The 127229-nt window shown below is 34.3% G+C and overlaps 4 protein-coding genes across 5 annotated transcripts; 3 read left to right on the top strand and 1 right to left on the bottom strand.

The window, feature by feature from the left end:
* Nucleotides 1-19779: 19779 nt before the first annotated feature.
* On the bottom strand, nucleotides 19780-71265 carry LOC141487366 (uncharacterized). The gene is made up of 3 exons (XM_074186319.1): nucleotides 71110-71265; nucleotides 68326-68554; nucleotides 19780-20551 (listed from the first exon to the last, which is right to left on the bottom strand). Exons 1-3 carry the CDS (start codon nucleotides 71263-71265, stop codon nucleotides 20196-20198), a joined length of 741 nt encoding a protein of 246 aa, XP_074042420.1. The 3' UTR covers nucleotides 19780-20195.
* LOC111514284 (uncharacterized) lies at nucleotides 28640-68585 on the top strand. 2 transcript variants are annotated; one of them, XM_074185974.1, is made up of 8 exons: nucleotides 28642-28923; nucleotides 42593-42986; nucleotides 46657-47285; nucleotides 49484-50317; nucleotides 52225-52728; nucleotides 53486-54246; nucleotides 55116-55431; nucleotides 67897-68585. In XM_074185974.1, the coding sequence occupies exons 1-8, from the start codon at nucleotides 28755-28757 to the stop codon at nucleotides 68241-68243; spliced, it is 3954 nt and encodes a 1317-aa protein (XP_074042075.1). In that variant the 5' UTR covers nucleotides 28642-28754; the 3' UTR covers nucleotides 68244-68585. The 2 variants fall into 2 exon arrangements, with proteins under 2 accessions (XP_074042076.1, XP_074042075.1); XM_074185975.1 differs by lacking the exon at nucleotides 55116-55431 and having other exon boundaries at nucleotides 28640-28923; nucleotides 67897-68207.
* Nucleotides 71266-92900: 21635 nt separating the features above from the next.
* Nucleotides 92901-117749, top strand: Desi (DM4/DM12 domain-containing protein Desiccate). The gene is made up of 4 exons (XM_074185973.1): nucleotides 92901-93024; nucleotides 106929-107224; nucleotides 117190-117376; nucleotides 117430-117749. The coding sequence occupies exons 1-4, from the start codon at nucleotides 92945-92947 to the stop codon at nucleotides 117587-117589; spliced, it is 723 nt and encodes a 240-aa protein (XP_074042074.1). The 5' UTR covers nucleotides 92901-92944; the 3' UTR covers nucleotides 117590-117749.
* Nucleotides 99623-101011, top strand: LOC141487264 (uncharacterized). The gene has a single exon (XM_074186155.1). It carries the CDS (start codon nucleotides 99638-99640, stop codon nucleotides 100979-100981), a length of 1344 nt encoding a protein of 447 aa, XP_074042256.1. The 5' UTR covers nucleotides 99623-99637; the 3' UTR covers nucleotides 100982-101011.
* Nucleotides 117750-127229: the final 9480 nt, after the last annotated feature.

Below are 127229 nucleotides of genomic sequence, written 5' to 3'. Positions count from 1 at the left end.
TTTTTCAAGATTGCTCTTTGTATAAATGATATTGATAATAAATAAATACATGTTTCCAAATCTTGTTTCATTATTTCATATTTCTACACCTGTAATGTTCGTTTGACGAAATTATTCAATACAGTATGAGTACTTTCTATTCTAATAACAAATAAGTAATATATGTATGGATAATTACATCTTTCCCTTCAAGCTTCAATAATTTCTGAAAAATTGATTTCAGAAAAAACTTATTGCAAGCCAATTGAAATAATTTGATTAACAATAACATCGCTCCCTTTAATAATTTTGATAAAGTTGATTGTTTTTAAGATAAATGATAAATAATGATTCATGACACAGAGAGGCCGATGCAGTGCATGAGTCGAAGAGAAACGGCAATACTTGAAGGTAAGGGACGCTTTTTTGTGAGCGCACAAAATGAACGATTAAAAAAGAGGTATAATTAATGAATTTCTTTAAATCTCAATTAAGGATATTAACTATCACATAAAGGACAAGATATTTTGTATTTCATTCTTTTTTTATATGTTTCATGGGTCAAAAATACCCAAATTTGAGATTTTTCAAACCTTCAAAAATTCATATCTCCAAAAACATTAACTTACTTGTATATTCAGTTCAGTAATCAAATCCATTCCTATTTATATAAGATTTGTTTTCACTATTTATAGCAAAACAAAAGGGTAAATAAAGTAGGTAATGAAAGAAAATTCACATATGCATCTGCTTCATTACTAACCTTTTTACGTTGCTGAAATTCGAAACTAAAAATCTGAAAAGTTATCAGAGATCATAACCAAAAATGAAAAAAAAAAATGAATTTGCAACTTTGAGCTGGAGAGCAGTATTAAAAACCATACTTGTCTAGTCCTCCTAGTGCTCCTCAAAACATAGTTGGCTATGTTTGGAGGAGCATATTGTTTCTTGTCCTTCTCTACGAAATCAACATCGTTTGATTTTGTCAAATTTATTCAAATAACCTGAAAAATATGCATCACTTTCCAGTCTTCAATCAATTTATTAGATCTAATTCCCCCAATTCATGCATGTGCAGTGTTGCAAATTGTCTCATTTGGGCTTTCTGTTAGGACTGGTTCTGCATTAACTAATGCAAGAATGCAGATTATGAAAATGACACTACCAGACTCAGCGCAAAACAATTGTTCACTGTTTGCCTCACTCAAAGCTTCACGAGATAGAGTTAAATGGCTACATAATTTGAAGTATCACAAGTTTCTAGTGAGGCAAAAACTTAACCAACCCAGTTGATGTCAGATCGCAGATTAGGCATCATACTTCATGAATTGAATCACTTTGAAAATATGTTGCTTATTATTATTTTCTTTCCATGCACATTATGCATCCCTAGTCGTGACGGTCCTGGACGTCACATTTGAACTTCAAATTTTTTACTTTGTAGTAGCCATTTTATTAAAAAAATATTCACATGTTTTTCTGAAATGAGACATCTTTGAGAAACCTTACTTAGTTTAATTCATCTACCATGAGTTACCAATTGGCGATGTCTAGAACGCTCAGAACTATATTTGTTAGTTCTTTTGATCTTGACAACCTGATGAGTTTGCCAAATAGAATTTGAGTTGAAATATAAATAAGTGCAATTTGTCAATATGTAGCAATAGCAATATTGTCATGAAAAGAAGTTAGCAGTACTCCTGGATCATATCAAAACGCAACAAAAATTTGATCGGTCTTTCCACGCACAGAAATTCCACAAATGTTTCAGGTCCTGTCACTCATCACCTGTTAGAATTAGCATTGAGCAGCAAGCAATAATTTATTGTTGATTTGTAAAAATTGAAGAAACCACAAGAGTTGCCAGTTTGGTTTTATAATTTTAAACCACTTCATACTAGTTTATGTGACTTACTTTTTTATTTGTGTTGTACGGGTTTGACAGCTTTGTAAAATGATAACAGTAATTTTCTGAATTGTTTTGTCTATTATCGAAAAAGTATGTAAAGTGCAGATTTTAGGCCTCATTTTTGTTCTTAAAAATAAAAACACTTATTACAACTTGAAATGAACCAGATCGGCAGTTGTTGATAGATCATAACAGCACAAACCAATCCACAAGTCGTTTGAGTAGGACTATTTTCAAGTGTGACATTTGTCTATTTTTTGCTTTGAAACATGTACATGAATGTAAAAATTTAAATCAATTCAGACATCTCGGATACTATTGTATATTTAGAATAAAAAACTTGAGAATGTTTCATTTTTCAAATATTGTTTTTTAGTGACTGGTTAATTTATTAATGTATTATTCATCTCAAATACTTTTGCATTTACCTAGAATAACTTCTACTGTTTGAAATTGTATTAGGAACTTTTTAATATGTATTATTTATTGTCATTTTGTGAGAGGGACTTTTTATTCTCTATACGTTTAGTATTATGTATCTTGTTTGTTTAGTTAATTAATGTTACGTAAACCGAGCGGAAAAGTAAAACGGTTCATCACGATATTTCAAGTAGTGGTGATCTGTTATATTTTTCGCTTGGTATTGCTCTATTCTATAAGATGACAAACTCGAAATCTCGTAGCACATCCAATATTTTATTGGACATTTTTGTGACTGTAATCGAAAGTATTAATATTTTATCGTTTTTATCGAATAAAATTTAAACTAAAATCGTAGTTAGGGTATAAAGAATGTATCTTGTATCTATAGACTTAGCGCTGAAGGAGATTATTATTGCACATGTAATATAAAATGGGTTGATCAATAATAACTGATATACTATACATAAATTTATTGATATTGTTATGTAATAAAGCCATGTTATCAGTCTCGAATTAACAATACAAGACCAAGCTTTACTGATATATTTTGTTTTTGGAAATAAACATTTTGGGGATGTTGTTAAGAATCTTTTATATGACCCAACATGAATTTGGAGGCTCGAAAATATAATGTTGAGTAAGAAATGTCTGAGATTGTGAAACTAATAAACAGAAAGACATCATTGTTATGGGCTCAGTCACCTTAAAAAATTTAAGGTGCATGTTCACCATTATTTATTATGAATTTTTTTTGTTTGTGGTAGAAAAGCGTGAAAACTCTAAATCTGACAAAATGGTTGAATGAATAATGAATATTCACACTGGGAACCATAAATTTATCACAGAAAATGTGTTTTTCTTGTAAGGCATACACATTCGTTTTTTTTGAGCCCGCATTACTTTCATTTCTTCTGACTCCATATAAGCTGTCCTTATTATATTGATTTTAATAAATACTAGTACTATGTTGGTGTATCGCTGCTGTTCCAATGTTTTGACAGAATCAGAATCAACGAACTTAGGCGTGCGCAGCGTTATAGAACAGTGCTTTCAAAAAAATTGTTCTACAGCGCCATCTAGTGGCGAGTTACAGAAAAAATGATAGCCTAAACCTTCTCTATGAAAAATTACTTATACACGTCAAGTTTCATCACGATCGGTTGAGCGATGTAGAAGTTTATCACTTACCAACCAACCAACAAACATCCATTTTTATATATCAGATTTGATATTTTTTCCTTCAAATATATTGAAATAATGTCTTCAAATGAATAACTTAACTCAATATCAAACCTATATATTGTATCCAAGGTAGGAAAAGCCATCATGTGAAAAACTGAAACCATACATAGTCATTAGACAGACGAGTAGGTAATAGGTTAGAGTATAAAATGGTTGTAATCTAGAAGTAACTTTCAGTTTATGCTTGAGAAAGCTATTGTATAGCGAAACACGTGTCGCATTTTTGGAAAACCCTTTATAGTGAAAATCATACAATAAACTATTAATTAGTTTTTTTTACATAGTTTAGAAGTGAATCCTAAAATCTAAGCTTGTGTAATGAAAGTTTCAGGTCTATTCTGTCGAAAGTTTTTTGTATACCTATCCATATAACCAATATCTATTCGACTTCTCTGGTCCAAGATTTCGCAGACATATTGATTCATACAAAAGAGGTTTGTCACACAAGATTTTGTATTAACAAAACCGTGCTGTTCAATAGATAACATACCCTTTGTAGTGTTTCAAAATTACAAATCACAGAAATATGTCTATAATTTTTGATTAGTGTCGAATCGCCTTTTTTGAGTGTTTGTGAAATCCTTGCAAGTTTCCATGTGTTAGATATGTTTGTTCTTATCAGTAGGATAATACAATCCTCAACTAGGAAGCTCGGTATTTGATCTGAATCCACGATTAATTTATTCTCGAGTTATTTGAATGACTGAATAACATGATTTTTTTGTCATGCCATTGAAACTGAAGGCGGGCAAATTGACATATTCCGGTAAAGGATTGGCTAAGTCGGAATCAGGCAAAGTGGATATACTGGAGTGGAGAAATGTTTCCCAAAAGCGTTTACATCTTGTGTGTCTGTTAATATACAGTCACCATCCTTCATTATGCCAGGGATAAATTTACGATAATTTTTGTGTACACTTTTTTAGACCCGGATCTGAAATAATTAAATTGAGGCAAATAAAACCTTGTTTTATGTTTTCTGTAGTTTTTAAGACTTGTTTGATATTTTTCAAAAATATCAAACAAGTTCCTTTCTAAATCATTAACAACGCTATTGACATTGGTACACTCCAACACGTTATTCCATGACGTTTGTGAAAGAAATTTATTTATACATGAGTGGGTAATTAGCTTTCCAAAAATTGTATGTACGTTTACTGGAATTTCGACCAAGACTAGGGGTTTTGGAAACTGATATAGAAAATTGAGGCTGCAATGAAGGGTGGTGACGACCTTCATCAACAAAAGGTGTGAGATCGCGTTCAAGTTCACATTTAATATTTGATAAGACAAGATTTATAAATCTATTGTTACTGTTTTTTTTATACTGTTGATTTGCTTGAAGATTCAGTATTTCCATAAAGTTTTCTAAAATTTCACATATATTTTCACTTTCATTATTATCAAACAACGGAACATTGAAATCACCTATTACAATAACATGCGGATTATGTGAAAAATTTTATGAACAGCATTTTACCACCAACTATATCAATGCCAGGTGTTGATGAAACAATGTTGCTGAAATTGACTGGTTCAAATTGAAAAGTATTTTTGACGGCAAGTAGAACGCGTCCTCCTTCGGTTGTGTTAGTTGGGGTCTGAAGATACTGAAATATTTATTAAATCAGATTTCTTCAAGTTGGTAATTTTTTTAAGTATTTCTAGAATTTGATCACTATTTCCTAAGGTGACTTGAAGCGGTGTGGGTTGTGGTCTATCCTTATCAAATTTCCCAAACGCCTGATATTTGTGATCAACGTTGACTGAGGAGAAAGGAATGTTAATATTTTCAGGGCATCCATTTTTTCTGCACTTATACGATCCTCCTTAGTTGTCTGCTGTTGTTCCTCTAATCATCTAATCCAAATGTCATATTATTTTTACGATTTTGCTTTTAGTAAGTTTTTATATGACTTTTTCAAAGGTGGTTTGCACTGCAGATGTTAATGTTTTGACATCGTTTTGTAGTGCTGCTTTAAGAGAAATTATGTCGTCACCTAGTTGTTCGAAATGATCGCAAGTTTGAAGTAACTGATTTTTTGCTTTTGATCAGACGTGTTTCTGCGGATGTCATTCCTTTACAAGCATGATAACTTTTTCGGCAGACGCAGCAATCAAGCAATAAATTTTGGTCGTATAAATTATTACAGCATGAACATTTAATTTACACAATTCCTATAAGTTCTTGTACGCCACTATATTGACTGAATGCACAGTTTGTGAAGTTGGAATAATTGAAATCAAAAATTCCTAGTTTGAACTCACGATTCTGCAATAATGTCTTGAGGAAGTTTACACTTTTATAACGAGCTCATGTAGAATATTTTCAAATCACAGACTTGTTTGAACTATTGAAAACACTTATTCACTATCAAACATGAAACACATACTCACTCACTGACAGAGTGACTCCTTGCAAAGGTTGTGAGATTTCCCAAGTCTCCTAGATTTGATGAGCAGCTGTAGGCAAGTACATATATTCACAGAAATAATGTTGATTTATAAAGATATATAATTGTAATACAAGATGCTGACAGATGAGTGAATAGTATAAGATTTCTATGTCTAATGTTATTTTAATGGTCACGCACGTGCGTGCGTGTGCGTGTGCGCGTGCGCGTGGGCGTGTGCGTGTGCGTGGAATGTCTGAATTGTTGGTGAATAGATTTGCTGCATTGTCTTGCTGTAACTTGTAGAGCAAAGCATGTTCTAACTTTGTGCAAATGTTTTCAATGTGCTTATACCAGTTGATATTAGAATCTATAATTCCTAACATGATACTTTCGTTCAGTTATTTGATTTCGATGGTGGTGGTTGCTCATGTCCGTCAGTATATAATTATTAAAGAGCTTACAAACCATTTTATTTCACCACTCGCTTGGAATACACTGTTGGGCGTGAACCAAGTAAGCATCATCAAGAGAAGACTTCAGAAGATGACTTCAATATTTCAACCAAAAAACCAACGGAATTCACAAAATTTTCAAATAATCTTTCACTAGTAGCAGCCCCTGCTTGAAATTATGTCAAGAACCGTTGCATGTTTTTCAAATCCAAAGAGCTCTTTACACAAAACTCTTCAGAATTTTTTAAGCTGACAGTTCCGAAGACAATTGAGCAAGTTAAAATTGAAAAAAAAATGTTTTTAGTTATATTGAGACACTAAAGAAAACATGTGACTCAAAGTGTCTCTCTTTTCGCATTTGCAGTTAGGATAGTTCACGATTTTCAATCTGAGAATGTGGTCTTTTGACTCAAGTTGGTTACTATAATGTTGTTACTGTGGTGTTTTCCAAACACATTGTCATTCCTTTATAAATTAGAATAGGCTCCGCGTTGCACATTGTTACATTATCATTGAGTCTTGCCGAGAATTATTTGTGGAAAAAAATGTCTATTCCTACTTTATTTCATTCAGGTTTTTTGGGCATGATTGGAGTAATGCTGAACCAAGGACTACATGTAGGTATTTTAAAAACACCGTTAAATGTTAAATACCATTAGTAGACATTTGGGTTTGGCGCCCCATCATATATTTATTCAAACAAAAAAAAACATTCAGAACTTCTATATAGACAAAAATACAGAACTGCAATACAGGCAAAAATTTTAATACATTATTGAGGTAAGAAGAGTTGGGAACATCAAAAAAGCTCGAGAAAGCTTGTCTTTGAGGTGTTTCAGCTTAACATTTACAATGATTTCAAAAGGGAACCTCAAAAAGTTCAGGAAAGCTTGTCTTTCAGGAGTTTTAGCTTAAAATTTGGTATAATTTCATAAAAGTTCATATGGTTAACCTGAAAATTTTCAACACTCATTTTGTTGTAGTGTAGATATATCAATGAAATGAGGTTTCACCAACATTTTTGAATGCACAGCAAAAAATGTTCTGGAAGAACACATAAAATCATGTAATGATCATGTATATGACTTGATTTTTTCAAAGCCACACCTAAATAATTCTCAATGAAATAAATGTAATGTAACAAAATATAAAATATATAGTTTAATTGTTGAGTCTCTAATATTTCCATCATTTTTTATATCTGAATTTTTATCATTTCACACATTCTGTCACTCAAATCATTTGAAACGTAATGGAAAACTTGTGAAATATAATAAAAATGACCATTAAAAAAAAGTTTTTTCAAGCCCCACTTTGGGCGCCATTTCTTTTGTGTAGCGTATCCATTTTTTTTACACAACCGAACAAGGTCATAGGTTCAAATTACATAAAATGATTCTATTATCATTACTACGTTACCTTTCACTTTTTTGATAGTCAATTGCCACACAGCCACATTGAAATTTTTGGCCTTGTAGAACTCGGAAACCTACTGAGTATTGACAGAGAGCAATGAAATAAAAGTTTGAAATACCCAAATAAATTTTAATTTCGACCCAAATATATGACATACCATTTGATGAGTTTATATAATGAGTAACGAAGTACCTACCTATGAATTTTTAATACTGATCAGTTTTTAAATTGTTCGGTTTTCAACGGGTTTCATGATACTATCTTATACTATTAATGTAATATAAAGAAAATAGGAGAATATGATAATGTTTCAATCAGATGATACTCGTATATAAATATCTTCTTCAGAGCATACTTAAAACTAAGTGAAAATGACCTCAATAATCTTCACACGGTAGTGGTGACATTCAAGTATAATGTTATTCGTTCATCTGAATGGAAGCTCAGACGAAAACTAGAATCAGGAATGATTGAAATAAACTGGACTCGAGAACACATGGGCTCAAAACCAAATGAGCTCAGCAACTGAACATCTCAGCGACTGAAGGGTGTTCAGCAACACGATGATCCATCGAAATCTGCTACCTTCCGCATTGAAAAATGGAAACTTAGGAACCAGGAGGCTCCAAAAGTACGTCCCGAAACAGATACCTTGTGTATGAAAAGAAGGAATTTGAAAATGTCGATCTGATATAGAACCATTTTTTTTATTTAGTTTATTTACATACCTCTTAACTCCAGAGGGATTTTAAACAACAATAGGTCTTCAAACAAATAAACAGATGGAGTAGTGCCTGTACCTGATAGACATATCATCAAAAATGAATACACTACTCGATTCCCCGGAATATCCAACCCACCGATAGGGACCCAACGACCTTTCTTGAGAAAAAACCAAGACCCTTATCAACAACTCCAATTTCCCTACCGAAACTGAGAAAGCTCTCATCCCCCGAGAAAAATCCTCACGTACCCCCCGCATATACCGTCTTCCAAAAATACACAAAGCCAATATTCCTCTTCGCCCCATTTTCATTGCTGTCGGTTCTTCAGTAAAAAATCTTGCAAACACTTTTCAACCCCTTACAGGACCGTACTCGTCATACATACGAAATTCATTTCACTTCCTTGAAATCCTAAAAAACCTCAATATTGTCGCAACTCAGTTCTCGCTTGGCTATTTACGAGAGGATTTTTATTTGCTGTTTCACCCATTCATTCATTCATCCAAATAATAAAAGAACTCATTTAAAACTTAATTAAATGTTTATTGTAAAAGAAACGGAAAAAATACTTTAAATAAAGTCAAACTCAAATGTTAATAAGAAAATAATGCATTAAAACAATCAAAAACTTACATTATACTGCCACCCAGCAGGATCGAAGAGGAGGAGATGTGCTGCATTTCTAATGACCCAATCGATACGTAAATGAATACTGTCTGTTGACTGTTAACTGTTAATTATTAACTATGATCCATGATCTTGACCTCCCTCAATATTTATAAAGAATTATACGCTGACATTGCGACTTTGATCCGGTCACTGTACTGAGGTAAAATGCACAGCATGCAATCTGTGCCAAGTTTGCATATTTGGAGATTGTTTTATATTCCATATCCTGTGATCGGATCAATTTCGATGTCTATGAACTTGAAATATCAAAAGATGGAATTCTGAATACTGAGTGTTCTTGTGTTAAAATATTGAAGTGAGGTTGGAATATCTTTCAATTCATATATTTACTCAAATGAATCTGAATCTTTTCATAATTATTTTCTATATTTGACAATATCCAACAGACTGACATCCTTGTAAGTTTCGAAGTAGTGTCTTTATTCACAAATATCCCCGTATCAGATACGGGGATATTTGTCAATATCCAAACGAAACACCAAATTTCCAAAGACACCGTCAACCTTATCAGTCACTGTATGTGCAGTACACACTTCTTTTTCCAAAATACCTTTTGTGTTATTATTTACCACACTATGAGTTCTATTTACAAGCTTCATTTACATACTTATTTACGATGATGTACAGGAGTAACCTTATATTTTACAAATTTTCATTTTCATGCACAACGTGTCTAGTTTCACCAAACAAAGCCAACAACTCTGTTCTTCCGTCGGTATCAATTGTCATTTCATAGTACATGGTTTAGCGACACCACTAACAACCGGAAAGTACTATGCACATATACTACACCTCTCTCTTTTAAGCTAAACCTAGCCTAATTATTTACAATATACATTTGTACAATATTTAAATTTAGTAGTTAGTCCAATACAAAATCTGACAATTTTTGTGATTGTATTGTACTTTGCTTAAGTCTCTTATCTACTATCTTGGATTTGCTATCTAATACAAGAGGAGTCCTCTTACTTTTTGTGTCAATTATCAAGAACTTTCTGTTTCTTTCTATTACACTACCATTATTAAGTTTGACCAAATAAGTTCTTGGTTTCTCTAATTTATTTAGAATTCTACCTGGGAACCATTCTGATTTATCTTCAGGGAGTAAGCTTTTTATTTTTCTGTCAAATAATAATGTAGCGGGTGATGGAATGTCATTGTCGATAGGTGTATTTCGATATTTAAGAAGGCAAAGGTATGGATCCTTGTTATCATACTCTGCTTTTTTCATGATATTTTTGAATGTTTGGATAAAACGTTTAACCATGCCATTCGACTGGCCATGATTCCACAAAAGCTTTGAATGCTTCTGAACTGTAATTAGTTCCATTATCAGATTTAATCATTTTTGGAATGCCATGTCTTGCAAAAAACGACTTCAATAGGTCAATAGATGCTTATTGTCTAATTTTTCCAGATGTCCTGTTTCAATAAATTTAGAGTACCTACCTAATAATCAATTACAATTAGGTAGTTTTTTCCTTTTATTTGACAAACATCTGTGCCAACTGTTTCCCAAGGAGTTTCAGTAACTTCTGTTTGAATTATTGGTTCATTCGAGTTTGATTTTCTAAAATTCAAGCAAGTATCACAATTGTATACAAAGTTTTCAATGTCTTTGTTTATGTTGGGCCAATATAAACATTGTCTTGCTCTCAACTGGCACTTTGTGATACCAAGATGATTAAAATTTCATTTCTCATTTCTCAGTTTATTGGGTACCATAATTTTATTGTTTTTGAATAATACATCATTCAGACTTATTATTTCATGTCTATGGCCCCAAAATGGTTGTAACTCATCTGACAATTTATTTTCATCACTTGGCCAACCTTCTTTTACTAGTTTCATTAAATTATTTAGGTATTTGTCATTTTTGGTTTCTTTCTGAAATTCTTTAAATTTTTTATCAGACACAGGTAGGGTTTTTTCGATTAAATCAATCTGGGCTTCTGTTTCGTTTAAATAAGACTTGTCTTTAGCAGTTACTTCATTTAGGAAATTGCAACTCAAACAATCAGCAATGAATAACTCTGGGCCTGGTTTATAAGTAATTTCTAAGTCATACAACTGTAACTTAATCAACATTCGTTGTAATCTTAAGGGTGTATTAATTAATGGTTTTTTATGAATTGAAACAACATTCGTTGTAATCTTAAGGGTGTATTAATTAATGGTTTTTTATGAATTGAAACTAGTGGTTTGTGGTCACTTTCCACAGGCACTTTTTTGCCATAGATATACTGATGGAAACGAGTACAACCAAACAGAACTGCAAGAAGCTCTTTTTCTATCTGAGCATAATTCTTTTCTGTCACTGTCAGTACCCTGGAGGCATAAATCACCGGTAAATCGTCTTGCAGCAGAACTGCACCTACTAAACCATTTTTTGAGGAGTCAACTGACAATATGACTGGTTTATTTACGTCATAATACTGTAACACAGGAGTTGACGATAACACTTGTTTTAATTTATTTAGGGCTTCAGTATGATTTTCTTCCCATAGAAAAACTGCATTTCTATTCAACAACTGTCTCAAGTCACTCGTTAATTCAGATAAATTAGGTACAAATTTTGAGACATATGTGATCATGTCCAATATCTGCTCAAGTTCTTTTTTGTTCTTAGGCAATGGCATTTCATTTATACTTTTTATTTTATCATTGTCAACTTTTACCCCCAAACTGCTTATAACATGACCTACAACCTTTATTTCAGTTACATTAAATGTACATTTACTTGTCTGGCTCTGTTCAGAACAGCTACTTAATTTTTATCATGTTCTTCTTGATTACTTGCAAAAACTAACAAGTCATCTATGACCTTCGAGCCCTTCAAAAATTTGTTTAAATTGCTTTTGGAACACTTCCGGTGCAGATGAAATCCCAAACGGGAGCCTGGAGAATATGTATCTCCCAAAAGGTGTTGCAAAAGTGCATAACCTTTTGCTAGATTCATCCAATTGTATTTGGTAGAATCCTTGGTTTGCATCTAATAAGCTAAAAACCTTTGCTCCTGAAAGTTCAGCTAGGATTTCTTCAATTGTGGGTATTTGATAATATTCCCTTTTAATTGCTCGATTTAGATTTACCGGATCAAGACACAGTCTAATTTTTCAATTGGGCTTTCTTACTGTTACCGATGGATGTACCCAGTCAGTTGGCTCTGTGACTTTTTCAATTATTTTTAAATTTTCCAACCTATCTAACTCACATTTTACTTCCTCTTCAATAGATATAGGAATCTTGCGAGCATTAAAGACTACTGGCACTGAATTTTCTTTCAAAACTATTTTATGTTTTTGTTTTAAACACCCTATACCTGTAAACACATCTTCATATTGAGCTAAAACATTACTTGCTGAAATATTATTAATTCTTTTGATCAACCCTAACATTTTACAGTGTTCTAGTACTAAAATAGCTGGACTATGATTTACAGTGTCTACTACAATAAAATCTAGGTCAAATTCATTTTTGTTTGAAAGAATACAGTGTAATGTCACTCTCCCAGCTGGTTTATGCTGCTGCCATTGTAGTTATTAAGTTTAGTGTTGGGTTTTTGTAGTTTAACATAAGGGATTTGTTTAAAAACACGTTTTGGTATAATGCTTGCTTGAGCTCCTGTATCCAACTCAAATTCTATAAATACCTTTGACTTTTTACGAAGTTGTAATACCTCTACCCAGTCTTCTGTTTTATTACTATGTACTGAACCTATGAACAATGAGTCTTTCTCTTAATCTTCTAGTTCTTCTTTCTTGTTCTGCGCTGTACCTTCTTTCACTTGTTTCTGTCCACACATTTTAGCAAAGCGATTCAGTTTATTACACTTCTTGCAGGTCTGCTGGTACGTTGGACATTTATTCACTTTATGTGTATACATTTCGTACAGTCCTTTATGGTCTTCTTTGTGTTTGGATGTGTATCTTCTTGCTTCATTCCTCTGTGTTTTTTCTGTGCTTATTTATTTTATTTATAGCTATTGCTCTGCTTGATATGTCCTTAATGTGACTCTCTGTTGCTAAAGTAACTCGACAAATATCGAGGCTCTGTTAATAGCTTTTCTCTTAATTTAATGTGTTCTATGCCACATATCATACGATCTCTTATGAGTGTATCTTTCAATATTCCAAAATCACATGAACTTGCAAGAGATTTCAATTCTGTAACATAGTTGTCAAACCCTTCTCCAGTTTTTTGATTTCTCATAAATAATTTGTGTCTTTCATATGTTACATTATTGGCGTGAAGTTATCCACAGATTTCTGGCCACACATGCTGACGTAGAGGAAAATAAAAATCTGTGGTGGGGATATGAAATTATAAGCACCCTTACTAATATCTGTAGCTGGAAATACCTATTCACTATAGGTTGAACGTGAAATTATTAAGACTATTTGGTGTATAACTTTTTATAGAATCTTGAGTAGATTGACGCGTTGATAACCGTTTTTTCATCAACAATACATATTTAGGAAAGAATAGTATTGGAAATATCAGACTTCCTTTCCAATACTCAATGTAGAAATGACACCCGATGATGTGCGTTCGTGAGAATTACACAACTTCCATAGTTTCTTGAGTAAATTAACTTGGCGATAACAGTTTTCTTGTCATCTAAACCGATTTAAAAAAAATTATTGAAACAATCAGATTCACTTATTGAGATTCCTTGTAGAACTGGAACCAGATGATGTGCGTTCATGGAAATCACACAACTCTTATAGAATCTTGGGTAGATCAACATAGTGAAAACAGTTTTCTTGTCACCAATACAAATTTCGAAAAAAAAATTGTTGTAAAAATCATACTCACTTTTTAAACACCTTGTAGAATTGGAACCAGATGATGTGCGTTCATGGAAATCACACAACTCTTATAGAATCTTGGGTAGATCAACATAGTGAAAACTGTTTTCTTGTCACCCATACATATTTCGAGAATAAAATTGTTTAAACGATCAGACTTACTTTTTTAAACCCCTTGTAGAATTTGAACCAGATGATGTGCGTGCATAAAAATCGAACAAGTCTTATGGAATCTCGTGTAGATTAACGTAGTGATAACAGTTATCTTGTCACCCATACAGATGTCCAGGAAAAAAATGTTGTAAAAATCAGACTCACTTTTTGAAACACCTTGTAGAATTGGAACCAGATGAGGTGCGTTCATGAAAATCACACAACTCTAATAGAATCTTGGGTAGATCAACATTGTGAAAACCGTTTTCTTGTCACCCATACAGATTTCCATAAAAAATTGTTGCAACAATCAGACTAACTTTTTGAAACCCCTTGTAGAATTGGAACCAGATGATGTGCGTACATAAAAATCACAAAACTGTTATAGAACCTTAGAATCGCTCCAGTATTTTAATACTTTTTTGTCAATAATGTCCTTTACCCATCTCTATCTGTTTTCGAAATAAAAAATAAATTGTGCTAAATATGGTCCAAAACATAGCCTTAATTGAAATTAAGAACATCAGTACAATTCATGAAAAGTTGATATTTTGATGATAGTTTGGACAAACTCGAAATATTCAAATAACACCAAGAAATCGACTCCATATCATACAGGGCGTGCTAAAATTACTATTATTTCCATTGTGCATAAAAGTAGTCGAAAGTTAAGTTTTTCAAATGAAACATGAAAGATGGTGAAAAATGCTTCAAGATGATATACATGTCCCTATACCTAAATCATCAAGTTTTCTTAATAAAGCCGTTTTTGTGGAAAAATAGTTACTCACGTTTCACCTACAAGTGTTGAAAGTGGCATTTTATTTTGTGAGTGGGGATTATTGCAAAACGAGCGTCAGTAAGTGGAGCAAACTCACGAGCAAAATAAAATCACTTTTAACAAATGTACCATACAAATTTTTTTGTATAATGTTACTGCTGATAATAAAAAAAATTATAGGGTTCATGAGATTTGAACACACGATCTTTGGATTACAAGGCATATGTTACAAGTACATACGCCAACTCACCTTATTTCAAGGAGGATTATTGTTTAGTCATGAAGGACTTTCTACAGTTGGACTGAATACTACTTCGTCATCGTCAGTAACTTCACAGGGATTTAATATTACCAATAGCACGAAATGCATGTGTGAAGTTTCCTAAATGATTTTTTGGAAGGTGTTCTGATTGAAGTGTTTCTTTCTATCAAAGAGATTTTCAATAACAGCTGTACAAAAAATAATTTTTAAAGAATTTGATTTCTAGGTAGCCGTGGAAATATCAAGCTTATGACAGTTTGGTGACTTTTATAAGTAATTGATAAATGGTTATTGACGGTGTTACAAAAATCGCCAAAAATGAATGCAAATATTGATTATTCAAACGAAGTTCTTATGAAATCACTTATTATACACGGACAGTGTGATCAAATCATTGCCAGAACTTGTAGTAAATTCAACCAAATGTATCCTGAATTAACACCAATGAACGAGAGGAAGTTTGTAAGATTACAAAATAATTTCCTTAACTATGGCTCCATGTTAAAGGCGCCTTCAACATTACCAAAACCTGTTACTCCAAATGAGGACAATACTGTTAACGTTTTGGCATATTTTTATGCATATACAGAAGCTTCCATTCGTAGTGCAAAAAAAGATTTAGGTGTATCACATGCTTCAGTACAACGAATTTTGAAAAATCACGGAATACATCCGTATAAATTTACCAAAGTTCAAGCTCTAAAAGCAGAAGACTTCGAACGTAGAATGCATTTTTGTGAATCCCTTTTGATTCATACACATCAGGAAGATCGGGAATTTTTGTCAAAAATAATTTGGAGCGACGAATCAAAATTAACGAGGGATGGTATTTTCAATAGAAGGAATAAACAATTTTTGGCTGATCATAATCCCCATGTTACAAAAGAAATGGGTTTTCAAGAAAAAATTGACCTGAATGTTTTCTGTATTCTGAAGAACAATAAAATTAGCTTTTTTATTTATGAAGACACACTGAATACAGAGAGATATCTCCAAATATTAAAGATGACCGTAACTGATTTTCTTGAAAATTTGCCTTTAGAGGAATATAGGAATAAGAATCTTGAAAAATGAGTCTGATTGTTTCAATATTTTTTTTCGAAATCTGTTTGGTTGACAAGAAAATTGTTATTACTATGTTAATCTACCAGAGGTTCCATAAGACTTGTTCTATTTTTATGTACGCACATCATCGGGTTCCAATTCTCCAAGGGGTTTTAAAAGATAGTCTGATTGTTGCAATAATTTTTTTTTCGAAATCTGTATGGGTGACAAGAAAACGGTTTTCACAATGTTGATCTACCCAAGATTCTATAAGAGTTGTGTGATTTTCATAAACGCACATCTCCTGGTTCTAATTCTACAAGGTGTTTCAAAAAGTGAGTATGATTTTTACAACATTTTTGCCTGGAAATATGCATGGCTGACAAGAAAACGGTTTTCACTAAGTCAATCTACCAACATTCCATAAGACTTGTTCGATTTTCATGAACGCACATAATCTGGTTCCAATTCTACAAGGTGTTTTAAAAAGTGAGTCCGATTGTTTTAACATTTTTTCCTGGAAATCTGTAAGGGTGAAAAGATAACTATTATCACTACGTCAATCTACCCGAGATTACATAAGACTTTTTCGATTTTCATGCACGCACATCATCTGGTTGCAATTCTATAAGGGGTTTTAAAAAGTTGGTGTGATTTTTGCAACAATTTTTTTTCGAAATCTGTATGAGTGACAAGATTTTTTTCAAACAGATTATGTTGATCTACCCAAGAAACTATGGAAGTTGTATGATTTTGATGAACGCACATCATCGGGTATCATTTCTACATGGTGTATTGGAAAGTAAGTTTGATATTTCCAATATTATTCTGTATTCTGTATTAATCTGTATTGTTAATGAGAAAACGGTTATCAACGCGTCAATTTACTCAAGATTCTATAAAAAAGGTATACACCAAATAGTCTTAATAATTCCTCAACCTATAGTGATAGGTATTTCCAGCCACAGATATTAGTGCGGGTGCTAATAATTTCGTATTCCAACTACAGATTTTTATTTTCCTCTACGTCAGCATGTGTGGTCAGAAATCTGTGGATAACTTCACGCCAAGTGTTACATTGACTTTGGGCACAAAATAATCATTGAACTTGATAACCAGCACTTCAAATTTATCAATTTCATTTGGTTTCAACTCAAAAGTGTTGTACACATCTAGGCCTTCGTGTCCCATGCAGTGTAGTAATAAATTGCACTTTCTCTCGTCATAAGCTTCCGTTAATCCAGCAGCCACCAGGAATACCTCAAAAGATTGTTCAAACTTCCGCCATAAGTTGGTGGCTTTTGAATCTCCGATCTTAAAATATGGCGGTTTCAAATCCATTTTTAGAGCTTCAGATCCTCTTTTTCAGACTGCGCCATGTGTTATCATTGATCACACTATGAATTCTATTTATTTACAAGCTTTATTTACAGACTTATTTACAATGATGTACAGGATTAACCTTATATTTTACAGTTTTTCATTTTCATGCACAACGTATCTAGTTTCACCAAACAAAGCCAACAACTTTGTTCTTCCGTCGGTATCAATTGTCATTTCATAGTACATGGTTTAGCGACACCACTTACAATCGGAAAGCACTATGCACATATATTACACCGTTTACAAACAAGTAAAGGATTCTTCCCATTCACCAGTCCTTGCAAACTTTTTCATGGGAGACTTCGAAACCAAGGTTGAAGGCTACTGACACATTCGATCACAAACCCTCTTGGTGATTCAGATACGTAGATGACCTTTTCGTCATATGGCATCATGGCTCCGAAAGTCTCCATAATTTCCTTGATCACCTCAACGACCTCCACCCAAATATAAAATTAACAATGGACATTGAAACCAATAACTTCCTTCCACTCCACTTCACAAAATCCAATAACTCCTTCACCCACACGGTCTGGAAACCAACACACACAAACAGATACCTCAACGTAAACTCCCACCATCATCATCCAGCACAAAACAACTAGGTTTTGAATTCTCTCATCCACAGATCTATCAACCTCACAGACCGCCACAACAAACAACAAATTGACAGATCCATCCGTCGTCAACAACAGCGTTTCCCACAAAGCTTTCCTTCCCTACATTGTAGGTATAACTGACACGGGGCGAAACCCGAAGAAACAGATCATCATACTTTGTCCGTGGGAATATTCGATTTTAGATAATATCAGATCTGTATATTTCTTTGAAAAATCTAACACTTCTACTTTCATTATATTTGGGGAAGTAGAATCAAGAGTCAATTCAAATATCTTTAGACAGAACTCAAAATAAGTTTGAAGACTGAGGACTGAGGAGGGATAAAAACGCATAAGAAAATAAATATTTCCAAATGAAATATGGAAACACTCATCTCTTCCAAAATACCACACAGTAAGTTTCTGTTATTAGATCAGAATACTCAAGTAACCCATAGTTTCGATTCGACTTCCGATCGTGAAAGTTCCAAACTCTTAATCATGTTTTTTGTTAAAATTGAGATGTTTTTGGTACGTACGTATTTCAAATATACCTACATACGTAGGTATGATAAGAATGCAATATTGTTTTCAGATGTGTTATAAATGGTGAATTTGGCTTCCTAACCTTAAAATAGGAACGTATACCTATGTAGGTATGGTGAGAATGCAATATTTTTTTCAGATGTGAGTTATAAATGATGAATATGGCTTCCAAATCTTAAAATAAAAACTGATATGAAGGTTTGGATACATATTTCTATCGAAATCACTATGGGTTTTGAGGAAAGCTCAAATATACGCCCAAAAAAAGAATAACCTCCATTGAAAAAAAGTAGGTAATGTGTGTTCTTTGACGTTTATAGTTGCCTCCTTATTCGTTTCTTGTAATTCTTCAACGTAGAAAACTCCTTTGAATTTTTGAATAGGTTAGATTGAGAATGTAGGAAACCGGGTAGGTTGCTTGCAATGCAGTGATTTAGAATAGTCCGCTGTCTAGTTGGGAGTACATTCAAATAAATATACAGGGGGTTTCATTTGAAAAAATGAACTTTTGACCACTTTTATGCACAATGGAAATAATAGTAATTTTAGCACACCCTGATTGAGAGTACTGATGTACTTAATTTCAATTAAGGCTATGTTTTGGACCATATTTAGCACAATTTATTTTTTATCTCGAAAACAAATAGAGATAGGTATAGGACATTATTAACAAAAAAGTGTTAAAATACCAGAGCGAATTCAAAAATGTATTAATATACCATTGAAAAAAATAAAGTTGCTAGGACTTTTTTATGGAAGTGGCAACGCCGCAATGCTGAAATTTTTTTAGATCGATAGAACAGGTAAGAAATGTGAGAGGTGAAATTTTCAGAAAAATCATGCTTTGCGTTTTCCAGAAACGTCTAACCTACCATCGACCGTGAGTCACGCTGTATATATTGGTATTTCTACTTTAATTGTCTTATACACATTCCTTATATTTCAAATATGGAAATAATTCAAACAAATGTTTTATACAATGTATTAAAGGAAACTGAGTTTCATAGTATTGATGATAATAATATCGATATATTATTCCTATTTGATTATTCAGGATTTTATATAGTCATGACTTATATTTACGGAAGTATGGAGCTCTATCACACCTTTGTCAGAGAAACATAAAAAAAAAGAATAATAGAAACATTTTTCAAGGAATTAGTTTTCGTGGCCCGAACCTATGATTTGCACCATTGAAGCTATAAACTCAATCAGTTCTCCATTAATAGGTGTGCTCCTTGGAAACACTCAATATAGTGTCACACATGTTCAAAGGTCAATGCTGTATTCTGCTGATAGGTAATCATTCAACCTATTTGCAATGGTTTCTCATCGTAAACTGAATAAATTTTATAAACATATTATATGGATCAGTATGGAAACCTCAATTGAACCAAATATTCAACAACTTTCCGGACCTCTTCATAAATGTATATACATCTCTTCTGGATACTTTGCAGTTGTTATACTCTTCGATGCATGTTGCGTTACTTAGTCCATTCCTAACCGACGTGTATATTGACGTGTTGTTTACAAACGTCAGCAACCACTCATTGCTCGCCACTCCGTCGATAATCTTGTCCAGGCTGGTCCCTCTTCCGCTTTCGACGTTATTGGCTGCCTTTTTGACGGAAGAACAGATCAGTCTTTGGATACAAGAGGTCATGTCGATACCGTTTTCTAACAGGACGTTATCTAAGGTAGTTAAATGGCGCCACATGTCCGAATGCTGTTCCAAACCTAGAAAAATGAAGAATATGAAAAAAGATAGGTAACATAATTTGTTCCTAAAAGTTTGAAAGAATTGGGTTATTATTGTGGAAGAGCGAAGTTTATTTTATGAACAGAACCTCGAAAATTAGAGACCGTAAAATCAAAGTTAGTTTACAACCACAGTCGTATTTGAGAACGTCTTTTACTTCGGCAATCATCTTTGGTAACGGGTTTCTGGACAATTCCGCATACGGTCCGCTAGTAATGAGAGTACTGACCCTTTCATAGTAGTCCAATTTATCCAGAATTACTACTTTGCTAGCTTTGTCGGCTTTCAAATAAAAAACGTCATTTTCTTTCAATTGTTTGATAAGTTTCTTTTGTTTTTACCGTCGTTTATTAAATGCTTCCGTTTATCTGTTATCATGTTCCTGGAGATTTGATTCCTGACTTTCTCCCTAACTAGTCTCTTCGAGGAATCATGCATATATTGCGAAACGATATCTTCAAGAACTTTCTCGGAAGACGGGATGCCAAATTTTAAACCCATGCCAATTTTTAAAAGGTTGATCTCTTTCTTATCAAACGATTGTATGAATGTATTTCGATAATATTTATGACTTTCGGAGTAGTTCTCTTTGGGTTTTTCTTTCATATAAGGGTTTTTTAGTTTCTTATTCTGTTCATGAGCAGATTCGAAATGGTAACCAAAGAAATTTCAAAGTATTTTCCTAGGATATGGCTAGGGTATGTGGATGATATTTTCGCGATATTCGATAACAAAAAATCGAATGAATATTACTGGAGTTTTTTCCCAACACCAAATCGTTATTTTCAACACCTCGACACATGTTTCGATCACCAAGTGATCATCTTCAAAGAGGAAGATTAAAACTAGGAACTATACAGGTAAACCATCCAGGCTTACCAACCTAAATTAATTTTACAATTTTGCCTTATCTATTATTTTACAATATATGTTATATAAAACAATTTTCAGCCATATAAAAATTAATTTTACAATATAAACAGTGCATCAGAAGTAAAAATTCGAATATTGAGGAGTTTGTTTCCTTTTTAAATAATATATTTTCATCAATAAAATTCAAGTATGAGTTATAAAATAAAGGACAACTTCTATTTCTTGACGTTTTGATAATGAGGAGCCAATATGCAGAGTTAGAATACAATGTATTCAGGAAAGAAACAAGCACGTACAGGTATATTCCTGACAGTTCACATCATTGTGGACAGCACAGTGCTGTGCTGGATTGAATTTTCTGGTGCATAGTCTTTTGACTTTACCTCTGACACATGATAGGTTCACAAAAGAAAAACGTAAAATACAGGAAATAGCAGCCACTAACGGTTTCTCGAGGAGTATTGTAGATAACATAATAAGAAAGAAGAAGTTTAGGTTGAGAATAAGCGAAGTCTCGACTTTTAGAAAGGACAAAAAGGACAAATAAATATATCTCAGTTCCATACCACCAATACACGAAGAACTTTGGAAAGATTTTCAAGGAACTAGGTATGAAGGTGGTTTTCAAAACAAGTCATACACTACAGAGCCTTTTGGAAAGTCCAAAAGACAAAGTCGAGAATTCGGAAAAGTCTGGAATTTACGAAATTGAATGTAAGGACTGCGATGCAAAATATTATGGACAAACAAAAAGATCTATTAAAGTAAGATATAACGAACACATATCACACTTAAAATATGGAAGACCTGAAAAATCAGCAGTCGCCCATCATATTTTGTAACAAAACCATTCCATAGACTTCAGTTCATTAAGATTAGTTAGACAAGTTAACAACAACAGGCAACTAGATGCCTATGAGAGTGTAGAAATAAGTAAACACAATATTATGAATAACGATGACGGACCTATACCAAAGAGCATACTATATAGCTTGCTAAAATAATATTTTATTCATTAGCAAATTGTAAAATTAATTTAAGACATATATGTATGGTATACCTGTATGGTATAAATAAGGATAGCTTTGTAAGTATGATTAGTTTGATCTTTCTCTTGAAGATGATCACTTGGAGATCGAAACACGTGTCGAGGTGTTAAAATAACGGTTTGGTGTTGAGAAAAACTCAAGTAATATTAATTTCTACACCAAAGGTTCCAAACAGTGCACCACAAGTGCTATAATGTCAATTAGGAAACCATCATTTTATTTATATTAAATATTTTATTGTGTTCCAATTATTGTGCCATTTTCTTTTACTATTACAAAATATACCGTGGGGATATATTCTTAGAATATACCATATGGTATATTCGATCGACAATATTCTTAGAATATTCACGGGAGAATAATCCATTTATAGACATTCTATGCACATTCTTTCGGGAACAATCCTAACATATTCATTCAAGCATATTCTATGAATATTCTAAAGGCATGTATATATTCCATAGATATTCTATGAATATTTGGAATATATACATTCGTTTTATGACATAAAGGGAATATTCCATGAATATCTGGTGCTGTGTGGGCTCAGTTTCCGACTTCAGCCCACTCGACCTGAGAAAAGCGAACGTCAGGCGCTTTGATAAGCCAAGGTCTCCAATGTTATGGAAGAAGACCCCATGCATTGGGTTATCCTTGTGTCTCCGCAGAAGTAAGGTGATCTCTGCGGCTTTTATCTGAGCTTTTTGCTGAACGGGTTCCAACTCGGTGACAGAGTTTTAGTCGCCTCGTTCAGAGTCGAAAACTATACCGAAAACTAAATTATTATTATTAATTTTTTTTCACCGTAGTGTGCGCTGGTCAGGCCCTATCCCTCGAAGCCCCGATACATTCGGGAGGGCGCGCCAGCATAATCAACCAATGACCACTCCCCACACCGTGGGGTAAGTGATCATTGGGTCCGAGAATCATGTGCCCTGAGCAAACGCAGTGAGCCAAGAATGACAGCCTTCTGCATCTGTGCGGCTAAGATTTCTGCCTTAGTGCGGCAAGCCGGTATGATTTTGAGATTCGAGAGTAGAGAAGACATCATTCCATCAAGGACTCCAATAATCAGAACGACCATCTTATTATTATTATTATTATTATTATTATTATTAGTATACACCAATTCCATTTGGAAAAATTAACAAAGATCGTGTAACACAGAACAAAATGTACAAAGAGGAACAAAGAAGAAAGAGTAAAGTTGATAGAAAAGATGAAAAAGATAAGAAATAAAGGAAGATGTAGAAGCCGACTGAAGTCATAATGATCTTGAAGATCTAATGAAGTTTGAAACAGGTATGTACAATGCTTGATTCACGAGCAGATATCGTTTGTGAGTTTCACTCATAGTCACTTTCAATGCAATTGTTCTAGGAATGACACATTAAATAGGAACCTCGTTGATCCTTACCTCACGGAAGTTCCTATTTTGTTGGTATGGAAAAAACAGATGCTTAACGGTAACTTTTCAACCAATTATTTTTTTGTGTTAACGGCATCGACCACAATGATCATTACCCTCGTGTTTTGGATATGCTATATTACCTAGAGAGCACTACTATCAGTCTGGTCAAAACATGTGGAAAACTTCCAAACTAAGGAAGAAATTAAACAATTAATTTCAAAGTAAACTCACCAGAAAGATGTAGATCATGCACAGAATTTACCTTTAGATATAAACAGAAAGTAAAAGCCCTCTTGAAAGAACCAATTCCTTATGAACATATACTAAAAATACTCTCAAAACAACTATTTTGATATGAACATTGAATTATTGAATGTGTTGTGCTATTCAATTATACAATGTGTGATTCAATGTTTGAAGAAAAAGATGATAGTGCCCTTTCTGCAGCAAGTGATGTCACACCAGTAGCTTCTTTTTAACACTCTTCTATTAAAGAATATTACTGGAGTTTTTTCCTAACACCAAACCGTTATTTTAACACCTCGACACGTGTTCCAATCACCAAGTGATCATATTCAAGAGGCATATTAAACAGTCTCATCTTCCTTTTTTTTAAGGAGAAAACACAATCATTACAGGAAAATCCTTAAGGCGCTCTCAGAGCAGTGCCTGTGCGAAAGTAGCCGGTCACATTGGATTTGAATCGCTGGAGATTGAATTCGTTTGGAAAAACGTTCTTAGGAAGTTTATTTCACATAAACCCAGTTCTCCAGATGAAACAGTTCCTAAACAGTTTACTGAGTTGAACCTCAAAACGATTAGCAGCCACAATTTGTCGCGTATTTGTGATATGTACCATTCTTGGTGGAATCAAATATGCCAAGTCACTTGAACACTTCCCGTGAAAGTATCAATAGAAAAGATACAAATCTCCAACCTTTCTTAGATGTCTAAAGAAATGAACTTTAAACCAGTCTCGGATATACCTACAAAGTAGGTTGAATGGACTGACGCCCATCAGAATACAACTACTTCCCTGGCTAATACCACAAAGGGTGTTGGATTATATCCGACAGGCGTCAGTGCAGGAATCTTCACAGAAAATTTCCTGCATATGCAATTGGCAATACAACTGAAAGAGTCGACCTTCAATTCTGGAAGGGGCACACTTGCAGACCGGTTTAGGGCTCATTTGCCACTTGTCAGTGCAAAATAGTGGTCATCATCGACCTAAAGTCAATGATATTCCATAATTGAAAAGAGGAATTCTGTCAGAGTATTTAATTCCTCTTCCTAAGTTGGAGCGAACAACAAAATGTCACTTCATCTAGTGAACGAGGTACTAACCAACTGCATATCCGAAATTTGCCCGATTCCTCTGAATAAGCAAGAAATACTTTCTTATTAGTCAGTGGGCTATGCTTGAAGACTGGCAGTAAACAAATCTAAAGAAATGAACTTTAAACGTTCATGACAGTCTCGGATATACCTACACAGTAGGTTGAATGGATTGACGCCAATCAGAAAACCACTACTCCCCTGGCTAATACCAAGACTAGGCGTCAGTGCAGAAATCTTCACAGAAAATTTCCTGCATATGAAATTGGCAATACAACTGAAAGAGTCGACCTTCAATTCTGGAACGGGCACACTTGCAAACCGGTTTCGGGCTCATTAGCCACTCGTCAGTGCAAGATAGTGGCCATCATCGACCTAAAGTCAATGATGTTCCATAATTGAAAATCGTAATCCTTTCAGAGTATTTCATTCCTCTTCCTCAGTTGGAGCGAACAATAAATTTGTCACTCCATCTAGTGGACGAGGACTAACCAACTGCATATCCGAAATTTGCCCGATTCCTGTGAATAAGGAAGAAAAACTTTCTTATTAGTCAGTGGGCTATGCTTGAAGACTGGCAATAAACAAATCTAAAGAAATGAACTTTAAATGTTCAAGCCAGTCTCGGATATACCTACAAAATAGGTTGACTGGACTGACGTCTATCAGAAAACAACTACTCCCCTGGCTAATACCACGAAGGGCGTTGGATTATATACGACAGGTGTCATGGCAGAAATCTTCACAGAAAATTTCCTGCATATGCAACTGGCAATACAACTGTAAGAGTCAACCTTCAATTCTGGAACGGGCACTCTTGCAGACCGGTTTCAGGCTCATTAGCCACTCGTCAGTGCAAGATAGTGGCCATCATCGACCTAAAATCAATGATGTTCCATAATTGAAAGTCGTCGATAGTCGTCTTCATTTCTAACAGATAATTGAAAGTCGGAATTCTTTCAGAGTTTTTTTGGATAGGAACAGTGTTACAAGCTTTTGATAAGTAGCCTTTGCAATTTCAGCGACATGATTGTGCCGAGACACATCGGTGTCCATTTTAATCCTCAACAAACTTATCGAGGGAGAAATCAGAATTGTTTGACCTGACATTATTATATCCGGCTTGGAGACATTTATCTTCTTGGAAAAAACATATGCCTAGGTTATCGTGGCATTGAATTGAACCTGGTTACTTTCACTCCAATTCGAAATCACTTCTAGATCCTCATTTAGATATGCAACCTCCTGCTGCCGGTGAATATGTGCCTCCGTAGCCGATGACCTGGAATATATTGGATTCTTGGTCCTTTCCAATAAGTCGTTGATATACAATAAAAAGAGGGTTGCAGGCAATATGGATCTCTGAGGCACACCAGCGTTGATGGTGAAAGTGTTCCAGAGATATCCATCGACGGCCACTTTCGGGGAACGTTGTTTCAGTAAGTTGAAGGGCCATACACAAAAATGATCTGACAAGCCATAGCATCGAAGTTTGGCCAGCAAACCCTCATGCCACACACGGTCGAAGGCCTTAGAAATATCAAGCGCAACAGCTCTTGATTCTCCATGTTTATAGATTGCGTTATTCTATATATGGGTGGCATACGATAGAAGATCGCTTGTTGATCTTTGTTTCCGAAGGACATATTCATGATCGCTCAAGATGTTGAAGCTTTCCAAATATTTGAGGATACGGTGGTTTGAGACTTTCTCCATGATTTTTGATATCACTGATAGCAAGGCGACTGGTCTATAGTTATTTGGAAGATTTCTCTGGCCCTCTTTGGGAATAGGCTGAACGGCAGCAATCTTTCAACTAGAAGGAAAAACCCCTTTGTTGTAAGACAGGTTGAAAAGTCCGCAATATACTGGTGCGAGTTCATTTGCACACTTTTTAAGTACGATGCCGGGCACATCATCAGAGTCAGACGCCTTGTTGATATTGAGCTATTTCAAAATTCGTCTGACTAAACGCTGTCGAAAAGTAATTTCCGGCATTGTGGATTCTATTCTGGGTGGTGCCTTTCCCAGTAAATCGACTGTGGAGTGGGACGCAGATCATTCAGCTAGTAGATTTGCTTTTTCTATGGATGTTGTTGCAATTTTGAACCATCCGCTTGTGTTAGTGGTGTAATTGGGGATTTTGTAAAGTTCTGATCAACAACTTTACCTACCGACCGGAAGGATCTAGACCCATTGGGATTGGCAAGCAGTTTATCTTTAATTCTCTGATTGTAAAAGTTCTTTGTTTTCATTTATCCTGAGTTTGCAGTTATTGCGAGCATTAACAAACATAGTTCGGTTTTTTGGCACTGGCATTTTTGCGCCACTGTCATAAGGCAAGATTTTTGGAGGCGACAGCTTGCTCGCAATTTTTGTTGAATCAAGGTTTGCCGTTAGAAAGTCGTTTCATTGAAAAAGGAATAAATGCATCCATGGATGATAGAATAACTTCTGTGACTTCAGAAGCACAAGGTGATTGATCATTAGAGCTGAAACAAGCATCTAGAAATTTTGGAAATGTTTTTGAAGATTCTCCCTTTCAGCTGATCTGTAACGCCAAACTTTGTGCGGCTTAGATTGTTCCCCAGTATTCATCGGTAAAACACTCAACACTGAAATGAATTTGTGGTCAGAAGATCCTAATGGAGACCTTACGTTGACTGTGTGAATTTCTGTATTGGTTGTTAACTATAGATCTAGAATACTAGATAACGTCTGCAGGATGATGCCTTTTGAAGATGATCATTTGGTGATCGAAACACGTGTCGAGGTGTTAAAATAACGGTTTGGTGTTGGGTTACTACACCAAAAGTTTCAAACAGTGCATCACAAGTGCGCTTCTATTAACTCCACTTGTATGTTTGTTGGTAACCGACTCCATTGGACTCGATTTTGACTAACTTTAAACGGACAAATTTATTTCAAACACTGTACACTTATTAAGAATCGATGATAATAAAATAACTTCATAAGTTCACTTCATTATCCTGATCAGGGTCGCCAGGATCAAATAATTTCCACACACAGTCTCTGTGTGAGAGTAAGTGAGACAATCACACCGTCTTCGCATGCGTTTATATTTTATATTAAAACAAACGGGTTTGAAATAGCAAGCCAAAACGGAAAATAAATGATAGTTAAAAAAACCACGCTTTAATAGCAACACAAACTAAAAAATAAAATTTAAGATTGTGTTCAACATCAATAATAAGTTCTATGGCTTGATTTGACTAATGACTTCTATAAATCTGGAATCGAAATAAATGTCCGACTTTGATAACATTTCCCGTTCGAAAGCTAACGAGACGAGGGACTATTCCCATTTGTCAACTTTTAAAATTTCAAAGAGAATAAAGATTCATTTCGAAATACTATTTGAGGTACATCATCTTAATTAAGTATGTCAATGTCAAACTAACGTCACATAAATACAAATCTTCCACCAGAAATCTCAGTGTATTCGCATTCAAAATTGTCGTATGTGAACGTTGCTCGTATTCCGTCAAAATGCCCAGCATATTTCTTTTGGAAGTACTCATTTTCAAAATAAATTTTGAGTACGATGGAGAGTCAATCTCCACCAAGGACGATATTTTGGTGAATGTTCGATTCTCTGATATGGTGAATATGGATATCGCTCCCGAAAATTTCCCTGTGCTGGGAGAACAACCCATTGGTGAGTGAACAACAGTTAGGTATTTATGTTCTTTGTATTGACTTTGTGCGAATATCACACAAATTCACTTAAGGTTATGTGGCTATGTGGCTATAGTCTAATCAACAAGTTCAAAAACATTGAACAATAAAGAAAAAGGTCCTAAAAATATGAGCGGAATCATCTATTGAAAAATGTTTTTGAAGAATTTTGGTGCAGGTAAAAAATTGCAATTGTTATTAACAAAATAAGATTTAAAAAAATGGTATTTAGTTTTTCGTTAATAACTCAAAAAATATTAATATTTAAGCAACTTTGAAAAAAGCTCGTTAAAGAGGAGGAAATTTCCGATGAAACAGTCCTGACTCCCGAAACTCTATCTTCATTATTTATAATTTTAATTTGACGTTGAAAATAGGGTTCCGCGCGGCTGTTATGGCATGCGCGCGCTGCCGCTAAAGAGCGTTTATCAAAAGAAATATTTTTTTTATAACATAAAATGTCATTTTGAAAATTTAAAAAAAATCTAGTATCTTCTTAACACTTGAATGAATCGAGTCCCGCAGAAAAAAAGTTTTATCACCATTTTTCAAAAAGTTATTAAATTGTTAACTAACAAATTTTTTCCCAATCTCCGTTGGCATAAATAATGGGATAAAAGGTATGAATAATTGGCCTATAAATTTCAAACTTCGTGGAGCCCTTTTGATATATATACTTCATACGATCCTGCGATAAAAATTTATTAATTTGTTAATTATGATTTCTTATAACTATTGCAAAATGAAATATTTAAAAATTGTTGATAGATTTTTTTTTTCAGTTGATATTCAGCTGTCTGTTTTCACATTGAACAATGGCAGTTATTAACATAGGATATGAATTTTTTACGTAATTTGTTCATTAATTTGTTTTAAACAAATAGAGAAATTCAATATTTTTGAAATTTTTTTTTTGCTATCTTGTTGTCTAGAAATTTTGATTTTTGATTGTTTAAAATCTATTTTTTTATATTTCGATTGTTTAAATAATCAGTAAAGGAATAGTTTTGCTTTTAAAAATCATAATTTACACTTTTAAATAGTTTAACAAAAAAAAGTATTCATTATTTAATTGTTTATCAGTTTAACAATTTGTTATAAACAAATATTGACCAACGTTATATTTTTTTCTGAAGCAGAAAAAATTATAAAAACAGCTATATATATGAAAGTTATTGAGTGTTTAGATATAGAAACGGAAAATAATAATCGGACATAGCAATCAAGAAAGTGGCTGCACCATACTGATGATGGGCCAAAAGCTCGAAACACGTGTCTATGGTTTGCCACTTTCTTGAGTGCTATGTCCGATTATTAACTTCTGTTTCTATATCAAGACACTCAATAACTTTCATATTTGTATAATTTCCTGGATCCGGATGTCACGCAGGTACCTATAGCTGCCTCCATGGTGATTTTGATAGTTTTCTTGTAAACACAAGATCAATCAACTGAAACCACAGATGTGCGGTCCTGCTGGTGGCTCCGTGCATTTGTATTTCTATCTTTTGGTAACCAAGTGTTGCTCATCTTTACACTTGACTGCACCATACTGCTATATATATATATATATATATATATATATATATATATATATATATATATATATATATATATATATATATATATATATATATATATATATAGTAGTAGTAGTAGTAGTATACATTTGGTGCTAATATAAAGTTTACACAGGTCATAACAGATATTGCTTATCTATAAATACAAAATATAAAATATTCAGATAACTTGAATGGTTAAATGGACAATTACTATAGATATACATACATTTGTGCAAATAAAACAAACTAACTATGAAATAGAAATATAAAACAAGTTAAAATATATATGATTAAGTGGTATTACATGCCTCGAAAACCATCACTAAAATATTCATCTAAGGAATAAAAAGCTTTTTTAATTAAAAAATTTTTGATTCTGTATTTGAACTCCTTCAAAGGTAGATTTTTTATATTTTGGGGAAGCGAATTATACATTTTTGGAGCATAATAATTTACGCCAGTTCTGGTTCTGTTGACTCTATGGTTCTGGAGATACAGATTTGAATTATTTCGAGTGTTATAACTGTGGATTGCATCATGTGTAGTATAACCTCTTATATGTTTTTTAACATGTAGCAGGCATTGCAATATATATAATGATGGAAGTGTAAGTATTTTATTATTTATGAAGCTACTTCTACAGTCTTGCCTGTAAGAAAGGTTATCAAGAATCCTAATTGCTCTTCTCTGGATGCCAAATAAATCTGATGCATTGGGCACATGGCCCCAGACAAGTACTGAATACGATATGTGAGATTGAATAATCCCATGGAAAGCTGTTTTCAGAACTGGTTTTGATACCGCTTTTTGTAAGTTCCTCAGGAGATAAGTATTTTTGGATATTTTGACTATAAGTCTATTAATATTTACATTCCAAGTCAATTTGGGGTCAATGTATACGCCTAGAAACCTAACATATTCAGGGTTACTGATATCTGGCACTTCGCGCAACGAAAAAATGACTGTTTGGCTCTTATTTTCATTAAGTTTAAGATTATTTACGGCAAACCACTCACTGACATTTGTCAAAGTATCCTCGAATGTGGTACGCAAAGTATCAATATTATTTCCAGAAATTGATACAGTTGTATCATCAGCAAACAACACGAAGTTAGCACTTGTGTCACTAAATCTTATATCATTTAAGTAAATCAAGAAAAGGATCGGTCCCAATATCGACCCCTGGGGAACTCCATACTCAATGGGAAGTAAGCTAGTAAATTTGTCATTCAAGTAAACAGCTTGCTGTCTGTCGTCCAGATAGGACTTCATCAGTTTAAGACTGCCTGCAGATAATTTATAATATTGAAGTTTTGAGAGCAAAACTTTAGGGCAAACACAATCGAACGCCTTACTTAAGTCACAAAAAAATGACATTGTGAATCCGCCGGATTCAAAACTATCAGTTATAGTCTCAACAAGTGAATTTATAGCCATTGTTGTTGAGTGTTGGGATCGAAAACCGAACTGTATACAGTAAATAAATTATGTTGTTCAAAGTGATTAGTTAAAGGTATTTTCAGCAGTATTTCGAATATTTTGGCAAAATAAGGTATGATAGAGATAGGTCGATTATTTGATATCAGATTTGTTGCGCTACCTTTATGTATAGGAATTACACAACTCAATTTGAGACAAGTAGGAAAAGTTCCTTCTTTCACACACTCATTGTATAGGTTAGTAAGGGGGTACACTATGTCATTAGCAATGCATTTGATAATTTTGGTATTGAAACCATATATGTCCTTTGTCTGTTTGTTTTTTAAAGTGAATATGGCATCCCTTACCTCTATGTATGTGAATTCCACAAAGCTCAACATTTGAATATGGTTGACATTGACATTTTCAAGAAAGTCAGTAGCAGATTTATTGAATTTCTGTTGTGACAGATTGTTAACAGAATTTTTTGCTACATTACTGAAATATTCATTGAAATCTTCTCCTGTGAAACTATTTGAATTTACATTAGATTTACTTTCTCTATGTCTGTTAATAGGTTGCCACATAGCTCTAGGTTCATTAACACTATTCCTTATGTAGTTATCATTGGCTTGTATTTTTGCATGTGAGAGGGCTTGTCTATATTTCATTCTGTAATTATCTATCAAGTTTTTCAGCTCTGGTCGGTCAGTTTGGCGGTAAGCATCAATCATGAAATTCAGAGTTTCGCGCATGTCACGTAATTTGTTGTTGAACCAATTTAAGTGTGGTTTGGTGCTTTTGACCCGCTTTGTTTTTAGCGGAAAAGAGATTTCAATGGCTCTAACTAGCATATCTATAAAATGATCAGATTTTTCGTTTATTGTTAACAAGTGGTCAGAAATGAAGTCCCACTTGATATTTTTCACATGATTATTCAACCTCAGCAAACCTGACTCAGTAATTGGTCTTAAAGTAATAAAGTCTGTCGCGTTCATCTTGTTTTTTGGAAATTTGATAATGATAACAGTACTCATATGATCGGACAGCGATAGATCTAATACATCAGTGGTGTAGTTATTTTGGATTATATTGGTGATGATATTGTCAAGACATGCATTTCCCCTTGTGTTTTGTTTTATTGTGGTATGAAGCCCATATGAGGACAATAGATCAGTGAAATATTTTGTTCTCCTGTCATTAGTATTAAATTTAAGATTAAAGTCGCCGTTAATTATGATATTATATTTTGTTTTTGAAAGTCGTTCCAACACTTTAATCATCACATTTACAAAGATATCAAAATCACCTAGAGGGGAACGATAAATAGTAAGAAGCAGTATATTGTGCTTACTAGATTTTAGAGCACATATTTCACAATGTATTTCTGTTGATAATTGATCTATTTCTTCAATTGCCTTATACAGAACAGAGCCAGAACTATCTTGTTTTACCAGTATGATAACTCCACCGTGACTACGGTTCTTCCTGCAAAATATATTAGCAACTGAATAATGCTCAAATACAAATCCACAAAATTCTTCAATCTTCATCCAGTGTTCTGTCAAACATATATAGTCATATTGAAGACTAAGAGATTCCAATTCTACTAGTTTATTCATTAAACACTGGATGTTAAGTTGTAGAACAGAATAACATTCATGATTGTCGTGGTTTTCATTTCTTGGCTTGCCTATGCAAGTATCAGGAATCATATTGTTAATTGAATTAGAATGGTCATTTCCATCCTTCATATGTGTCATCAGTTCTTCAAAGTTTGTTGGTCCAGATAAGGGTATAAAAAATGTTTTTGTTGATTCTTCTCGTTACCAGTGATTTTTGGTTTATTGATTTGATCATAACTTGTTTGGTGATCCGTAGATTGGGTCATGTTCATAAAATTCACTTGGATATGTTTCAGGAGAGCTTTAGCCAAATACCGCTTTCCAGTGTTATTTAGGCTATACCCATTTTGATGGTTATTTGTACTTCTTAACACAGAATTACAATCAAAGAAATGTGAAAGACTTATTTGTTTGAAAAAAATCTTTCTTATAAACAATAAGTGGTCTTCATAGATCAACTCATTTATTTTTCCAAGGTCATAACGAAAAGGTTGGGATATAACAACAGCATTAGTGTGTTTTGTCTCAAGGATAAATTCTTCAATAAGATGGATATTAGTCATATTTGGCCATAAAAATATGGTATCAAGCTTTGTAAAGTGTTTTGAGTTTAGAAGTGCTGTATTTACCAGTTCCTTATCTATTGCGTTTGGTTTAAGTATTGTCTGTATCTGAAAGTTGTTGGTTTGTCTCAGCAAATTTTTACCTTGAGATCCAGCTACAATTAGTATTTTCCTTTTTGAGGATTTCAATTCATTTCCAGTTTTGAAACTCCCTAAAGTTGAAGTCGAGTCTGTGCATCTATACTGAGTATGACACACATTTCCCATTTGACATGAGGTTTTATTATTCCTGTCACTGACTTTTCGTGCTTGGGTTAATGTTTCATACATTTGTGTTTGTATTCCCTTATCACTATAACATACTGAAGCAGTTTGGATTTTATGGCCTCCTCCATGAGAGTTTTCAATTCACTTTGTAATTTGTTTATATGTCTATCCTTTGCTTCACGGTCTTCTGAAATCTCTTCTATTGTACTCTCAAGTATACTCATTTCAGCATGGCGTTCGTTGACATGTTGCTGCTTTTTATCACAGCACATAATTTTATTGTCATTCAGAAATGTGTATTTGTTTTTATTACGTTGTACACAGGCTTGATGAAACATTTGATAGCATTCAGTACAGATATAGTATGAGGGTACTGGTTTAGTTCTGCAACACTGGAAGTTGACCATGATTTAAGTCTAGAAATATTTTAGTACGCCACTACTATATATATATATATATATATATATATATATATATATATATATATATATATATATATACCGGGTGTCAACAAATCTATTAGACAATTTCCGGTCACTTCCGGTTTCAGCGGAAATGGCTCCGGTTCTGAATTTTTAAATGGAACACCTTGTATATTGTAACATTTTTGGATTTCTGAGACAATTCTGGATCAGAAACTGACATTTTCGGAAGTTTTTCAGCCTACTTGATTTTTTCAGAGTCACTTATAAAATTGCATCTAGGTGGCCATGATCGGACGTCAACTAATCTATGGACCTCAGGTGATATCAGAAAATTGCAATAGCGTAGTTTTAGTGACTAGTGTGTTGAATATGAATGAGACAAGTTTACAAAATAACATTTTCGTGTCTAACTATTATTTTTCAAATGGCGACCATTTTTTGACAAGCACTTTCCGAAAAAAGGATTTTTTGACAAATCTAACGATACTAATTTATTTGCGATTGGATTACAAATAAGAACATAAATTAAATATTACTGAGGAAAATACTCGATACAAATTCATTTACTTTTGTCAAGGGTGCCATGGATAGGAATGATGCATAATATTTTGCGGTTATTTCCATCAAGTCCACTTTGGAGAACAAAACGCTCACCTAGGTTATGACAGTGACATAAGCTTTATGAGCAGAAAGTAGAAGTTTCTCTTGATTTTCTTTAATTTTAGTTTAATTTTTCGTCGAAATAATGTATACTCAAAGTGAAAAAGTGGATATGTTGTTATTGTTTGGAGAATGCCACAGAAATTCAAGGAAAGCTGCTGAGTTGTATGCTCAGAGATATCCCAATCAGCAACACCCATCTCATCAGTATTTTCCCTATGTTGAGAGTCGTTTTAGGCAAGAGGGAAATCGAGACGCAGAACAGAGGTTTGTCATAAATGAAGAGACTGAGATTAACGTTCTTGCTATGGTAGAAGTTGACAAAACGGTTTCTTTAAGAGAAATTAGTAGAGAAATGCAGATAAGTCACGAATCAGCAAGAAAAATACTGAAAAAGCACGGATATCGAGCATTAAAATATCAGTTACATCAACATTTGTATGCTGACGACGGCAACAGAAGAGTAGTATTTTGTGATTGGTTGCTTCAAAATCATAGAGTTAACCCAAATTTTATCAACTTCATTCTATTTTCCGACGAATCACGGTTTACAAATAATGGCATGTTTAATAAGCAGAATTGTCGGTACTGGGCCCAACAAAATCAACATGCAATGAGAGAGGGCAATTTTCAAGAAAGGTTTGACGTCAATGTCTGGGCTGGTATCGTTGGAAACAGAATAATTGGTCCAATATTGTTTCAAGGTCAGTTAACAGGGGTTAGATACTTGGGTTTTCTTCAAAATGAAATCGAGGATCATCTTAATGATATGCCTTTAGAAGTTTTACGGCAAATTTACTTCCAGCAAGATGGAGCACCACCCCATAATAGCAGAGACGTACTTGATTTTTCAATAGAGCATTTCAATAATAGAGTTATTGCAACCAACGGTCCAGTACGGTGGCCTGCCCGCTCACCGGATCTGACTGTGTTAGATTTCTTCATTTGGGGATATGTAAAAGAAAGGGTCTACTATGCAACAGCCCCAGCCACTCTCGAAATCTTAGAAGAAAGGATTCAACAGGCATTTAGAAGTATATCGCCTCAAATGTTACAAAACGTGTTGAGAGAAACAATTGAACGAGCTGAAATGTGTCTTGAACAAGGAGGGATGCACTTTGAAAATTTACTATAGTGGAATTTTCAAGAACTTAGGATATTGCAAAAAATCTAAGTGCATCGCTGAAATTATTAGTTAAATTTGTTAAATTTGTTGATCCAATCGCAAATAAATTAGTAACGTTAGATTCGTCAAAAAATCCTTTTTTCGGAAATTGCTTGTCAAAAAATAGTCGCCATTTGAAAAATAATAGTTAGACACGAAAATGTTATTTTGTAAACTTGTCTCATTCATATTCAACACACTAGTCACTAAAACTCCGCTATTGCAATTTTCTGATATCACCTGAGGTCCATAGATTAGTTTACGTCCGATCATGGCCACCTAGATGCAATTTTAAAAGTGACTCTGAAAAAATCAAGTAGGCTGAAAAACTTCCGGCAATGTCAGTTTCTGATCCAGAATTGTCTCAGAAATCCAAAAATGTTACAATATACAGGGTGTTCCATTTAAAAATTCAGAACCGGAGCCATTTCCGCTGAAACCGGAAGTGACCGGGAAGTGAAAAATATGTGAAAACATTCCTCTCCACATACCATTCAACTATACCAAATCTCATTTCAATTCTCCTAATAGTCTAGAAATTATGACTTGTCTAATAGATTCGTTGACACCCGGTATATGGTGTCCCTGGACTTCCTCTTTTCCTCTCGGGAATGTATAGATGGGGTCAAAATATTACCAGTACTTCATATAACTTTTTTTCCTAAAATCCTTCGTTACCAAGTAACGGGCCCTCGAATTTACAAAATGAAAAATGTTTTTCTTTGATAACTTTTCAAGTGAATATTCAAAATCATCCAAATTTTGGTAATTGACTTCGATGAGCTTTCATGCAGGAGTCAGTTGTTTTGCTACAAAGTCAGGAACGGACTACCCCCAATGGTCCACACCCCAAAACTTTGAAATTACAGATATTTTTCAATATTTTTCAACAAATTAAGGTTACTTGGACAATTTTATGAATAAAAGTACTCGTGTGGAAAGTCGATCGGAGCAACGAGTCTTGATAAAAATGTAGTTTCACTCCACGACATCAAACCCGCTCGTCCACCATTATTTGAAATGAATAATTATCAAAGCAGAAATAATAATGATAACGTTAATTCAACAACATTTATCCTGAGATGTCTACCATTATTCGAAAATATTAGTTTTTAAGGAAAATGGAAATGATAGGTAAAATGTTCATAACGAATTTTTATAATGCAAACACGTTTAACTAACGAAACTCAAGAGCCTCAAGAGCAAACAGAAATGAAAAATTCGCTACAGAAACTGCTCGATATGACCACCTTCTCTCTCTATACATTTTCTTACTCTGCGAAGACACCCTCTCTGTACTTGAAATAGCATTCCAGGGTCGTTTCGTATGGCTTCACAATGTAATGTTATTCTATTCAACAATGCATCTCTTGTCCTATACGGACATTTTCAAACTCATACGAAACTGCAGTAACGTTAGTTACAAAAAAAGTGGTAAAAAACATAGAAAGTTTCATGTCTCTTTTCTTCATTATGATTTCCTACCACGTAGTAACGGCTACATCCATCAATTTATTCAAAACACTTATTTCATAGTATTCCACCGTATGAATATATGCATTGAATAGGTAACTTTTTGTGATTGTTGTCTATTTATTATGGTACATTTGTTGCGAACCAGCGTAACTTCAAACGAAAATAATTGGTATGTTAACCTTAAGCAAATAAAAGAAATCCAACTACTTAAGCAACAATCATGCATGTAATTCATACCTATGAAAAATTTTCCTCTTCGGGTCAATACTCGAAGGAAATAGCAAGGAAATAACTTCTGATATTTTTGTTTTGAATTTTTGATAGAATGCATGACGCGATTTTTATTAAAAACACAAAAATGGCAATAACATTTGTCCCATCAATAAACAGATGATAGTAAATATGGTTGTTTCAATTCAATCATAGTCGTATATTCCTCGTTTTCCAACAGGTAGTGGCAGGTGTTCATGTTATTTTGGTCCCATTCAGAGCACAAAACCAAGATCAAAATTAAATATAGCAATATAGCCATCTATTGAAAAAACATGTTAGCGATTTCAGTGGTGTCACAGTGGTGTCAGGAGTTTTCATCAATTTTTAAATAAAGAATAAAAGCGACACTTTCAGATAAAAGCTCATTATAATATATGTATTTAGAGAAAAATTAGTGATGTAATGGAAAACGGAAATATAAAATGATACACGTGTTACATAAATTATGAAAAAACTCTGTCATGTTTTCAAATGACATTATTTTTATTCATGACAACAATATCGTGAAAAAATTTTTGTTTAATGTTCATAAATCATTCATTGATGAATTATTGCGAAATGTAACTATTGTCAATAACTTCCATTGTAAGGTGCGAAAACGGTAGTAATGCTTATGAAAAGTAGAGGTAGAGTTCCGGAAGTTGAAAATTTTTTTCAATCTCCTTTTTTTTTTCATAACATCCTCACCTCTTGAGTATCCAAAATTTTTCAGTTATTGAAGAAACAGTAAATGTGTTAATAACAACTAAAATTTTTTATGTTCTGTGAAATCATTAAAACCAACAGCATATACGTCGAGGATACAAAATATTTTTGATATAAAACTTCAGATCCTAAACTTGCGGCAACACATATTTTTTTCCTTGTCTAATCTATGGAAAATGAAGGATAGAAGGTAAAACATATATTCTGGCAAGGTCGTTTTATCTATATCTTTGTCATACAAAAGAAATGACCACGTTTATATTCTATATCGATGGATAGTTACAAATTTACAAATTGGTTATGTACCTACATTTTTTGATTTTTTTTTTGAATAAACAGAAATATTTTGTAATATAATAATACAAATCATGAAATTATAAAACAACAAAAATTAATTGGCGCTCCGGGGCGACTTATTGATTCCAGATGCGCATTTGCTTTTTCAGCTGCAGGAAAACCCGGAAAAACCTGCAGCACCACATCATCTGAAGATCTTGATCTGCCAATGTCCTCTCTTTCATAAAACAAAATGTAAGGTGTATCCAGAGACTCCAATAAATTCAATATATCGCTAGAGCACTTAGTGACACGACTATCGTCAAACTTAAACCAGTCCGTTTCGTCTTTGACCAAGACGTAATAATGACCAGATTCAATCTAGAACCACAGTGCTATTTTGAAATGCAAATCGTGCATATAACTATAATGAACAGATAGAACGTAGGTTGAACGATTACTGAGATACCGCTCTTCAATAATATTTAATCTATGGGAAAGAAAGTTTTTGGTCTTCAACTTCTCCATCTTGATACAAAAAATGTGGGAATCCTCCAATTATTATTATTATTATTATACGAAACCCCATTTCTCTATTCTGATTGTTTTCCAAACATTCGTAAAGGAATCAAATCATATATCATACAGAGGATTTCTACACAATATGATTAATGAAAGAAGTTAAATTTCACTTACAAGGAACACTGTCATCCTCACTACTACACATCCTCGTGTATGAGGAGATATTAACCAAGCATAGGAAATTGATACATGGTAAAAAGAAATTGACTCGACTCAAGGAACATTTGGGAAGAACCTTAAACAAGTAAAAGCGTCGATTAAGTCAGGGGCAAGTACTGATCTATACCAACCACATCTTTGATATACTATATATACTATAAACTCCTTATATTCTTAACCGATCAAGAGACGTCGCGGGAAAAGAAAAGCAATATAGACGAAGACATTTCATCATTAACTATCGTACCTTACAATTCATTAGATGAACTTGAATGTTAGGTTTTCTGTTCATTTTACAGGAAGAAATAGACTTTCAAACAAGTTCACTTTAATCTCCGCAATCCATTTGCGATTTAGAGATAATAAAACGAATACATCGTAATTGCCTTCATATAGTGTTAGATAAAAAATACCCTATGGGAGCAAAGCTGATAAGGTACTGAACAGAGTCAACGAAAAGTTGTAAGATACTGACAAATTTTGTGTTGGGAAAAAACATTGCAAATAAATTGAAGAAGTTATCACAAGTAAACCCATTCATGGCGGAGAAATTATATTGGACAATTTTTTTTATGGGAAATATTTCACGAAATACTAAAATGACTTTCCCTAAAGAAACAAATCAACAACCCCTTGCACAGCAACCAAACAGTAATAATACGTTCAATAATAGCAATTAGGAAATGTCGGAATGTATTATTTTCAACAATTTGAACCATAGTTTGTTCAATTCACCATAGAAAATACAAAACTCAGTTCTGTTATGTTTTGTCAAACTTTTTTATGTATGAACCTAGAAGTATAATAAAATGAATTTGTTCTTACCTTTTCTACCTGCAAATAATCTTTATTTAAAACATGGGATACATAGCACTACAGGTTTCAGATATAACCAATGAATATTTCAAATCTACGTATCTTACTTCGGTAGCGACAAATTTTAAAATCCCTGTAAAACGTTCATGAGGGGTTATACTTTATATCATGATTGTGTCATCTTTCTTGATTGAAGACGTTATTTACCTAAGTAGTTTTGGGAAGGGGTCTTCATCCATTCTCAGATAATTAAACCAATCACCTGGTTCTAACCACAATTCCTCTAACAAATTAACGTGAGAGAGTTGTTTTCTTTTAAGAAACCATTGTTTTGCCGATTTTCTTTTAGCATATTCAAATTTTATTGCTAAGATCGCCTCTGTTGTCTCCATAATAGTGATAATACTGAAAGAAAACTGAACCGAGCAATGTGTGGGCGCCACAAAAATTCGTGATTTCCCGAACAGTTTTTGAGGTCGGAGGCCTTAAGAGACTATGTTTCCTATCTATCGGTATGGATAATTACCAAATCCAAATGAGTCTTCAACTGACGTTACGTTCCAGCAAAATGAGGTACTTCCTCATTACGACAGGCTGGTTCTAACGTGGCTAGATGATAATTATTATCTAAACCTGTGGATGTGCGAATTTGGGCCTTGTGAATGGCTCGCTAGATCACTCGATATGTCAACTCTATATGTTTTTGGTATGATACGTTTAAGAATTTGTTGATCGAAAAAGTGGTGCTTTGCAACAAAATTACTCCAGGAACATTCCATGACGTACGAAATAAATGTGTAAGCAGATTTATTGTCAGGAAGTGTATAGTGAACAGTTTGAACAGTTATCAAAATAAACCGGAATGAGATTTGAATATAGTTTTTCTTGGAATTATGACGTTTATTATTTGTTGCAGATTCTCAAAACAAATATAAAAACATTCAATTACTCAGGAAGAGCTGATCCAATTTACAAACATGAAAAAAGTGTCTAATTGAGAATTGAAATACCTTTCAAAAGAGATATCACAAGGCCTTGAAAAGTTGGTTTTCATCCCTCTCGGCGACCAGGGTTTCTTTTTTACCAAATAGTACTAAAAATGATACCTTTCACCTTTTGCCCGACCTTGATATCTAGTACCATGTGTAAATTGAGAGTGGGAAGACATTTTACGTTCGCTAGGTGTATGGAAGGAAAATTATTTCGTGTGAACTGACGATATTTAAAAAAAACTATATCACTTATTCAAAACTGTGTTTTTTTCGTTTCACTTCAAGAAGGGTGTCCAACAAATAGTTTTTTAAAGACAAAACACAAGCACCACAAGAAAATCCATACGGCGCTCTTAGAGCGGTGCCTGTGCGAAAGGAGTGATTTATATTGGATTTGAATCGCTGGAAAAACTTTCTCAGGAAGTTTATTCCACATAAACGCCGTTCTTCAAAGAAGTCTATTTTGGTTCTCTTTCAACTTCGGCTCATCGAGTTTAAAATCACATTTATACTTTGATTCAACGCTGGTAACAGATCTAACGGATGGCTATGAAATCTCTGGCGTAATAAGGTCAGGTAACATAATGTCCAATTATATACAGGTTCCTAAGAAGGCGAGCTCCGTGTGTTGCATCTTTATAGCTAAAGGTACATGTGAGCTAACGTATTGTATCTTCTTCACAGTCCCTTCTCCGAATGTAACCGTCGATCTCAATATGGGAAAAACTTATTTATTCGACTACATCGCATCAGATCTCATAATGGAGCTGAAAACGCTTCCACTAGAGTTGCTCTTCCGAGTCAAAAGAAAGCCCATCGGAACCGCACTGATTCCCTGGAAAAGCGAGTTCTCCGACATGGTGAAAATCTATGAAACGATCGGGGTGGTGAAATCCGTGGATTACAACGGAACCGTCGATATTTTGGAAGAAGATATCGGAAAAGTTGGTAGCGTCGACCTTTTCATTCGCTTATCTTGTTTCGGATCCAGTATAGAAACAGATTTTAGGATGGATCCGCTGACTGATGAGTTTACTTTCATGAATCCGAGGACCATGGCTACGTTCAAATGCGAAGGGTGAGTACTAGGCGTAGAAACTGAGCTAATTAAATAAAAATATAGCGCTTTTCCTTTCAAAAATAGAAAAATCTACCACAATATGATAGTTTACTTTTGTTCACAATTGTTTCAACTCCTCAACTATTTGAGAATGGAAATTATAATTCATGTAGAAGTTTAACGGAATTTAGATAATTGAAAATTCAAAAACACTTCCTCCGCGGCTGGCGCCTCAGTTGGAATATTCAATAATTATTTCCTATTGCACATCTAAAACATAAAACGAACGTACATAAAAAAATTCAGCCTCCAAAAATATAGTGGTATGGAGTGATGAAAAGGTAATTTCCATATGTAAACATATTCCTTTTATCACCAGTGGGGCTGCAGTTGAAATAACCTAAAATCCTTTTGTATTGCACATCTATAATTTGAAAAACATAGAAATCAATGTTTTTCGAATATTTGGTGGTTTATATTTTTTACCACCGAATCAGTTCGTAAAATTATGAATGGACTGGCTCGTTACTTTATGAAAATCAATAACACCGGGCATGATAATAATTACACAATTTCAACAATCATTTTCATTTCTAGACGCGTTTCGCTAACATCGTAGTTTTTTTGTCCAACCAAACTGTTTGTAATACTAATTTCTACTGAGGAAGTTACGTTCTACCAAGGAAGCTACGGTGTTAGCAAAACGCGTCGTAAAATAAAAATGATTGTGTAATTATTATCATGGTTCGTGAAATCAGTATGTAGAATAAATGATCGATTAACTCATTTATAGAAATTTGAAGGAATGATTAATTTTTGGGAAAGGGAGTTTTTGGCTTTCATAAAAATCGTAATTTATGAATGAATTGTGTGTTTCTTTTATGATATTATCCAGATTGGTACTGAAGAGCACTAAGGCAAGTGTCTCACGGCGAAACATCGATGTCTACCAGTGAGGATGACAGTGTTTCATGTAAGTGAAATTTTTATCTTTCATTTAGTATACTGTGTAGAAATCCTCTGATTGATATCTGATTTGATTCCACAACGAATGTTTGGAATACGAACTGAGTAGAGAAAAGTGTTTTTGTATAATTCAGTGATCATAAAAAAGTATTTGTTTCGAAAGAATGTTTCTATCGTGTAATTCAATGTTTATATGAAAGTAGCTGTTTCAGGAGGGCTTTTTCTTCCAGTTTGTGTCTGATAAGTTACTTCTTTGCATGATCTACACATCTGTGTAGATCATGCAAAGATCCTTCTTTTGAAATTGATTGCTTCCTTCCTTTCTCTGGAGGATTCCCACATTTTTTGTATCAAGATGGAGTAGTAGAAAGCCAAAAACTTCTTCTCCCTAGTTTAAAATCAATTTGAACTCATCATTTTATGATATTATCCAATTTTAATAATGTAAAAGCTTGCCGCGAGATTCAGCTGGGCGGACGAATAAAAATACAATATGTAATTTGATCTTGACATAAGTAATTCTGAAAAAAATCATATGAATTATGTAAATTAATAAATTGATGAATTTCAATTGATATAAAACATATTTTCCATTTTTAGGGCATGTCAATAAAAGCTTATATTCAATAATGCTTTTTACTATTTATTTATTTCACAAGCTTTTAACTTGCAATGTTTGTAAGTATGTTAGTTCGGATCAGATTTTGCAACAGAACTTTGAAACATTTATCTTGAAACGACTGAGCTGAAATTTTGCAAAGGTTTAATTTGGATGTGACTGCCCAAGATGGCGGACTAGTTATTTTATGCATTCCCATGATACGGGTACTGAATGATAAGGTTTGGTGAAAAGAATAGGAATAATAATACGACGTCACTCTAAATTAAATATGGTGTATCGCCCAATATGACGGAATAATTTTTCCATGCAAGCCTATGATATGGGTATCAAATGAGAGGATTTGCTGGAAATAATACGAAAATCAACATGACGTCTTTATGAATTCGTATTAGGAATCACACGTTAAACGGTAATACTTCGTTATTCCTCAGCTCGCACAAGTTTCTCAACTTTTGAGAGTTGTCGTTCATATTGGGGCGACAGCTGATTAACGGAAAAACAGATTTTTAATATGGCAAACTGCGTAAGATGACGGACTACTGACGTCACTCCTTATTTGATATGGCTCACTGCTCAAGACGAGACGAACTTTTTTTATGCACCCACTTGATATGGATATCAAATAAAAAGGTTTGCACTATCATGATATCCCTAATATGGATTTTAAATTAAAGAGTCCGAAGAGAAAAAAAATTCAAAATGGTAAGAAACTTGATGGCACCATATCAATTTGAAAGAGTTGCAACTCGCCAATGAATGTTGTAAGGGCCGACCATGAAACAATGACCCTTTAAATGAAATGAACAGACCAAGAAACATGTCCAGCGATAAATGAGAAATTAATTGATAGTTAAAACGTTTTTAAGTATCTTCAGCTCCAGAAAAAAATGTGGTTCACACTCATCAAGTTATTACCTTACACAATTTATGTGATATGAAAGTTCGTCGCGATGTATCTGTGTAGAAACAAGAATTCAATATGAAACTTGATTATGACATTGTTTTTTATAAAATAGTGAAAACGCCCGTATCATATCATATCATATAAATTGTGTAGTGTAATGAATTGATGGATGTGATTTGATCTGAAGATTAAGTTGTTCTTTATTCAGTTGAAAATGTTTTTCAGACTTAATCTATTATCTTTTATCATTGTCCGTCAGAAAGCAAACTTAGATTTTCGATTTGAACAACTAAGAATGTTTCATAAATATATTTGAGAGGAATTTTAGCGATTATTCAGATTCCATTCGTTCAGACTTCCATTGTCTAATATTATAAAAAATGATTTGAAATCCCTGAAAGAACCAATACAAATGAAAAATTAAAAAGAATAGCTGAAAGTAACAATTATATTAAGCAAAAAATCCTGAAATGAAATTACAGGAAAATGAAATACAAGTAAAAAATAGAACAATTGAACAAAAAATAAAAAAAGGAGATATTCCAAGTCAAGTTACTTCACGACGATTCGATTGTTAATATCCACAATCGTCTTCGTGATGACTGAACAATGGAAGTCCGAACTATTGATATTCATCATGAAACATTGTCAGTTTTATTCAGAATTGTTTTTAAAAATGTACACTATGGATTTTGAATATTGTATTGTATTGTATATTTTGTATAGCCTTTACTAAAGTCGTGCCCGGAGAGATATATCACGAATGAATATGATAAAATTTTTTCAGCATTCCGACATAAAATGCGTTGTCAATAAAATGCAATTGGCAAAAGAGCAATATAATTAAATCTTGATTCAAATATGACGGCGGTTATCTTTCATTTCAATTATATAACTATATGGTGGTTCGGAAATTAGACCATTACGTTATAAATGGCAATGAGACAAAAATGAAGTACATACCAGAAGAAGCTATTGTATAGAGAACCACGTGTTGCGTTTTGTTAATACTGTTTAGTGAAAATCCACAATAAATTGTTTCTTGAATGAGTTTTAACTTGTTAGATACTTTTAGAATTTCTGTAATTGCACACACACACACACGATTGCGACTTTGGTAGAGTCATTTCCGTATCATCCAATCCATATATACCTGTATGATAAATTTCCTGTACCTTTTCATCATTTTATCGTAGGTTCGATCCCCGTACGACATTCGTAACCCCCGTCTCGAGCATCTATCACCCCGTCCTTAACGTGCCCGTGCCGACCAACACCGCCACCAGCCAGATTTCTTGGACAGAACTTTTCGGTGGTGGAGTGAGTGCTGATGCCAAGCTCAGCGTCGCGCCGATGGCCGTCGACGATGAAGACTTCTTTGACAAGCTCGGCCACGCCACCGACAAGGACATGGAGGTCTCAAGAAGCGCTTTCGACATAGTCTCGATGGTATTCCGGCCGCCGGAGAACAAGTTCTTCGACTTCCTCAACATGGTGTCCGCTGAGGTGGCCACCAAAGAGGAGGAGACCATGGTGACGCTGACGTTCGACAAGCAAAACAGCCACAAGAAGTTGACGACGATCGACGAGCAGCGGCACGTTGGAGAGAGGAGGGCTACTTTTGTTGAAGAAACTCTTAACGGGAAGGAGAAAGAGGTGAAAGAGAAACAGAAAGAAAAAGAGAAAGAGGTAGAGGAGAAAAAGCCTGATCCCGCACTGGAAATGACAGCGGAGATGTTCGCCAAAAAACTATGCAAGAACAAGGACTGTCCAGGAGCCAAAAAGTTCAAGGAGTTCGGAATAGGGCCACTGGCAACAGGAGCAGGTATCTTATTGATATGTATTTATAATTTGTTCTGATTGTATATAAGAAGCATGATTTACCAAAAATAAACCAAACCGACAATGCTTTTGTAACGGTTAATTTCGAGCAATTGAACTTTCGAAAACGTATAACTTTCATGTTCGAACCAAATTTTGGCTGGATTTGAATCAGTAGAATAGAGTTATCATTTGAGAAAAGTAAAGTAGCATTGACCTCAAGTGAAAATTGAAAATTAATATAATTCTCCTGATCAGAGCTTTTATTAAGTTCCAGAAAAGTTGCAGATTTCAGAAAGCAATAAAAGTTCCATTTATTTTTTAGTTTCGGAGATGTTGAAGAAATAATTTTATGTACCTACTTTTGCTGGTTCCTTTGTAGATTTATGATCAATATTCAAATTTTCTGTAGAATGTTTGTATAGACCTCAAAATAAGATAGATAAATTCATTCTTGAGACAAAATCAAGATCAGTTTATTATTTTTCAAACAACGAATAATACTTTGTTGGACTTGCCATATATATCTCATCAGTGATGCTGAACTGAACCGAAAATGAATTGTTAAATTAAAAGAATAATGAGGAGTAACACTAAATATGATTTTCCTCCTCATTGAAACTCTTAAATCTTTCTTATCCAAGATAAACAACGGCCCCCTTGACGATCTGTTTTAAAGCTATTCTCGCGTATCAACTACTTTCGCTGTAGCGTTCATTGCAAGGCAACTAGATAACCAAAGTTCAAAAATGGTTGAAACTGGGCTTTGCCATAGACTGTGAAAGGAATTTTCATTCAACTTCGATAAGCTAGACTTGAGTTTTCTGTCGACCCTGCAGATAGCGTATTCGTAATGGGAGATGTCCATGATTACTTTAACGCACGTTTCTCTCTGGAGGAATCCAACAATGCATTAGTGGTTCAGCTTCGTTTCCAAGTTTTAATTTCAATCATTGAAAAATATGAGAAAGTGTGAATCAATGTTTGAGAAAAATGAGACACAGTTGATTCCATTCTGTAAAACGAATTTAGTTTCATTCATTTGAAGTTTATACGTAGTGTCTGAGAAATTTTGAATGGTCCTCGAAAAATACTTCAGGTCATTCCTCCAGTATCTTTGAATTCATGATTCTTTTTGGTTTCGACGTTTCAAAAACACTACTTCTCTCAGAAAATTAATTTTAGTTTCGAATTAGAAGACGTACATTCACTTTCGATTTGAGGTCAACACCGAAAGTTCAAAATTTTTGTAATCTTAGTAAACCTTACTGAAAAAAGTAGAGGTTTGCGATATAAACATTTTCTCCAGATGAAAAAGAATCTACAAAAAATAGAACTTCAAAATTTTTCATATATCTCTGAAACAAAAAAGCTAAAGTGGATTTTTCGAACTACTCTCTATCTCTCACCGTTTACGAAGTCTCCAAATATAGACCTGTATGAATTTGACTAATACAAACCAATAAAAAATATATGAGTATATAAACACAATATTTTTTTGAATATTCCAGACTATGCAACATGATTACTCGGTATATATAATGATGACACCGAAAGTTTCCCGCCTTACATTATTTTGAACAAAATTATGGGGTACCTACATCCCACTGATCGAAAAAATATTCATCTGCAATTCTAATGCTTTGAACTGTTTGAAATGTATATATAAATTATCACATCTAATTCCCCCTCTAAAAACTTCAATGGTATCGCTATAGGCGGCGGCCTAATCTTGGAGCGAGAGCTGGTTAATTCGGTTATTTATATTACAACAGATTCCTTGTATTGATTCTGCTGAGAGATAGAAGTGATTTTCAGCAAACTACACTGTGCTCACAAAATATTGGGCATTATCAAATAAATGAATCTAAATAACAATAATAAAAATTAATTACATCATTACATCAACTCAATTTTCACTAAATAGTTCGGGAAATAGCTTCATTCCGTCATCATTGTCATTGTATTTGAAGAAAAATAGCAGTGATATGAACGATATATCAAGGCATCGTAACACAAACTCCAATTATATGTCTCTATTATTTCATTAGCTGTACAAGCCCTTGAATTACAGATCAATTAGACAGACATATTTCATTTTAATTAAAAATGGTTGTATAACCAGTATTTTTTGTTCATATTCCGACTTCTATCCATCACACATCAATGCCTAAATAATTAAAAGATTTATATAAATTCCAGGTCTTGGAACTTTGTACACAATCGTTGAACCTCCAGTTTCGTACGGCCTGAGCCATACCTACGGAACTTTGTCAAATTACGGACCTTACGGCTTATTTACAAGGCCCAAAGATCCCAATCAACCTTTCATCCCCCGTAAAAAACCTTCAGAAACTCCATTGTCAACTTGTCCAAACAGCAAAATATATTCTACCTGCAATCACAAACTAAAATTAAAAGACGTATCAGCCATAAGCGAAAATGGTAACGGAGCCAATATTAGTCCCAAATGTCCAATGGCAGCCAGATTGAGAGGGGGGGGTCTCAAAGAAAATCATTCATGTGGAATCCAAAATATATGCTTTAAGTGGAACCAAATTTTTGCTGCAAAGGAAGTTCCTGTAGTGTTTTATCAAGAACAAAGTTGTTCATCCGAAGCGAATAGCGTCTCAAGATATACTCGACATTCTTTACAAACAAATTTTTCTCCGGTATTACGCCTGAGAGGAGGAGGACCGGTGGATCTTGATCTGTACGGTCCTAGATCTCCGTTTTTGGAGTGCAAGCCTGTAATGGATCAGTTTGATCAGATACTTGCTGCGTATAAGAAAGCTCTAGGACCATGCGGGGAAGCGACATGCCCCTACGCCCAGAATTTGGCTGAAGTTAGTTGTAAAAAGCTTTGCGATCAGCCGGTAGTTTCAGAAAAGATCGAAGATGCGCAAGATGTGGAAAGTGTATCCTGCAACAGTATTCCATGTAGTATGGAGTCATGTCCCTACAGAGAGCCTAAAAAGAAGAAATTTCTGGCTGGTTGTGGATCCCCCCAATGTGCCTACACTAAGTATAAACTTGGTAAGTTTTGACATGTACATACGTGATTGAATGATTAACGACTATATTAACGATATATATATATATATATATATATATATATATATATATATATATATATATATATATAACTATATATATATATATATATATATATATATATATATATATTTATTTATTTATTTGGACCAACCTATCTGACTGCTGCTATAAAATCGAGAAAGTTTAATGCAGTCAAGCTGCTGGAATATAATTCCATGTCGGTTGATTGGTCAAACCACCAACACTGACATAAAAACTTGGCAAGTTAACTTGGGGTCACATCAATAGGTGGTTCCACTTATGTCTCGCTTGCGTTTCCGCCGTTATTTGTATTAAGTACTTTTCTTGGGAAGGAAAGTTTTTGGCTTTCTACTACTCCATCTACTACTTCCAAAGAAAGGGAAGAAGTAATCAATTTGAAAATAAGTAACTATACATGGATGTGTAGATCATGCAAAGAAGTAACTTTCAGACACAAACTGAAAGAAAGTCTTCCTGAAACAGCTACTCTCATATAAACATTGAATTACACGAAAGAATTTTTTTTTTTTCGAAACAACTACTTCTATATGAACACTGAATTATACAGAAGATACTTTTCTCTACTCAGTTTGTATTTCAAACATTCGTTGTGGAATAAAAATCAGATATCATTCACATGAGTTCTACTTTAAATGAATGGTAACAAATTTCACTTACATGGAACACTGTCACCCTCACTGGTATACATCGATGTTTCGCCTTAAGACACTTGCCCTAAGGCTCTTCAGTACCAAATTGGATAACATTATAGAAAATACACACAATTCATTCATGAATTACGATGTTAGGAACCACACATTTAAAGGTAAGACCTCGTTAATCCTTGGCACGCACAAGTTTCGACTTCTGAGAGCTGTCGTTCGTAGGGGTGCGACAGCTGGTTAACGAAAAAAACATATTTTAAACAGATTTTTTTTTAATGTCACGGAATGAGCTTGATCTGCTTATGTCATCGATGACATCGTAATGACATTCATTCACCTATTTGATCCAATCCCAGCCAAGAGGAATCTTATCTGAATTGAAGGAGTTATATTTTTAGGAGTGATTAATTTTTGGGAAAGAAAGTTTTTGACTTTCTACTACTTCATCTCAATACAAAAAAAGGATGAGGGAATCTTCCAAAGAAAGTAAGGAAGTAATCAATTTGAAAATAAGTAACTATAGATGGATGTGTAGATCATGCAAAGAAGTAACTTTCAGACATAAACTGAAAGAAAGTCTTCCTGAAACAGCTACTTTCATATAAACATTGAATTACACGAAAGAAAATTTTTTTTCGAAACAACTACTTCTGACACTTCTGACACTTTCTTGAAGCGAAACATCGATGTATACCAGTGAGGGTGACAGTGTTCCATGTAAGTGCAATTTGTTACTATTCATTTAAAGTAGAACTCATGTGAATGATATCTGATTTTTATTCCACAACGAATGTTTGAAATACAAACTGAGTAGAGAAAAGTATCTTCTTTTCAATTCAGTGTTCGTATAGAAGTATTTGCTTTGAAAGAATTTTTTTCTTTCGTTTAATTCAATGTTTATATGAATAGCTGTTTCATGAGGACTTTCTTTCAGTTTGTGTCTGAAAGTTACTCCTTTGCATGATCTACACATCCATGTATAGGTACTTATTTTCAAATTGATTACTTCACCCCTTTCTTTGGAAGATTCCCTCATCCTTTTTTTGTATCAAGATGGAGTAGTAGAAAGCCAAAAACTTTTTTTCCCAAAAATTAATTACTCCTAAAAATATAACCATTACTTATTTTCATAGTGAACTGTACAGTGACCTCAAACATGAGATAGTATCTATTTCGTCAATGACATTGTCTTATTTCAAGGTTTGATAGACGATGATGCAGCTCTAGAGCTCCAGTTCCTTCCTCCGGCTATATCAGGAAAGTGCGGCCATCCTAAATGCCCTTATCCACTCAAATCCGATTTGCCACCTATTCATTGGGATTGCCCAGATCCTTTACCAAAAGGCAACTGCAAGAACCCAGAGTGTCCTTTCTTGCCACAGGAACTGAAAATGTTGAAGTGTCCCGGCCTCAGAAAAGGCCCTTGCGGCAGCACCACTTGCCCTTACGCTTTGCCAGCTCCTTGCGATCTTGCCAGTTGTCCTTTCAGGCAGAAACCTTGCCCTTTTCTTGAAGAGCAACAGAATAACAAGGAAGACGCATCTTGTTCTTTGAGTTCTCGCGATGAGAGGATTTGCGAAAATCCTGATTGCCCTTTTACGAAAAAAGAAGATGAGGTTTCGACAAACCTTGATAGCTCAAGTATTAAAGGCGAGTTTACGAAATGCGAGAACCCTGACTGTCCTTTCACTCGAAAAGATGAAGGTAATGAAAATAACAGTGTAATATCTTCAGTAAGGTTATATGCATCATATTTAGTTGAAAGAATTATTTTTTCTTTCTTCATTTTAATTCACCAAGTGAGCCATATGCAAAAATACAATGTTTTTTGAAATTGTTGCTACTCAGTGAAATAAATCCAAATTTAATGTGGAATTGAAATTATTATGAGGTCATTTATAAATATATGATACGTACGATAATATTTATTACCAATAGCAAATGGTAAACGGAAACATGAATTCCAGTCAAACCTGCCATAGATAATTCTGAGTCTATTTGTGTCAATATGAAGTATAACTCCATATTGACACACTACCACCGGCCGCAGTGGTAGTGCGCCCGACTCACGATCGGAATGCCGTGGGTTCAATTCCCGCCTCGACCAGATATTTTTCTCGAGATAATTTATCTGGTCGAAGCTGGGATGATTCCGCAACCGTGTTAGGAATCACACGTTAAAGGCTAAGACCTCGTATGTCATTAGCTCGCACAAGTTTCTCAACTTCTAAGAGTTGTCGTTCGTATGGGGGCGACTGCTGATTAACGGAAAAACAGATTTTTTTCAAACTGAGTACGTTAAAAAAGTTACCATGAAATGATTCCTAACATTCATTTAAAGAATGGGTGTACTTAAAATACTACTGAATTAGGAGCATCACACAAGTTTCAGCTTAAATTCATAGTTAACTATTGATAAATAATTTGAATTCAATTCTGGTTTTCTAATTTTTATCAACAGAAATTAAAAAATTGAAGAGCTGTCGCGTTGCCAAAAAATCCATCCAAAGTCCATGCGGCAATCCCGACTGCCCATTTACTGACGTCAATCCCGAAAAAGCAGAGAAGAAAAAGAAACAAAGAAAAAGCTCAGGAGAAAATCCTGGTCAACTTGAAGCAGCTAATGATATTTGCGAAAACCCACAATGCCCGTTTCAGAAAAAAATAAAGAAAAATTCCGCAGGCGAAGTTTGCGATAATCCGAACTGCCCTTTTGCAGAGAAAAAAAATGCAATCGGTGACAAGGGAAAAATCAAAAGAAATATTTGCGATAATCCCGAGTGCCCGTTTGTAAAGAAGAAATCTGATGAACCGATCTGCAACGACCCTTATTGCCCATATGCACAACCGTTACCGTCATGTGGCGTACCCAATTGCCCCTATGAGCCGGTACCTGTTCTTAATGTTACCTCTGAGAAATCATCCAAAAGGGGTAGCAAAGAAGAGAGCTGCGACAAAAAACTTGAAGAAGACGTTGTCTTGGTGGAAACTGAAACCACACTAGTTTGTGAGGAAGCTCCAGAACAGGAAGAGTATTACGAAGAATCCCAACCAAAAATAGAAAAAAAAAAGAAGAAGAGGAGGGGAAAGTTCGTTTATAGTACAGGTGATAAATATCCGGGGGTTAAAATAGGACACAGAGAATGCGTAACACCGGTTTTCAATGTACCTCCCCGGATGGGATGGTTGTGGAACATCCACACCCCGATACTGAGATTGAAGGTGAGTCTAGATGAATAAACTTTCCTTAATTAAGTTTTTTTGTAATTCGTAACATCATTTATCCATTTCATTTGATATTATACCATATATAATGTTTCTAAGTATTGCTACATTTTTGCTATTCTTTAGGATTTATATGATTTGTCACGCCACTACTTTCCACGTTTACCAATTCAAAAGGTGTATAATAATAATTATCAGGTACTTTCAAATGAATCATCATAATTGAATTCGATTTGTGGTTAATTATATAGATATCCTGAATTTATGTTATATTTATTCAGAACGATAAAAATAAAATAAAAACAACAATAAAAATTAATTGGCGCTCCGGGGCGACTTCATTGATTCCAGTGGCGCATTTGCTTTTTCAGCTGCAGGAAAACCCGGAAAAACCTGCAGCACCACATCATCTGAAGATCTTGATCCAACAATGTCCTCTCTCTTATAAAACAAAATGTAGGGTGTCTCCAGAGGCTCCAATAAATTCAATGTATCACCAGAACACTTCGTGATAAGACTATCGGCAAACTTAAACCAGTCCGATTCTTCTTTGACCAAGGCGTAATAATGACCAAATTCAACGCCAGAAACACAGTGAACAATGACTGCATGAATATTATAATACTGGTCTGCTAGGTTGAAATGTTCATCTATTTCGAACCTTCCAAAGAGTTTCTTGCTTCCGTTAGAGGTTGAGTCTTGTTTGAAAATCATTAGTGTTATTATTAGATTGACTGGAGCCTCAGCTATACTTGTTTCCTTATAACAGTCAGTTAGTTTGGCGCATGTTTGACAATACAGTCGATCATCACCTGTTAAAAATTATATAGTAGATAAGGTGATATTCTAACTTTCATCTCTTACAGCCTCGAAAGGGTTGGAAACCTGGAGCAATAGTCAGAACAATAGCTGATCGCATCAGAGCGCATCGCCAGATGAAAGGATTGGGAATTCTAAATGTTCCAAAATTCAGAAAAGATAGAAAAGGTATCCATTCAGACGATGAAATCAACGTGTCACCAAAACCCACTCTACACATTCAGAAAAAAGACGGATCATACTGGATCACGATGAATCCATTGAAGGACCCTTTAACGTTAGCCGATAATGAAGATCCTTACATGGAATGCACACCGATGCAGTTTAAAATCACCAAGAACAAGCAGAAACCAGCCATTGAAGGTTTCTTTTCATTGCTCTTTCCAATGTTTGCAAGTCAGAAAATATTGTATGAAAGTATAAGTGGATATTGAGGTTTTATTGACCTTTTTTGGATATTTTCAGCTTCCACACTCTGAAAATGTATAAAAATGGTAATGGTGAACTTTATACAGGTGTAGAAAGGGTAAACTTTTCAGTAGCAGTTTGAAACAATTCATTGATTCTCTACGAGTCCCGAAATGTTTTGAGTGAGAGTTTTTTCCTGTTGTATAATCGATAACCCGACAAGGAAGATATTCAAGCAGTTAGATTGATGTATTCATCTCGGCCCTTTCGCTCTTTCGTCAGCCCATAGGTTTTCGCTTGTGATAATATTATTTATCGCTCCCTATAATGTATAACCCTTATGTTTCTCATCTTTATTGTGATCCATATCGTTGAGATTGAGAACAGAAAACCACCTACAAGCCGTTCAGGATAACCACTAAATCAACACAGAATTTTCGGTGATTTCTGTTTCTGCTCATCATCTCTTTTTTAACTTTGACTTGTACCGATAATAAGCTTTATTTGACTCCCCTTTGTTTAATATGGTTCATTTGTCAATCCATTAGTTGAGCTGTCGAACGTTCCTTAAAGAAACAATATCTTTCTTCAAGACGGGTAGCCAAGTACTATCAGCCATTTATGAGGAACTGTTCGAAATAAACTTCTCTCCAGATTCTCCAAGCTTACGTAGGCTTCATCCTTGTCTTATTGCATTCAACTCGATGTTCACCGTCATAATTCTGTCCTGATAATTTTAATCCTGTCATTTGTCTATTTCTGTTATTTTCTTGATGTTCATTTCCACGCACTTTTGATGATCTTCAACTTTCACCACAATAATGAGGTATTTTATAAATGTAATTTTTTGTTGCTTTCACACGCTCTATATTAGCTTATTATGTATGTATGTTTCCTTGTAACTCTCAAGCTCGGGATCAGTATTCGACAGAATTATCGACATTATTGCTTGATCTATGCGCGGGCAGATGGCGCTGAACGTAACCTCCTTGATATAATTCGAACTCACTTCACATGTATTTCTTCATTTGAAAAAAGTATTTTTTTATTAACACGCGCGCCTGCCACCTTATTTGCAACTCTCCTTTGCGCGCCTGCTGCCTTGGACTTGGTAGCTGATTTTCAAGCTCCCTCTCCGGAGTCGGAAAATATCAACGGTCATTTTTCTAAACAATATACCTACGTCTGATTGATCCCAAAGTTTAGATAAAATAAATATAGTTTCAAAAGAATAAAAACACGCTTTTATAGCATACGAAACTAAAAAATGAAAAATAAATATAGTTTGGAAAACTAAAAAACACGCTTGTAAAGAACACCGAACTGAAAAGTTAAAAATATTTTTTTAAATAAGCTTAAAACAATAACGAACCCAAAATACTAGTATTATTGTGAAAAAAGTGTGGGCACTTTGTGCCATATTTTTTGTATATCAAGCGCCCGTCGCAATAATACTAGTATTTTTCGTTCGTTATAGCTTTAAGCTTATTTAAAAAAAATATTTATAACTTTTCAGTTTAATGTTATTCAAAAGCGTGTTTTTAAGTTTTTTAAACTACATTTATTTTTTGGTAAAAGTCATCTCCAAATTGAAAATAGGTTTTGTCTATACATACTCTTGAAAGTTCTAATATAAAGCATCTTCGTTCAATGTTTTAAAGTTGAGTCAATTTTCAACCTGGAGTTTCACAATTAGAAGAGTTTCATCAACAGCCTTCCAACATCTTAGTTCACCAGAACTCATCACTAAGTTTGTTTGAAGGTGGTTGACAATGTTCCGTGGTACATTTCATTAGTTCAGACGTCCACTGTCTAATATGATATAAAATGATTTGGAATCCCTGAAAGAATCAATAATATTAAAAAGATTATCTGAAAAATAATCATTATATTAGGCAAAAAAACTGAATTTAGAACAAGCAAAAATTGAAAATTGAATAATTAACAAGAAATTAAAATTAAAATTAAAACATTCAAAGATTTCAAGCTAAGTAACTTCACGACGTTTTGATTGTTAGTATCACAATCGAAACGTCGTGAAGTTACTTGGCTTGAAATCTTTCAATCTTTAAAATTTTAATGTTCATTTTTTGTAAATTGTTCAATTTTCAATTGTTGCTTGTATTTCATTTCATTGTAATTTCAGTTTTTCGCCTAATACAATTGTTCCTTTTCACCTTTTCTTTAATTTTATTGATTATACATTATTTCAATACATTATACAGGGTGTAACATAAGTACGTTAAAATATTCAAGTGACGTATTCCTGAGACAATTTTGAGAAAAAAAGTCTATATAAACTTGTGTCCGAAAATGCTTTGTTTCGGAGATACGGGGTGTTGAAATTGAATTTTTTCGTTCGCTTTTTGAAAATAACTCTTGCAAAAAATAAGGTATTTGTTTGACGTGGGAAATCATAATTTCGTATTAATTTTCATGTAACATTTAGAGGGCGCTGCGTACGCTGTCATTATTTATTTCAAATTGCCCTAACTTTTTTGACAGTAAACTTTTGGTACTTTTCATGAAAAAACCTAATTCCCACACCTTTTGCAAGTGAAAGAGGTACACCTCCTGAACAACGCTGGAGGTGATCGTTTTCGGGATATTTACAATTTTCTATATCGATGCATATTACTTTATAGCCAAATTTGATTTCAATAATTTTTGTCACTCTCCGCTTGCAAATTAAGTTAATTAAATCGAATAGGCTATGAAAGTTTGGTTATAAAAATTGAAGTTCGTTGTCACATTTTTAAATATTAATTGACAAATTCACAGTTCAGAGTTTATAAAGTGAGTTTTTGGTACCATGCCCGACTTTACAAATGTTGAAATGGCTGATGTGGTTCTTGCATACGGCTTGGCTGACGGAAATTCAAGCAAGGCCAGACGCATCTATCAGGAAAGGTATCCCCAACGCGTGACTCCAACCACGTATCGAATTTGCTCAATCGCTTCAAAGAAAAGTCGAACAACATCCGCATATTTTATCGAAAATCCTCTTTACAGATGAGGGAAATTTTTCAAGAAATGCTATCATGAACTTCCATAACAACCACATCTGGGCGGAAGATAACCCACATGCGATAACACAAACTCATTTTCAAGACAGATTCTCTTTTAATGTATGGGTAGGCATAATTGGGGATTATTTAATTGGGCCCTATGCTCTCCCCTTACGTTTGAATGGAGATGCTTACCTACATTTTTTGGAACACGAGTTACCCCAACTCTCTTGGTTTACGCACGATGGAGCTCCTGCTCATTTTAGTTTAATAGCAAAAAAATTTCTAGACGTAGCATATCCCTAACTATGGATAGAAAGAGGAGGCACTGAGCATTGGCCCCCGAGGTCACCGGACCTTAATCTCGTCGATTTTTACTTTTGGGGACACCTAAAATCACCAGTTTATGCTAGCCCCATTGAAAACGAGGAAATGTTGAGGGATCGCATCATATCTTGCTGCGAAACGATAAGAAACACTCCGGGCATTTTTCAACGGGTGCGGAATTCTTTGATGAGAAGAGCAGAAGCTTGTATTACTGTTGAGAATCGTCACTTTGAACAGTTGTTGTAACAGTTGTTTCATTCAATTTTTATATGTTTATTTTCCTACTAAGTAATATAGTACTTCTCCGAATTGTTTTTTTTACAAACTCCGAAATGTAGCACTTTCTAACTGAATAATCAAACCTGACAAATTTTTTGAATTTGGATTGAATAAGCAGTTCGATAATGCTCAGTTTAGAAGAAGTCTGTACGGGTATGCTGCGTATAAAGTTTGATGAATATAACTAAAATTGCAAACAACTTATGACAAAAACCTACCATGTTTTGAAAAATTTCAACAATCTGTATTTCGAAAAAGAATAAGCAGTTCGATAATGCTCAGTTTAGAAGAAGTCTGTACGGGTATGCTGCGTATAAAGTTTGATGAATATAACTAAAATTGCAAACAACTTATGACAAAAACCTACCATGTTTTGAAAAATTTCAACATTCTGTATTTCGAAAAAGAATCATTCTTCGTTAAACTTTATAGGAAAAAGTTGTTTATTTTGACTTCACTTAGCGCCCTAGGAGCTAAGTAATATGCATCGATATAGAAAATTGAAAATATCCCGAAAACGATCACCGTCAGCGTTGTTGAAGAGGTGTACCTTTTTTACTTGGAAAATGTGTGGGAATTTACCGATTTCAACAACCACTGACGTTATACGTTATATTCCAGAACTATCTGCAACAATGAGACGAATTGGAAATAGATATGATATAAGAACTTCTCGCGAAACAAAAAATATATTCAGGTCAATACTCACACATACAAAACCCAATGACAGAAGAAAAACAAAAAATTGCATTCAAAAGATACCTTCAAGACTATTGAAGCCTTGAGAACAAACATCTAGTTTACATCAGAAATTGCCTATTGACAGTATCAAAATTACCAGATCAAAAACAGAAGGTGTATATCGAGTTGAATGAAGACAAGAATGATTGCTCACTCTACGAGACGTAAGCTCCAAGAATTATCGTATATTTTTATATCTGGGAAGAAGTATATTTCGAAGCGTGCTTCGGAAATGTATCGTTTTCGTCTACCTGTCTTAAATACCACATCGAATATTTCAGTAGGCAATCAACAACATGGACATACTTATTTCACATTTCAAAACTCCTTTAACATCTGTCGTGATAATTGAAAAGAAAGCGAATCAGCGAAGAAAAAAGATAAGTATCCGTATAATCTGTATATCTAACCTCTTTCCCTTTATGAAAAATACTTTGAATTTACGCAGTGACTTATCGCAGTGACTTATCGCAGTGACTTTCTACACCTGTATAAAAGTATAGTGCTCAAAATGAAACAAACGTTTCAATTACCTTATCCGTGGATACTTCACACTTTTTTTCATTGGTATGTTTTGAAATCATCATCTACTACAATCACAAAAATGTTATTGAGGATTCTTATTATAAAATGGTTCAGATGGTGATGTGACATCAATAGGTAACACAGCAATATATTCAGATCAGAAACTGAATACTTGATGCCAATCACTGATTGTGTCTGTATTCAGGAGCTTATAAATTTCAGAAATCTTGTTTACTGATCGTATATAGGTATATAAATTACTCATTTTAGGATTTGTGTTATTTTTGTTGGGTTGTAGGTATGAATATTTTTTATCTTTCAATAATGAATTTATAATATTTTGAGCAACATAAAATTTTTTGAAAGGCATTTTTCAATCACAAAGCCAATTTGAAAATTTCAGTGAGAATATTCCACGTAACATCCATTCAATTTTTTTCTCTTAACGTTCAGTACCGATACGTGAAATTCCAAACAGCTCCACGCAATTCCACATGTAAAATCTTGAGAAAAATGTTGCTCGCAAACAACATATTTGCTTAAACCTACTGAACAGAGATTTTTGTAGAAAGAGGGTTTCATTCTATCAATCCAAGCTTGGTAAAAGTTCGGTTTCTTTTGAGGAAAGCGATTTGTTCAAAAATTTGTATCGATACATTTTTCAGTAATTCCTTTGTTTCATCACAGGAGCGCAATCGTCTTCCATTTCAATTCAACTATATGATTCAACCAACATAAAAACTGAAATATAGACCTAAATAAAGCAGTGAATGTTCAGGGAGGTGAAATAAACAAAGCAGATCCAGAAATAATTCGAACCAAATCGTATATTAAACTATTGAACAAGCCTTGTCAAATGTGTCAAAATTTCTGGTAACTGGCCAATTGGGCAATCAGCTATATATAACACAAAAAAACACAATTTAGATAGCAGCGCCTTCACGGATGTATTCCAAAGTTTTCAGAAATGGGTGGGAAAGCCTGGCTTACCAATTTTAATTTTTATTGCTGTTATCTGTGGTAGGTATATCTTTCGGTGTTAAGAAAATAACAAAAACTATTTTTTGCAATATCTCCTTAGATTAATTGTTGTCATCACAGTTGCTACTGGATGTATCATTGTCTTCATGTCAATAGTCTGTCAATTTTATGGTCGATTAATTGGATGGCGATGGTGTTCTTCGAAACCCAAGTAGGAGAGTAGAATATAGAAGGTTGATGAGGGAATAAGGGGAAGGTAAATTTGAAAAATATGTTGAATGTAACATTTTCATGGTGCACGTACCATAATTTGACTTGGTCTACCATGTACCATCATAAACTGGAATAGTGCACTGATTGTACTTCGCTATGGTCCATTTTTTTCAATAAATTTCACAAAATATTGGTAAAATTGGTATACCCTGATTTTTATTCAATCTACTCTGATAATCGCTCTGTTTTAGAAAATATATTAGTGGAAAATGAAATATAAGCACATTTGTTTATATTTCACTGTGACTTTAATTCATTCGATAAATCACATTATGAAACTGCTCTTATAGCCATTAATTGAGCAAGACATTAATAATTATTATAACAATTTTTACAAACTCAGGGAATTTGCAAACTATCTTGGAAGCCATTTATAATCAACATCATAAACCATAGTATATTAAAAAGGTTTTTTCTAGCACCCCCTTTAAAATATACACAAAATTCACTTCTAGCTTGCTTGGATTTGAAGAGCTTTCTGTATTGCTTATCGTAGGTAGCATCATCATTTTCTACATCTTCATTGCCCAACCGCAGTGAGAGAATGAGTAAAGATTTTTTTTTCAAAACTGGCATTATTATTTTGGAGAAAATTCATTTTCATCTTCTACAAATCTTAACTTAATACTTGACAAGCATCGATCAATTGATGCAACACAAAAACACATTATTAACTCGAAAACACTAAAGACTAAGTATCTTCATAATAATATCCTCACATTAAGATAAATATGGTTCACCCAGCAAAAGTTGTAACAAAAATGAATTTCAATGTCGATAAAAAAAAATGGTATGAGTATTTGATTCCATCGTTCTATGGTAGAAGTGGCGCTACGTTCCGGTTAGGTTAGGTTTTCCATTATGTTCCACAAAGATCTCACGTTTTTAGAGTTGTTAATGTTACGGTGGTAACTTCAAAATCCGCATTATTTAAAATTTGACTTGATTATGTTGAGACGTACTTTAAATGAACAAATAATCAACACTCTCTTTCGACATCAACATTCAATACTGGAGTGAAAGAAAGAACTGAAACCTCTGGCATGGACTCAATCTAAAAGCACTGTTTCCAAACACCAGAACTGCAACACTCTTCTCGATACTCGTCTCACCAACGAAATTGACATTTTCAGGAGATGAAGTACACTAATTCTCAACTTAACTGGTCTCTATTTATATCTAACAGGGTAAATTTCCATTTTCAGATATAATTTCGGGAAATTCGCGAGAAATTTACAATAGCTTGCTTAGTCTATCCGATGTATTTTTTGTGACAATCTTCACAGCTTATTTCACATATTCCCAAATGTTATAGTTACCTTACATTTGTTGAAGTGAGCAAAAAGGATTGAAGGCTAATTTTATGTTTAACATTTTTAGAAATGTTCATACGGTTTCACACGGAAAGACAATGAACTTTGACCCAATGTCTTCTCGAAAAGTCGAAGATTTTCGAAGATTCTACATAAATGTATGGTTTTAATTAACTTATCTGCTATATTTGATAGATACCCGTTGCTTTCAGTTATGTCACTGATAACATTTTTCCCAATATCGAGTTTTTCATTTCTCACGGGAAACGTAACAAGCCTATGGACAAGAAAGTTCAGTTCTGCCATTTTTTTGTGCCATGATGTGAGCTATCAGGAATATATCTGAAAGTACTGTTAATAATTTTCCTATATAAATGAAATTCTAGTCCTTGGTTACTTCTCAGCACTAAGACTACCAAGGATGGTAACTTCTTTTTGTTTTTAATTTTTATGTCAACTTAATATTTCGGGATCTGTTGTTAACAATTGAAACAAAGGCCCCTACCATAAATTTATTTGTGTCAAAAATCGCAGATATGTGATATCGGATCCAAGTTCCTGGAAAGTAATCTAACTCATCATACAGATCAGCTGTAGAGGGGGCGGTGGGTTTTCCATTGCCGTTTTCACCATTGACCTCAAATATTTATTCACTTGGAAATAACGAGGATATATCAGATAATATTGAAATATCTCCATCTGGTAACCTCACATCCTCAATTGGATGCGACAATTGGTCGCACCGACTTTCCAGATTTGTGAATTTTTGGTAGACCGCATATCTCAGGAACAATAGGATTAGAAACATGTAGTCTCTTCTTTAAAGTCCGTGCAATCAAATTTTGATACTTCTGGAAATATATTATAGACACCGTTCTCAAATGAATTGTTAATTCTCTCAAAGTAATCTGATTTGTCCAATATCACAATCTTATTGTCTGTGTCTGCTTCCAGATATGTGTTTGAAAATAAAAGTGGATGTGTACCCTATTCGATATAAATTTAGACCAGTTTCAGAGTTACGTATTAATGTACTTCATCTCTTGAAGACGCCAGCTTGGTCGGTGAAACACACGTCGAGAATAGTACCTAATGCAGTTCTGATGCTTGGGAACAGTGTTTGTTTTGAACATCAAACATATTTCAAATGAGTATTGTAAAATAGAGGTTGGGACACTGAAAACGAAACAGATCGAATATCTTCAAAATACATGTTTTCTGAAAAAAATGCAAATACTCGATTTGTAATCCAAGGGGGACGTCTTTCTATCATAACCTCAACAATCATATCTCTCCCTCAACCCCTCGGTCACTATCACACAAACAATTTGAATAGGGAAAGTAGTAAGCGTGATACATCATTGAAAACGTAATTTCATAAGGAACTCGGCCATGTCAATTTTCGCTAGCTGACTTTCTATTTTGGTGCCCTTTTGCAGGAAAAAAAATGTTTCATATCCCAAATTTGCAAGATAATTTGACATAAATTCGGTGACAATGCATTATAGAATTTTTCTAAGGGAAAAATCAAAATGGCGACTCCACAATGGCGAACAAGATTTGCAATTATGGTCCGATTTGATTTAAAATTGATGAGTGGTGGTTTTCAGGATCGAGAATTATGATTTGTTTGTCGAAGCAAAAAACAAGATGGCGGACGAAATTTGTAATTATAGTTCGATTCGAATCAAAATTAGTATGTGGAGATTTTCAAGATAGGAAATTATGATTGTTTTTTTGATGCAAAAAACAAGATTACGGACGATATTTGTAACTGTGATTCGAATCATTTCAAAATTGGATATGGACTTTTTACAAGTTTCCAATATGACTAAAAAGAAATAATCAAATTTATAAAAAAAGCATTCATACAAATGCGCTAAAAAGGAAATTATATTTTTTTATGTGTGACCTAGGTTATTCTGTGCGTAACAGAATCTGAATTTATTTTGGAATTACCTTTTCAATGTTGTGTCACACTTAGGTCGTTCCCCATTCAGATTGTATAAGTGACCAAGGGGTGGGGAGAGAGGTTTGACAGTTGAGGTTCACCCTGGATTTGAAATCGATGTGTTTTTGCATTATTGCCACAACACATGTGTTTTGGAAAAATTATTTTCGGTGCCGAGTCGAATCGAACCATAATTACAAATTTCGCCTTGTTTTTTGCATCGACAAAAAAATCATAATTTCCGATCCTCAAAATCCCCACTTACTAATTTTGATTCGAATCAGACCATAATTACAAATTTCGTCCGCTGTCTTGGAGCCACCATAGTTTTCTTTTTGCAATGACAAACAAATCATAATTTCCGACTGAAACCACCATTCATCAATTTTGAATCAAATCGGACTATAATTGCAAATCTTGTTCGCCATTATGAAGCCGTCATTTTGATTTTTCCTTAGAAAAATTCCATAATGCATTGTCACAGAATTTGTGTCGAATTGCCTTGCAAATGAAGTATCTTAATTTGGAATACAGAATAGTTTTTTTTCCGCAAGAGGGCCCCAATATAGAAACTTAAGTAGCGAAAACTGACATGGCCGAATTCCTTAAGAAATTACCTTTTTAATTATACAGAGCGGTCCAACGAAAAGTATGCACCTTGCTTTTCTCCTTTTTTTGTAACTTAACGCAAAAATGCTCGGACAGGTCAATTTTGCTTTTGAGGGAGACACATTTTAGATGTATTTTTCTACCTGTGCCTTCAACCCCCTAGCGAAGGTGAGTAACAACCCTAAAATTTTAAATGGAAAGTGGGGTCGAGTGATATATTATTTGAAAGGGCACAAAATTATCTTTCCAATGATACCTAATTTGTTGTATTTCACTCAAACATGTAGGTATTATGAAGAAAAACAACTACAACCCAGTACTTTGAAATGTGTAATTGACTTAGTAGAATCCTACTTCAGCAAGTGCTGAAAATGTGACCCATTTGTTTCCATACAATGATACAGATTTTGTTCAAATTTATTCCTAACATTCTGTAGCATATTAGGTGTTATACTTATGTACTCTGCTGTAATTCGTTGGCTCGGGCTGCGTGGCAAAACATTTATTTTTCAAGTGTCCCCAAAGGAAAAAGTCTAAAGGCGATAAATCAGGTGACCTGGCAGGCCATTCGATGGCCTTCCAATCCACCGTCCAGGAAACCGGTCATCTAAAAACTCTCTTACCGGAGCAACATAGTGAGGAGGTGTTCCATCTTGCTGGAAAAGAAGCCGCTCGTCATTATGATTTTGGTCATTTTCAATTATTTCTGTTATGAGAGGATCAATTGTATCTTCAAGCATGTTCAGGTAGACCTCACCAGTTAAATTCCCAGGAATAAAAAGTGACTACCTAATGACTACCTAATATGCCACACCAGACATTGACTTTTTGAGGGTACTGGGTATGGACCTCTCGGAATAAGTGTAGGTTACTGTCATCCCATTAACGTCAATTATGCCTATTCACAGCTCCATTAAAAAAAATGTACTCTCATCGGAAAAGCACGTGTTGAATGATAGGTGCGGATCATCAATTAGTAGCTGGCTCAATTGTTCACAAAATTGCAGTCTTCTATCAGGATCATCTTCATTGAGTTCCTGTACTAATTTAATTTTGTACGGATGAAATTTATAGGCTTTTAATATCCGTATTATGGACGAACGGGAGACACCTGAGGCTGCAGCAAGCTGACAGGGACTTTGAGTATGATCCAATTCAACATGTCCCAAAACAGCAACTTCAACTGCTTCATTTCTGATCGGTTTCCGTAGCTGGTGTTTCACATTACAGACAGATAAGGTATCGATAAACTTTTGGACTAACTTGGCAACATACGAATCATTCACATTTTTCCCGGGATGACTGTTATTAAAGAGGCGAGCAGTAAGTCTATCACAACTATTATGTTGATAATAAAGTTTAACAATTTCAACTCGTTCAGGAATGGAATAAACCATTTTTACAGTAAAGTTGAAATAATTTCAAAAGCAACCGAACTGAATCAATGAACGTTTGCCTAAATTATTTTTGTACACTCATCTGCTGTTGTTATTTGAACCAAGAAATGCACGAGAGAAATTGAGGAATGTAGTAGTGATAAAAATGCCGTTTTTTCCGCATTTTATCGGAATATCGAGTAAATGTTCTTGCTTTTTTATAACTATTCAAGTAAATACAACAAATTAGGTATCATTGGAAAGAAAATTTTGTGCTTTTTCAAATGATTTATCACTCGACCCCACTTTCCATTTAAAATTTTAGGGTTGTTACTCACTCTTGCTAGGGGGTTGAAGGCACAGGTAGAAAAATACATCTAAAATGTGTCCCCCTCAAAAGCAAAATTGACCTGCCCGAGCATTTTTGCGTTAAGTTACAAAAAAAGGAGAAAAGCAAGGTGCATACTTTTCGTTGGACCATTCGATATGTCACACCTACTACTTTCTTTATTCAAATTGTTTGGGTGATAGTGAACGAGGGGTAAAGGAAGAGGTATGACAGTTGATGTTATGATAGAAACATGTGCCTCTTGGATTACAAATCGACGTGTTTTTGCATTATTTTTTTTTGGAAAACTTATGTTTTGAAGATATTCGATCTGTTTCGTTTTCGGTGCTCCTGTATACATGGAAATACTTTCATATAAAAATCATATCATCCTGAAATTCAGAAATTATCCACTCCAAAAATTTCGATTGAAATTTGCCCTTGTATAGTGGTTCATAAACTAGGAAACGAAACACTGAAAAGCTTCATATTTTGTAAGGGATAACACTTTGTACATATATTCAAATGAGTGATATACTTAGGTTTCTTTGCAAATTCGCAGTTTTTTCTTGATAATGAAGATAATCTAAATGATACATATGTATCCATTTTCTCAAATAATATCGGACCAAACTATTGAATATTATTTGTGGGTATTGGATGATTCATATCGAGTGAAATTGTTTCAAACTATATATTCAATTTTTAGGAGAAACTGATTCAAAAACCTGTTGTTGCGAAGAGGAAAATTTGTCATCGAGCTCCAACAGCGAATTAGACATCGAATTTACCCCACCGGCTGGCATAATCCACCCCGAACGATTCAAGAAGAAGAAAAACGTAGTGCACTGCGACACACAATACGACCCAACCGATTTCGAAAACAAAAAGGAAAAAATAAGTGGAAGTAAAGTATCGACAGTTGATGTCGGGAGTAAAAAGGAAGAACGAGAGGCGGGCGAGAAAAAAAGTAAAGGCGTAAAAGAAGGTAAAGGCGGAAAGGAGGCTAAGGGTGAAAAAGTGGCTAAGGGCACAAAAGGGAAAGCAAAGAAGTGATAAATCTGTTCAATCAATCATTCATTAATTGAATTATCAGTCGTAATAAACATTTGTATTATCCAATAAAATGTTTTCTTACCCCTATAAGGCGGTTGGCAGGTGTGCAAGCTGTCGTACCCAATGAGAGGTTCCATGAATTTTTGCTTAAAAAATGAAAGTATTATCGGTAAAATCACAGCAGAAACGAATGTGACTATCCCTGTGAGTAGCAAAGCACCAACGTTCACTTTCGTCAAAGCCTTTTTAGTCACATCGAGTGACGGTTTCACCGGAATTTCCAAAAATGACGTACCAAATTGTAGATCAAGCTAAAATAGAAAACTTATGTTATAATGGATATCCAATTTGTTTCATTTTTTAAAAGCAATTATGAAGTAAGTGAATATGCTTCATTTTGAGAAAAAACAATTCAAATAGTAAGTATTCTACAGCCCCGCGATATCGCGGGGCTGTAGAATACACTACTGCTGAAAGGGTTTCAGTTATTGCTTTATTTTTTGGCAACGACCAAAATGCTAATAGAACATCAATTTTATTTAACGAGCAAAACCCTGGTAAACACCTAAGCAGAAATCACGTTCTGGATTTTGTCACAAAATTCAGGGAGACAGGTTTGGTTTTAAATAAGAAAACAAATGTTCAGAGAAGGGTAGTTGATGACGATAATGCGATTGGAGTGATTGGTCAAGTCATTGCCATTCCCAGGTTGAGTACCAGAGGTTTATCAGTAATGGCCGGAATAAGCCATATGAGCGCATGGAGAATCCTTAAAAACCACAAATTCCATCCTTACAAAATTAAACTTGTTCATGAACTCAATGAGGATGATTTTGACCGAAGACAGGAGTTTTGTGAGGGAATGAGAGAGATATTAATGCAAAATCCCGAGCTGCTTTATAACATCTGGTTTTCGGACGAAAGCTCATATTATTTAAATGGTTGCGTGAACCGTCACAATTGCCGTTATTGGTCGGATGAAAATTGAAGACAATTACGCAGAAATACATACCCAACATCCCTAAAAGTTGAATGTCTGGGCCGGAATATTAGGCAATCATATTATGGGTCCATTTTTCATTGATGGAAATTTAACTGGTGATTCTTATTTACAACTTCTTGAAGAGGCAATACAACCTCGTATAGTTGAAATAATTGAACAGGATCCAAGATGTCAAGATGAATTTATCCATTTTTAACAAGACGGTGCACCACTACATTATGCCCAGCAGGTTCGAAATGTTTTGAATAATCATTTTGAAGGACAATGGATTGGCAGAAGAGGTCCAATTGAATGGCCAGCACGATCACCAGATTTAACACCACTGTACTAATTTTTGTGGGGATATTTAAAGTCTAAAGTTTATGCTACACAGCCAGCCAATTTGGATGAATTACGTCGTAGAATTATTGATGAATGCCGAGCTATAACTCCTGAGATGTTGATTAATGTAAGAGCAAAATTCGAACAAAATCTTTATTGTTGCATGGAGCAAAATGGCGCACATTTTGAACATTTACTCTAAATTTCCTTTGTGAGTTACCCTTATTAGGTGTTACTTTTTTTGTGTGTGCTTTAAAAACAATTATTGGGATTTATTAACTCTAAAACACTCTTTTAAACTCTTCTGTGTTATCAGCATTCAAGGAAATCAGCAGGTTGTATTTGTTGTGTAGGTAAGTTTTTAGTATGATTCACTTTTTTATCAGAAGCATAAAATATCCACATCAAAAGGCAACCTTCATAAGGAGGTGCCATCCAATTTACCTAAACCATGGTAACCAACCCCATCCCCCGAAAAAATATCCTCGTAATAAACAAATAATTCTTAATTTTTTACGAAATCGAATGGACACGTATTAGCAGGTTGTCATAAAAAGCAAAAATACCTTAAAAACAATTTGATTTATTTTAAAAAGAGTTGAACTCGATAAAAATACCTTTAAATCTTCAAATTATCTCGAAAACTATTCGTTACAAAATTTTCTTTTAACAGAGATGTAAAGGTAATCGAAATACCTTTTAAACAAGGTGCACTCGACCTACTTTCCCTATCTAAATAAGGGTCGTTGGTCGTACGCATCCCCTCGGAGGGGGTGCGTACTACAAAAAAATCTGATTAGTCTGAAAGGTGTCCCCCTTTAATCAGAAATCGATGTGTCCGAGCTTTTTTTAAAAATCTCACTTTTTATATTCAACGGCTCTGTTAAGTTTTCGTTGTTACACACTATATATATATATATATATATATATATATATATATATATATATATATATATATATATATATATATATATACATATATATTATATTTTATGTGATAACTTTGTTGTAGACTGTTGATTGTTCATCAAAAATACCGTATTCATCAAACCTTCATTGTGTATTAACTGTGCTACCTTTAAAAGAAATTATTTTTTTGGAGATCAGAGTAACTTAAGTGTCTCCCAATCTCTAAGCGAGTTTAATAAACTCAATATAATAATCATTTTTACAGGTATGCTCCATTTTGTATTTGTTAAATCTCCATCCATCTCCATAGGCCATATACCTACTTAATATGTTTAAAATATGTTTTTCCGTTAACCAGCTATCGCACCCTACGAACGACAACCCTCAGAAGTCGTAACTTGTGCGAGCTAAAGACCTACCAGGTTTTACCTTTTAACGTATGATTCCTAACACGGGTTGGACAATAGCAAGTAAAATTTGAGCATTCAGCCTGCACCTTGAACCATCGACTCACACATCGGCCGATTGACTAAGTGGACCGGCTAACGACCGGCTAAATGCTCAGATATACACCAACATTGAAAAAAATGCAAATACACCTGACTATTTTTGAAAATTTATCTACAAACTCACCTTCACAATGCCATTTTCCGTATCAAAATCTATCAATTTAGCACTTCTACTTTGAAAGTCACTCTTGGGGCTTGCGCCCAAATTTAAACCATTGACGCTGTTCAGCAATAAACCGAACAGTGAAGTAATAAACAACGAACCCGATAAATTGATCATTATTGTTCACTGGCTGTTGATACCTAACTAAAAAAATAATTTCGCGAACGGAGAAAAATACCCAACGTGAAAGTGCGATCGAAGCCGTGAAAATATCATTCAAAATATTGTTTGCGGAATTAAGCGCAAACAAAGCTTTTCAGATTCTTCCGGCGTAAATTTGATGTCTTTATTGCTTTAGGAGAGATTAGGGGTAATGGAGCGTGAGTTCTGATGTATTCGTTGTTGATGGTGTGATAATTTGCGAAATTCTCTGGCGCAGAGATTATCCATTTCTGGTTTGGTATTTCGATGTGTAGGTATTTCAGAACTCTTGTGTTCACTTCCATGAGACGATGGATTGTCTGTCTCTATCCTGGTGAGTATAGTATCGTACGTTATTTTGTAAGTATTCATGGTTTCACATGAAATGTCTTCCGTTAAGTGTGCAATTATTAATATTTTTCTATTTGCTGCTTAATACTACTAAGAGTTAGTGACCGTTTTATAACAATATAGATACTCTGAATGGTTTCAATCAAACAGCGTACAGGATAAATTAAGGGTGAATTAAAGATTTTCGGCTGGCGGTAGTTTCAGGAAAAAAATAGACCTACGTATTTTTCCGCTGATCACACATATGGAGATATACAGCCCCTCGAAAGTCGAAACGGTTGAAAAATCGATTTTTTCAGGAACTAACTACTAGTAATTGAAACTCGTTGAATGATATATTTTTCACACGATCTAATGCTGCATTCTTGCATTCTTCAATTTCAATTTTTTTTTCAAATGATATCGTCGTGAAAATTATATCGCGAAATTTTAAACATTTCACTTGATTCTAGTACATAATCTACAAACATCGAATCAATTATGGAAAGCAAATTCTTAATGAGAAAGAAAATGGTAATTATCGTCTTTTAGATAGCCATATGAATGACATAACATTGCATTCATTCCTAGTTTAATTTTGTGCTCATAAATACTTAAATTGTTGACAGTGACATACGGTGATTGTACTCTGTGGTGCAAGTGGTACAAGCTTTTCACAGAAGTTCGAGAAGATGTGACCGATGAAAATGTTGAGGAAGTGAAGAAAATTGTTATGGAGAATCGTTGAATTACTATCAGAGAATTTGCCAAGGATGTCGGCATATCGGTTGCCTCATGCCATGCAAGTTTTTCAAAAATTCTGGGCATGAAGCGTGCGGCAGCAAAGTTCGTTTCAAAAAAGCTGAATTTTGATCAAAAAACCGTCGCTTGAGTATCGCTCAGGAATTGCTGAATGACGTCATGGCTATCTAGATTTGCTTTAAAGGGTCATGACTGGTGATGATGAATCATGGGTACCTATATAGTTATGGCATCGAAACCAAAGTCCAATCGTCCCAATGGAAGAGCCCAGGAGAGCCTAAACCAAAAAAAGGAAACCAAGTTCGATCAACGGTCAAGATTTTGTGGGCTGTTTTCTCCCATTACCTTGGCGTAGTGCATCAGGAGTTCTTATCACACGGTCGTACGGTCAATAAGGATTATTATCTTGATGTTATGCACCGTTTGCGGAAAGCAATTGTGGAAAAATATTTCATGGCTTTCGCATCACGATAATGCTCCTGCTCAGTAGCCATTGCTTGTTTGTAATTATTTTGACAAAAATAACACCGTTATCATGTCTTAGCCACTGTATTCACCAGATTTGGCCTCCTGCGACATTTTTTCCCAAGATTGGAGAGTCATGAAAAGACGGCATTTTGCGACGATTGAAGAGATGAAAACTGAATCGCTGAGAAAGCCCAAGAACATACCAAGAAGAGCATATCAGAACTGCTTCTAGGATTGGAAAAAACTACTTTGAACAAGACAATATGAAAATTGATGAATAAATAAATATTTTTTGAGGAAAATTAAAATTCACCTTATTTTTTGAACAGACAGCGTATGTGTATAAGCAACAGACAAAAATACGTAACTATAACTGATAAATTCGTCAAATACCAGCGAGAGCCGAAAAAATGAGCTATTAATTTTTTTTCATTCAAAGTAGCCGCTATACAATCACTTTGACATAACTTTTCACAAATTGAAGAGTATTTAGTTGGATTCATATTTTTGATAATGTGGTCAATCGTGTTTGTTGAAATAGAATTCTACAATGGGGAATGTTCCTCAATTTGAGTTATTACAGCAAATGCAAGTTTGAACAAAATAAAGTTAAGTTCAATTCATGAGTTTTTCAATTTCACTTCGAAAAGTATCGATTCAAATTGATGTTTCAAATGTTGGGTTTTAATTTTTAAAGGGATTTGTTTCTAATTCACATATTGGCAACAATGCCTATATCAAGTTGAAATAATTTATACGTACCTAGATATTCTCCTTAAAAAAAAATTATCCTCATAAATCGACAATTGAGGCAAAATATAAATTATAGTTCAATACCACCTCAACAAGCAACATAAACAACAGTTGTTTTCTAATTTATTTATATAGAGAAAGATAGGTTAGGTGCACAAAATGTCATATGTCACAGAATGTCTCGGAACTCGGAACATAAGTAAACAGAACAGCACGCCTATGAAATATGTCATCTTTGTTTGTCTCATACAGGTAACAGATTCATTGTCCTTTATTATGTATACACCGATGTTTCGCCTTAAGTGTATACCAGTGAGGGTGACAGTGTTCTATGTGAGTACAATTTATTACCATTCATTCAAAGTAGAAATCATGTGAATGATATATCTGATTCTTATTCCACAACAAATGTTTGAAATACAAACTGAGTAGAGAAAAGTATCTTCTGTATAATTCAGTGTTCATATAGAAGTATATGCTTCGAAAGAATCATTTTCTTTCGTGTAATTCAATGTTTATATGAAAGTAGCTCTTTCAGGAGGAATTTCTTTCAGTTTGTGTCTGAAAGTTATTTCTTTGCATGATCTACACATTCATGTATAGAGTTTCAAATTGATTACTTCCTTCCTTTCTTTAGAAGATTCTCTCATCCCTTTTTTTGTATCAGATGGAGTAGTAGAAAGCCAAAAACTTTCTTTCCCAAAAAATTTTTCACTCCTAAAAATATAACCCCTTCAATTCATTATGTAGGAATTCTATGAATGATATCTGATTCATAATAATAATAGGTAATAATAATAATGATAATAATAATAATAATGGATGTAAAGAGAACCTGCTCATCGATAGATGTGTATCGCAGGACTCGATACAATATAAGCGTAACCTCTCTATGGCCTGGATCGATTACCGTAAGGCATTTGATACAATTTCGCATGCATTTGCTCAGATGCCTTGCAGTACCCGACAAAATAGTGAGATTCATTGAACAACTGATAACACTTTGGCGAACTCGCTTCACCATAACATCCGGTCAAGCAAGAGTCCAAACAGGGTGGGTCACTTTCAGAAGGGGTGTATTTCAGGGTGATTCCCTCAGTCCCCTTCTCTTCTGCATCTCACTATTGCCATTATCCGTTACGCTCAGAAACACTCGAGGGTATAACTGTGGCACCCCCGGAAACCGGAGACACAAGGTCACCCATTTGTTTTATATGGATGATCTTAAACTTTATGCCTCTGGAGAGAAGGATCTTCATCAGTCCTTGAGGGTGGTGGAAGAGTACACGCATGCTATCGGAATGAAATTCGGGATAGACAAATGTGCAATGGTCCATCTCAAAAGAGGACGATGCGGGGAATACGGAGAGGATGTGCAGCTCGTAGATGGAAGCATCTTACACCATCTGGATGCCGGAGAGACGTATACTTACCTCGGGGTGGAACAACGCCACTCACAAGAGGTAACAGCAGTGAAAAACTCTCTACGTGGCAAGTATCAGCACAAACTTCGACAGATCTGGTCATCGGAACTGTCGGGGAAGAACAAAGTTGCTGCAACAAACATGCTTGCCGTTCCAATCTTACTCTACTCGTTTGGAGTAGTGAAGTGGACTCAGGAGGAGCTGTATCAACTCGACGTAAAGACCCGAAAAATGATGCATCTCAATAGGAGTTTGCATCCCAAATCGTCTGTTCCATGGTTGTACTTCCCTCGACAACAGAGAGGCCGTGGACTTTTGAGTTTGGAGTGTCTACCTGAGAGAATTGTGCTGGATACAGCCTGTGAAGTCGTCAGGAGTTCGGATTCCCTTCTCTGCATGGTCCGTGACCATGAGAGAGCAGGAATTGGAGCATTTCTCTTTAGAGCAGCTGCTCGAGCAGCTGATGAACTCGGTATAGTTTTCGACACTGAACGAGGTGACCACAACTCTGTCACCGAGTTGGAACCTGTTCAGCAAAAAGCTCAGATGAAAGCCGCAGAGATCACCTTACCTACTTCTGCGAAAACACAAGGATGAGCCAATGCATGGGGTCTTCTTCAATAACATTAGAGACCTTGGCTTATCAAAGCGTCTGACCTTCGCTTTTCTCAGGTCGAGTGGGCTGAAGTCGGAAACTGAGAGGTTCATCATGGCTTGCCAGGATGGTCTCTTCAACACCTTAGTTAACCGTAGTCGCGTGATGGGTATACAGGTTCCTGACACAAGGTGCAGGGTCTGCCGCGGGGCGCCCGAGACCCTAATGCACTATCAGCATGTCCAGCATATGCGGTCTCGGCCTATATCCATCGACATAACGCGACCCTAAGAGTGCTATACTACCATCTACGGCACTCTTACGGTGTTAACGAGACACCGGTGTTGCCCTACGCTCCGGAGGATATTGAATCCGTTGTGGGGAACGAGAAGTGCCGAATTTATTGGAACTCTTCGTTCCCCACCCTCAGGCTCATACAAGCTAATAAGCCTGATGTAGTCCACCTCGACCACCAGACCAAGACGATATTTGTCGTGGAGTTTTCTGCTCCTGGCGAGATGAATATCGTCAGAAAAAAGGACGAAAAACGGATAAAATATCGAGATTTTCTCTTCAAACTCCGCAGACTCTATCCAGATCACTCTGTCAAGATGGTTGTTCTGATTATTGGAGTCCTTGTTGGAATGATGTCTTCTCTACACTTGAATCTTAAAATCATACCGGTTTGCCGCACTAAGGCAGAACTCTTAGCTGCACAGATGCAGAAGGCTGTCATTTCGTTTCCTACCCTAAGGCTCATACAAGCTAATAAGCCTGATGTGGTCCTTCTCGACCACCAGAGCAAAACGATATTTTTCGTGGAGTTTTCAGCTCCTGGCGAGACGAATATCGTCAGAAAAGAGGAGGAAAAACAGATAAAATATAGAGATTTTCCCTTCGAACTCCGCAGACTCTATCCAGACCACTCTATCAAGATGGTTGTTCCGATTATTGCAGTCCTTGGTGGAATGATGTCCTCTCCACTCTCGAAACTTAAAATTATACCGACTTGCCGCACTAAGGCAGAAATCTTAGCCGCACAGATGCAGAAGGCTGTAGTTCTTGGCTCACTGCGCTTGCTCAGGGCACATGATTCTTGGACCCAATGATCACTTACCCCACGGTTGTGGGGAGTGGTCTTTGGTTGATAATGCTGGCGTGCCCTCTCGAATGTATCGGGGATTCGGGGGGCGTCTTTATTACTACAACACACAAAAAGAATACCATTATTGAGTTCTAACTAGATATATAAAGTTATAGTAAAAGACGAAGTTCAATTTTCGCAGATATGCAAATAACTGCTAAATTGTTCTTCCATTACGTATGTTTGGAATACAAATGAAATACAGAGAATGTTTTTCGTATAATTTAACGTTCGTATAAAAGCATTTGTTTTGTAATTATACCAATCTGTTAACCAAACAAAATTGATAAGATATTTTAATTACAAAACCAATCGAATAGGTTTGCCTGCAAAAACTCGTACATGGAATATTATTGCCAAGCTTTAAAGCTTTAGAATTGGAGCTATTTGATAGGTGCGAGAGAGAAAGTAGAGCGACCGAGGTCCGTGTGATTGAACGATTGAATATTTTCAAGTAAATCATGAAAATATCATAAATTGTTGTAACTATATCAACTATTGTTCGAATGTTTGAAGGTTGTTGACAATGTTTCGTGTTGCATTTCATTTGTTCGGACTTCCATTGTCTAATATGATATAAATTGGTTTGAAATCCCTGGAAGAATCTGTAAAAAATTAGCTGAAAAAAAATTATACTAAGCAAAAAAAGTTAAATTACAATGAAATAAAATACAAGCAATAACCAAAAAATCAAAAAATTGAACTATTAACACGTGATGAAAATTAAAAAAATTATTAACAAGAAATTAAAATCAAAAATTGAAAGACTCCAAGCCAAATTACTTCACGACGTTCCAATTGTTAGTATCCACAATCGTCTTCGGGTTATCCCACCCCCACAATCCACAAAGACGATTTAGTATTAATATTTGATGTGGTGTATTTAGAGGCAGAATTATCGGCCCATTTTTCTAACATGCTCCTTTGAACGTACCCCGTTACATTGATTTATTAACAAGACCGTTGGAAGAGCACTAACACATCGACAGTACCGGGCAGCCGGCCCTCGGTTGAAGACAAAATGTGAATAACCAAAAAAAGTACTTAATAAAAATAACTGCAATAGGTGGAACAGCGGTCTACCGGTGGTTCTTAAATTGAAATCAATATGGGAATGATAAGAATAGTACTTATGTATTTGTTTTATTGATTTTCATGGAATTATTTTCCAGTAGTTCGACTGCATTAACCTTTCTTGATTTCATATCATTTCTAGAAACATGTGGATCGTTTTCCGATGGCATTTTAGGTTGGCTTCCCAAGTTTCTGCTATCGCAGTTGTCAGTTGATTGGTCAAACCACCAACACTGACATAAAAACTTCGCAAGTTGACTATTGGGTGTCACACCAATAGGTGGTTCCACTTATGTCTCGCTTGCGTTCACGCAGTTATTTATATTTAGTACTTTTCTTGGTTATTCATGTTTTGCGTTCTATGCCGATGACACGGCTCTCCTCTCATCTTCCATGGGTCGGGAGCTCGGGATCGTCTATATGCAACGTGCATTGGGCGACCTCGAGCGCTGGTACCTCGAGTGGAAGATCCGAGTGAACCCGGAAAAAACTCAGGCAATAACCATGGGAAGAACGATAGCTTCTCCGGCCATGAAAGTAAGAATCTCTGGAAGGGAGATTAACTGGCAAACGCGGGTCAAGTACCTAGGTCTTCTTATAGACCGTAGGCTCACCTGGAACCCGCACCTGTTAAGCGTGAAGGCAAAGATCCAGGGTCGGGTGGCAAGCCTGTGCCCTTTGATCAATAGAAAATCTAAGTTAAGCCTTAAGAATAAAATCACGATCTATAACATGATGTTCAAGTCTGTCATCATGTATGCTTCAGGCGTTTAGGGACAAGCGGCTCCGACTAACATCTCCATCTTGGAGACCTTACAAAATAAAATTCTACGGATGATTGTGAATGCTCCGTGGTTCGTGCGGAATGAAGCCATCCGCAGAGATTTGAAGCTGCCTTCCATTCAGCAGTCCATCCAGTCGAGGAATCGGCGAGTTTTAGATTACGCTGAAACTCACGACAATCCGTTAGTCAGGGAAGCTATAGATTACGCTGTAGACGACCCCTCTCGATATAGAAGGCCCCGACACTCTAAGGGAGCAAGGCTTCAACCTGATCAAAATGACGATGACCATCGCCGTCATGTTTTGCGTCCCCCTGACGAACCTCAGTTGAAAAGATACCTAAGGGTAAAATTTCCAACCTGATAAAAATAAAGATGACTAAATACACATTTTGTTTTCAATCAAGGACCGCCTGCCCGGTACTGATGATGCCCAATAGGCTAAAACAGCGGTCTACCGGTGGCTCTTAAATTTAAATCAATATGGGAATGATGAGAATAGTACTTATTTCATGGAATTATTTTCCAGCAGCTTGACTGCTTTGACCTTTCTTGATTTCTTCATTTCATGTATATATTTATTATGTCGTTTCTTATTTTTCATCCCTCGATAAAGCTAATAAACATTAGCGAAAGCTCGGACAGTTGAAAAGAATACATTTACTTTCGAAACAGATCGAATCCCCGAAAAACCACTCTTCTATATTTTATCATATGGTAACATTGCTACATTCTAAACCGTAACAGATACGAAGATGATTGAATGGGAAAAAAGGTAACTGTAACTGTTTCAAATGGAAAAATCAAAAAATGGAAAACAAAAATGTTATTGTATTCGAAGTGTACTATGACGATGTGATAATAAATATTCGATTAAACATTTGGTGTCAACATGACCACCATCAACTTTTTTTTTAATATGGACCTGTCTTTTTTATTGCAGATATTGATGAAGCAATAAATTCACAGTCCAAGGGTATATCACATTTGATATTTTTATAATGTTTCATTTGAAGTAACTACCATCTTCAGTGAAAACAATTCTAAATTACGGTTTTTTCGTTTTTCTTGGTAATTGTTTCGATTTCTTCAAAATATAATACAGACAACCCAATAAATTCGACAGGTAGGTACCCTAACACAATGAAAATTCGTACTTTTTCGTTTTGGAAATTGTTGTATTCGTAATATTTTCATGATTCTCTATCCTGGAAGTAATGAAAATATCAGTTTTTGGTCAAAATTCGATTGTTGTATGATCAAATAACATTTCAATTCAATTACCATCTCAAACGCGTAGGCTTTGCTTGGTTTCTATGGCAGCAAAAATGAATGCGTTGTTGATATTTGTTGAGAACTGTCAGACGTTTATAAACATGTCAAAGATATATTCAAATGATGAAAGGACTGATATACTATTTAGTCATGAAAAATGTATGTTGAGCTATACCCGAATAGTCGTATTCCGAACATCCAAATGTTTACACGATTAGAAAGAAATTTTAGGGACTACGGTGCAATTGACAGAAATAAAATAAGAGAATGTGTGGTTACTGAAGGTGTGATAAATAAAATAAATGTAATGGATAAGCAAATATTAGCACATGAAAATTTAAACAGTGAAAACTTCTTTTTTTTTAATTTGTGATCGGCCAATTACAAAAATTATGCTAATTAAGATTGTTCCTTACGGGAATTTGCCCACGAAATGGAGATTTCTGTAAAATCCACCAGGAATATTTAAAAAAAGAACAAATATAAATGCTACAGGATACGCAAAGTTCATCACCTTATACGAAAGAGCAAAACAATTTTTGAAAGAACACTCTGAAATGATTTTGATCAATAGTGATAGAGGTAAGGTTACTGTTGCAATGAATAAAAATCAGTATATGGAATACAGTCAATTATTATTGAATGATAAAAATACTATTCTGAAATGAAATTAGCGACAACATGTACTTTTCAACAGAAAGCTAACAAAATTTTTTCAGAACTTAGAGATAAAAGAATAATATATATTTCCACTTCTAAATCCCTTATGATTTAGAATTCGATTACTCCACGTTTTTATCCCTTGCCAAAAATACATAAACCAACGCTATCAATGAGACCGATAGTATCATGTATAGATAGATGCACCCAATAGTAAACATTCAAAATTTCTCACAAATATACTCACAGATGCTTATGAAACTGAAAATCCATATTTCGTAAGAGATTCTTTTTCATTCAGTGAATTCGTTAATAATTACAAAGTACCGAATAATTATGTACTCATGAGCTTAGATGTAATTTCTTTATACACAAATTTGTCATTAGCTAGAGTTGAAAAATGTATCGATAAAAAATGTTTCAAATTCAAAGAACATTGTAATTTAGACAAAATTATTTTCATAAAGATTCTGTTAACGCCAAAAACCTCGCTGGCCGTACGCCTATGGCACTTTATACCTGCCATGCAACCCGACACTTCAAGGGTCACAGCCACCAGTGAAAAAGGGAGAAAAAACAGTCAGTGTTTAGTGTCGCATGATCTGAAAGACAGTTAAAAACTCGATTTGTCTATTAGATGTATTATCCAAAAATCTTGTACAAATTTAATTATAAGTTTCTATAAAAACCACACAATCTACAGTCCACTTACTACCCAACAGATTCTGAGGTTCACATTTGAATCCAATTATTTTGTTTTCAATAAGAAATTTTATAAACAGATATTTGGAACACCAATTGGTTCAAATATTTCATCAATTTTAGCAAATTATGTTTTAGATGACTTATTGAATGAATGTGTTTCACGAATAAATTTCAATATACCATTTATCAAACGATTTGTGGATGATTTGATTTTGCTAGGACCGTCTGAAAAAATTGATACAGCTTCGTCAATTTTCAATTCATATGATGAAAATATTCAGTTCACAGTTGAAAAGGAAACTGATAACAGCATCTCGTTCCTAGATACTAGAGTAATAAGAATTGAGCAGAATACTGTGATAACTAAATGGTACCAAAAATCCATTTGCAGCAATAAAATCATCAATTTCCATTCTTATCACAACACTAAAATGAAAATCAACTTAATTATGTCAATGAAGAGCAGGATAGAAAAATCACTTATCCATGTTTTCGTCAAGAATGTTTATTCGATTTCAGAAACATATTATTCGAAAACTCTTATCCAAAAGCATTAGTAAATAATTTACTTTTTTGTGATAGTAGACACCATCATATCATACCTTCAACAAATATAATTCCAAATTCATCAAGTCATCAAAATAATACAATCATTTTCAGATCATTACCAAACATTCAAAATCTCACTTCCAAATTAGTAAATGTTTTCAAAAACAATAACATTATAGTAGGCAAAAAAAATATTTTCACCATTTTTAAATTATACAGCAGAGTGAAAACTCTAGCTAAAAATGAAGGAAAATTTAATATAGTTTACAAAATTCCTTGCATGGAGTGTAACAAATCATATATTGGATTGATATCGTTTCTCATAAAAGTGATTGCAGGAGAAACATAAACAAATGTGCATTATCAGAACATGTTAATGATAATTACCATAAAATGGATTACAACAATTCCACTGTCCTTTGTACAGAATCAAACCAATTGAAAGTTTTTCTTAAAATGGTACACATTAATAATGATAATAGATCTATGAATAAAAAAACTGATTTAAACAATCTTAGTCAAATCTATACATATATTTTCAAATGTCAAAAACAAAAAATCACTTGAATTCAAAATTTTCCTCCTTAAAATTATTGTCACTGTCAGTCACTTCCATCAAAAAAGAAATGTTTCATGTTTTGTAGATATACTTATTTTCTTTCCGTTCCGTTCCGTTTGTGATATAAAACATATTGTTAATGAATATATTACAGTTGTCCTCAGGAAGGTGGTAAGCATCACCGAAAGCTTGACAAAAACGAAGAAATTTTCTTTGAATAGCCCTCAAAACCCCCAGCCAAGAGGAATCTTATTTGAATTGAAGAGGTTATTTTTTCTTTGTATCAAAAGAAAGAGTAGTAGAAAGCCTAAAACTTTCTATTTAATCAAATAGGTGAATGAATGTCATTACGATGTCATCGATGACATAAGTAGATCAAACTTATTTCATGATATTAAAAATCGTAATTCATGAATGAATTGTTTGTATTTTCTATAATGTTATCCAGATTGGTACTGAAGATCCTTAAGGTACCTAAGTATCTTACGGCGAAACATCGATGTCTACCAGTGAGGTGACTGTTCTATGTAAGTGCAATTTGTTACCATTCATTTAAAGTAGAACTCCTGTGAATGATATCTGATTTTATTCCATAACGTATGTTTGAAATCAAACTGGGTAGAGAAAAGTATCTTCTGTATAATTCAGTATTCATATAAAAGTATTTGTTTCGAAATAATTTTTTCTTTCGTGTAATTCAATGTTTATATGAAAGGAGCTGTTTCAGGAGGGCTTTATTCCAGTTCGGGTCTGAAAGATGCTTCTTTGCATGATCTATACATCCTTGTACAGAGTTACTTACTTTAAAATTGATTACTTCCTTCCTTTCTATGGAAGATTCCTACAATCATATCTTTAACGAAGATTTCTAAATTTCACACATAGAAAATAAATGTTTGAAGCTGAATCATTTGGAAGCAATGGAAATTAATAAAACCTAAAAATTCAAACATTTTAATGAATGACCAATACACCATTATTGAACTTGTTTTCCTAAAAACTGATGAAGTGTTAGATATTATTGATGTAGAATTAATGCAATATGCTTCAGGTAATCATAATTGAAGACGTACCTTAGGTATATGAAAGTTGTATGTGTAATTTGATCCAGTGAATACATGACTAGGTAGTCTCAATTTTGATTACGCAGGGTATATGAAAATCAGAGTAGGAATGAGTAGGTAATATAATTATATTACCTGATTTACTATGAAAAAGCTAATTTATGTAATTTATGAAAAATTGCACTCTTTGCAGCAAATATACTTCAAAGATGGTATCATTTTTTGTTATCATATAATTTCGATATTCAGTAGGTAACTGAAATCAGAAAATAATTTTGCAAATAGGTTATCAAGGTTTACACTACAATATTTTGAACGTGTTCCATTCAATGACATTGCTTAAGTATTTTCTCGCCATTAGTCGCGCGGGAGCATTTTATTCACAACAAAGAGAACGCATTTTTTTCGCAAATTTAGGGTGAAAAAACACGAGTTTAGTAAATTCTTTATTATTGGAACAAAAGTAATACAAATGTCAAATAAATTCAAAAGTCTTAGCTAGTCTTCATGTTGTCCATTTCCAGCACAAATACTACATGTATAGGTGGTGTGTCCTTTGCAAATAACCCGTTCGCAAGCAACACGAGATTTCTTGGTACGCCTATTTTCATGTTGAGGGCATATTTGACAAAATCTTTCATCATTTGGCTCCCTTGCTCGTTGCTGCATAAATGGCAATCTAGTTATTTTTTGAATAGATGAGGCACGTAGGGCCAGACTCGAGTTTGGTATGTTAGCACGATTTACAACATGATGCCTCATAAGTTGCAGAGCAAGCTCTTTTAGAAAATCACGTCTTCGAGAAATAACGCACCGTTCTCATTGTTAGCTTTCTGTATAATATAGGAATTTAGCGCTCCTATATTGAGCATAGAGTAAAAAATAGTTAAAGGCCATCTGCGGCTCACACGCGAGATTGAATATGAACTTTTCATCTCATCAACCACATCGACAACATCTTTTCGACAGCAACAAAACATTTTTGCTTTTTTTTGGAATACAAGAAACAAGTATTACTTCTCTAAAAAGGCAAACATACTACTTCATGGTTTTCTATCTTTGATATTGAGAAATTCTGGAGGAATTTCCTTTTCATTTCTCCTTAGCGTTCCTGGAACTGTTGTTCTGTATTGATTTGCAAGCTCTAACGTCAAAGGCAATGACGTATAATAATTATTTATAGTTATATTTCCGCCGGTATTTAGTATTGATTGAGTTAATCGCTTGACAACAGATGCAGCTTTATTATCAACTTTAAATGGATTATCAGATTGTTTGCCGGCATAAATTTCCAGATTGGAGGTAAAGAAAGTACGTGCATCAACCAGCGCCTACATTCTGATGCTGTACTTTGCTGTTCTGTTAGATATGAATTGATTTAACTTGCAACGACCGCTAAAGGTGTCCAGCATTTCATAATAGTAACATATTCTTTCACTTGATATTTGGCTTTGCATCATTCCTTGAAATCATCAAATACCGTTCTGATTGGAGCTAGATTATCAGTTTTCAGGCGATATTTTCTGTCATCCTTATTATCAAACTGCAAAGCTTGCATAAGTTGATAACATCTTCATCTACTCATTGTAAGGTTAAAGAAAGCAATCGGGTGCAGTACCATCGTTAGTCCATATTTCATCAATATTGATATGGTCAGACCAGATAAAGTAACCCCAGCAGAGCATTTATTTCGTCAAAATCAGGTCAGTTTGATTTCGAACACCTAAGAGACATCACCTAGTAGATGGCACTTCCGGTTAAACCGAAAGTAGCTATCAACTTTTTATTTTGAATAGAACACTATATATATTATCACATTTTTGAATTTTACAACAAAATCTGAATAATTTTTGTGTATAAAACGTATATCTGAGTTTAACCGATTTTGACATATTTGTTTTTATGTCAAAAATGATGTTAGCAGACGCTACAATAATTATCAATTTTTTGTATAAGAAAACCTTCATCATTATGTGTTGGTCAGGTTCCTCATAGAGGGAAACCAAATTTAAAAGACCTATGAAATTTCGATAATCATTAATACAATGTGGTCAAAAAGAAGAATATAAATAAAATTCAATGAACCGTCTAAAGTGAATTTTTTCAAGAGAAAACCCTACATTGTGATGATATATTCGTATGAAGCATCAAAAATAAGGGCAACTTGGTGCAAGGATACGTATTCCGAAAATTTTTAGTTTTTGAAATATTTGCAATTTAATATTTTTCCATCGTAAGAATACTTACTATACGGTCTCTAAATTCTTTCAGTTGGCCATGACGGCATGGAATTAAAAAACATTCAGTTGATACGATAATGTATCATATATGTCCTGGTAATAAGTTAATCACATTTTCCGTAAATAATAATTAGATTTTAATAATTTTCGTTAGTGTAATTTAATCGCCCCGGCATGATTTACTATTGACAATTTGCAAATGACAAGCAGTAAGATTATCGTATCAGTTGATGGTTTTCTAACGCCGCGTCGTCATGGCCAACTATGTAGTAGGTATTCTGTCGAAAGAAAAATATTAAATTTCAAATATTTTAAAAACTACTAATTTTTGGAATACGATCAAATCATAAAAATGGGGGATTTCCATTTGAAAAAAGTCACTTCAGACGGTTTATTAAATTCAATTTATATACTTTTTTTTTTGACCACCCTGTAGTCATGATTATCGAAATTTTATTCTTTTGGATTTGATTCTACTCCACAAGGAACCTGACCAAAATATAATTGATAAATCATTGTAGGGTATGCAAACATCATTTTTGACATAAAAATTTGAATATGTCAAAAACGGTGAGACTCAGATATAGGACATTATGCTCAAAAAGTATTCAGTTTCTGATGTAGAATCCATGATATGAAGGTTATAATATATAGGTTTGTTTGAAGGTGGTTGAGAATGTTTCGAGGTGTATTCCGTTAGTTCAGACTTCCATTGTCTAATATAATATAAATTGATTTGAAATCCCTGAAAAAAATTAAAAGATTAACCGAAAATAACAATTTTGATAGGACAAAAAACTGAAATTACAAGGAAATAACATACAAGCTACAACCAGAAAATAAAAATTGAAATATTAATAAAAGCTGAAAATTAAAAAATATCATTAACAAAAATGAAAAATAAAAATTGAAATTAAAAGATTCCAAACCAAGTTACGTCACGACGTTTCGATTGTTAGTATCAACAATCGCCTTCGGGTGATAACTATTATCACCCGAAGTTATCACCCGAAGACGATTGTGGATACTAACAATCGAAACGTCGTGACGTAACCTGGTTTGGAATCTTTCAATTTTAATTTTTATTTTTCAGTTTTGTTAATATAATTTTTTGATTTTCAGCTTTTATTAATATTTCAATTTTTTATTTTCTGGTTGTAGCTTGTATGTTATTTCCTTGTAATTTCAGTTTTTGTTTTAATAAAATTGTTATTTTCGGTTAATCTTTTTATTTTTTTCAGGGATTTCAAATCAATTTATTTTATACTAGACAATGGAAGTCCGAACTGATGAAATATAATATATAGGGTGTTATATTTGAAGTAACAAAGTTGACACCTACTTACGGTATAACCGAAAGTGTCACCATCTTGAAAATATTTTAGCCGAATTGCCCCCATAGAATTTAGAATATTATTAAATTTAACGATTTTTCCTATATAGTTTTCCCACAGTACTTACTGTGGTTGATTATAAGACCGAGACAATAGGCTTATGATATGAGAAATGAGATACGATGTTTTTGAATGTAAATCAGAGAAATATCCAGAGAAAACTGCATCGATTGTTGTCCCATGTCTTGTGGTAGGCTCATTTCGGTTATTATTTATTTGTAGTTCTAATTAATCTTCTAGAAAATTGTATAACTTCGGACGCAAAATTAATATTAAAATCTCCTAATAAAATCAGTGGCAACGTATGATAATTGTCTCCTAACTGTTCAGAGGCTACTCGGTCGTAAATGTGTGTTCGCACCTCTTTATCTTGCCCCTACACGAAACGTAACCATCTCTATTTCTATCTTCTATAACTTATACCTCCCTCTCAACTTCCGTTCTCCCGTCCAATGACACTTTTTGTTACGCTATCGTGACACATTCACCACACATTCACAACTATCGCAGGTTTTTATCCCGTTCGCCAGTGAAAAATTAGGAAGTGTACTATGGGAATCCACCATGTGGAATATGTGAGTTTTCTGCAGATAGCGAATTGATTTCCACAACAATTTCAAATTATTTACTTTGAAATATTATGTTTATAAAGTAGTAGTCACACTTTCAAAATGAAAATGGCCGAAATGTGCCAGATATGATTGAAATTTTTTTAAATTTGCTCGATGAGTTTTCCAGTCTGAATTTGCCCACCATCGTTTTCTCCATTATTAGTGAATGTGAATAAGGAATATTCAATAGTGTCTCCAGTGCAGGTGAAAGAGTGGCTTTTTTCATTGGTGGTTGTTTGTTTCATAGACGCATAGGTAATAATGGGTTTAACCACCATGATGTAGTCATTGCATCATGTGTGGTTTCAGCCCCATCTCCATAGGTGCATCTGGCCAGCATCAATTTATGTTGATTCCAGGTCAGCAGGGATTCAGTATAACTCCCAGTAATTGTTTCTCCCTCGACAGATATATTTCTTCACCCAGGATATCTGTCATGGTCCTCGGTGAATGCTAGTATGGTCCATTTATTTGAGCTCATATTCAGCCTTTCTTCCTCGGTCCAACTTTTTATAATATTCAGGTCCTGCTGCATGCGTCTTCTCAGTATATCATTGTATTTGCCCTAGAATAGAATGATCAAGTCATCTGCATAGATTGATGGATGTAGTCGTTACTACGTGGTAGGAGGTTATCATGAAAAATGAGAATCAATACTTCCTATCTTTTCAATCACTTGTTTTTGTAACTGAGGTTACTGCAGTTTCGTCCTACAAGGACATTTTCAAACGAATACAATAAACTGGAATAATAGACAATGTAATAACGGTAATAACATATGGTTCTTAATGACTTTGTTACCTGAATTTTGTTGACGTGTGACAATGTGGCAATGTGACAATGTGACGCTAATCTGGCAATTGGCGAGTAGACCAGTTTAGTTTGGTCATTTAGTAGATTACATCCGCAATGCGTATATTCATGAATTTCCAAGAATTCCAAACAGTTGAGTTTCCAACCCTTGCCTGCATAGTGCAAAATTTCCACATAGCTTACATCCGGTAACCTGTGGTTGCACTCTGAATAATGGTTTTAAAATGTCAAATCATTTTCATCTAGTCTGAAGGATCTTTCATTCGTTTTGAGAGATTTCGGTCACAATGTCCCTCATAAACAGTATAACATACTTACCTAAGCTTCAGATTTCTTCATTTTGTTCACTTTATCTTTGGCATTGAAACGGAAATTAGATGACCTGGCATGTGGCCTGAATGCCCCTTCCACATTGATTTTTCCGATAAATCCCGCAATTGTCTCTGTTTTTTTTTTTATCAAAATTTGTTGTATCTGAGGGTATGATACACAACACAACAAAAAAATATTTTTTGAATGTTTCCTACACTAAATTAGTCAATTTCTACTAATTTTGGGGTGATAAAAACGAAAATAACAATGAAAAATTTTTATTAGCTCTGGTTTTTGAGATACACAGTACTTAATCTTAAAGAGTAGTTATACTATACATGAAAAGTGAAAGTACATAAAACAATATTGTTATGTTTCTTTTAGAATATTTTTAGTACAAAATTAATAAAAAAAACATTATTCTTAGTGTTTTGACAAATAAAAGAAGTTTGTACCACCAAATTTCAATTAAGTCCATCCGATTCATTGTAAGATCGCTGTCGTTTAGCTTGTCTTTTATAAAACACTTCTGGAGCATCCCTACACACAGACCAGCAGTAGTCTGCAAGCATTGCTTCATTTCCAACGGCCCTGATATCTCTGTTCCATTAAGGCAATGTCTTGATGGAATCTTTCTCCATGTTCGTCACTCACAGCTCCACAGTTTTGTGGGAAGAAATTAAGATGAGAGTGAAGAAAATGAATTTTTAAGGACATGTTGCATCCAAGTTGGTGGTAAGCTTGAAGAAGCTCTTTAACCAATGCTGTGAAGTTATCATCTCTTTTGTTACCTAAAAACCCATGTACAACCCCCTTAAAGGCTTTCCAGGCTCTTTTTTCATTTCCTGTTGAAATCATTTACGATTTCACGGATTTGAGGCCCAATAAAGATGCCTTCCTTGACTTTAGCATCACTCAACCTGGGAAACTTTGCTCTCAAGTACTTAAAAGCTTGTCCTTCCTGGTCCATGGCCTTCACAAAGTTTTTCATTAGTCCCAACTTAATATGTAATGGGGGAAGGAGAACATCCTTAGGATCTACAAGAGGCTCGTAAACTCCATTTTTCTCATTAGGGTTTAGGTCTCGTGTAGGCCAGTTCATTTTTTTATAGTGAGATTTTCTATCCCGACTGTCCCACAGACACAAAAAACATCAGTACTTGGTGAACCCTAATTGCATTCCTAGGAGTATAGCAATGACTTTCAGATCACCACAGATGTGCCACTTGTGTTGTTCATATTTGATTGATTGGAGACGTGTTTTCATATTTATATACGTTTCCTTCATGTGAACTGCATGACCTATAGGAATAGAGGGTAGCTGATTTCCATTATGCAGAAGTACAGCTTTTAAGCTTAGTTTTGAAGAGTCTATAAACAGTCTCATTCAGATGGAGTGTGATCCAAATTCAAGCAGTCCATCAAACCATTAACATCAGAACAAACTACGAGGTTTTCTTTTTTCTCAAAAAATGGAAGCAAATCTTTTTGACGCTGTCTGTACTGAGATATTTTCACATCATGTTTTAGAAGATTCCACTGTTGTAGTCTTGACCCTAACAGCTCAGCCTTTTCCTTAGACAAGCGAAGATCTCTTATAAGGTCACTCAACTCTGCTTGACTAATTCTGTGCGGATCACTAGACCTATCGCTTACCTCAAAATCAGGGTCATAGGATGTAGAAGGATGGGTTGCTTCTTCTAAACAGTCTTCATCACCTTCCTCTAAAATTTCATAGTTTTGGGGTGGAGAAGGGACTGGCAAATTGTCTGAGTGTGGTACAGGCCTAAGAGCAGATGGGAGATTAGGGTATTTAACCGTTCCTCTTTTCTTCATAGATAAACCTTGCTTAATGGGAGGAGTTAAGCAGAAATAACAGTCGTCTGTATGATTGGTAGGCTCACGCCAAACCATAGGTACTGCAAAAGCCATTGCCCGGTTTTTATTTTTCAGCCACTCTCGCAATATGACGGAACAAGAATTACAACATATATGAGGAGCCCATGATTTATCTTGGTCCCCAACTTTCACACCAATATAATGTTCATAGGCTGTCTTAACGATAGGTGTCATTTTACGTTTCTGAGCCTTAAATGTTATTTCACCACATATATAGCAAAAGCTATCGACAGAATTCACACACTTTCGAGGCATTTCAGATCAGCACTTAAATTAATTTGAAAATCAACTTCACACGATAATTTCAATAGCAACCACGTGCGTACAATTGACAAACTCACATAGGTTATGTTTACTACTTAAGAACAGCTGATGAGAGGGGTGTTATGTAAACAAACATGTGTACCAACTGTTGGTGATGAAATATTTCATTTGTTGAAAACTCAATATACATATATATAATATAATGATACTATATCTTGAAAACAAGAGCTAATATATAATTTTTATGGTCACTTTCGGTTTTAACACGTGGAAATACATTAAAATCATCTAATTTTAACCCCGAAACAAAAACTTTGTTGTGTTGTGATAACCTAAATGGTTAATGTAAATAAATAAATTTAAAAACCAGTAATCATAAACATAGTGGATCGAGTCTTAAATATACAATTTTTTCACTAGATATTGTCCCTTTACCGGAGTTTGACTGGAAGAAAAAAGGAAGAAATAAGTCACAGTTGGTGGGCGGTAAGGGCGGAGAAAATTTATCACGAATCAGCCAGCCCCTCCCAATCGATGGGAACTTTCGACACCAGCCCAAAGGGTATTTTAATTTCACCCACTTCTAAATCTTACAAGTATATTCGACACTACAGTATTTTTTTGTTTTGACTCAATTAATAAGCTTAATTAATCTAAAAGAACAATTCGTTCAGGCCAGTCTCAACTCCCTACACTGTAGGTTAATAGATTAACACCTATCAGAAAAAAACTACTCCCCTGGCTAATACCACGAAGGGCGCTGGATTATATCCGACAGGTGACAGTGCAGGATTCTTCACTGAAGTTATTCCTGCATATGCTGTTGGCTATACAACTGCCGCAATAGATTTTCAATTATTGGAACACACTTTCAGACCAGTTTCGAGCTGTTTGGGCACTCGTCAGTGCAAGGTAGTATATATCATCAACATAAAGTCGATCATTTTCGATAATTGAAAATCAAATTCCTTCAGAGTATCATTCCTCGAACTGAGCTGAAGCAGACAACAAACAACAGGTTTGTCGTCGCCCCATCTGCCTGTGAACAAGGTAACCAACTGCATATCCGAAATTTGCTCAATTCCTCGTATAAAGAAAGAAAACTTTTCACATATAGTCAGTGGGCATACTTGAAACCTGGCTATAAATCAAATCATCTAAAAGAACAATTCGTTCAGGCCAGTCTCAACTTCCTACACTGTAGGTTAATGGACTGACACCTATCAGAAAACAAATACTCCCCTGGCTAATACTACGAAGGGCGTTGGATTATATCCGACAGGTGTCTGTGCAGAATTCTTCACTGAAGTTATTCCTGCATATGCTGTTGGCGATACAACTGCCGCAATAGATTTTCAATTATTGGAAACAGCCCGAAATCGGTCTGCAAGTGTGTTCCAATAATTGAAAATCTATTGCGGCAGTTGTATCGCCAAAGCATATGCGGCAGTTGTATCGCCAACAGCATATGCAGGAATAAATTCAGTGAAAAATCCTGCACTGACACTTGTCGGATATAATCCAACGCTCTTCGTGGTATTAGCCAGGGAAGTAGTTGTTTTCTGATAGGTGTCAATCGATTAACCTACAGCGCAGGGAGTTGAGACTGGCCTGAAAGAATTGTTCTTTTAGATGATTTGATTTATAGCCAGTCTTCAAATATGCCCACTGACTATATATGAAAAGTCAATTAATAAGTGTGACATTTCCTCTTGAGACAGCAGACCAGAAAATGGTCGTGACTTCAATTCTCCATTTCATAATCCACTAGGTGAAACAAACATCGCATAACTCGTCTTCCTCGGGTTGCATCCAAAAGAAAGCGAAATTTTCTTTACTCGAGATAATTATATTGACGAAACTCGGCATTGTCAATTGTTTTTGTCCAAGCGTCTGTGTCACATGTTTCATATAAAACATAACACTGGCTCGATTTGCATTAGTTGAACATAAAATTGTGACTATTCGAATTTTCAAAATGAAATCACTATTTTGTTTGATTGTGTTTCTAGTAAATGACGCTCTGGGTAGTCCAAAGATTCGTCAACCTGATGATGAGTGAGTAATTTCCGAGATGTTTCATAGGCTGTAGCGAAGTTCTTTATTGAAATACTAATTTAAGTGAGTCCGTTAACCCAGGTCATTCAAAATTTTCTTATCTGAATGGAAATCTCGTTACCGAATTCACTTTGCCTCATAGTCACACGAAGAATATATGTTATAACAACATATATAATATACATAAGATTTTTTGAATAAAAAATTCCCAGTATTTGCATATTAATAAAAATATTAGAGAGATTATAATTTGAAAGCGTACCTCATGAATTGGTAGACAGAATGGTAGAATGTTACAAAAGACTCACCAAAGTCACTTTGAAATATAAAAAAGGCATATAAATCCAAACATAAAAAACCAAAAAGTCAAATGCAAATGTGACGTTGAAAATTTTGTTACAGTATCAGATAAATTGTGATTATTATAATATATGCATATACAGTGAGATTTAAATGTAAGTGAAGAATTATTAGTGATGTATAATTTTTCTTATATTGAAATTATTTGTTCAATTTTATTGATCAAAAGTTAAAATATAATTGTAAATTTGATTAAAATTTTGCATTTCTGATTTTTTGTTTAAGTTATTATAATTTTTACTTATGAGAATCATTTTCAGAAATAGCCTTTTGACTTTATTAGTTTCAACTGATAAAATTTATGTATTTTCATAATCCATAACATGATCTGAAAAGATAACATATTCAGCTAGTCCACAAGTACGTTTGTTGAGTCTGCAGTCATTTTTATGTGACGTGATTCTTTCAGATGGATTACGACTGGTCTCACCAATGTAAATTGAATTACAAGAAGAACATGGAATACTATATACAATATTAGATTTTTCTTTGTTGCTGAGAGGGGTTTTAATTTGAGAATATATGGATGAAATTGTTTTATAATTTATGGTATAAATTCTAATACTGTCTCTGAGGTTATGTTGTGAATCAAATTTTGCTGGATTACTCCCAATCCCATAGACTAAGGGTTCTTGTATGAGGAAAATATCAAACTTTTTCATAGCGTTCGCAACGTTAGTTAGTAGAGTTGTCCACATCAATGCAGTCCCCTGCATGGATGTACGGCTTGAAATGATGTGAAAATGTGCATGTAGGAAATGATAACGTGAACGTTACGTAATTATCTACAAGCGTGTGTGATTCGCCCTATAACCGCACGCAATTTAGTTTGAGAAGTGTAATTTTCCCGCATGCTGAAGTTTATTCAAGTGAGTTTTTTGCGCACGCAATAATATATTCAGGTGAGTTAATGCGCTAGTAGAAAAAATCCTGATACTAACTCATAAGGAAAGGTACTTTCCCACACTCGACTGCTTATTCGAACAATGCAAAACGGAGTAACGGCAGACTCATGCGGGAAAGGTGCTCTTTCCGTACTTTTTATGATAATAACTATTTCCTACTAAGGGAACTGTCAATTCATAAATAAAGTTCAGTTATGTCGGCTAATGGTAACTTCAAAGGTAACTTTTATAATGAAGAAGAGAGAATTGAAACTTTCTATGTTTTTTGCCACTTTTATTCGTAGTTTTTTAATGTATAAGTTTGAAAATGTCGTTATAGGACGAAACTGCAGTAACGTTAGTTACAAATAAAAGTGGTAAAAACATAGAAAGTTCCAATTCTCTTTTCTTCATTATGATCTCCTACCACGTAGTAACGCTACATTCATCAATTTATTAGTAACTTTTATAGTAAATGTTACATAACAATTACTTTAAATGCTGCTTGATTCTTATGTTGAGTTACTAAATTGTTATTCACTCAATAATTGATAGAATAAACGAAAATTATTCAACAATACTTAAACAGAATGAAAATGCAGCCTAAACACCTACCTATTAATTATCGCTTCAGCTAACCTAAAAAAGTCGCCTATATGTAGGGCATGTTGCAGAGGAATAGTGTCAGCCATAAACTTGAACATCGATCCACCTGGTTTTGGTTATTAACCAGGATGCATTAGCTTCTTCCGTTGTAAATTGTTGGCGCTGACCATGTCTCAAAAGTGGAGACATACATAAAAACCCGTTTTCTTCCGTAAAAGGGATTGAATCACGATATTCTCGAACTATTATAAAAATATCACTTCGATTGAACCAAATCTGCATGCCCGCGTGATCTCTTTCATATTAATTCCTTAGTAATTGTGCATCATTGTTACGGCTGTCCGAAAAGTATGGTCCTTGTATATCCAAAATATAACCATCCGGAGCTACCATTAAAACCAGTTTCAATAAATGTCTTCCTTTGAGTGTGCTATACGACTGCCTCAAATCTATGAAAATACTGCATTTCAGAATGTACCCATGAAAAGAATCAGCGTAAACAATTGTTTTCTGAACATTCGGCTCGTGGTTATAGGTACAGTCAATTAGCAAAATATGTCATGTGATTTTGCATATACTGTTCTCTTGTTATTCAGTTGAAACCAATAAACTGTTTGATAAATCTCAGCATTAAAGCTCTTCTCTCTAAGGATATGACCGAACTGGTATTAAATAACCCACGAAACACATTAGATAGGCCATGCCGCATCTTGCATAGAAAAGTGGGTAAATCTTTTTCCTCACATATCTCAATCCATTTCCATGTCACAGAAAAGCTTTTTTGGAATTCTTCATCACTAAAACAATTTTCATCGCTGTACATATTTCCTGAAAGAGTGTTTCGTGATTTTCTCATTTGTTGTAAGAAATTGTTGTAACTGAGAACATTTCAGAACTTACGGTCTATTTATAAAACGCAAACTAGGCAGAAGAATATTTAAAATATGGGATTTATCATCCTGACACGATCTAACGTCTTCAGGTATGTAAATATTGGTTTAAATGAATGCATCGACTCTTAATTCTACTGAAAGTCTATGAATGTCATTCACTTCATCAGAAATAAAGCAAGTAGAGTTTGTAGTTTGACTCAAAACATTGAGTCTCAAACAGGCAGGATTATTTTCTACATCTATTAATTCTTGACTAATTGATCGACTACAATGAATGCAAAGGCGTCCATTATCTACTTGAAAAGGAGGTCTGTTAACAGCATTTCGACGAGTAACTGCTACTGTTCGTTTATTCACGTTTTCTTCTCTATTCATTCGTGATAATTGTTCTGGCCGAAAAAAAATTTCACATACATAACACTTTCCTTGAATTTGGTACGCCATTATAATGATCCCATATACAAAATCACAACTTTAGTAAGATTTGAAAACACAAACAAGAACAAGAATGTCACAACAATTATGAATAATTATAACTGAGATGTAACGAAATAAATACAATGCATGAGCTTGACAATTACTAGCATGTCAAAAAGATGGTTCGCAGCCGCCTTTAAATTAATTTAATAAACATACGTTCATTATAATGCACATTTATTCAATTTTTGGATGCTTTTGATCTCGACCCCATCATCGAAATGATGGGGTCGAGAAGGGGATATATATTTTTAAAGAGCAGTAGGTATAGATAGATAGATGTTTATTTAAATAGAAATCCTAATATACAAAGATCATCATCACAATGATGTATATCCAAAATAACATGACATATCTACCTATTTTGCGAATAGATTGACCCAGTGGTGCACGATGATTCTACTTGAGCGTATATTCTACGTGCAGTCCTAAAGCACACAAACATGAAGGGAGGAAAGGTATAATTAAACAAATGTACGATTTCGCTAATCTAAGATAATTTAAATATTTATTTTGATGAAGCATCTACAAGTTGTCGGGAATGTTTTTTCTTGATTTGAAACGGGTTGGGGACAAGGGAAGTTTTGCAATTCTTATGAAAAAATACAATATGACTCAACATAATCTTAAATTAAACACGTACTAATATCGTTCCCGCCTCCCAGCATCAAAACTATCCATTTTTGGGGTTTATCCCCTTGCTAATTTCTATTCACAATAACATGAACTGCATCATATTTAAAATTTTAAAAAATGAGTGGCTTTTTATGTTTTGTTCCCCTCGTAGAAGAGGAGAAAGTCATGAAAAAGTGATATTTTCCTAATTCAAGTATATTCAAATATTTGACGATGCATTTCAGAAAAATCCAGATATCATTTTTTGTGTTTCATAATAGGAGCTGGGCGGAAGAGGAGGGGTGAATATTTTTATAAAAGAGCACAAACTTATGCAACATTAGCCACAATGTAACAGGTGAAACTTTTTTTTTCTGGTTTTGAAAATAAATCGTCTATCCTGAGCAACAAATCTATCCATTTTTGGGGTTATCACCTAATTATTTTTTTCGCAATAACATTTCAAAGATTTGGAAACATTGTTCTGTACTCCTCGGAGGAAGGGGGATAATCATGTAAAACTGCTATTTGCCTAATTCAAGCATATTCAAATATCCGACGATGCATTTCAAAGTAATCTAGATATTGTTTTTTTGTGTTCCATAATAGGTGGTGGGGTGAAGAGGGAGGGGTTAAGATTTTTTTTATGAAGGAGCATAATCATTTGCAACATTATCTATAATGAAATAGGTGAAAATGTTGTTCCCGGTTTCGAAAATAAATAGTCTATTCGAAGGAAGGGGTGATTTTAACGATCCCTAGCGGCAAAACAGTTAATTTTTGTGTTTAGAATTAAATGGACTACATCATATCAATAGTTCAAAAAAACCCACCGAGATCCCCATTAGGATTTTGCTGGGTCTTTTTTCTTTCAAGAAAATATTCCACTACAAAATTTTTTCAACCTAACGAATATCGATAAAAAATAGCATATGACTCAATTAGTGAAACAGATGTCAAACATATGTCCCCCATGTGGGCGATCAACAGAGCTTACAGATATTAAGTTAGAGTGCATTATCTTCGATCAATGTAACAGGTATTTTTATCAGAGCTGTTTCGCAAATTCGAAATTTGGAATCAACGTGGCAGGATGCCTGATGAAAATGTTGCTAAAGCTGTGTCGCCCTAGACGCCCAGTTTTTTTATTTAATTTCTGCTGGTTCACTTCTTTTTGAGTCAGTAATAATGTATTAAATGATGGTGGTGGTAGGATCCCTAATAGAAAAGCTGCTGGCGCCGTGTCATCTCCGACTTCCAAATTTCTTATTTCGTCTATGCCATTTCATTGCTAAACTATGAAGGTGGCAGAATTCCTTATGAAAAATTTGCAGTAACTCCGCCGCTTCTAACGCCAGGACTTTTGATTTCGTCTTTGTCATTCCACCTAATTTCTAGTTAGTGATAGTGTGCTAAAATATGAAGGATATAGAATAAGACAGGATCCCAAATGAAAAAGTTAATGGAGCTGTGCCCCCAACTTCCGGATTTTTTGTTTCGTTTCTGACATTTCACTTCTTTTCCAGTCAATAATAACGTGCCAAAATATAAAGGTGGGGGGATTCCTAATGAAAAGTTGCTAGAGCTATGCTGCACCCGACCCCTGAATTTTTCATTACATCTGTTCCAGTTTATTCCTTTCCTAGTCAGTATTAACATGCTGAAATATGAAGGTGGCAGGATTCTTGATGAAAAAGTTGCTAGAGCTTTGCCGCCAACGACGCCAGAATTTATAAATTCATCTCTGTAATTTTACTTCTTTTCAATCATCATAACTATCTCTAGATGGTTTTCGCGACATTAGTAAGACAGAAAAAATAAGTATTGCTGAACTTTATTGCTAAAGTAACTGATGTATACATATATACAAAATTTGAATTTATCTTCATGAAACTGTTGCAACCGATAGAGTGTATCAAAGTTTTCCTGAACTCTGCAGTTGATTATGCACTTCAAATAATTTAGTATGTGGTTTCATATTCAAGACCGTAAAAGTGGAAAAAACAAGTTGTTACTTCTGGCTTTGGCAACAGATTCAAGTAACATTTCATTGTGAAAATTACACTAAACAATTCACAAACCAGTTTAGTAAACTGTTTAGTGAAAATCTCACAATAATGTGTTAGTTGAATTTCTAATTTCATAACATGTATAACAGATATTTTCAATATATTACTTCATCATTGAACAAAAATTGTTTAAATTTTTCAAAGGAACGAAAAAAGAATATAACTACAATACAAACTTTTCATGAATATATGAAAATCATACACATAAGTATCTTTCAGATACAAAATAGAAAAAAACCCTTTCGAAACAACTACTTTCACATGAACAGATATTATGCAAATTCATAATTGATATTTGTAGAACAAACTGAAAGGAAAAACTGATTTTTGCGTAATTCAATGTTTATGTGAAAGTATTTTCGAAAGGGTTCTTTTTCCAGTTTATATCTGGAAGAAACTCTGGAAGTTCCCAACATTTTTTTGTTTTATGATGGAGAAGTAGAAAGCTAGAAATATTTCCCAAAAAACTAATATCTCCTAAAAATATCACCTTTCCAATTTAAATGAATACTTGTTTTTTTTCGATAAGTAGTAGAGAATCATTGATCCCATATGATTTTCTGAGAATTATCAAATTATAATGGTAGGTATACAGATGGAAAGAACGCAATTTTGAAAAAAATCAGCTGGTCTGACTGTCAGAACTGAAGCCGGTAACACTCATTGACACAGCCAACATTTCAACTTGGCATTAAAACAAATACGAAAAATGTCAGTTCCCTTAGACTACATTGTCAAAACATTCACTGACATTGCCAATATAATCATGACTGAAAATATCGATAATTTACTAGGCGAACTGAAAATCCAGTTTCACGCATCCAACAAGAAACTTCAATCTCATCAATATGACATATTCGAAATACCTGAAGATATCAGTGCCATTCAAAATACTTATTCATCTGTTGAAAATCATTCGGAAGAACTAGTTCAAGACATAAGAGAAAGACTGGAAATCATCGAAAGAAACGAAATGGTACTGGTTCTGCTAAACTACAAAATGTATGAAATCCGATATGAATCCAGGTCAAAGATAGCTCAGCTCAGTCAAGAAAAGCAGAAACTTGAAACCGAAGGAGTTACTTCAGAAACAGCCTCCCAGACCGCGTTCAAAATTGTGGAAATCCAAAACAACATCGGAAAGTGTGAAGAGCGATACCAGCAGCAGCATACCTTCATCAAGGAGCAGATCCTTCTTGCTCAAGCTGGCTACGAAAGTAGCATAGATATCTTAGATCACAGCCTAGAGCAGCTGAAGAAGAACTTGGACTACTTAGCTTTACTTGTGGAGGCTCAAAAAGTCCACTTCTCTAGTCAAAGAGACACAGATGAAAAGATCGAACTCCTAGCTCTAGAGAAAGCCCTGGATCATTTCACGGAGCTCCAAACGTCTGGTTGGAAAACTGCAACGAACATAACGACACCGGAAGCGAAAGGTTTGACAATTACCGAGGACGGTATGTTAATTACCCAGTCCGGTAGGTTAATAACTTACTCGGAAGCGAGAGAACAAAACTTGCTGGAGAACATGAGGATTTCTGACTTCATAAAATTATCTCCCATGGTTAAGAATGAGAAAGAAGGAGAGTCCTCAACGAGATCAGAATCGGATGACGGAAGCATGAGCTCCAAGAAGAGTAGACTGGCCTCAGAAGATGTTACTTACCTCATCGAACATCTAGGGACCCCTCTAACATTGGCTTTGACTGAGATAACAGCAGTACAGCCGCGGGATCCCATCCACTACCTGGGGCACTGGCTTTTCAAGTATCTGTATAACAGGGAAGTTAGTGATTTGGAGCGAATAGAAATGGATCAACTTACAGAGGAGAGAACCAGGCTAGCTAGGGAAAAGTGGCATAAGTTTGTGGAGGAAGAGGCAAGAGCTGCTGTTTTTGATATGGTAGCCAGGGCTGAGGAGGAGGCTATCCAAGAAGAATTATTAAGGATAGAGCGGGAGCTTTTGGAGCATCAGCAGGAGGAAGAGCTTCTGGACAACGAGGCGAGGGATACGTTCGGTACTTATGGGGGTAATTCTGGCTTGAAGTTGTGACAGTACTTCAATAAATGATTTTGCGATGTGTACCATTTTCTTCAGAAATAATCATGTTGAGTTTTTCAGCCATGTAGTCATGTAGATCTACAAGGCTTTGAACATTCATAACAAATTAATTATTTCAACTTTAGTGTGAACTTTCGTTGAGTTTCTATTTTTTTTTCAATCCTTCAATGAAGCTCTGCATATTTTTGCCCATTTCTGCTCAAAAGCTTCTTAACAAAAATTGAAATGGAGTCAAATGTAGAGGAAAAGGTATTCATTCACAACGTAAACATTTTCAATGCTTCATTTCGTGCTGAATGAGATGGAAGAGGATTTGAATTTTCTCGTTGAAAAAATCACATCTCTATTTTAACAGGTGATCAAAACTTTCAAATGTTCGGGAGCATGAAGATGATCAAAACCGACAATATTGAAACTTGACTGAAAAGTCTAGGTCCTGTTATTCCTCGAGCTTGATAAATCATATTATTACTATTATTTTGGTTGTTATTGTTATATTGTATCTTTGCAATGTCCGGAAATGGTTGAGTCGCGGTTTCTTCTTGAATATAAGTATTCTTTCTCAAGATAATGAAATTGAAGTAGTAAGCTTTGAACATACACTATATCTAACTAATTCTATTGTTCAAAAATGGATAAGGCTTTCGCGGTCGAAGTTTTCAGTGTAACTATTTTCCTGGTTTGAATGTCGTGGATTTTTGGAATTTCTTCATAGGAATTTAAAATATCCACGGCCTTCAAACCCGGAAAATCGTTACACTAATTCTATTGATGTTTATTCATTTGGTAATCACCCACAATTTAACAAAATGACATCCATCTTTCAGGATCAACTTTTGTAGTTGATATATACATGCATCCGAAAACGTACAGAAAGGTATAACTGCCACTGAAATAACTTTTTGCAAAAAGGACTTTTTTTGCTAAAACTACAGCAACACTCTAAGCGGAGTTGTCATTTCCCAATGGAAATGGGGGACAAGCATTGCTGCTTGAGTTTTATAAATTGTGAACTCTTTTGGGAGATATGGTGCTTTGAAATGCCAGAAATATGTGGTCTGAATAATGCAAAAATTAATTCGATTTTATTCATAGAATGTCCTTGACAATCAAGTTGATGACGGAAATATTGTCTGCCAACCTCCTTACAATAATAATTATAGGTTTGAATTGAAAGGGGGATATTTTCCGGAGAGAATGATTTTCGGGAAAGAACAGTTTTTTTTCGTTGGTAGATTCCCACAAGTTTGTGTATGAAGATGGAGCAGTAGAAAACTAAAACCTTTCTTCCCCACTTTGAATCATTGTACATTTTGGAACACTTGCGCTGTTATTCATCACTTCAAATAACGTTATAACATAATTATTTGTGGTTCATGAAACTGAATGGTTATTTTCGTTGGCAGTGTTACATAACTAGATATTAATGCAATTTTGTCAAATTTATGTGGCTATCGAGAAGACAAGGAAAATCGCCTTTTTTTTGTCAATTGAAATTTGCACTCTACAATGTGTTTATAGAAGACCAGTGTTTGCAGAAATGATTTCGGGAAAGGATAATTCTGGTGAATTATAAGTTTTTATTACTAAGACCTTTGAGACTAGTATACTGTCCAAGTAGCATACAAAATTTTTCTGGTTGATTCGGCCGTTACTTGATGAAGACCCATATTACTTTCATAAACTACACCCTTCAATTCGATCTTCACAAACTTAATTTTCAAAAAATATATCACGACATTTTCTAGGAGAAAACTACTGTGTTAGCGAAACATGTGATATATTTTTTGAAAATTAAGTTTGTGAAGAGGGGTAGTTTATGAAATTTGCACACATAAATTGGGCCAAATTTAGTTTAGTATTATAAAAAACAGTACCTAGTTCAATATTGTAATTTATACTGAAAAAATGTGATATTGGATAAATATTATTACTGAAAAATATTTGAAAAATATTCGACAACAATACAGATAGGGATAAATTGTTATCGAAACATGTGTACAATATTGTGGAGAATTCATTGTTCAGAAGAAGATTGAAAATTTGGAGATATTAGACTAATATTGCTTAACAATATCGTTTAGATTTTGGAAAACTATATAAAAATGTATGAAATTGAAAAAGGTATACTTTAGGAGAGATACATTTTTGGGAAAGCAAGGTTTTGGTTATCTACTTTTCCATCTGTGAAGACTTCATTTTGAAATCAATTGCTTTCTTACTTTCTTTGGAAGGTTCAACATTTTTCGTATGAAAATGGAGATGTAGATAGTCAAAAACTTTTTTTCTAAAAAAAGAATTTATATTTATGGATTCATTGGAATGAAATATTGGGATAACAATGTGAAATATATATTGTTCAGAAAAATTGTGAATATCCAGCAATATTGAAATAATATCACTTGCCAATATTATTTCATTAATTGAAAAAACATATGGTATTTTTATTTGTATATAGATACAAAATTATTAACAACACAATGGGCAGAAAATGATGTTAAAAAAAATCTGTTTTTTCGTTAATCAGCTGTCGCCCCCATACGAACTTTTTATGAAAACGGGTACAATATTGTAAATAATTTAATGGTAATTCATCAAGAGTCAGGCTCGTGAAGTAATTTTTAAAGTGTTCAATTATTTTCAAAGTGTTAAATGTGAGTCGGTTACGTTATCAAATATGGAAAATGAAACATCTTTCGCTACAGGTAACATTAAATGAAATTAAAAAATAATTATTTCAAAACAAATCTTTATTTTGTATTAGGTATTTCAATAAGAACCATTGGAACTGTGGTTGAAGAAGAGGAGCAAATAATATTTGGAAAGAAGGGAGAAATAAAATTTTTCAGCACAAGAAAGAAGCGGTCTAGAAGAGCACCAGTAACTGATATTTCCAAGTATGAGTATTCCAATATTAGACGGATCATTAACGACTTTCATGAGATGGAAGGGTGTCGAATATGGTAAAAAAGTTCCAACACAACATTAAAATGACGTTTTGGAAATTGTGACATCCCAAACATCTCAACAAATGAGATTGAATTTTCAACAAATGAGGTTTCAAATGGAGAAGGACTGAAAATAATAGAGAAATTTTAATAAAGAAAATGAACATTGGAGCATTGAGGATCAAGTATTTACAAAAAAACAATTGTTTCCGTAGCCAACAACGACCAATTGTGTTTCTTGATGAAACATACCTTCAACGTGAAAATACATTTTCCAAAAACTGGACGGATGAATCCTGCAGAAGGTTACTTAAAAATATTGCGAAGGGACCAAGACTCATTATTGTCCATGCAGGGGGTGACATGGGCTTTATACCTAATTGTCGGCTAATATTTAAATCAGGCACAACATGCTCCATACCATAATATTCAAATTAATCTAGCCCCCAACACAAATTCTAGGAATGCGGCTTTGTGAAGTAGCGCACGACAAAAGCATTGTGTTCACCCATGGTCAGCCGGTAGCCAAGCGGTTCGGCGTGGGTGCTTTGTTCACTCACTCGAATTGACTGCCGTGTTGGTCGGTGGTTCAAGCCCTAGTCTGAACGATCGATCTTCACTTGCTACCGTCCAACCCGTGTTAGGAATCACACGTTAAAAGGTAAGACCTCGTTAATCCTTAGCTCGCACAAGTTTCGACTTCTGAGGGTTGTCGTTCGTAGGGGTGCGACAGCTGGTTAACGGAAAAACAGATTTTAAAACAGATTTTAAAACAGATAACATGCTCAAACACGAATTATACTAGTTGATCGAGGCAAATGAAAAGCATCATATTAGATACAAATTTGATGAGGTTCTGCTTGAACACGGACATAACGTTTTGCGACTTCCACCCTATCATCCGGATTTAAATCCCATTGAAGTCATTTGGGCTACTGTTAAAATAGCGTGTTCCAAAAGAATGTAACTTTCAAGTTGGAAGATGTGAGGAAACTGGCGAAGCACGAGTTTGATCAAATCACTTTCGAAGAATGGCAAAAGCGTTGCCGACATATAGTAGATATAGAGCGAAAATATTGGGAAAAGAAAACATTGACAGACGTTTAAACAGAGGTATATCCAGTGATTATGAATTCAAATGACGATAGCAGCACAGCACAAATAGCAGTGAAGATGAAGAAAATTTGTATTCGGATAAGTGTATCATTATTTATGGATAAGTGTATCCACTTATTTATTTTTGGATAAGTGTATCATTATACGAGTATAACGGTTTGATGAACTGTACTACTACCAGCAGTCAATGATATAAAGATGAAGAAGTGATGTCGGCATCAGTTAATGACTATATTGAGGAGCAAGATAGCTCTCATTATAAAAACAGTATCGAACGTATTGAACGTCGCTGGGAAAAGTGTATAGAGACACAAGGAGAGAAACAAATAAATTTTCTCCAAAATAATTGTGTTTTCTTTGTTAAGCCGGGTACTTCTAGGACAAATAGTTCGAAGTGTATCAAACTGAATTTCGAAGCTATGACATTTGTAATTTGCAGCTTATAATACAGATATGACCTAAAAATTTGTAAAAATCAAAAGAGCATTAGAAACTTTTTTCTTACTATAATAATTCTGGAATTTTTGAATTTTTGTAAACTTTCCAAACTTTTTTGTTCCTGTTCAGAAGGTGAACAAACACTTCATGACAGTTTTATGGTAATTGTTATATTTCATATAAGAAATTATGTAAATATATAAAAAGAAACGGTCAGTCGACCTTTCAAACTATTGAAAAAATCGACTTTTCCATGAATTAATTTCTAGTAATAAAGATTATTTCAATTTCAAAGAGTCCTATGAAAAAAGTGAAAAAGATTTTCTCGCAAAATGGATAGTTGAAAAATTAACTGCCTGAAAATTAGTAACCGACAGAGTTAGATTGAACATCGAAATATTGAAAAACTTTTTTTGTCGCTCTCAAAAAATTGAACTAAATGCTTTGTTACAGTTTCAGAGTTAAATTGAACATCGAAATATAGAAAAACTTTTTTTGTCGCTCTCAGAAAATTGAACTAAATGCTTTGTTACAGTTTCAGTGTAATCGCTATAATTCAGGAAATGTAGTTTTATGTTCTGAAAATCTCATTTTTTGATCGAATAGTGGAAACTATTAAAATTTGGATGGAATCAATTTTGTCCGTCTAAATAAGCATTATTAAAAGAGTCATCGAGCATTTCTTTCAAAAAGTCAATGCAATGGACTCATCGACTCAGTGGTCATTATACCAATTATTGTGTGAAAAATATTGTATACGAGTTGAACCTACTATCCGGTCTCTGTTGAGGCTCATAATTGACAACAGATGGTAAATTTGAAAAATGGTAAAGTATAAAATCGAAATTACTACTATCCTGTTTACTTGTTTGTCGTACCACTCACCAATAAAAAAGCATCTGTTTGTACATTTTCAAACTCTTCAACTTCTACGTTGTGTTAGGTTTTCTATGAAATAGGTGAATAAAAGTCCGCAGCATGCGATTTTGAAAAAAAAAGTATCATTTCTCGAGTGTTTATTACTAGAAATGAATTCATGGAAAAGTCGATTTTTTCAATAGTTTCAATAGTTTGAAAGGGCGACTGAGCGTTTCTCCGGAAGCAGACAGTAAAGGTAACTTTTATACAAGGAAAAGATCGAGAAATAAAAGTTATAGTTTATACTTTCAGTATTTTTTAGAATCTTCAGCTCTTCAAACAGAAAGGTTTATTGAAGCTTTCATAAAGTTTGACTCAAATGTTTCAGGAAGCCAAAATAAAAGGCCTCAACTTCAAGTCGGTTCAAAGCTGATTTTTGTCACGGTGCATGTACAATTTACGAATTAGGCAAACTCTTAGTTCTAAGCCAGGCTTACTTCATTTAAACTTTTCTATCTTCCAATGTATTACTATTCCACTTAATAATGCGAAATTTGAAAACTCAACTTATTTTATAGTGGATTCGAGCCCAACCATCGCTACTATGAGTCGGACATTCCGGATTTCCACACCAAATTCCATAATTACTCGAAACCAGAGAGAAAAGAATCACGATTTGGTATCATCCCCATTCAGGCAACTTACGGTAGTTCTGGAAGTGGTATGCAGTACGGAACAGGAAACGAGGTATACACCATCAGTCCTATGAAGTTGGATATCGGAGGTATAGCACTGGGAGCGCTTATTGGACTAGGTGCCGTCCTGTTTTTGCCGAAGATTGCACATTTGTTTGGCGGACACGGAGGATACAGGAGTAAGTATCAGACCCGGTGATTCTGTCGGCTTTATTTGATGGTCCAAATATTGTTTTAAGAAAGATAGATTCTGGTAAGTACTCAGTCCGGCTGAATGTGATACATTCGATAGCCAGTCGAATAAAAGGGGGGACATGGGTATACATGGATTGTTGTGGGTGGGCACCCTCTTATTTTAATTTTTTGAGTAGACATGTTAATTTCGTCCATTTTGAAAAGTTATTGTCAAATCAGAAATTAGAATTTTCTATATTTTGAAGAGTGTGTGTGTGGGAGGATTGACATTGAAGTTATCCTTTTGCCAAATAGTATTTTGAAGAGTCTACGAATAGTTTTCTCTTGGTATTTTTATCGATACATATTCTTTTTCGTGTAATTGAATTTTTTTAATAGATAGAAAGCAGGTTAAAAGCTAGTCGTTTCTTCGGTAATGAATGAACTGAATGATCACAAGACACCAAACCATCCGGTTCATTACTTTTCCCGATTGAGGAGGATTGAGGAGTTCTTTATCGGTAATTAAATATTTCATTTTAAGGAATTCTATTGAAGATGCTGAGAGCATAGGTTCGAATACGAATTATATTCTTTGAGGTACATTGAAATGGTTATATTTTTAGGAATGACCGATTTTTGGGGAAGAAAGTTTTTAGCTTTCTACTACTCTATCTTAATACAAAACAATGTGAAAATCTTCCAAATAAATGAAGGAAATAATCAATTTTAACAGAAGTAACTTTATACATACATGTCTATATTATGCAAAGTTACTACTTTGCATGATCTACACATCTATGTATAGAGTCACTGTTTTTTAAATTCATCACTTCCTTCCTTTCTTTGGGAGATTTATACATTTTTATTATCAAGATGGAGTAGTAGAAATCCAAGAATTTTTTGAGTTATCTTTGCTTTTGGCTGAATCAGCATATTGCTTCACTTCGAAGAACGAATATGTATCCACTAAAAAACTTTCTATCTACTTGATTTCCGCCCCAGCCTGCATCTGAATAGTCAGTTGCCATTTCACTTTCTTTTCGATATTCTAATCCACATATTTTCATCGTACTAAGGTTCTTCAAAATATGATTCATGCCTTTCCAGTGATGCTTTGTTGAACAGTGATCAATTTGACTCATGAAAGTCAGTGCAAAAGCCAAGTCCGGTCTTATTGCTATTGCCAAATATAAAAGACTACCAATCGCCTTCTGGTAAAGTCGTTCATTTTCTCCGTCTAGCAAATTTTCGTAATCGATTGTATCCCACTTTAGATATTTATCTTCAACTTGTAATGGTGTGGTGGTTCCTTTTGAAATAATCATATTTATTTTTGTCAATAATTCCATACCAAAATTCTCATAATTCAAAATATCAATATAGGTATTCCAATTCTCCATACAATGAGATATCGTCTAGATACGTGGTGATTATTATTCCTTTCTCATTCCCATAGTATACATATGAATCTGATGTTGATCGAATAAAAATTATGGCTCTTCATGAATAAATCAAGAGTTTCATTTCACATTGAACCTGATTGATGTAAACCATGAATACTTTTCTTCAAACTGCATACCAAGGTTTGCTGTTAGAAGGTCGTTTCATTGAAAGAAGATTATTTGCATCTATGAATGATAAAACTTCCGTGACTTCAGAAGCACAAGCACAAACATCTAGGTAGGAGAAATTTCGAAAATGGCCTTGAAGATCCTCCGATTCAGCTGCCAAACATTGCGCGGCTCAGATTGTTCCCCAAAATTTATTGGTAATCCATTCAACACTGAAATGAGTTTGTGATCAGAAGATCCTAATGCAGATCTTATGGTGACTATGTAAATTTCTGGATTGGTTGTTAGGTATAGATTCAGAAGACTAGCATATTCTCCATCACGGTCAGGAATCCTGGTTGGCTCATTTATAATCTGAGTAAGTTCGCTGCTTATTGCAAAAGCTTCAGCTTCGCGAACTTGTTCGTCGTTGATATTTAAAAATTTGAACCACTCGATATTGTGGACATCGTAGTCACGGAATATGGAAATTTCAGCACTGGGATGATTGATTTGCAGAAAGTCAATGGTGTTTGCAAGTGAAGAGAAGAGTTCCCTATGTGGGTATTGCTAGGTGGTCGATAAACACAGCATATGAATTTGGTGATCTTATGTGATATTATTTTGAACCAAATAACATCAAAGTTTCGAGGTTTCAGCATTTCCTCTCATTGACAGAAGAGGTCGCTTCTGATAAAAAGAAATATTCCAAAGTTACGTCTGAATCAGGAGTGGAAATCATAGCCGGGATATAGAAAATTGACGGGATTTGTTGAAGCACTGACTTTGGTTTCTGTGAGTGCAAAAATATGAGGACTATTTGATTGCAGATATTGGTGCACTGAGTTTATATTTGAGTTGAGTCCTCTGATGTTGCAGAAATCGATTTTGAAGTTGCTAGTAGGCCTCTTAGCAACTGCAGTTACCTTGTTATTTCCCTAAGGACTGATGTCAGAAAGACTCTGCTGACTGTCAGAAATAGTGGTTTTCGAATAACCATCCATTGTGTCCTTCGGGTTTAGAATCTTCATTACTACATAATGGACAGTTTTTTCCGATATGTCCAAATTATAATCACCGAAAACATCTCAAGTGTTGATGCGATCCTTCTAACAATTGGTTTTCATTTGGAGGGCTCGTATTATTCGGATATTCTCGTTTACTCTGCTGCATTGAATAATCCACACACTCTAACTAAAGTCGCAGAGGACAGATATAATTATCAGTCATGATAATCGTTCTTGTCGTATTTGAATAATATAATAAAGAATTAATAAGTGTGATATCAAACTGTAATTATTATTCATCATAGAAACCACGAATAATAGTTTTATTGATATAACGTCATATTTCACTACTGACATTTCAAATATCGAGAGAACAGCTAGAGAAACAAATGAGAGCTGCCAACTATATATTATTTTATGGCAGATATTCACGGAGCCAGGAAAAATGGAATGCTTAAGAGATCCCAAACATAACACGGATAATAACTCATTTGAAGAATATAAAAATGACACACGGCTAGCCCATGGTTACCAACCCTAACCAATAAATATGTGTCTAAAAAAGGATTATCTTATCGAGGATACCCCCTCTAGTTCTTTTGGGTTCTGTAGAGATAGGTTCTCGACCAGTAGACACTAAACGATATTGCTATTTCCACTTCACCGACATCGGAAAGATAAATGCTGTCACTTACGTAGCAGCATGTACCTTCACTTGATGGTGAATTTAGGCAAGTCCCTTGGACCCAACCTAACCTATCATAACCCAACCTAATAACTTTGTATCAAAGCAACTTAACTAACTCAACCCACCCTTTCATTCACCGGAAACCCATTGGCATTCCACATGACGACCCCTTTGGTACTATCGCTTGATTCATCGATTTCCATCATTTTGTCTTTGACGCCTAATTTCATCCGATAATGGAAAAAACAAAAACTATCTCTTAACTAAATGAGGTACAATCAACTGCCGTTGATGGAGAGAACAACATATGCCACGTATTAAATCTTGAAACAAGATAAAATCGAATAGGAACGCCAAAAAGAATTTTTGGCTTTCTACTACTCCATCTTGATACAAAAAAATGTGTAAATTTTCCAAAGAAGGAAGGAAAAAAGTAACTTTATGTTTATATCATGAAGTATGTTTTTTATATAAGTACCAATAATGTGAATTCTACAATTTAGTTAGTTTAGAATTTTGGAATTTAAAATTTCACCTAATAGAAAGTGCGATTTTTTAGTGAAAATGTCGAATGTATATTTAATTTTTCTTCGTGAACTCTGGTAGAAAACAGACGTATTGTTGGCAAAACTAGAGAGTGGATATTGATTTCAAATACAGTGAAATTTCATGAATATAGAAATTATATGAATTTGTGAAAGGTATGATCAAACGTGTCATAAATTCTGGGCGTTCGTATTCGATTTCATCTTGTTTCAAGATTGAATACATAGCATATATTGTTGTTCTCTCCATCAACGGCAGTTGATTGTACCTCATTTAGTTAAGAGACAGTTCATGCTTTTTTCATTATCGGATGAAATTAGGCGTCAAAGACGAAATGATGGAAATCGATGAATCAAGCGATAGTACCAAAGGGGACGACATGTGGAATGTCAATGGGTTTTCGGTGGGTTAAGTTAGTTAAGTTGCTTTGATACAAGGTTATTAGGTTGGGTTATGATAGGTTAGGTTGGATCCAAGGGACTTGCCTAAATTCACCATCAAGTGAAGATACATGCGGCTGCGTAAGTGACAGGGGGTATCCTTGATAAAATAATCCTTTTTTAGACACATATTTATTGGGTAGGGTTTGCAACCCTGGGCTAGCCGGGTGTCATTTTTATATTCTTCAAATGATTTATTATCCGTGTTATGTTTGGGATCTCTTAAGCATTCCATTTTTCCTGGCTCCGTGAATATCTGCCATCAAATAATATATAGTTGGCAGCTCTCATCTGTTTTTCTAGCTGTTCTCTCGATATTCAAAATGTCAGTAGTGAAATATGATGTTATATTAATAAAACTATTATTCGTGGCTTCTATGGTAAATAATAATTACAGTTTGATATCACACTTATTAATTCTTCATTATATTATTCAAATACGACAAGAACGATTATCATGACTGATAATTATATCTGTCCTCTGCGACTTTAGTTAGAATGTGTGGATTATTCAATAAAATGCAGCAGAGTAAACGAGAATATCCGAATAATACGAGCCCTCCAAATTAAAACATATGTTAGAAGGATCGCATCAACACTTAAGATGTTTTCGGTGAATATAATTTGGACATATCGGAAAAAACTGTCCATTATCAAGTAATGAAGATTCTAAACCCGAAGGACGGAATGGATGGTAGATGGTAGGCAGCGTGAAGTTGCTATCGAGCTAACGTTTCGTTACTGTGCCGCTGTTTCCGGTTTCAAGGGTGGGAATGTAAGGAAAAATGCATGATGGCGCTCCTAGGGTTAAACTACTCCGGAGGTGAAATATCTCCCCAATCGGATCTTTGGGTGGGGGCTGATTCAAGAGCATTACCTTGCGGAAGTTATTCGAAAAGCATTATTTCTGACTGTCAGCAGCGTCTTTCTAACATCAGTTCATAGGGAAACAACACGGTAACTGTAGTCGCTAAGAGGCCCACTAGCAACTTCAAAATCGATTTCTGCAACATCAGAGGACTCAACTCAAATATAAACTCAGTGCACCAATATCTGCAATCAAATAGTCCTCATATTTTTGCACTCACAGAAACCAAAGTCAGTGCTTCAACAAACCCCGTCAATTTTCTATATCCCGTCTATGATTTCCACTCCCGATTCAGACGTAACTTCGGAATATTTATTTTTATCAGAAGCTATCTCTTCTGTCAATGAGAGGAAATGCTGGAACCCCGAAACTTTGATGTTATGTGGTTCAAAATAATATCACAGAAGATCACCAAATTAATATGGTATGTTTATCGACCACCTAGCGATACCCAATATAGGGAACCCTTCTCTTGCAAATACCATTGACTTTCTGCAAATCAATCATCCCAGTGCCGAAATTTCCATATTCCGTGACTACGATGTCCACAATATCGAATGATTCAAATTTTCAAATATCAACGACGAACAAGTTCGCGGAGCTGAGGCTTTTGCAATAAGCAGCGAACTTACTTAGATTATGAATGAGCCAACCAGGATTCCTGACCGTGATAGTGAATATGCTAATCTTTTGAATCTATATCTAACATCCAATCTAGAAAGTTACATAGTCACCGTAAGGTCTTCATTAGGATCTTCTGATCACAAACTCATTTCAGTGTTGAGTGAATTACCGATACATTTTGGGGAACAATCTGAGGCGCGCAAAGTTTGGCATTACAGATCAGCTGAATGGGAGGATCTTCAAGAACATTTTCGAAATTTCCCCTAGCTAGATGTTTGTTTCAGCTCTAAAGATCCATCAACTTGTGCTTCTGAAATTACGGAAGTTCTATCATCCATGGATGCAAATAATCTTTTTTCAATGAAACGACCTTCTAACGGCAAACCTTGGTTTGCCGTTACTGAACTGAAACTGAACTGAAAAATTAAGTATGCAGTTTGAAGAAAAGTATTCATGGTTTACATCAATCAGGTTTAATGTAAAATAAAACACAATGGATGGTTATTCGAAAACCACTATTTCTGACAGTCAGCAGAGTCTTTCTGACATCAGTCCTTAGGGAAATAACAAGGTAACTGCAGTTGCTAAGAGGCCCACTAGCAACTTCAAAATCGATTTCTGCAACATCAGAGGACTCAACTCAAATATAAACTCAATGCACCAATATCTGCAATCAAATAGTCCTCATATTTTTGCACTCACAGAAACCAAAGTCAGTGCTTCAACAAACCCCGTCAATTTTCTATATCCCGTCTATGATTTCCACTCCCGATTCAGACGTAACTTCGGAATATTTATTTTTATCAGAAGCGATCTCTTCTGTCAATGAGAGGAAATGCTGGAACCCCGAAACTTTGATGTTATGTGGTTCAAAATAATATCACAGAAGATCACCAAATTAATATGGTATGTTTATCGACCACCTAGCGATACCCAATATAGGGAACCCTTCTCTTGCAAATACCATTGACTTTCTGCAAATCAATCATCCCAGTGCCGAAATTTCCATATTCCGTGACTACGATGTCCACAATATCGAATGATTCAAATTTTCAAATATCAACGACGAACAAGTTCGCGGAGCTGAGGCTTTTGCAATAAGCAGCGAACTTACTTAGATTATGAATGAGCCAACCAGGATTCCTGACCGTGATAGTGAATATGCTAATCTTTTGAATCTATATCTAACATCCAATCTAGAAAGTTACATAGTCACCGTAAGGTCTTCATTAGGATCTTCTGATCACAAACTCATTTCAGTGTTGAGTGAATTACCGATAAATTTTGGGGAACAATCTGAGGCGCGCAAAGTTTGGCATTACAGATCAGCTGAATGGGAGGATCTTCAAGAACATTTTCGAAATTTCCCCTAGCTAGATGTTTGTTTCAGCTCTAAAGATCCATCAACTTGTGCTTCTGAAATTACGGAAGTTCTATCATCCATGGATGCAAATAATCTTTTTTCAATGAAACGACCTTCTAACGGCAAATCTTGGTTTGCCGTTACTGAACTGAAACTGAACTGAAAAATTAAGTATGCAGTTTGAAGAAAAGTATTCATGGTTTACATCAATCAGGTTTAATGTAAAATAAAACTCTTGATTTATTCATTAAGAGCCATAATTTTATTCGATCAACATCAGATTCATATGTGTACTATGGGAATGAGAAAGGAATAATAATCACCACGTATGTAGACGATATATCATTGTATGGAGATTTGGAATATATTGATGTTTTGAATCATGAGAATTTTGGTATGGAATCATTGACAAAAATAAATATGATGAATTCAAAAGGAACTACCACAACATTACAAGTTGGAGATAAATATCCAAAGTGGGATACAATCGATTACGAAAATTTGCTAGACGGAGAAAATGAACGACTTTACCAGAAAGCGATTGGTTAGTCTTTTATATTTGGCAATAGCAATAAGACCGGACTTGGCTTTTGCAGTGACTTTCATGAGTCAAATTAATCACTGTTCAACGAAGCATCACTGGAAAGGCATGAGTCATCTTTTGAGGTACCTGAGATGCCGAAATGATGTGGATTAGAATAGGTATCGAAAAGAAAGTGAAATGGCAACTGCCTATTCAGATGCAGACTGGGGCGGAAATCGAGTAGATAGGAAGTTTTTTAGTGGATACATATTCATTCTTCGAAGTGAAGCAATATACAGATGCAGCCAAAAGCAAAGATTTGTTTCTTTGAGTAGTACAGTAGAATCGGAATTTATCGCCCTCACTTAAGCAGTAAAGAATTTATATTTCTGGCAAAAAAATATGTCAGAATACATACTTTTAGTTTTTTAATTTTTATAGACAACCAAGGCGCTATGAATCTTGCTGAAAATTATACCACATAAATTTGAATTTATTTTTTAAACATGACTTTTTAGAAGAAAAACAAGTCATTCTGAAATATATTCATGATGAATGACGTTGTTATGTATTACATATGGCAGTTGACAACCGTTCTCATTTACTTTTGTTCTTTATATTTTCACAAATCTCCACTGCGATACTTTCATTCTGCTATTGTATATTAATAACTTTGGCTGAGTCAGCACATAAACAATCCTTTACCAGATACAGTTCTCTATCGTTTGCAATCTAATAGATATAGTGAAGTAGGACTAATTACGGCCATCCCTAATATGCATTTTTCTATTTTCTATTGTTTCTATTGTTTAATCTTCCTCTTGAAGATGATCACTTGGTGATCGAAATACGTGCCGAGGTGTTAAAAATAACGATTTGGTGTTGGGAAAAAAACTCCAGTAATATTCTATTGTTTTGGATCAAAAAAGTTTTTCGATCTGGAAATTACGGTCAAATTTACAGTCAAATAAAAGGCCACCGTTGTGCAGTCAGGAATGAATCGTAGATACTCCTTACTGTTTCTTTCGCTCACACCTGGAATTTCATCATTATTTCACCCTTCTGAATGTTCATCAGGAAAAATCTTTAATCTCCGATACTTCTTTTAATACCGCTCTACATTTTCGAATAATTGGTTCACTTTTGAATATACCAAGACTTTATTTCATTCACCCATTCCTTTTTGGAATTTTACAAGCTGAACGCCCGTGGCTTGCCCCCCTAGTTTCAAATTTGGGATTGAGTCTGCTACGTGTTACTTTGCTGACGGCACTGCGAAAACATGAGGCTAATGAAACATAGTTATGGATGATGAATATTTTTAAAAAAGCATTTTTCCTGATGTCCCCCCTTGGTAACATTCTGTATTTACTCTTGTTTGAACGAATGCAGCACTGTTAAGTCACGTTTTAAAAATGAAGGCGATCTGTAGCTAAGAGTCTGAACCACTGAACGTTGACAGAAAAGTAAGTAAAAGTTAAAAATTATAGTTATAAATTGTAGTTAGTGTCTCAGAAACTTTCATTGACTTATTTGAAATAAATTTCTATTACATTTTCTCATAGTTGTCACTAAACTTTTCTTATTATTTGTACTTTGGAACTGACAAAGAACTTCAACATATATCATGAGGGCTAAAAGTATTCTTAATCAATTGAAAAACAGTTGAAATCCAATCAGGAGGAAAGAGATATATTCGATAATGAATTTTTTTAAAAAAATCACATTCATGATCATTCTTATATCACATAATTGTGGTTCATCATTATTGTACTTAGCCACAAATGATAGATGGATCAAGTAGTCCTTATTTCTGAAAGAGGTCTTAAACGTACCTCAAAACGTACCGAAAGAAACAGTACTTTTTCAATGAAAAGAACCTCATGAAACACCAATACATAACGATGCTTCAAATATAGTGGTTTCTCAATAACGAATGCGAGCCTCTATCAAATTCAACCACTTCAACATTTATTACTTCAAGTACGCATTGAAATCATCTAACGCATTACATATTCAAATGTTAATTGAAAAATGAATTCTTGTCCAAGGTATTCTCTAAAATGTTTTTATCAACGATTTAATTGAAGGTATCAATTTTGAGAAGCACTTTTGTTCTATAAGTTTATTGTCATACTTTTGATATTGTTGATGTATTAATTTAATCAAGAGATATTAGAGCACAGTGAAATACAAATGCTGATTTTCTTACATACAGTTCATTGTATAACACTTGTTTCGCTTTCTCAAGTGAAATGAGTTACTTCTAAATTCATACAATAAACTGTATTAATGAGTTTTAATATGGATTTTCATTAAGTATCGGCCAGTTCTATTCAATTCTTACATATATTATAGGTTTGGAAAACGAGATGTCTTCAGTAAACGAACTCTTGGCGAGGATAGACAACTCTTTGCAACAAAACAATATTGACAGCAACTCCTGCATTCAACGAATGATCTGTACCTATCTGAATCAGGCCAAAACCAATATCAATAACGGTGAATCCAACACTCTGGACGAGTTTGCTTACGCGATATCCAAGTAAATTCCGTTTGAATGCAATAAGTTCTATTAACAACTGATTTCGTTTTTAGTAACACCTTGCTCTCTGAAATGTTAGACGGAACTGCAGTGAAACAGGCCATAGAAGTCGGGAAAAGCGGGGATTCCAGTAAATGCTCCAAATTGTTTTCGCAATGTCCAGCGACGAGAAGTATAGTCCTAAAAGTCATAGAAAATCTTTTGCCAGCGTAATTAGAATACTTTATCAACAACTTTTTATAAATAAACTGTTAGAATTTTCAAAATAGTACATAGGTTGATTTTGTTTCAAATAATAAATAGATTTGATTTCCGAAATGAATTCAAATTCGTATTTAAATAAATGGAAACCAAAATAAAGTACTAGACTGTTCATTTGTTTTTTTTACTGAACCAAAGAAATTATTTTGAAATGTAAGTGTATCTGTTAAAAATTTTCCAATATGACTCAACTCTTAATTGAGGTGAGGTACGGCTGAAGAAATGCCCAAAACCAATAAGTTGTTTGCAATTAGCTGTACATTTTTATGGCTGACATTTCTTCGATTACTGCAAAGTTTGTTTGAAAGTGGTTGACAATGTTTCATGGTGAATTTGAATAGTCTAATATGATTCGAAATAATAATAATAATAACTTTTTTCATTCATTTGTGAGTTGAAAAAAGAAAAATGACGATAAGTTCAAAAGCACTTGCTTCGTATGACAGGAACAATACAATTTCAAGAATTTATTAAAACATAAATATAATATATAGATATAAAGTTAAAACTATAACATTAATGATAGTAAGAAGGTGTTAGAGTTAATATTAATTATAATGAGTTACTGGCAAGAAAAATGTATTGTGAAGACTTTTATTTAAACTAAAAGATGACAGACATCAGACAACTACAACAACTTACAGCAAAAACAGCGTTGCTAGTCATTGACATATTGAGATGGGCTATTCTTCTTCGATAATATTAACACCCCCCCCCTCTCAAAATTACAAAATTGATAATCAAAACAAATTCAACAATTTTACAAATTTTGCAAATTTTACATTACCTAGAGCTTCTGTAAATACATCAGCTATTTGATCATTAGTAGGTACATATGTAATTTAGAAGCAAAACTCCATCATTAAATAAGTCCAATACAAAATGTAACTTCACATCGATGTGTTTACACCGTTTATTATTTTCGAAATTATCGAGTAGTTTCATGGCACTTTAATTATCCTCATAGATTATAACTGGCAATATTGAATTTACTTCCATACTCAAAAGCAAATTTTTAATATAAATTAATTCACACGATGATGCACAAATTGCCACGAATTCTGACTCTGTACTAGAAAGTGTTACAGAAGGCTGTTTTTTAGTACACCAAGATATAAGATTATCATTGAGCTTAAAACAGTAACCACTAATGGATTTACGATCAGAAACATTATTTGCCCAGTCGGCATCACTATACCCAAGCAAATTAAACTCATTAGAAGAGTTAAAATGTAATTTATAATTATTGGTGCATTTCAAATATTTCAATACTCACAACAAGTGTTTAAAGTGCTCATCACAAGCACAGTCCTGAAATTGATCATAATAGCTAATGCTAAATAAAACATATATCAGGCCTTGTTCCAAGCATTATATACATGAGGCTTCCTAAAAGTTATTTATATGGCAAATTTGTTTTAGCAATCTAACTTATTTTCCATAGGTGTTTTTGTATTTTTACAATTTTCAACTTTATATTTCCTAACTAAATTATCAATTGACAAACTTTGATCTTTTGTAAACACTTTATTTTCATCATCTTCAACAATTTTAATACCTGAAAAATCAAGTTTATCAGATATACATTTTTTAATTTTTAAAGTCTTAGACAATTTCTGTTTTAAATAGGAACGGAAATTTGAATCATTGTAGGTAAAGTAGGTAACATCTCACATTTTGCTTTAGAAAAGTGTAAGGACAGTAATCTGACTTTGATCGCTTAAATTGTACATATAACAAAAAGTCATTAAATTTCTCATTCCAAACTTGAGGAGCCTGCTTAAGCCCATATATTGCCCTCTTTAACAAGCACACCTTACTATCAGCTTCAAAATCTCAACCCTTCTGGGACTTCCATAAATACCTGCTCTTTGAGTTCACTATGCAAAAAAGCATTCTTGACATCGAGTTGTACAAAAATTGAATCATAACTGTGACTAATTGAAAGTAAAATTCTCGAAGTAGATAATTTTGCAACTGGTGCATGTATTTTTCCAAATTCTCCAAAATCATGTTGCTCAAAATCCCTAGCTACTGAGCGAGCTTTGTATAACCTGTTACCTTCTTTACCCATCTTAATCCTAAACACTCACCTATTACTGATTATTCTCGCGTTTTGTGGCCTGTCAACTAACTCCCAGGTATCATTCATTTTCAATGCATTAAGTTCATCATTTATAGCTCTTTTCCAGAAATTCCAGTTTGAGCTAGCACTAGCCTCTTCATAGGATTTAGGATCCTAAGAAAATTCACTTATCAAAACCAAACAACTTACATCAACCTCATAGTCATCAAACCTTGCTGGTAACCTAATTTGCCTTTTTGTTCTTTCTCTCAACTTTTTTTCACTACCATTCAATTTAACATCTTTTATATCTTTTCTAATCTGATCTTGTTCTATATTTTCATAATCTTTTTCACTATCATCATCATATAGTAACAACTTAAAACTCTTATTCATAAAATGTCTCTCATCAAAAACAACATTTCTGTTATGAATTAATTTACCTTCATCTTCCTGCCACAAGCGATAACCATTCTCAGTATAACCTAAAAACCTACACAATTTTCCTTCATCATCCAACAGTCAGGGACCCTAGCGTAAGCAATGCATCCAAATCCCTCATATGTGACACACATGGTTTTTTGTTATAAAATAACTCGAATGACGTTTTATTTTGAACTAAGCAAAATTGGATTCTATATGCTGCTGTTAACACAGAATCTTCCCAGAAAATTCTACTTAAATTAGCTTGCTTAATCATCGATCTTGCTATGTTCATGAGAGTTTGATTCATTATTTCTGCTACGCTGTTGAGTTGAGGGGTATAAGGTGGTATATAAGATATTTCTATTCCTTTCTCAAGACAAAAATCTAAGAAACCGTTTGAACAATATTCACCACTATTATCACACAACAGAGATGTTAATGTAGCCTCATACTCTTTCATACACCTTAATACTTCATGCTTATGTTTGATCACAAATACCATCACAAATCTAGATTAATCATCTACACAGGTGACAAAATATGAATTTTCATTACAAGAGGAAGGGGTAATTGGTCTACATACATCAGTGTATATTAATTCTAAAACCCTACTAGCCCTTTTGGTAAACACTTTTGTTTACTTTTCACACAAACATCACAAATTTTTGTTCCAGGCTTTGAATTTGCAAAATCCAGACCGTTAACTATATTTAATTTTTTCATTTTTAGCAATGGATCATAATTCAAATGTCCATATCTAAGATGCCATATTTCTTTATCTTTATTATTTGAGGCTAAATTTGCATATTCAAAGTGACTATGTTCAAAAACTAACAAATTGTTTATACGGTTACCTTCAACAAAAATATTCTTATCTTTTTGTAACTTTACCATTATTACATACAACTTGAAAATCTGCCTTTTCAATGGTTGAAATTATCTTTTGTAACTTTACCATTATTACATACAACTTGAAAACCTGCCTTTTCTATGGTTGAAATTGATAACAAATTTACCCGTAACTCAGGAACACATAGTATATCCTTAATAATAATAGGTACCCTTTTCTGACCTACAATACTAATTGCCTCCAAATCACCAACACACCCAGCCTTCATAAATTTTCCTTCCACAGCAACTTGAATCAATCTTGGTTCGGTGAATTTCCTTTTGTTTACCAAGACATCTTTGCTGTTGATATAGTGATGCGTAGCACCAGAGTTAGCATACCATTCTGTCACATGAACATTATTGAAACTGTCCGAAGTAGCACAAAAAGCCACTGCTTCCTCTACAGACCGATCGGATGTTGTGTGTTCGCCTTTCGATTCACTCAGACCGTGGCCTTCAGCGTAATTAGCCCTGTTTTCCTTTTAAATTCTGCACTGAAAAGACTTGTGCCCATATTTGCCACAGGCATGACACTTCATACCACACATACCACATGTCCGATTTTATTACATTTAAAATGTTTGATCTGTCTTGGAGCAGCACTGAAAGATGTAGGAACATCTCTAATATTTTAGGAATTTTTGCCCTGATTTTTATTCAAACAAAACTCCAACAGTCTACTTTTGACAAATTCCATTTTCAAATCATTTTCAGAAAGAGTTCTTATGGCGGTTACCACATTCTCATACTCAGTAGACATGGATAACAATAAAAAGCAAGCCATGTCTGACTAGTCAAAACTACTGCCTAAACCTTTCAATTCTCTGAATATTCTATCACACTTCGAAAAATGCTGTTGCAAATCTATGTTGATATTATATTTAACTGAAATCAGTTCTTTTAACAGATAGAACTTTGAGCATGTACCTTTCTTGTCGAAAATTCCTTCTAATTTGCTAATCATCTCGTATGCAACTTCTAAATCCTTGATATACTCTAAATGAGTATCTGATACACACTGTATTATTACCATGCATGCTTTACTATTCATCTTTTGCCAGCTTCATCGTGTTCAGTTTCAGCTACATCTGTTAGGGCATTTTTTAAATCCATCGCCTTTAACACTGATGTCAATCGAAACTTCCAGTTATCAAATCCCTTTCCACAAAATGGAATTATTCCATGTTTGTTTTCTGCATGTATATCAAGTTGACGAGACACTTTTCGAAATTTGCAAAACGAATGATTTCACAATTTGCCGCTATTTATTCGCTAATTAGTTGTGAAAGAAAATATTTTATCGCCCCTTTTTTTTTTAAATATCTACATGTTGTCGCACTAACTTGATATCAAGTTAGTGATACCACTTTTTTATTATGAAGTTTTCCAGAACTTTGACTAGACCATTGGTTTAGTATATTTATTCGCTAATTAGTTGCGAAGAAAAATATTTTTTCGCCCCTTTTTTAAAAAAGTCACACTTTTTTAGATTGATAGTTAGATTGGCTTCCTTCAAAATATTTTTAACTTCGGCCAGTAGGGCAACATGTTCCTCGAAAGTAGCAGACGTGATAAATATGTCATTAAGATATGTGAATATATGTGGTTCATACTTAGGGCCGAACAAAGCATCACAAAGCCTGGCCTGAGTCTGAGCAGAATTTCGAACACTAAATGGCATAACTGAAAAATGAAATAGACCTCGTCCTGGGACGCTGAAAGCTGTCTTCTCCTTGGATGCTTCGTCTAAGGGTACCTGCCAGAAAGCTGAATTGGGCATCTCGAAGTTGATTCAGGATCCCATCTATACGAGAAAGAGGATAGCTATCATGCTTGGTAATTTCGTTCAATTTCCTCCCATCAAAACAAAAACGAAATTCACCGGAGGACTTTTTTACTAGCAGAACTGGGCTGTTCCACGGGCTATGCGACGGTTCCACTACACCTAATTTAAGCATATCGTCCAATTCTGAGTTCAATATTTTCAACATATAAGGGCTCATCAAATATTGTTTTTCACGAAATGGTTTTGCATCCCTAGTATCAAAAGAGAATATTATTTTGTCAGTTCGACCTAAACGAATGTCACTGCTAATATCTTTGAATGATTCGATAATCCTTTCCGCCTCTAGTTTTTGATCAACTGTTAAGTCTTTCAAACTACTCAATTCAAAATTTGTCAATACATGCTTATCGGAAAGTTCATAGACAGAAGTCTATGTTTAGAAGTTTCATGTTTAGAATGTCGCCGAGTGCAGACGTATGTGCTCAGTGCTCCGATAATTTTATTGTTAATTCAAAAAATATTATTTGTGATTATTGTGTGAGATCGTTTCACGTTAGTTGTGCCAAAGTGAAAGATCAATTGATCAAATTCAAGCAGGATAGTGCTAATATAAAATGGTTTTGCAACAACTGTTACTCAAGTACAGAAGATTTCATAAAACCAATTGATAAAAAAGTTGAATTAGAAAATGAAATGCTCAAAAAACTAGTGAAGGAAAAGGATGATAAGTACAAATTGTTATCCGAGAATAATGAACTATTGAAGCAGAACATTAATTTTTTGGAACAAAAACTCACAGAAATAGTACCAAATAAAAAGCCGACAAATGAAATATCAGATAAACTACCTTATAGTAAAATAGCAAAAACGCATACATCGTTCAATAGTAAGGCTGATACTAGAAATCCTACCATTACCTCAAAAACAAATAGTGAGTCATTCTCGATAACAAAACCAGGACCGTCGTCGCCGAAAATAAATGATGTTGAAGAATCATGTTTAATTAAAATGAATGAGATAATTAATCTAGAAAGTGGAAAAACCAATGGCGAGGGTTTTCAAGTAGTCTCAAGAAAACGGAACAACCGTAAAAAATTAATAGATAAAACGATGGGTGAAAATGAAACGAATGAAGATTTTGGCGTAGAAAGGAAAGTATGGTTATACTTATATCGAATCAAAAGACACATAACATCCGAAAAAATTGAAAGCTATATAAAAAATCAATCCATTTTTAAGGATGCCCACGTAGTTGTGAAGGAACTGCCGACTCCAGAAAATCAAAGTAAATGCTTCATGTTAGGAATCAATTATGAGCATAAAGAGGAAATATACAAACCATGTAATTGGCCACGAAGTGTTGCCTTCAAACGTTTCAATTTTCAAAGATACGATCATTACCAGAGATCAGATGATTTTTGAGGAATTCCACATTTAACGAAATCAAGAAAAAAACGGAACAGGTCAAGTTAATACACCAGAACGTACAGTCCCTAGGAAATAGTGTCGAAAAATTAGAAGAACTTTTGAATGAACATGATGATTGTTTATTTTTATGTATCACTGTACACTGGAAAACTGAAGACCAATTAAAAAATTTAGCGATTAAAAACTACGAGTTGGCGTCTTTTTTCTGCCAAGCCGAAAATAAACATGGAGGATCAGCAATTTACTGCCGAAAGGAAGTTAAATACAAATTGATGAAAAATCTCAATACTTTGTCAGTTTGTGATCAATTCGAATGTGCGGCTATTAAAGCAACAGTTTTTGAGTGCAATATGATTGATATTTCGATCTACATACCATAAGGTGCTTCTATTGATATTTATGTCTAAAGCTGAAGAGTTATTATTGAAAACGTTCCAAGAAAATACATCCATATTTATAGCTGGTGATTTCAATTGAGAGACACTAATAGAATAGGTGAGGATATGCTGTCACTATTCAGCTCAATCAATACTCGAGTAACACATAACTCCAGGAGTTGTATTGATAATTTATTCACAAATCATGATAATTTCAATATTGCAACAGTTTTAAAAACTCATATTTCTGACCACTATGCACAATATATAAAATTTTCTATTGATATTATGAAGGAAAAGAAATATACATACCGACGAATTTTTAGTGAACAAAGCAAAATTGACTTTAGTAACAAATTGAAGAATGAAAAATTGGATTGAAACGTATAGTCACAGTATCTCCTCAGTCGATTTGCAATGGAAATCGTTCATGAGCAACTTTATCAACATCTTCAATGCATTTTATCCGCTTAGATACATAAAAACTAAACCATACACCCACAAACATGTATATATCGATGATTATGTTTTCTTGATGTATTGCTAGTTTTGTCTGGGAATAATCCAAATTTCAAAGATCAGTATAATATTGCTAAATCGAAATATAACGAGTTGTTAGTTAAAGCCAAAAAAGATACGTACCATAAAAAACTGCAACGTACAGAAAACAAAACTAAATGCATGTGGAGCTTCTGCAATGAACTTACAGGTAAGAATAAAATTTCTCATTGTCGAATAAAAGGGAAACCACAAGAGGTTGCAGAAGAATACAATCCTGTTCCTAATATAATAAGAAATATCCCAGATGTACCATTTCAGTGTAATATAAATGAAAACAACCAGTCAATTTATTTGAAACCTTTGTCTTTATCACGCAAGATTAAGAATAAACAAAGTAGCGAGGATGATGGTATACCTTCAGCATTAGTCAAAGAAAATATTCCTAACATGAAAGAAATACTCACGTATATCGTAAACAACTCTTTGAAATTTGGCATATTCCCAGAACAACTGAAGGTGTCTTTAGTTACACCTATATATAAAAACGGTGATATAGAACTCATGGAAAATTAGAGGCCAATAAGTCAACCTCCTAGTTTCTCAAAATTGTTTGAATTAGCATTTTCTGAACAACTGATAGATTTCTTTAATAAATGTAACATTTTCAGTAAGAATCAACATGGTTACATCCAAGGTAGATCTACAATGTCAGCCATCTTCCAATTCACTCATCATGTATTGAATTTCATTGAAAAAAATATTTATCTTTAGGAATGTTTCTAGATCTTTCTAAAGCATATGACTGTTTGGACAGATCTCTTCTGATGTATAAATTAGAGAAGTATGGAATTAGAGGAAACGCTTTGAAATGGGCTAGTTCATACCTGAATGGTCGAACTCAGAGAGTTTCCATTAAAAGTGAGGGAATGATTTATAAATCACAGATACTTCAATCAAATATTGGAATACCGCAAGGTAGCATTCTCGGACCGATTCTATTTATAATCTTTACCAATGACTTATGCTCAATGAATACCAGAAATGTCAGTTCATAACAAGCTATTCTGATGATACAAATATATTGATTGGCGGTGAAAATTTCCCAAAAATCATAGAAAATACTGAAAATCTCTTTAAAAAACAAAAGAATGGTTTGATAACAACAAATTAATTCTTAACGAATCAAAAACCCACACAGTATTGTTTCGCTCAAGACAGTTGCAGTTGGAATGTCCACCGACAATTAAAATAGCTACAAAAGACAGAGAAATAACATCAAAATCAAAGTTTCTTGGTTTATATATCAATGAATTTCTGACCTGGTCAGAACATATAGAAGATCTATGTATGAAACTCAATAGGGTGCTTTATGCTATAAGATCTCTCAACAAATATCTCCACCCAAACTCAATGAAAATAATATATCATTCCAGCTTCGAATCGGTGGCAAAGTACGGAATTTTGTTTTGGGGATGTAGTCATGATGTTCAAAAAATTTTTGTAATACAAAAAAGAACCTTACGGGTTATGTATATATATATATATATATATATATATATATATATATATATATATATATATATATATATATATGAATGCTTAATATATTTTCTCAAAAATAATGATACCTTTTTGACCTATATTATTTCACACGGGCATGAAACAAGAACGAGAAATATCATGTATCCATTACACAGACGCTCTATAACAGAAAGTAGTCCTCACTACATGTGTATAAAATTTTTCAATAAATTGCCAGCTCGAATAAAATCAATCAATGGCATCAGCAAATTCAAGAAAGAAATTAAAAAAATTATTATAGAAAATGAACCATATAATACTGGTGAATATTTTAATTGTAATTTTCCCAGCTGATAGGCAACTATATATGTCTCCTATATATGTTTATGAATATTTTTGCAACATATTTTATATCTACTTTATTATTTATTTTTTTTTAGATTTTATATATACAAATGTTTAATGTTTTTCTCTGTGACGCCTTTTCATTCTATGTCTTCATTACTGCTTCAGCTGTATTAGTCTGCATTTTTTGAAATAAAGTATATTATTATTTTTTTTTCCACCGTAGTGTGCGCTGGTCAGGCCCTATCCCCC

The sequence above is a fragment of the Leptinotarsa decemlineata genome, unplaced genomic scaffold (genome assembly GCF_025532065.1).
Source record: "Leptinotarsa decemlineata unplaced genomic scaffold, Ldec_3_MD MMD2_tig00078422_RagTag_RagTag, whole genome shotgun sequence".
Classification (NCBI taxonomy): domain Eukaryota; kingdom Metazoa; phylum Arthropoda; class Insecta; order Coleoptera; family Chrysomelidae; genus Leptinotarsa; species Leptinotarsa decemlineata.
Note: the sequence above shows the minus strand (reverse complement) of the source record. Positions and strands in the feature narration are given on the sequence as shown.

Coding starts and splice junctions, on each gene's coding strand:
- LOC141487264 (XM_074186155.1), top strand. CDS start 99,638: ATGTCAGTTCCCTTAGACTACATTGTCAAAACATTCACTGACATTGCC.
- LOC141487366 (XM_074186319.1), bottom strand. CDS start 71,265: ATGATCAATTTATCGGGTTCGTTGTTTATTACTTCACTGTTCGGTTTA. Junction 68,555..71,109: donor CGGAAAATGGCATTGTGAAG/GTGAGTTTGTAG, acceptor TTTCTATTTTAG/CTTGATCTACAATTTGGTAC. Junction 20,552..68,325: donor CTGCCAACCGCCTTATAGGG/GTAAGAAAACAT, acceptor TCATTTTTCTAG/GTTTGGAACAGCATTCGGAC.
- Desi (XM_074185973.1), top strand. CDS start 92,945: ATGAAATCACTATTTTGTTTGATTGTGTTTCTAGTAAATGACGCTCTG. Junction 93,025..106,928: donor ATTCGTCAACCTGATGATGA/GTGAGTAATTTC, acceptor CTTATTTTATAG/TGGATTCGAGCCCAACCATC. Junction 107,225..117,189: donor CGGACACGGAGGATACAGGA/GTAAGTATCAGA, acceptor CATATATTATAG/GTTTGGAAAACGAGATGTCT.
- LOC111514284 (XM_074185974.1), top strand. CDS start 28,755: ATGCCCAGCATATTTCTTTTGGAAGTACTCATTTTCAAAATAAATTTT. Junction 42,987..46,656: donor GCTACGTTCAAATGCGAAGG/GTGAGTACTAGG, acceptor ATTTTATCGTAG/GTTCGATCCCCGTACGACAT. Junction 50,318..52,224: donor CTACACTAAGTATAAACTTG/GTAAGTTTTGAC, acceptor TCTTATTTCAAG/GTTTGATAGACGATGATGCA.